The sequence below is a fragment of the Macaca fascicularis genome, chromosome 10 (assembly GCF_037993035.2).
Source record: "Macaca fascicularis isolate 582-1 chromosome 10, T2T-MFA8v1.1".
Taxonomy (NCBI): Eukaryota; Metazoa; Chordata; class Mammalia; order Primates; family Cercopithecidae; genus Macaca; species Macaca fascicularis.
Genome location: NC_088384.1, coordinates 56,975,614 through 57,119,792, shown reverse-complemented (window position 1 = coordinate 57,119,792; position 144,179 = coordinate 56,975,614). Strand labels below are relative to the sequence as shown.

General features: G+C 40.0%; 2 protein-coding genes and 1 non-coding gene across 3 annotated transcripts; all 3 read right to left on the bottom strand.

The window, feature by feature from the left end:
- Positions 1 to 40,849: 40,849 nt before the first annotated feature.
- Positions 40,850 to 54,083, bottom strand: LOC102141187 (ankyrin repeat domain-containing protein 18B). Its single transcript, XM_065522599.2, has 5 exons — positions 53,027 to 54,083; positions 50,885 to 51,014; positions 43,794 to 44,075; positions 42,657 to 42,868; positions 40,850 to 41,304 (listed from the first exon to the last, which is right to left on the bottom strand). Exons 2-5 carry the CDS (start codon positions 50,981 to 50,983, stop codon positions 41,034 to 41,036), a joined length of 864 nt encoding a protein of 287 aa, XP_065378671.2. The 5' UTR covers positions 50,984 to 51,014; positions 53,027 to 54,083; the 3' UTR covers positions 40,850 to 41,033.
- A 5,308-nt stretch (positions 54,084 to 59,391) lies between these two features.
- On the bottom strand, positions 59,392 to 141,925 carry LOC102126776 (putative ankyrin repeat domain-containing protein 20A2). Its single transcript, XM_065522600.1, has 15 exons — positions 141,429 to 141,925; positions 136,936 to 137,050; positions 136,600 to 136,773; positions 132,605 to 132,711; positions 131,415 to 131,552; positions 128,704 to 128,759; positions 121,845 to 121,875; positions 119,125 to 119,194; positions 75,769 to 75,853; positions 73,241 to 73,269; positions 73,077 to 73,149; positions 67,282 to 67,352; positions 63,207 to 63,364; positions 61,654 to 61,834; positions 59,392 to 60,476 (listed from the first exon to the last, which is right to left on the bottom strand). Exons 1-15 carry the CDS (start codon positions 141,629 to 141,631, stop codon positions 59,505 to 59,507), a joined length of 2,463 nt encoding a protein of 820 aa, XP_065378672.1. The 5' UTR covers positions 141,632 to 141,925; the 3' UTR covers positions 59,392 to 59,504.
- LOC135965807 (U6 spliceosomal RNA) lies at positions 129,880 to 129,986 on the bottom strand. The gene has a single exon (XR_010578920.1). It is a non-coding gene; the product is annotated as a U6 spliceosomal RNA (small nuclear RNA).
- Positions 141,926 to 144,179: the final 2,254 nt, after the last annotated feature.

Here is a 144,179-nt window from a genome sequence, read left to right as displayed (position 1 = left end):
CCACAGAGAAAGCAGAGGTCTAGAGAATAGCATGAAGACGATAAGCGACTCCAGATTCAATTTCCCTTTGCCTTGAGGCCACAGAAAGCCCAAAGCATGTGAACATCTTCTTGGAGGCATTTAACTAAAAGAACAATTGAAACTTGAAGAAAATGTGAGTCAAAAGTTAAATTTAAAGATATGTTACTTTCTCCAACCCTCCCCCACCAATTCACCACAGGATGAGTCTAGTGAGATAAAGCATGTCATTTATACAAAATACAGAAGTTTTATGTTCTTTATGTGAGCAGAAATACGTTCCAATTTTACTCAATAAATGTGTTTTGTTTTACTACTAGAAATAGTAAATTTCACTTGGTCATTACTTAATTTTATAATTATCTTTATTTAAATTTGTATCAGCTCACAGCCGGGTATCTACCTACAGGAAAAGAAGTCATATGAAAAAGACACATGTACACACATTTATAGCAGCACCATTTGCAGTTGCAATAATGTGGAACCAGGTTAAATGTCTATCAGCCAATGAATAGACAAAGAAAATGTGTTATAGATACACCATGGAATACTACTTAGCTCTGAAAAGGAACCAAATGATGGCATTTGCAGCAACCTGGATAGAGTTAGAGATGATTATTCTAAGTGAAGTATTTCACGAACAAAAAAACAAATATGATATGTTCTCACTTACAAGTGGGAGCTAAGCTAAGAGGGTGTAAAGGCATAAGAATGACATAATGGACTTCGGGGACTCGGACAGAAGGTTCAGGGGTTAAGGTACACACTGGGTACAGTGTACACTACTCGAGTAATGGGTACAGCAAAGTCTCAGAAATCACCACTAAATAACTTTTCTATGTAATGGAAAACCACTTGTTTTCCCAAAACTATTTCAATGTAGTAATATATATGAAAATCATCATTCTTAGCAAACTATCACAAGAACAGAAAACCAAACACCGCATGTTCTCACTCATAGGTGGGAACTGAACAATGAGATCACTTGGACTCGGGAAGGGGAACATCACACACCAGGGCCTATCATGGGGAAGGGGGAGGGGGGAGGGATTGCATTGGGAGTTATACCTGATGTAAATGACGAGTTGATGGGTGCTGACGAGTTGATGGGTGCAGCACACCAACATAGCACAAGTATACATATGGAACAAACCTGCACGTTATGCACATGTACCCTAGAACTTAAAGTATAATAATAATAATTAATAAACAAATAAAAAGAAAATAATGAATATGATAGTCTTGAGGTGCAACATTCGCTGGGTTTCATATGGGAGAAAAAAAGCTAAAATCAAACACGTGGACAGGCAATCAGAACATTGTCCATCACATACATAGTAAAATTAATAGGAGGCCAAACGTTCAGGAGGAGAGTCCATTTGGAATAGCCTGCACCTGCAGTGAGGATGTACGCCATAGGGCACACATAACTCATGTTAGGGCGAAAACGTATAATTTTACTCAATGTGAAAACATCTTCGGAAATAGCTCACTCCATGCTGTCCAGATGCAGTTCTGTACTGTAGAGACTAAGAATAAGAGTCATCAAAGTGGAAAAACCTCTGCCCCGCTCCAAGTTCTGTTTCACACAGAAGTAATACTACTAGAGGGAAAAGCCATACATGTCCCAAATGAGGGAAAGCCTTTACATATCAGTCATTTCTTATGAGACATATGAAAATTCACACTGGATAAAAACCGTATGAATGTAACAAAAGTCAGAAAGTCTTTAGATATTCCCTACACCTGAATAAACATTTAAGAAAGAGCATTTTGAAGAAGCCCTATGGATGTAAGGAATGTGGGAAAGTCTTCAGCAAGCCTCAAATATGCACATATAAGAAGCCACGCTGGGAAAAACAAAAAACAAAAAAAGAAACCCTATTGATGTGACAAATGTGGAAAAGACTTTGCAAAGTCATCAGAATTAAAAGTCACCTTAAGGTTTACAATAATGAGAAGCCCTGTGGGTGAAAACGGGGAAATCATCATTAATTTTTTCACCATACTCAATATGAGAGGAGGACATACTGGAAGAGAGCTCATTGAGTTAACATGCGTGAGAACGTCTTACCTGAACTCTCGTATCTTATAGAAGTGTGAAAAGAAACCCTCTGAAGGTAAAGTCTATGGAAAGCCTTTGATCTTCATTCATCTTGAGTACCTATTTGTTCTCACACTGGAGAGAAGCTGTGAAAGTAAGGAATATGAAAAAAAGCCTCAGTGTTGCCTCAGACTCATAATTCATACAAGAACTCACACTGCAGAGACTGCTTGTGGAAGTAAAAACTGTGGAAAAGACCTCTTTAAACACTTATCCCTCCTGTTGCACAAGATTCTATGCCCTGGAGGGAGACTACAATGGGAATAAACATAAGAAAATTTCAGTTCCAGCTCTTCACTTATTGGACATGAATGAGCACATAGTAGGACTGAAGCACTGTGAAAACGTTAACAGTGTTGCCATTATCATTGTCTTATCCTTCAAGTAGAACCCAAATTCATACTTTTCTAGTTTTTCCTTTCTTAACAAAATGGTATAAGGTGACAAATATCAGTCTTAGCACCCTTTCTGCTCTGCCAGGTTAATGTTGCTATGTAGTAGCTTGGTTACAATTCACTCACACATGGTTTCATTCTCAATGTGAAGCCCTATCTGAGCTCCATTCACTTTAGATTTAGAATTCATCTCCTCCATGATACCTTCTTTGTCAGTTTGTTTTTCTTGGTCACAATTTGACTACATTATGGTCACATTATGTGGTTTTAATGGTGCCGATTTGGTGTACCTGTTACGACTTTCATTTTGGTGTAATGGGGTCAATTCTGTCCATTTCCCTGCTATACCCATGATTCTCATCTTCTTCACTAAGGGAACATAGAACTTTTTACAAGGAGCACTGTCGAAATGCCTTTATTTATGTCGTTATCCTTATTTTATTATTTAATTTAATTTAATTTTTTTTTTTTTTAAATGGTCTCACTCTGTCTCCCAGGCTGGAGTGCAGTGGTATGATCAGAGCTCACTACAGCCTTGAACTCCTGGGCCGTTGTGATCTCCCAGCTCAGACTCCTGAAAGGGAAGGAGTAGGAGTGCAGGCATAACAGGTGTGCACCACCACACCAAATTTTTGTTTGTTTTTGTAGAGACTGAGTCCCTTTATGTTGCCTGGAATGGTTTCAAATTCCTGGGCTCAAGTGATTCTCCCACCTTGGCCTCCCAAATTGCTGGAATTACAGGCATGAGCCACCATGCCTGCCCCGATTAATGTCTTTAAATGAGTTTCCCAGGTTTTCTCATGACTGCAGTGAGCAGAGTTTATAGTCCTGAGCAATGTGAAATGCAGAATTCACTGGTTTAGATTTCTGCAAATCTGTTTGGAAATGGGAGAGTTATTATTACTCTTTTCTTTTAACCAAGTTCCCTTTGCTCTTTCTGCTCGCTGCTCTCTGGAAATAGGATGAAATGCCCAGAGTCAGGTTAAGCGACTTGAAGACCCTTGGAATGATGGTCCCAACAACAAAACCTTCAATATACGAGATTTCTAACTCCCCAAAGGCATGTTGGGTATCCATGGCTGCCCGGGACTCTTTCTGGACTTGTTTCATGAAACTAAGACTTAATAGAACTAGGAAATATTTTAGGAGTGATATTTATAACAAATTGAATGATAAACCTAAAAATGAATAAAACAAAATACAAAAATAAAGAGAATAGACAAAATGGGCTTAGATGCTGATTGGCCACAAATCCTTGGCTCTCACCCCCATGGATGCCTCACCTACTGTGACGCTTGGAGGGCTGGCAGCCATCACTCAAGAAATCAGAACACAGTGGCTTCTACTGCAGCATCAGGGAACAAAAACTAAGCCAGTCAGCTCTCAAGAAACATACTTATGTGTGTATGTCCGTGTTTGTGTGTGTGTATATATATATGTGTGTGTGTGTGCGTGTTTGTGTGTGTGTATATATATATGTGTGTGTGTATGTGTGTGTGTATATATATACACACACACACGTGAGATAAATTTTTTCAGTGACTTTGACATATCTCATGCTAAAACGATACAATGAATTAAAACTAGTGCAAATTTCTGGCAATAGAACATTATCTCCCCATTACTTATCCAGGGCATTGAAAATTGGCCCACATCACAGATCCTTAAGTCATTCTCTGAATCATGAGGAGAAAAGAGGAGAACAGACAGAACTCCATGTATCTTGCATTCACAGGTCTGAGTGCTGCGTCTACATGATCCCTCTTGGTGCTTGCCATAACCCTGCAAGAGAAAAGTAAAAACTCAAACACACACTCACACACAGACATACACACACACATGCTCAAACACAAACTAGAAACTACAGAACAAAGAAAGCATTGACAACTAATAGAAGCATAGTGCTGGCCAAGCAAAGTGGCTCATGCCTATATTCTTAGCACTTTAGACCAGGAGTTCAAGACAAACCTGGGCAACATAGGAAGACACCATCTCCACAAAACATTTTCCTAGATAAACATCATTTTTAAAAAGAGGTATAATGCCTAAGGGCTCAGGGAAGCAATACTCCTATGGCTGTGTAGTAAGCAGCAGGCAAAGTTGCTTGTCAGAACAAAGTGGTAGTGATTCCAGGCTTCCTTTGCACACTTAGCCAGGAGACTAGCGAGCTCAGCACTGCCTGGGTTCACTTTACCCTTCTACGGCTCTAAAGCTCTGGCAGGTGGGACCTAAGCATAAGAGAAAGTGATATTACGCAGGACTCTCTTGACCTCATGTGATGGAAACCTAACTCGATCCAGCAGAACATTGAGTTAATTCGCTCTAATTACTAAAAATGTCCATGAGTAGATGGGCTTCTGGCTCAGTGGGATCAGGGGTCAACTAACATCAACCAAGGCTCATTCTGTCCCTTCATTTCGTGTGTCAGCTCTGCTTCTCAGGCAGGCTATTTTGAGAGAGCAACAAAAAATGGCCCCATAAATTTCATGTCACTTACTTCCTTGGAAAATGCTATGCCAATAAAAAGAAAGCACCTCATTCCCAGCAGTTTCATCAAAAGTGCAGGGATGACTTCCATGAACCCAGCTTGGATCACACGCCCACTCCTGAATGAATTACCCTGCTGATCTGACTGCCCAGGGTGGATCAGCACCTCACAAATCCCATGGACTAGTATTGAAAGAGTGGTCCTCCCATGCGAAAAATGGAAGGACAGTACCAGAGGAATATGGGCGGGAGGGCCTCATCTCTAGATAAAAAGTATGAACGTATTTGTGTTCTTTGTACACTCATTTATATGGTCACTGGGAAGAAAATGAGAAAACCTCACACACGACTTTCTACAGGCCTCTGTGCTTTGTTTCCAACACTGAGCTGTGAGAAATTTAATTATTAAAACAAAACTTTGAAAATAAATAACAATTTGGGACAATGGGGACAGTTAGCTGATGCAGCACAGGTGAGCAGTTCTTTTGTGCCCATGAGGACACAATTCCCAGGAGGCCGCCTGTGGTCTCCTAGGACAAGTGTGTGGGCACCCACAGGCTGCAGTTCCACCTTTCCTTTCCTTGGACTCTCAGGAAGACAGGAGTTCTGGATTCAGCTGAACTGAGTTCAAGTTCAGGCTCTGTGACTCACTGGCTGTGGAATTCTCGGTAAATCACTTACTCTTCTTGAGTCCCATATCATCCTTGGTAAAAGGAAGACGTATAGTAATTGTTAGGTTTTGAAGGCAAGGCGGGGGTTAAAGAAAGACAGAGAGACAGTTGGCAGCTTCAACAGCAACTTCTTTATTGCCAGCAAGACCCTGGGGAGGATTAAACCAGCTTAGTGCTGGCACAACTGCTGCTCACAGGCTGGGGTAATCTTGGGACTGGGACGGTGGGGTCCGGGCGGTAGAGCTTGTTGCTCAGCAGGATATGGCAGGGATGTTCCTGCAGACAGACTGTGGAGCCTTTGCCCGGGACGATGTGATACGGATGTTTCTGCAGTAAGGCAGACAGGAAGGATGTTTCTCATGGCCCGAGTTCCCATGGAACGTTTCACTCTGACCAGGGTCTGCAACATGGCTGGAGGTTTACAACATGGTACAGGTTAGACTAAGAGTAACATCTCCCAGGTAGACAGTTCTACAAAGTAAACTTCCCTTGAGCATCTACACTCTACCAGACATGGTGCTGGGACCCAGGTCACAGGAGGAACAGGACAGATGAGGTCCCTGCCATCCTGGTGCTCATGTCTGACACAGGAAGCTAATAGGTCATAAGACCAGGTCAGATGCTGGTGGTAATGAAAGACATTACCAGAGTGAGATGAGCTAGAAAGAAACGGAAGGAGCTGTTCCAAACACAGTGGCAGGTGGAGACCCCTCCAAAAGGTGACTTTTGAGCAGAAACCTGAGAAATGCCCGACCAGGGGAAAACCTAGGGTAAGGTCCACAGAAACAACTGCTGTGGAAGGGGAAAGCGTGTCATCATCCAAAACCAAGGGAGGAGACCCACAAAACTCCACTCCTATGGAGCAGAGGGGCCTGCAGGGAGAAACAGGATTCTGCTGCTCATGTGGGTATCTGCTTCCCAGCAGGAAAGGGGACCATGCAGGATAGAGGGGCTAAGTGAATCCTGGGCTGTGGGGTTACGGGAGCCGGTGCTGACTCACTGTTGGAGGTGAGCCACAAGAGGAGGCTTAGAACCCCTACCTGCAGCCTCTCCAGTCTAATAAGGAGATTGTAGTGTGGTCAGTGGCGGTATCCGGAGACCGTTGAAGGGCACACGGAGTGATACCTCCTCTGGCCTCCACTCTCAGCTGCAGATTTTCCGAGTTCCTGGAACAGCTTCTCCATGGCCCCATCAAAATGGAGGGTGGTGACAGCACCCACAAGATGCTAACACCAGGGCCCTGTGCCATACCACCTGCTTCCCTTGGCCCTGCCCAAACCTTTGTAGACAGCTTTTTCTTAATGACCCTTCCGTCGCTTCAAGGTCCCTGCCAGCACCTGACTGCCACATTCCCCAGAGGGACCAGGCTCCTCGGCACAGGAGCTGAGGTTTCTACAGGCACAGAGGAAACACTGTCCCAGCTGTTGGAATGGAGTCAGGAGTGGAAAACAGAATGCTTGTTCTCAATGCTCAGACTTACCAATTGTTTCATTTCATCACACCAAGGCTGTGTGGCATTTTGAAGCAGAACTAGTAATCTACATAATTACAAATTATGTTCTTAAAAGAAGCTGCTCAGTGCCATGCCTGAAACGAGGTGAAACTCCATGAGGAGATGTGTGAGAAGCCAGGGTGCCATAGTTACAAACCAGGACTCCAGGTGCAGACTGCTTGGTTCAAACCTGGACCAGTGGAATGAATTTTCGCAACTCTCCGTATTGCTCTTTGCCCCAGTTTTTCCATCTAACAACTAGAAGTAAAAACAAGGTTATTGTGAAAATTAAATGAATTGAAGCAAGCAGAGAGTGTCTAAAACAACACCCCCAGTCACACAGTCAGCACTGAGCATGTTTTTCTTCACTACTCTTAATGAGGTAAGAGTGAGTGCACGGGCAACACCCATGAGCCTGGGCTTTCTATGGCATAGGCATCAGGGATCCCACTTTTGAGGTCCTGCATACATTCTTTTGACGCTGATAAGGGAGGAGTCTCATGAGTGAGGAGCAAGCAACCACATTGGGGCCAGACAACCCATGGTCAAAGTTGAACTCCACCACTGTTCAGCTGGGTGACTCTGGGCAAGTGACTTTCCCTCTCATGTTCCTTTTTCATAAATACTCTAGGACAGTAATTCGACTGCCAGTCCTTCCTTAGGGTGTGAATCTCAGGAAACACCGGTAGAGCCGTGGGGAACAGAGACAGGAAAGGAATGCAGCAGTTAACGGGACCTTCATCAAGAAAGTTTCCACTGTGGCAGCCAGGACTCAACCCTGCCAGGTACCTCCGAGAGACAGCATAGAACACGCGCCTCAGAGTCATCTCACCCAGAGCAAGGGAGCTGGGGTATTTATCCACTGATACCCACCAGTCAAACCTCAGGGACCCTTCCAAGGTCATGATTCCTCCAGAATGTCCTGCCTGCACTTCACGGGTCAGACCTGGGGTTGAGGGCAGGGCCCCTGACAGCACCTCCAACAATGAGCAGGAACACAGCCTGGTGTGGGGAGTTTCAGTGAGTCACTGATTCCAACACACACACACACATACCTTCACACACCAACACAGTGCATATATATGTACACATACATGCACACATGAATGTTGTCCACTTAGATCCTGGTGACTCCATGGAATAGACGATAAGGCAGGAATCAGAGGGAAGAGCAAAATTAAGGGGAGTGAATGTCTTAAGAACAAAATGCACATTGAGGCAGAAAATCAAGGGGGAAGAGGAGTGGTCTGGACACCAAATGCCTGCTGGGTGGCACCTGCTCTGCACGCACTGTCACTAATTCTCCAAGCAGCCTCATGAGGTAGAAGAAATTCCCCTCAATTTACAGATGACAGAAACGTAGTTAAGAAAAGAAAACTGATTTTACCAGTGTCTCAGCAAGTTAGTGGGTGAAGGTATGGACTCCCAGCTCTCTCTGTCCACAAAGTCTACAAATTCTCCCTTGTTAGGCAGGCTGGATACCGGGCTCTGCTTCTGGACTCTGCTCCTTTTCCTGCTAGGCAATCATGGCAGAACTGGCAGAAACGTTATGCCCCTTCACCACCTGGAGCAGAGCCAATGAGAGGGGCTGGGGAATAGGCCATGAGGCCCTGCACCCTCCATTCATTGTCTTCAGGATTGCGATCCCTCAGAACTCTTGCACCACGTGGTGGCAGCACTCTCAGTGTCTGGGTGTCTTCTGAGGTTGTACAGGATGCAGTGGAGGCCACTGGCTGTGCTGTCATATCCTAAGTGGCAGCCACCCAGTCTCGGGCTTCTTGGCTGCTTCAGCACCAGAGGTTGGACAGTGCCCATGCACTGAGGCCCTCAGGAGAATGGCAGGGAAAGGAAAGGCAGCATGGAGAGATGCAGGGTCCATCCACCATGTCCCTGGATGGAGAGACTCCTGTTCCCACAGTAGTTCCCACACCGGGACCACGATTGGCACTCATAAACATGCCAGCCTCCATTTATATTTCCTTGTTTGACAACTCCTTCCCATTTTCATCCTGGAGACAAGACTTCTGAGCACACTAGCTCTGAGAGCACCTGAGACAGTCCCTGAAGACCTTTGATCCAAGCAGGATCCCTCCCTTGCCATCTCCAGACCTCCCCACAAGCTCCCTCCCTGGTCTCCTGGCTCTTGTTCATCCCTTCCAGGCAGCCTTCCACAATCATCTCTAAAACATATCTGACTGTCCCTCATGTGTCCAGCACTTTCCATGGCTCCCCAGAGCCCTCCAGATCAAGTTCAAATTCTTTGATCAGACACTTGATCTCAAGCTGCATTCTACCGCCTGAATTAAGATCCCCGAGAAGCCCAACTTGCTCAGCACAAATGAATCACTGAAGTCAAAAATCTTGAACGTGGCCTTGGCCTTGAGGAAGTCATCAACACCCTGGCTAGTGAGGGTGCAGTGCTGCTCCAGGATGATGGTGTATAAAGTTGTGCTCCAGGTCGCAGGCCCTGAAGAAGCATCTCTCCTCAGGACTGGGTAGTACAGGAAGTCTGTGCACAGGCAGATCTGCTGGTGCCGTTACACTATGCAGCTCCAAGATGGTGGCAATATACTTACTGAGATGCCTGCAGGGTGAGGCTGGGGAGAAGAAGCAGTTCCATAACACGTAAGAAACCCTGGAAAGACTTCCCAGCCAGAATCTCAGGACCACATTACATCCAGAAATGGGTGCCTTCTGGGCACACTTCTCTCCCTGCCTCCCACTCTGAGCTGCCTCCTAGCCCCACATGCCCCAGCCTGGCCCAGGGCTTGGAGCCCAGCGGGTGTTCAGTCCATGGTGTTGACTGCTCCCTGGACCAGGAGAGCCCTTGGCGGCTCTGTGACTCCTCCTGTAGAACCCCTGCCTCTACCATGGGACCTCCTGATTCCCACAGAAGCCCCCATGGCCCTGGATTGCTCTACCTGCCCTGGGATCCTCCAGCCCCATAGACCTTACTTGACACCTTAGCCCTCCCAGAACATGACATGTTTCCCAGAATGTGGCTGATGTCCAGGGCCATCTGTGGATGTTTGCTGGGGGCCTCTCGCTGTTCTCCTTTATGGTCTGTAGGGCAGGGTCAAGAGGAGAAACCAGTCCCACATTCAGAATGGACAAAAAGCTCACTGCCACAACGGCAACCACCGAACAGTCAGCAGTGCTTCTGGATGGAAAAGAGGTTTCATTCTGCAGAAAGCTCCTTGTTTGGCTTCTCTCGGAAGCCAGGGAGGGGTACCAAGCCCGGCTTACCTGCAATGCCTACGTTACCATCTGTTCCTAGGATATGCGATGGGCCCCTGCTCCCACTGTAGGGTTGACGTTCCCTCCAGCTGGAGACCTGGGCTCCTGACACCAGCTGGCCTGTTTGTCCTGCTCTGGATGACAATGGAAAGGCTGTGCCTGGTATTTCCCTAGGTTCTTGGTTTCTACTTTCTAGACATCCAGCAGCAGTGACCATACCTGTTCCCACTCCTGAAAGGGGACTCCCTTGTAGGGCAGCCAAGACATCTACAGATGGAAGACTGCTCAGTGAGACAGGCCACAGGGGTCCCAGGGGAGGATCAGGGGCTGGAGGATTCTGGAGGTTTCCAGCCTTGGGGTCTGTGGTTCCTCAAAGAGGTTAGGTCTACCTAGTACCAGGCCTGCCCTCCCATGATTCAAAGAGTGGATGATTGCTCAGCATCAGGAACTCTGATCTGGAACTAGTTTTTCATTTAGGTCACCAAGAGACAATCCCTAACCCCTGAGCAGGGTGTGGTCCAAGCTCTGGCATGAGATTCTCTTCCAGCAATGTGATGCCTACAGGACCAGGTAGAAAAGCTTGTGACCAGGCCTTCTGTCCTCCAGCAAAGGAGTGTGCCATCCACCCTAGAAAGGCAGGTGGTACCAGGCCACAGCACTTGGTGCCTGTATCCCTGGCTCTGCAGACACCGGTCATGGAGGTCCTCCCGTCTTCACATTACCTTCTTGCTGCTCCTAGATTTCCTCTAGTCATTAAACACTTTGAGCCATTTTTCTGTGCACCTGATCTGACATTTTTGCTCTCAGATGAAACACGATAAAGTAAGCCGAGCCACCAGGATTCCTGGAGGGAACCTTTGGGTCTTGGGCTCCATGGCCCTGATGGGACTGAACCAGAAGGAGCCAGGGAAAGGCAAACACTGGGGCTCAGGCCCTATGACCCAATGGCCATTGGTGGCTTGGCCTTATGGCCCCAAGACACCCTGTCCTCAGGCCACAGACAGCATGGGGTATGGTCTTGCCTCAGCCTCCCAGTAGTGTCCTGGCACTAGCGGGTGCTGACCCTTGAGCCACAACCGCAGTTGTGCGTTTTGGGTTTGGTAAAAACACCTCAGGGACAGAGTTCTGGGGTTGACTTTGGCAGGAAACATGGCCCCTTCCAGGGATGATGTGTCACTCCTACTTGCCACGAAATGTGCACATAGGCTGTCCCTCTGCCCATCGCATCCTGCTGGAGAGGATGGAGGAAGTCAGGGAACAGGCAGGGTGGACAGCTGGGGTGCAGGGAGAGGCAGGTGCATGCTGGCAGGTCAGACCCTTCGAGGGCTGTGTGGAGGCATCAGGTGGGGTGGGCTCCAGGTTCACGCTCAGTGCACTGGGCAGGTCTCAGGACAGGCTTCCTGGACCCCACCTGGGTGATGTGGTCACTCCCTGGGGGACTGTTGACAGGCCCTGTTCACCCATCCTGGGCAGAACAATCCCATCTCCAGACTGGACTTTCTGAGTCCTGAGACAGGAGAGTGCTGCCCAGGCCTGACACACTGGGAGGACCTGTTAAGTCCTCCATCCCTAGACCAGCCTAGCACACAGCTAGGACAGCCTCTTACCTTTACCCTCAGGGTGCGGACTGACCCATCTCATTCTAAGGCAACCAAGGCAGAGCTGAGGACCTGTGCCAGGCTGGGAGCCAGGCCCCTCCCTAAATGGGCCTGAGGGAAGTACCATCCCTGTCCCAATGCGCCACAAATGTCAGCCCAGGAGACACATAGGGAAGGGAGGGCACCTCCTCCCTGCTGGCTGACACTGGAAAAGCGGGACCTGGGAGACGAGGGAGCGCAGGGCTGGCAGGGGCTGCTTCAGGCCCAAGGAGAGCGCAGGCTGCACCATGGGGCTGCCGCTCTTGGGCTGGATGCTGTACCCTCTGCAGGATTTGAGAAAGTCCAGTCTGGAGATGGGATTGTTCTGCCCAGGATGGGTGACCAGGGCCTGACAACAGTCCCCCAGGGAGTGACCACATCACCCGGGTGGGGTCCAGGAAGCCTGTCCTGAGACCTGCCCAGTGCACTGAGGGTGCATCTGGAGCCCACCCCACCTAACCCCCACAGTCCTCACAGGGTCTGACCCCCAGCATGCACCTGCCTCTCCCTGCACCCCAGCTGCCCACCCTGCCTGTTCCCTGGCTTCCTCCATCCATCCTGTGCAGCCCATAGACTGCGACCATCTCACCGGCCCCTCTACCTTTGTCCTTTCAGAATCTCTGAGCAAGATCTCCCAGGTCCATCTAAACACCTGCTTTTTCCATTTTCACTGGGCCGTTGGACACCACTGGGCCATCCTAGCTGTCCACAGGTCCTTTGATAATGTGCATTTCCTCTGACATGTCCCAGCAGTGCTCAGCAGCCCCCATTTACCAGATCCCTGCTGACCAGATCCCACACATTAGCTCCTCCCTGACCACACCCTCCCTGAATAGGCCCCCATGACCAGCTCCCATAAACCAATCTCCCGCTGCCAGGCCCATAATCACCAGGCCTCACTCACCAGGACCTTACTGACCAAGCCTCACTGACAAGGGCTCAATGACCAGGACCTTACTGACCAAGCCTCAATGACCAAGACCTTAATGACCAAGCCTCACTGACCAGGACCTTACTGACCAAGCCTCAATGACAAGGGCTCACTGACCAGGACCTTACTGACCAGGCCTCACTGACCAAGACCTTACTGACCAGGCCTCACTGACCAAGTCCCAACTGACTAGCACCACTGAGCAGGCCCACACTGATCAGGCCCCTTCTAACCACACCAGAAGGCAAGCGGCAATGAGATGTTTCATATGTCAAGGTAGGAGCAAGATGGAGAGAGAAAGGAAGTGCCACATCCTGTTATACAACCAGATCTCATGGGAACTCACATCAGGAGATCAGCATCAAGAAGGTTAACCATTGGTGAAGGAACCACCCACACCACCGCCCACTGTTTCCAGTCAGAAGCCTCCTGCAGAGGCAGAGCCTCTTAGGAAACTTCCACTATGGCAGTGCAGAAGGAAAATAGAGGCTTGGAGGCCCCACACAGGAGGCCATCATCCTCCAGAACCCAGATTCACAAGCCACCAACAGCTCACACCCTCAGTAATGGAAAAGGTACAGGCACTCCACACCAGCCCAACCCATGAGAGCAGCCATGGGGGCTGAAGCCTGCAAAGCCACAGGTGCACGGCCCTAGTTGAGGTTTTCCATGAGCCTCTGCCTCTGCAGCAGGTTTCTCCCCCTTCCTGTTGCCCTCCACCTTCCCACCACCCTACTCACGACCTACTCCTCCCCACCCTACCCCTCCTTTCCTTCCACCCCAATCCCTTCTCGTCCAAGATTAAATCACCTCCCACCTGGCCCCACCTCCAACTTTCAGGATTACAATTCCACATTAGTGTCATAGGGACACACAGCCATCCCATATAATTCTGACCCTCATACCCCAGAACCTCATGTCATTATCACAGAGCAAAACACAATCATACCTTTTCTAAAGTTTCCAAAAGTCTTAACTCATTCCAAATGTAAACATGTCCAAGTCTCATCTGAGACAAGGCTACAGTCCCTTCTGGCTATGAGTCCCTGAATTTAAAAGGGATTTCTTTTCTTTCAAGGTACGATGATGGGACGGGCATTGGGTAAGATTTCACAATCCAAAGGGAAGAAATTCCCCAGAAAAATAACACAAATGTGAGTGCAAAACCCAGCAGGTCCTGGCTAACACGGTGAAACCCCGTCTCTACTAAAAAATACAAAACACTAGCCGGGCGAGGTGGCGGGCGCCTGTAGCCCCAGCTACTCGGGAGGCTGAGGAAGGAGACTGGCATAAACCTGGGAGGCGGAGCTTGCAGTGAGCTGAGATCCGGCCACTGCACTCCAGCCTGGGCGACAGAGCGAGACTCTGTCTCCAAGAAAAAACAAAAACAAAAACAAAAACCGGCAGGACACTATGCACTCAATCTTTAAGTTCAATAATCACCAAGAGAACTCACTATCATGCAGACAGCATTAAGGAGATAGCGTTTAACCATTTGTGAAGAATCCGCCGCCCATCCTTGTCTTTCACGCCCACAAAATAACCTCCCCCATTCTCTCCATGTCCCTACCTCCACCCCCCACTCTTCTCCATGATTATATCACCTCCCACCAGGCCCCTCTTTAACATTCCCCATTACAGTTCCACTAGAGTATTGGTAGAGACACAGGGCCGAATCCTATTATTCTGACTCGGGTCCCCTCAAATCTCATATCCTTGTCTCACTGCAAAATACAGTGATGCCTGCTCTACAGTCCCCTAAAGTCTTAACTCATTCCAGCATTTACTGAAATGTCCAAAGCCCAAAGTCTCATCCGAGACAAGGCTGCAGACCCTTCTGCCTCTGAGTTTCTGAAATCCAAAGCAAGTTGACAACTTCCAAGGTATAATGATTGTACAGGCACTGGGGAAGCATTCCCAGGCAAAAGGAAAAACAATTGCCAGAAAGCAGCACAAAACACAGATGGGACTTACAGACCCCATGCAAGTCAAAAACCCAGCAGGCCAGTCATTGAATCCTACAGCTCCAAATCATCTTTTCTGAATTTACATCCCACATCTAGTGCACAGGGGTGTGATGGCTGGGCTCCCAAGGCCTCGGGCAGCTCAGCATCTGTGGCTGTGCAGGGTCTGTCTCCTACAGCTGCCCTCATGGGTGGGGCTGGTGTCGAGTGCCTGTGGCTTTTCCACACTGAGGGTGCAAGCAGTTGGTGGGTCTATGAATCTGGGGTCTGGAAAGTGGTGCATATAGGCTGCCGGTTGTGAGGCATTTGATTGGGTTTAATAGGGTAGGAATGTTTCATTGATGTTAATTAGTGTGGGGAAGTGGGGTTGTGGGGGCTCCAGCCCTCTATGTTCCTTCTGTACTGCCCTAGTAAAGGTTTCCCATGAGGCTCTGCCTCTTGGAAAAGCTTCTGCCTGGACACCCAAGTTTTTCCGTACATACTCTGGAGTCTATTATAAGCCTCCCAAGCCTCTAGTTTTGTGCCCTGTGCACCTGCTGGCTTAACACTATGTGGAAGCCATCAAGGCTTGGAGCCTGCACCCCTGAGCAGTGACCCAAGTTGTACCTGTGCATCTTTCAGCCATGGCTGGAGTTGGAGCTGGAGCTGCAGGGATGCAGGCAGCAGTGCCCTGAGGATGGATACAACCGTGTGACCATGGCACTGACCCGGGAAAGCATTCTTCGGTCCTAGAACTCAGGGTCTGTGAGAGCAAGCTCTGCTGCAAAGCTCTCTGAAATGTCTTCAAGGCCTTTTTAACATTGCCTTCGCTATCAGCACTTGGCTCCATTTTATGCAGATTTCTGAAGCCTTCTTGAATTTTCCCACTGAAAATCAGCTTTTCTTTTTAACCCCTTGGCCAGGCTGCAAATTTTCCAAACTTTAAAACTCTGCTTCTCATTTAAAAAATGTTTCGATTTGAGGGCATTTATTCAGTCACACAGAAGACCACAGGCTGTGCGATACAGACAGGACACGTCTTGAGATTTGCTGCCTAAAATTTCATTTCACCAGACATACCCTAAATCATCACCCTCAAGTTCAAAGTTTCACAGGTCTCCAGGGCAGAGGCACTATCCCGCCAAGTTCTTTGCTAAGGCAAAACAAAAGTAACCTTGGCTCCTGTTTCCAGTAAGTTGCTCATTTTCATCTGAGACCTTCTAAGCCCGGCCTTCCCTTGTCCATCCTTCAGTCACCCTTTGAATTGCAACTATTTAACAAGTCTCTATGGTCACCCTTTTCATTATAACTATTTAACATGTGTCTACAATAGTCCGAACTTTCCCTCATCTTTCTGTCTTCTTCCCAGCCCTCCAAACTGTGCAGTGTCTGGTAGTTACTCACCTCTGAACCTCCTTCTACATTTTCAGCTATCTTTGTCACAGCCTGGCAATGTAGTAAAAGAAGAAAAGTCCATTTTCAGGGGGAAAATTCAAGAAGGCTTCAGATATATACATATAAAAGAAGTCAAATTATAATAGTAAAAGAAAGAGGAAAACAACCTAGAGGACATTTCACAGATCCACTCTGCAGTACAAATTTTCTGTAAAATTATTTTTAAAAAGGTTTAATTGGCTCATGGTTCAGCAGGCTGTAAAGGTAGCATAGTGGCTTCTGCTTCTGGGAGGACTCAGGAAGCCTCCCAATCATACCAGAAAGCCAAGCGACAATGAGATGTTCCATATGGCAGGAGTAGGAGGAGGACAGAGAGAGGAAAGAGGTGCCATACCCTGTTATACACCCAGATCTCATGAGAACTCACTATCAGGAGATCAGCATCAAGAAGACTAACCATTGGTGAAGTTTCCACCCACACCACCGCCCACTGTTTCCAGGCAGGAGCCTCCTGCAGGGGCAGAGCCTCTTGGAGAACCTCTACTAGAGCAGGGCTGAAGGGAAAGACGGGCTTGGAACCCCAGCACAGGAGGCCACCATCCTCCAGACTGCAGATTCAGAGACCCACCAACAGCTTGCACTCTCAGTTGGAAAAGCTACAGGCACTCAACACTAGCCCAGCCCATGAGAGCAGCCATGGGGCTACACCCTGCAAAGCCACAGGGGCACTGCCCCAGTAGAGGCTTTCCATGAGCCTCTGCCTCTACAGCAGACTACTCCCCCTTCCTACTACCCACCACCCTCTCACCACCCTACAAACAACCTACTCCCCACCCTCCCCGCCCCCCCACTTTTCCTCCAACTCCTGCACCTCTCCCATCCATGATTAAATCACCTCCCGCCAGGCCACACCTCCAAAATTAAGGATTACAATTCACATGAGTTCTGGTAAAGAAACACAGCCAAATCATATTATTCAGACCCCGATCCCCTGCAGTTTCACATCCTTCTCACAAAGCAAAATATATTCATGCCTTTTCAAAAGTTTCCAAAAGTCTTAACGCATTCCAACATTAACTCAAACGTAAAAAAATTCAACACCTCATCTGAGATAAGTCTACAGTCCCTTTTGCCTATGAGTCCCTGAATTTAAAAGGATGTTCCTTTCTTTCAAGGTACAATAATGGTCCAGGCATTGGGTAAGCTTTTTCATTCCAAAGGGAAGACATTTCCCAGGAAAATAACACAAATCGGACCACAGGTGCAAAACAAGTCCAAAACCCAGGAGGCCACTATTCATTCAATCTCAGAGCTCTAAAATCATGAAGAGAATTCACTGTCACAAGCAGAGCAATAAGGAGATGATGTTTAGCCATTTGTGAAGGATCTGCCCCCCAACTCCCAATTTTCACCCCTCACCCCAACCACAATTCCCCCATTCTTCCTACCCCCCCACCTTCCAACCCCCACTCTCCACCACGATTAAATCACCTTCCACCAGGCCCCACCTTTAACATTCTGATTACAATTGCACATGAGTTTTGGTAGGGACACAGAGCTAAATGGTAGTCTTCTGTCCCTGGCTCCTCAAATCTCGTGTCCTTCTCACATTGCAAAATATGATGCCTTCCCTACAGCCCCCTAAAATCTTCTATCATTAAAGCATTTATAAAAATGCTGAAAGCTTAAAATCTCATCTGACACGAGGTTACAGTCCCTTAGGCCGTGAGCCTCTGTAATATAAAGCAAGTTAACTACTTCCAAGGTACAAGGCTTGTATAGGCATTGGGTAACCATTCCCAGCCAGAAGGAAGAATTTTGCCAGAAAAAAACAAAACACAGATAGGGCTTATGGGCCCCATGAAACTCCAAACTGAGAAGGCCAGTCATTCAATTCCACAGCTCCAAAATCACCCTTTTAAATACCTCATCCCACATGCAGAGCACAGCGGTGTGAGGGCTGGGTTCCCAAGGCCTTGTGCAGCTCTGCACCTGTGGCATTGCAGGGTTTATGCCCCACAGCTGCCATCATGGGCTGGGCTGCTGTTGAGTGCCTGTAACTTTTCCCCACTGAGGATACAAGTTGTCAGGGTGGTCTGCCAATCTGGGGTCTGCATGATGGTGGCCTCCAGTGTGGGGGTTCCAAGTCCAAATTTTCCTTCTGCATTGCCTTAGTAGAGGTTTCTTATGAGGCTCTGCCTTTCTGAGATGCTTTTGTCTGGACACCCAGGCATTTCCATACATCTTCCAAAATCTCCAGAGAGGCTCTACTCTCATGCTCCATCCACCCAGTGGCTTAACACTATGAGGAAAATACCAATGCTTCTCGCCTGCACCCTCTGAAGCAGTGACCCAAGCTGTACTTGTACATCTTTCAGCCATGGCCAGAGCTGGAGCTGGAGCTGCAGGGATTGCAGGCAGCAGTGTTCTCAGGCTACTCATAGATGGGGGTCGGGAGGTCATGGAACTAGCCCAGGAAATCATTCTCCTCTCCTAGGCTCCAGGTCCTGTGACAGCAGGGGCTACTGCAAAGATCTCTGAAATGCCTTCAAGGCCTTTTCCATATTGTCTTGGCTCTTATCACTGGGCTCCTTTTTATGCAAATTTCTGAAGCCTTCCTCGGTTTTCCACTGAAAATCAGCTTTTCTTTTTGTGGAGCCACGTTCTTTGCTACATCAAAACAAAAGGAACCTTGGCTCCTGCTCCCAGCAAATTTTTCATTTTCATCTGACACCTTGTAAGTCTGATCTTTACTGTCTAGTTTCCTGTGAGCCTTCTGATCACAAGTATTTAACAATTCTTTACAAAGACCCAAACTTCCCTCATCTTCCTGTCTTCAAAGCCCTCCAAACTCTCCCGACCTCTGTCTGCTACCCTCTTCTGAAACTGCTTCTACATTATCAGCTATCTTTGCTGCAGCCTGGCAACGTGGTAAAGGAAGACAAGTCCATTTTCAGGGGGGAAAATTCAAGAAGGCTTCAGATACTTGAATGAAAAGAAGCTGTGTGCTGATTGCCAAGACAATAGAGAAGGCCTTGAAGACATTTAATGGTTCAACTTTGCACTACTGATTTTCTCTATAATCATAAAAAAAGAGGTTGACTTGGCCCATGATTCTGTAGGCTGTAAGGAAGCGTAGTGGCTTCTGCATCTGAGAGGACTCAGGAAGCCTCCCGATCATACGAGATTGTCATGGGGCAATGAGATGATTCTTGTGGCAGGAGTAGGAGCAAGATAGAGAGAAAAAAGAGCTGCCATGCCCCATTATGCAAGCAGATCTCATAAGAACTCACTATCACAAGGACAGCATCAAGAAGATGGTGCTTAACCATTGGTGAAGGAATCACTCCCACCCCCAACTCCCACTGTTCCCAGACAGAAGCCTGCTGTAGAGACAGAACCTCTTGGAAAACCTCTACTAGGGAAGTGCGGAAGGAAAATATGGGCTTGGAGCCCCCATGCAGATGGCCACCAACCTCCAGACCCTAGAATCACAGATGCACCAACAGCTCACATCCTCAGTGTGGAAAAGCTATAGGCACTCAACATCAGCGCAGCCCATGATAGCAGCTGCCGGGGCTAAACCCTGGAAAGCCACAGGTGCACTGCCCTACTAGAGGTTTTCCATGAGGCTTTGCCTCTGCAGCAGTCTACTCCCCCTTCCTACCAGTCCCCATCTTCCCTCTACCATACTGCCAACCGACTCCTCCCAATTCTACCCATCCCTTTTACTTTCCACCACCACCAACCTCCTACCCATAATGAAGACACCTGCTACAACATTAGGGATTACAATTCCACATGAGATTCATAGGGACACACAGCCAAACTATATCATTCTGACACTGACATCCCAGAACCTCAAGTCCTTATCACAGAGCAAAATGCAATCATGACTTTTCAAAAGTTTCCAAAAGTCTCAAGTCATTCTAAATGTAAAAAAACTCAAAGTCTCACCTGAGACGAGGCTACAGTCCCTTCTGCGGATGAGTCCCTGAATTTAAAATGGAGTTCTTTTCTTTCATGGTACAATGATGGTACGGGAACTGGGTAAGCTTTCTCATTCCAAAGGGAAGGAATTTCCCAGAAAAATAACACAAATGGGCCCATAGGCCCAATGTACATCGAAAACCCAGCAGGACAGTATTCACTGTATCTCACAGCTCCAAAGCCATCAATAGAACTCAGTATCATGTGCATAGCATTAAGGAGATAATGTTTAACCATTTGTGAAGGATCCAACCCCCACCCTCATCTTTCACCCCCACCCACAAAATAAATTACCTCATTCCCCCCACACCCCTGCCTCCAACCCACACTCCTCTCCATGATTCCATCACCTCCCATTAGGCTCCAACTTTAACATTCACCATTACAATTGCATATGAGTTTGGCAGGAATGCAGAGACAAATCATATTATTCTGACCCTAAGCCCCATATCTCATGTACTTCCCACACTGCAAAATGCAATGATGCCTTCTCTACAGTTGCCCAATATCTTAACTCATTCCAGAATTTACCAAAATGTCCAAAGCCCAAAGTCTATTCTGAGACAAGGCTGCTGTCTCTTCTGGCCCTGAGCCTCGGAAATACAAAGCAAGCTAACTACTTCCAAGGTACAATGATTGTACAGGTATTGGGTAAGCATTCCCAGCCAAAAGGAAGAAATTTGCCAGAAAGAAGCACAAAACACAGATAGGACTTACAGACCGCATGCAAGTCAAAAACTCAGCAGACCAGTCATAGAACCCAACAGCTCCAAATCATCTTTTGTGAATCCAGATCCCACATCCAGAGCACAAGGGTGTGAGGCCTGGGCTCCCAAGTACTTGGGCGGGTCTGCACCTGTGGCTTTGCAGGGTTTAACCCCCACAGTTGCCCTCATGGGCTGGGCTGGTGTTGAGTACCTGTAGCTTTTCCACACTGAGGGTGCAAGCTGCTAGTGAGTCTATGGATCTGGTGTTTGCAGAATGGTGCCTCCCTGTGTGGGGGTAACAACCCTGTATATTCCTTCTGTATTGCCCTAGTAAAGGATTCCCATGAGGCTCTTCCTCTTGGAAAAGTTCCAACCCAGACACCCAGGTTTTTCCATACATACTCTGGAGTCTAGATGAAGGATCTCCAGCCTCCAGTCTTGTGCTCTGTGCACCTGCTGGCTTAACACAATGTGGAAGCCACCAAGGCTTGCAGCTTGTACCCTCTGAAGCAGTGACCCAATCCGTACCTGTGCATCTTTCAGTCATGGCTGGAGCTGGAGCTGGAGCTGCAGGGATGCAGGCAGCAGTGTCCTGAGGATGGACACAGCTGCGGGGCCATGGAGCTGGAGAAAGAAACCATTCTTTTCTCCCAGGCCTCATGGCTGCTGCAAAAGTCTCTGAAATGCCTTCAAGGCCTTTTTAACATTGTTTTGGCTATTAGCACTGAATTCCATTTTATGCAAATTTCTGAAGCCTTCTTGAACTTTCCCACTGATAATCAGCTTTTCTTTTTGACCACTTGGCCAGCCTGCAAATTTTCCAAACTTTTAAGCTCTTATTCTCATTTAAATATAAGTTTCACTTTTACATCATTTCTTGGGTCACATATAAGACCACAGGCTGGTCGACACAGACAGGACACCTCTTGAGCTTTGCTGCCTAAAAGTTCATTCCACCAGATACACTCTAAATGATCACCCTCAAGTTCAAAGTTTCACAGGTCTCCAGGTTAGAGGCATCGTGCACTGATGTCCTTTGCTAAGGCAAAACAAAAGTAACCTTGGCTCCTGGTCCCAGCAAGCTCCTCATTTTCATGTGAGACCTTCTAAGCCTGCCCATCACTGTCCATCCTTCTGTCACCTTTTTAAGTATAACAATTTAACAAGTCTCTACATTGGTCCAAACTTTTCCACATCTTCCTGTCTTCTTCAAAGATCTCCAAACTCTCCAACCTCTGGCCGTTACACACTTCTCAACCTGCTTCTACATTTTCAGCTATGTTTGTTGCAGCCTGGCAATGTGGTAAAACAAGAAAAATCCATTTCAGGGGAAAAATTAATGCAGGCTTCAGATATTTGCCTGAAAAGACGTTGAGTGCTGATTGCCAAGACAACAGGGAAAAGGACTTGAAGGCATTTCATAGCTCCACTTCCCAGGAATAATTTTCTGTATACTCAGAAAGAAAAGAGGTTGAACTGGCTCATGATTCTGCGAGCTTTAAATAAATCATAGAGGCTCCCACTTCTGAGAGGACACAGGAAGCCTCCCAGTCATACCAGAAGACCAAGCTGCAATGGGATGTTGTATATGGCAGAAGTGGGAACAAGACAGAGAGACGAAAAAGGTGCCACACCCTGTTATACAACCAGATTTCCCGAGAACTCCTTATCATAAGGTCAGCATCAAGAAGATGTGGCTTAACCATTGGTGAAAGATCTGCCCCTACCACCCCCACCCCTCACTGATTCCAAACAAAAGCCTGAGGCAGAGGCAGAGCCTCTTGGAAAGCCTCTACTAGGGCAGTGGAAAAAGAAAATATATATATATATATATATATACACACACACACAAATATATATATGTATATAATATAAATATATATGTATATAATGCAAATATATATATTTGTGCTTGGATGGTCCACGCAGGTTACTGTCCTCTAGACCACAGATTCATAGACCCACCCAAAGCTTGCACTCTCAGTATGGAAAAGCTACAGGCACTCAACAGCAGCAAAGCCCATGAAAGCAGCCATGGGGCTAAAGCCTGCAAAACCGCAGGTGCACTGCCCTAGTAGAGGTTTCCCATGTGACTCTGCCTCTGCAGCAGGCTCCTCCCTCTTTCTGCTACCCACCACCCTCTCACCACCCTACTGCCAGCCTACTCCTCCCCACCCTACCCACTGGTTTTTCCTTCCACCGCTACTAACCTGTTTATGATTAAATCACCTCCCACCAGGCCGCACCTCCAACATTCAGGAATACACTTCCCCATGAATTTTTTACGGAAACACAACCAAACCATGTAATTCTGACCCTGCACCCCCAAATCTCATGACCTTCTCACAGAGAAAAATACAAACATGCATTTTCAAAAGTTTCTCAAAGTCTTAAATCAATCCAGCAGTAACTTAAATGTAATAAGTTCAAGTCTCATCCAAGACAAGGCTGCAATCCCTCCTGCCTAGAAGTCCCTGAATGTGAAAGAGAAGTCCCTTCTTTCAGGTTACAATGACAATGCAGGCACTGGGTAAGCTTTCTCAATCCAAAGGGAAGATTTTCCCAGAAAAATAACACAACTGGGACACGGGCCCAATGCGAGTCCAAAGCCCAGCAGGACCGCATTCATTTATCATAAATATCACACAGACTGCATTAAGGAGATAGAATTTAACCATTTGTGAAGGATCTGCCACCCACAGTGTCCATCATGATTAAATCACCTTCTACTGAGCCCCACATTTAACATTCCCCGTTACAATTCCACATGAGTTTTGGTAGGGACACAGAGCCAAATCATATTATTCTCCCCTTGCCCCCCAGTCTCATGTTCTTCTCATACTGCAAAATACAACGATGACTTCTCTACAGTTCCCCAATGTCTTAACTCATTCCAGCATTTACTCAAATGTCCAAAGCCCAAAGTCTCTTCTGAGACAAGGCTGCAGTCCCTTCTGCCCCTGAGCCTCTGAAATACAAAGCAAGTTAATTACTTCCAAGGTACAATGATTGTACAGGGATTGGGTAAGCATTCCAAGCGAGAAAGAAGAAATTTGCCAGAAAGCAGGACAAAACACAGATGGAACTTACAGACCCCATGCAAGTCAAAAACCCAGCAGGCCAGTCATTCCATACTACAGTTCCAAATCATCTTTTCAGAATCTATGTCCACATCCAGAGCACATGGTGGTGTGATGGCTGGGATCCCAAGGTCTTGGGCAGCTCTGCAGCGGTGCCACCGCAGAATCTTTTCCCTATAGCTGCCCTCATGGGCTGGGCTGGTGTTGAATGCCTGTAGCTTTTCAACACTAAGGGTGCAAGCAGTTGGTGGGTGTATGCAACTGGGGTCTAGAAAATGGTGCCTCCCTCTGTGTTGACTCCAACCCTATCTATACTCTCTTTCTGTTCTGCCCAAGTAGAGGTTTACCATGAGGCTCTGCCTCTTGGAAAAGCTTCTCACTGGACACCCAGGCTTTCTGATATATCCTCTGTAGTGTAGATGAAGGCTCTGAAGCCTCTAGTGTTGTGCTCTGTGCACCTGCTGGCTTAACACTATGTGGAAGCCGCCAAGGCTTGGAGCTTGCACCCCTGAAGCAATGACCCAAGCTGTACCTGTGCATCTTTCAGCCATGGCTGGAGCTGGAGCTGCAGGGATGCAGGCAGCAGTGTCCTGAGGCTGCACACAGCAGTGGGGCCATGGGGCTGGCCCAGGAAAACATGCTTTTCACCTAAGCCCCAGGGCCAATGACAGCAAGGGCTGCTTCAAAGAGCTTTGAAATGCCTTCAAGGCCTTTTTCCCATTGTCTTGAATTATTAGCACCGGGTCCCTTTTTATGCAAATATGTGAAGCCCTCTTGATTTTCCCCCTGAAAATCAGCTTTTCTTTTGGACCACTTGTCCAGTTGGCAAATTTTCCAAAAGTTTAAGCTCTGCTTCTCATTTAAATATAATTTCCAACTTATGGTCATTTCTTTGATCACACATAAGAGCATGGGCTGTTCATTGTAGGCAGGACAACTCTTGAGCTTTGCTGCTTAGAAGATCATTCCACCAGATACATCACCCTCAAGTTCAAAGTTTCACAGATCTCCCAGGCAGGGTCACTTTGTGGCCAATTACTTTGCTAAGGCAAAACAAAAAAACCTTGGCTCCTGTTCCCGGTAAGTTCCTATTTTTCATCTGAGATCTTCTAAGCCTGGCCTTCACTGTGCATCCTTCTCTCAGTCTTTTAATCACAACTATTGAACAAGTCTCTGCAGTGATCCAAACTTTCTCTCATCTTCCTGTCTTCTGCCAAGCTCTCCAGACTCTCTAAGCTCTGGCTAATACCCAATTCGGAACCGCTTCTACATTGTCAGCCAACTTTGTGGCAGGCTGGCAATGTGGTAAAAGAAGAAAAGTCCATTATCAGGGAGAAACATCTAGAAGGTCTCCAATATTTGCATTAAAAAAGGCCCAGTGCAAATAACCAAGAGATTGGGGAAAGGTCTAGAAGCCATTTCATAGCTTCACTTCGCAGCATTAATGTTCTGTATGTACATAAGGAAAAGAGGTTTAATTGACTCACAGTTCTTCAGGCTCTAAAGAAAGCATAACTGTTTCTGCTTCTAGGAGGACTCAGGAAGCCTCCCAATATCAGAAGACCAAGGAGCAAAGAAATATTTCATATGGTAGGAGTAGAAGCAAGATAGAGAGAGGAAAGAAGTGTTATATCCTGTTATACCACTAGATCTCATGAGAACCCACTATCAGGAGATCAACATCAAGAAGATGGTGCTTAACTACTGGTGAAGGATCCACCCACCACCCCATATCCACCCCCCGCTGTTTGCAAGCAGAAGCCTGAGGCAGAGGCAGAGCCTCTTGGAAAACCTCTACTAGTGCAATACAGAAGGAAAACATGGGCTTGGAGCCCCCACGCAGGACACCACCATCCTCCAGACACCAGAGTCATAGACCCACCAATAGATGTGCTATTATGTAGATAAACAGGTATCTACAATGGTCCCAATTTTCCCTCATCTTCCTGTCTTCTTTCAAGCTCTCCAAGCTCTCCAACCTCTGGCTGTTACCCACTTCTTAACCTGTTCAGCTTTCTTTGTTGCAGCGTGGCAATGTAGAAGAAAAGAAGTTCCATTTCAGGGGAAACTTCAAGAAGGCTGCAGATGTTTGCGTTAAAAAGAATTCCAGTGCTAATCGCCAAGACGATGGGGGAAAAGTCATTGAAGATATTTCATAGATTCACTTGGCAGTACTTATTTTCTGTGTGATCGTAATGAAAAGGGGTTCAGTTGGCTCATGGTTCTGCAGGCTGTAAAGAAAGCATAGTGGCTTCTGCTTCTGGGAGGACTCAGGAAGCCTCCCAATCATACCAGAAGGAAAGCAGCCATTAAATGTTTCATACGGCAGGAGTAGGAGCATGCCTGAGAGAGGATACAGGTGCCACACCCTGTTATAAAACCAGATCTCATGAGAACGCACTATCAGGACATTTGCATCAAGAAGATGGTGCTGTTTAGCACCATAAGATGGTGAAGGATCTGCCCCGCAACACACCTCCATCCCCTACTGCTTCCAGACAGAAACTGGCTGCAGAGGCAGAGCCTCCTGGAAATCCTGTAATATGGCAGTGCAGAAGGAAAATAAGGGCTTTGAGTTGCCATGCAGGAGGCCACCATCCTCTAGACCCCAGATCCATAGACCTACCAACAATTCCCACCCTCAGTATGGAGAAGCTACAGGCACTCAACACCAGCCCAGCCCAGGAGAGCAGCCATGGGGGCTAAAGCTGAAAAACCACAGGTGCACTGCCCTGGTAGAGCCTTCCCATCAGCCTCTGCCTCCACAGCAGGCTACTTCCCCTTCCTACCACCCACCACCCTCACACCACCCTACAGCCAGCCTACTTTTCCCCACCTTACCCTCCCCTTTTTCCTTCCACCCCAGCCCTCCCATCCATGATTATATAATCTCCCACCAGGCCCCACTTCCAACATCCACCCCTGCCTTTTACCCGTAACCCCACCACCTTCCCCTCAATTCTCCCCACCCCAATACACCCCAGTTCTCCCCACCCTTCCCCATCCAAACTCCACTCTCCACCATGATTATATCACCTTCCACCAGTCCCCACCTTTAACATTTTCTATTACAATTCCACATGAGTTTTGGGAGAGACATAGAGATAAATCATATTATTCTGTCCCTGGTCCCCCAAATCTCGTGTTTTTCTCACATTGCAAAATACAATGATGCCTTCCATATAGTCCCACATATCTTACCTCATTCCAGCATTTACTCAAATGTCCAAAGCCCAAAGTCTTATCTGAGACAAGTCTGCAGTCCCTTCTGCCCATGAGCCACTGAATTATAAAGCAAGTTAACTACTTCCAAGGTACAATGATTATACAGGCAATGGGTAAGCATTTCCAGCTGATAGAAAACAAAATTGCTAGAAAGAAGCACAAAACACAGATGGGACTCATAGGATAAATAAATGTCCAAAATCCAGCAGACCAGTCACTCAATCCTACAGCTCCCAAATCATCCATTTAGAATCCCTGTCCCACATCCATTGCACAGGGGTGTGAGGGCTGTGCTCCCAAGACCTTGGGCAGATCTGCACCTGTGGCTTTGCAGTGTTCAGCCTCTGTGGCTGCTCTCATGGACAGGGCTGGTGTTGAGTGCCTGTAGCTTTTCCACACTGAGGGTGCAAGCTGTTTGTGGGTCTATGAATCCGGGGTTGGGAGAATGATGCCTCCCTGTGTGGGGACTTCAACCTTATATGTCCCTTCTTGGCTCCCCTAGTAGAGGTTTCCCATGAGGCTCTGCCTCATGGATAAGCTTCTTCCTGGACATCCAGGATTTTCTGTACATCTTCTGGAGTCTAGATGGGGGCTCCCAAGCCTCTGTTCTTGCTGTAAGCACCTGCTGGCTTCACATTATATGGAAACCATCAAGGCTTGAAGCCACCTCTGAAGCAGTGACCCAAGCTGTACCTGTACATCTTTCAGCCATGGCTGGAGCTGGGGCTGCAGGGATGCAGCCAGCAGTGTCCTGAGGGTGCACACAGCAGCAAGGCCATGGAGCTTTTCCAGAAAACCATTCTTCTCTCCTAGGCCCCAGGGCCTGTGACAGAAAGGGCTGCTGCAGAGGTCTCTGAAATGCCTTCAAGGCCTTTTTCCCATTGTCTTGTCTATTTGCACTGGGCTCGTTTTTATGCACATACCCTGAGGCTTCTTGAATTTTCCCACTCAAAATCAGCTTTTCTTTTTGAACACTTGGCCAGGCTGAAAATTTTCCAAACTTTAGGTCTCCACTTCTCATTTAAATAGAAGTTCTGTCTTGAAGTCATTTCTTAGGTAACACATAAGAACACAGGCTGTTCAATGCAGACAGGGCACCTCTTATGCTATGCTGCCTAGATGTTCATTCCACCAGCTACATCCTGAATCACCACCCCCAAGTTCATAGTTCACAGATCTCTGGGGCAGGGTCACTGCACAGCCATGTTCTTTGCTAAGGCCAATCAAATGGAACCTTGACTCCTGTTAACAGGAAATTCCTCATTTTCATCTGAAACCTTTTAAGTCTGGACTTCAGTGTTTATCCTTTGGTCAGCTTTCTGATCACAAGTATTTAACAATTCTCTACAGTGGTCCAAACTTTTCCTCATCTTGCTGTCTTCTTAGCTTTCCCAACTCTCCCGACCTCTGTCTTTTACCTACTTCTGAACCTGCTTCTACATTGTCAGCTCTCTTTGTCACAGCCTGGCAATGTAATAAAAGAAGTCCATTTTCGGGGGAAAATTCACAAAGGTTTCAAATATTTGCATGAAAAGAAGCTGAGTGCTGGTTGCCAAGACAAAGAGGAAAGGGCCTTGAAAGCATTTCAGGGCTCCACTTTACAGCACTAATTTTCCATATGATCATAAAGAAAAGAGGTTTAACTGGCTCATGGTTCAGCAGGCCGTAAAGGAAGCATAGTGGCTTCTGCTTCTGGGAGGACTCAGGAAACCTCCCCATCATACCAGAAGGCCTAGGGGCAAGGACATGCTACATATGGCAGGAGTAGAAGCAAGACTGAGAGAGGAAAGAGGTGCCACACCCTGTTATCTAACCAGATCTCATGGGAACACACTATCACAAGGACAGCATCAAGAAGATGGTGCTTAACCATTGGTGAAGGATATGCCTGCCACCCCCACCCCCTGCTGTTTCCAGGCAGAAGCCTGCTGCAGAGGCAAGGTTCTTGGTAAACTTCTACTAGGGCAGTGCTGAAGGAAAATATGGACTTGGAGCCCCCACGCAGGTGGCTACCACCCTCCAACCCCCAGAATCATAGTCCCACCAACAGCTTGCACCCTCAGTGTGGACAAGCTACAGGCACTGAACACTAGTTGAGTCCTTGACAGTTCCAATGGGGGCTCAAACCTGCAAAGCCACAGGTGCACTGCCCTAGTAGGGGTTTTCCATGAGGCTCTGCCTCTGCAGCAGGCTACTACCCCTGCCTACTACCCACCACCCTCGAAACCACCCTACAGCCAGCCTATTCCTTCCCACCCTCCCCCCTTATTTCCTTCCACACCCCCCGCCCATCCATAATTAAATCACTCCCTCCCAGTCCCTCATCTTTCCGTCATGCTCCAATCCCTCCAAACCCTTCCAATCTTTGTTTGCTAGCCACTACTGAGCCTGCTTCTACTTTTTCAGGCATCTGTATAGCAGGCTGACTATGTAGTAATAATGCAAAACCCAATTTAAGGGGAAAAATTGAAGAAGCCTTCAGAAATTTGCATACAAAAAAGCCCTGTGCTAATAGCCAAGACAAAGGGAAAAAGGCCTTGAAGACATCTCACAGCTCCTCTCGGCAGTTTTACTTTTCTGTATTATTGTAAAAAAAAGAGGATTAATTGACTTATGATTCTGCAGGCTGTGATGGAAGCTTAGTGTCTTCTGTTTCTGGAAGGAATCAGGAAGCCTCCTAATTATATCATGAAGCCAAGGGACAACGAGATGTCTCCTAAGGCAGGAGTAGGAGGAACACAGAATGAGGACAGAGGTTCCACAGCCTGTTAAACAACCAGATCACATGAGCACTCACTCACTCTCAGGACAGCGTCAAGGGGATGGTGCTTCATCATTCGTGAATGATCCACCCCTACACTTTAATGACTAAATCTTTTGCCACCTAGGCTCCATCTCTAACATTAGGAAATAGAATTCCGCATGAGTTTTGGTAGGGACACAGGGACAGAATAGTCCCTAATCCCAGGAATCTCATGTCCTTCGCACATTGCAAAATACAATCATGCCTTTCCAGCATGAGTATTAACTCATTTCAGCATTAATTCATTTCAGCATTAACTCAAAGTTACAAAGTCCAAAGTCTCATCTGAGTCAAGGCAACAGTCACTTTTGCCTATGAGCCTCGAAAATAGAAAGGGAATGCACTGCTTCTAAGGCACAATGATGGTACAGGCATTGTATAAGCTTTCCATATCCAAAAGGAAGACATTTTCCAGAAATCTTCTTATATCTGAGACCTCCTCAGCCTGGCCTTCACTGTCCATGTTTCCGTCAGGATTTTTGTCACAACCATTTAACCAGTCTTTATGATGTTCCAAAAGTTTTCTCATCTATCTGTCTTCTTTTGAGCCCTCCAAACTCTTCCAACCCCTGCCCATGACATGGTCCCAAAGCTGCTTCCACGTTCTTGGGTATCTTTATAGCAATGCTCCAATCCTCATTTGCCATTTTCTGTATGATTTGTTTTGAAAAAGAGGTTGAATTGACTCATGGTTCTGCAGGGTGGACAGGAAGCACAGTGGCTTCTGCTTCTGGGAGGCCTCAGACATCTATCAATCATCGTGGAAGTGGAAGACAAAGAAAGAGTGAGTAAGTTGTCTCACATGGCAAGAGGAAAACACGGAGAGTAGGGAGGTGATGTAGAGTTTTCAGTGACTAGATCTAATGAGAAGTCACTCATGATTGTGAGGATGCTACAAGGGGATTGCGCTGAACCATTCATGAGAAATTTGCCTTCATAATTCAATCACCTTATACCAGGATCCACCTTCCACAATAGGAAATATAATTCAACAGGAGATTTGGTGGGGACAAACATGCAAATTACATCATCAATCTTTGAGTATAAAGACATCCACAGCAGGCTTTATCCAGCCAACTTCTTGGAGATTCTTTATAGGATTTGAGGCCTATAGCACATACACTAAAATATTCATACTTCAAAAAGCAGTAAAGTGGTATTATCATTCTTCCAAAAGTTACAATGATAGTTTATGCATTCATAGCATGATTTAATTCATGTTTGCTACTGTTTCTATTGTATCATCATATTAACTGTTTCCTACACAATTCTGTATTCAGCTGGATTTCAGTTGATCACAAAACCATCTTTGTGCTACCACCGATATCGGACACTAGCTCTTTGCTCTAGTGTTATTATTCTCTGTAGAATGAATCCTTGAACTCAAAACAGTCCATGATCGAGTATCTAGTCATTCAACACTATCAATTCCTGGGTGACTTTGAAAAAACAGTATCTTTTGCTGCAAGAAATGCAGCATCTGTGAGTCCATGTCTCTCACTCGAATTGGATGAAAGTGGTGAATTTCAGCCAAAGTAGCCAAAGAAATCCTGTTCCTGTGATTCTGACGTCATCAGTCTCTGCACCTCTGTCTTCACTTCTGCCACATATTGCCGGCTCTCCGTGACTTTGGTAAGAGCGTCCTTGTGCATGTGGATGATGTCCAGGATGTTGGTCTGGTGTCCCTGAGACAGCACTAACAGGTCCATGACTGGGTCCAGGTCCTGCCTGGGCTGACTGGCAAAGAGCTCGCTGATAGCGTGGAAGGCCTCTATGGTGAAGTGGATGGCCTGGTCTGACTCCAATGCCTGGCTGAGGCTGAAGTACTGGCTGCCATCTGATGCTGTTTCTTAAAGCCTGTTACCATCATCTGCTTGCATGTCAACTCATTGGCTGTGAAGTTGAGCTGAGTGCCCTGTTGTCCATCTTCTTGGTGAAGTACTTGAAGCTGTCAATCTTGCTCTCCCATTCCTAAAGGTTGAGGGTCACTCAGGGTGGGCTCAGGGACAGGAAGAATCTGGGACTCACCATCTCATCGTTCTCAGCCTTCCTCTTGCCCTGTCTCCAGGCTGTCTCTTCAGTGCTGGTGGGGCACATCAGGAAGTGACAAAGGATGTGGCATCCTGCCCACACCCAGAAGCTGGCCGTGTGGTTCATCCACCAGACTGGGCCCTTTCTGCACTTGAACATAGATGCCACTTCAGTGCTGCCAGGGAGATCTTCACCAATCAGCCCAGGCAGGACCTGGACCCAGTCATGGACCTGTTAGTGCTGCCTCAGGGACACCAGGCCAACATCCTGGACATCATCCACATACACAAGGAAGCTCTTACCAGAGTCCTCCTCAGGATGGCCTGTGGTCTGTCTCATGGCACCCAAGAAGCCCACAGTGCTGTAGGAGCCCTGATGCATGGGCTGGAGCCCCAAAGGCAGCGCACAGCCTGCTCCTGAGCCTGCTGCTCATATCCTCTATGTGGCTCCATTTGCAGCGCAGTTGTTGCACTGAGGCCTGTGCATGCCAGGCAAGGCCAAGCTGGCTCAAAGAGCAACCAGCTACCTCTGCAAGGGTGTGCCAGGGGCAGGTGGACCAGTCCCCAACTCACTGCCAGTCAGGGTCAATCAGTTATTCTGCCCTGGAAGCAGGGCCCCAGTGCCATCTGCTTTTCCTCAGGCTTCCACTTCATCAGCTGTCAGGTGGTGGTCACTCAGGGTGTGGGAAGCTGGCCATCTCTGTTTTCTTGAGTGGGTGAGGTTGGTGGCTGGTCCACCTGCTCCTGGCACACCCTTGCAGAGGTGGCTGGTTGTTCTTTGAGCCAGCGTGGCCATGTCTGGCATACATAGGCCCTGGGTCCTGACAAGCTGCTCTGACTGAGCTTGTCCTGTCTTGGGCCAAATTCTAAGTCTGGCCAGGGCCACAGAAGGATGAGTCCCCTGGGTGGTAATCCTGGCTGCTGCAGGGGGGTGCATGGTGCCTCTCCCATCCCAGGGCTCAGGATGAGGCCCGACTGAGATAGGACCCTTTAGGTATGGGACTTGTGCCCCAGAAGGTGGCCTCTGTCACAAAGATCGGGTGAGAAGATGTATGGCATGCTGCTGGCTGCCAGGGCTGTTGGGATGACACATTCACCCTTCCTTCCAGGGACCTCAAAGTGACCAGCTTTCCCTTTAAGAATGACTTCTTAAGGCCCAGGAGTCATCTGAGGCTGCAGGGCAGCTGGCCACATGCTGCCCTGGCTTCTTCCATGGTGAGCTGGTCACTACCCACCAAGGGGAGTCACATGCAGGCACCATGCAGGGCACTTGTCTCTGGACCTGCGTCTTGGTTATCATGGAGCCAGACTGGGCCTGGTGACAGGGCCCTGATGGGGTTGTCCTGGTGGTCCTGGGGGTGTCCAGAGGAGACTCAGAATGGAATTGCTGTGAGGATGAATGAGATGACTGTCAGTGCAGAGCAGGCACCCGGTGAGTGTTTAGGGTTTATCCTCAGTAGCTGCCCAGAGGCCAAAACCACCCACCTGATAGCAACTGTCCCCAAGCCAGGAGGAAGAGAAGAGAGCAGGTCCCACTCACCTGAGTCTGATGAGTCAGCTGTGCTGAGATGTGCTTCTCAGATAGAAAACAGTCCTTCACGCAGAGCCACTCACGGACTCTGCTGTGTGCCTCTAACTGCTCCACAACACAGAGGCGATGGGGGCTCAGCAACAGTGACATCGTGGGGTGACACAACCCAGCACAACTGGAACCTGCTTGGGTCAAGAGGGCCCAGGGTCAGTGTCCTCTACCCCCTGAACTGACACGTGTGCATGCAGTGTGTTTGTGCATGTGTGTGTGCCTGTGTGTGTGTGCATATGTGTGTGTGTGTCTTGCTCCTCTGGCCAGGCTTAGCTTCTACACTCAGGGGAGCACCCAGGTCTCACCACTGTCACAACCAGGGCCCATGGCCAGCATTAGAGCCTCTACAGCTGCTCTCCAATCTCTGCCTTCCCCATCCATGGGGGTCCTGGGGATGCAGACAAAGGAGGGGCACCGGGTAGAGCAGAAAGGGCTGGCATCCTCTCTAGGTGGAATACAGGTCCTGTGTAAAGTTGTAGGTCTGCCAAACAGTGCTGGATACAACACATCTTCTCATCTTCTTTTACCAGCCACCTGCCAGGGTGCCCTGACTCACCTTCCCTGCAGATGGAAGCAAGGAGACTCCACAGACAAACCCTCTGCCTGAGGTCACACAGTGGCCAGATGGCCAGGTTCCTACTGACCAGCCGCCCCTGACCAGATCCCTACTGACGAGGACCCTAATGACCACTCCTACATTGACCAGGTCCCACTGACCAAGTCCCAACTAACCATGTCTTCCTAACCAGGCTCACACTTAATCGGCCTCATGGGCCAGACTCCACTGACCAATTTCCCACTGACCTGGTCCCCACTGCCCAGGTTCCCACTGACAAGACCACAATTTCCCAGGTTGCCGCCCCCCCATCCCTCACTGAACAAATCTCCATGGATCAGTCCCCAGCTGACCAAGTCCCCTCTGACCAGGCCCTCACTGGCCAAGCTCCAAGCCACTAAGGCCCCACACTGACCAGGCCCCTGGTATACTGTATAGGCCCCACCAACCAGTTTTTCATTGTTTATGTTCCAACTGATCAGGCCCCACTAATAAGACCCCCACTGACCAGGTCCCCACTGAACAGGCTTCCAATGACTAGGTTGCCAGGTCCCCACTGATGAGAACTTTACTGAGGAGAACACCACTAACCAGGCCCCTGGTGATCAGGTACCAACTGACTAGGTCCTAATGACCAGGTCATTTCTGACCACGGTCTACCCACCTGGCCCCTGAACAGTGCTGCTTAAAGTCTCTTTACCATGCCCCCCCTTAGTCCACAGACCCTCCCTCCCTGCATGCATGCCCAGGGGTCAGGCCCTGGGGGTTTTCTTGGGACAAGGCCTCTCCTCCAAGACACAGGGAGAGACAGTCAGCCTCAGGCTCCAGGTAGCCAGCTTCACACTCATCCCCCAAGGCCCTCAGGGTTCATCTCAGAGGAGACAGTGAGGTGGCCTGGCACAGCCTGGAAACCCCATCTACCCTATTCCTGAGTGTCAGAGCGGGAGGAAGGGAGGGACATTTGGCAGACGAGACACCCTGTGCTGCTGGGTCTCCCGGGCCCTTCCCTCAGAGCCCGATCTAGAGACACAGCACAGAGGCTGCAGGGAGACTAACCCAGAACCCTTGAGGCTGAGCCAGGGACCACATGAGGACTGTCCCCAGACAGCCAGAAGGCCCTTTGCTAGTTTCTTGGTACCTCAGTGGATGCAGCAGCTGTTCTTCTGTTGAGGACCAGTGAGCACATGCTGGGGAGGGCTCGCCTATGCTTCCTCAGTGGCTCCACCTCTGATTCCAAAAAAAAAATCACTCATTTCAGGGCTGGGGCAGAGAAAACACAAGATTATCTTAGAACATCTTGTGCCAGAAAGTAAAAAAGTGCTGACAGAGTAACAGGCACAAATCAAAAAGACATAAAGAGTCAGCTTAGAATATCTACCACTGGCCTAATCTTGGGGAATTGGAGCACCAGAAACATGAGCTTTCCCTTCTCCCTTATTTATTGGTTTTATTTCTCCATGTAGAACAACGAAGAGAATCAGAAAATAATCACCTGGCAACCATTGCAGTAATAATTGCTCAAACACAAGTCATCCATGAAATGCCAAATCTAGTGTGTTTTGAGGAGTAACCAGATATTTACAGAGCCTCAGATCATCACCACACAAAATACGGTTCAACTACAAAAAGAAAATCATAACATTAGCATGGACAAGCCTGGCAGGTACTCCTTAGGTCTCCTAAGTAATAAAAACTGTGACATGCAAATAAGTCTTCGATGACCTTTACTAAAGAATCAATGATGACTTGGTTGTTTGGCTGTTTAAATAGCTGGCATTTGGGCAATTTGACTATGTCAAACTCAATAATACTGGTTTTCATCTGCAAGATCCACTTAAAACTGAAGGAGACTGAAAAACATCATTTAAAATACCCTACAAGTTATCTTCATGCATATGATACAAAAATATCCTACTTCAGTAAAGATTGTGATGTTGTATATTTTATGAGAAACAATTAAAATGTTGTGTAAATAGCCCAGTAATAAAATTTTATAATCTTTTATATCACAAAATTTGTCCTTATGATTTTATGATGGTTAAATATTCTCTTGATTAGACATGGCTTACCAGTGGATTCTGTAGAAGAAAGTAGACGGGTGAAAGTGTCCAACACAGCAACAGCTGGAAAGAAAAACAAAGAATTATGTTCTTTACCTAAAACACTTTGGTTAGCTCAAGTGTGATTTTAAAAATTAAGAGTTGAGAACTTTATCAGAGTTAATAAGAATGAGAAATATGTATGTACATTTACAATACAAAATTACTATTAAATAATTTACACATGGCATTAAATCTAATTGTGTTTAAATATCAGAGCTTTTTCATTCTTCATTCATCTACTCAGCAGACACGTGCTAAGATTCTAGAACCAGCACTAGAATTTCAAGATGAAGATGGTATTGTCCACCTCCCAACAGTCATAAGCTATACCCGAAACAATCAGACAAGACAATGTCCATATAGAGTCATGGATACACGAGAGGTATACAGCAGGGCACTACTGGAACACACAGAAGGGTCCTCTATCCCACTTTTATGTCAATATCATGGGCTTTCCGGTGGAGGAGATAATATAGCTTGATACCTGAAGGACAAGGAAAAGCTCATCAGAGAGAGGGAAGAGGTGCAGGCAAAGAGCCTGAGGTGGGGAAGAGCCCTGCAGAGTTCCGCTCCATCCAGTTTGGCGCTAGAGCAAAGGGCAGAGTGCAGTAAGTGGTGAGAGACAAGGTTGAGTAACTTGACAGGAATCACATTGACGTGGGTGTTTTTATTTCATGGTGAAAAAGTTGGAACTTTTCCTGAGAACAGACGTAAGCCAATGACACAGTAAATGACAGGAGATTTAAAATGTCACTTGTCAAGTGACTGCCTACGAAGGGTTATTGCTCAGCTAAGTATTTCTGAATGAATTTGACATCTGTTGGCCTTCAATCTCTACCAAAACCCTGAGAACTTGATGATGCCTTTGTTTTCTGAGAATCGTTTGAGGGTGCTGGCTGACAGTTCCATGAGGATGGAAAAACTTAAGAAAGTGTAGAGCCAGTGAAAAAGAGATGCATAGACTTCTTGGGAATTTTTGAAGCTATAGGATGTGATGAATTTATGGTGCACAAGGACAGTCTTCTCTCTGGAAGTTTTTGTTTTCATATCTTTCATTAGATGTGCATAAGAGAAAAATACTCAAGGTGGTATCTACTAACCCAACAATGAGAAGGAATGCCATTTGTTATTAAATTTTATTTCTAAAATAAACCTAAATTTAAGGAATAAATTTTGGTAACATACTTCTCTTTGTTTCTCTAATTATTTGTTCTACACGGTCCGGCTCCATCTAAAATAAGTGAAAATAATAATAATGTTTAAGTTAAACAGGCAACATTATCATGAAAATAATATATCACTTACAAATTGTGGTCTTTAGTATTTTTAGTGACTAGACATAACTTGAAGTTTGCTTCAAAAGAAAAATAATCACATACATAAAGTAAATTTTCTACTTATTTTAATTTACATAACAGAGGATGTATCTGTGTAATGTTGCTTAGAGTAATTGGACAAAAACACAGTTAATATTGGTCTATTGCATAGACATAATTTTAGAAAGGTGGTGTTTATTAGTACAAAGGTTAAACAATGGCCAGGTGTGGTGGCTCATGCCTGGAATCCCAGCACTTGGAGAGGCCAAGGCGGGAAGATCACGAGGTCAGGGGATCGAGACCATCCTGGCCAACATGAGGAAACCTGGTCTCTACTAAACATACAAAAATTAGCTAGACGTGGTGGCCCACACCTGTAGTCCCAGCTACTTGGGAGGCTAAGGCAGGAAAATTGCTTGAAGCCAGGGGTTGGAGGTTGCAGTGAGCCAATATTGCACCACTGCACTCCAGACTGGCAACAGAGTGAGACCTTTTCTCAAAAAAGAAAAAAAAAATCAAAGTCATCTTTTACAATGAATGTATTACTTTGAAATTCTTAGCAGAACTCTCCCCTTTATAAAAGTTTAATCTGTTTTTTTACTCCAATAAATTTTTATCTTAAAAAGAAATTTCTCTACTTATACTAAACTTTTTTATGGTAAATTTTTCTTTTATTAATTTTTTTTTCTAGTTTGTATTCTCAATTAAGGTGGTACCTGTGGAGGTTTTTTCCAAAGGTATATTGAGGCATGCCAAGATTTGGAGTACAATTGAACCCATCACACAAGTAGTGAGCATATGACCCAATAAGTAGTTTTTCAACCCTGGCCCACTCTGTCCCTCCCCGTTCTTATTTCTCAGTGTCTATTATTCCCATGTTTATGATAATGTGCACCCAATGTGTAGCTCTCACATGAGTGAAAGCAGGAGATATCTGGTTTCTGTTTCTGTGTTAGTTTGAGTAGGGTAGTAGATTCCAGCCGTATCCACGTTGCTGCAAAGGGCCTGATTTTGTTCTTTTCATGGCTGCAAAGTATTCCATTGTATATATGGAATTCTCCAATCTAGCTTGGATTTTCAATCTACCTTGGATGCACCTGGATTGACTCCATGTCTTTGCTATTTTGAATAGTGCTGCAATGAACACACATGTTCATGCATCTTTATGTTACAATGATTTATTGTCCTTTAGGCATACCCCTAGTAGAGTAATGAGGTTGCTTCATGCAACGGTCATTCTTAGTACTTAATTTCCAAACTGCTCTCCATAGCAGCTGAACTAATTTATATTGCCACCAACAGTGTGTGTTTCCTTTCCTCCACAGCCTCCCCAACATATATATATATATGTTTATATATATATGTTTTTACTTTTTAACAAAAGTCATTCTGACTGGTGTGAAATGGTATCTCACTGATGTTTTATTTGGCATTTCTCTGATGATTATCAATGGTAAGCATTTGTTAATGTGTTTGTTGGCCACTTACATGTGTTATTTTGAGAAATGTCTGTTCATGGCCTTTGCCCAGCTTTAACGGTGTTATTTATTTTTCGCTTTTTGATTTGTTTAGGTCTCTTATGGATTCTGGATAATAAGCATTTGCTGTATCCATGGTTTGTGAATATTTTCTTGTATTATTTAGGCTATCTGTTTAATCCAGTGATAGTTCCTCACGCTGTGCAGAAGCCCTTTAGCTTAATTAGACCACACGTCAATTTTGTTATTCTTACAGTTGCTTTTGAGGAGTTAGCCATAAATTAATTGACAAGCATGATATCCAGGAGAGCATTTCCTAGGATTTCTTCCAGGATTTTTATAGTCAGAGGACGTACTCTTATGTAAGAAAGGCACAAACTGATTTTTTTTTTTTTTTTTGAGATAGTCTCCATCACCCAGACTATAGTGCAGTGGTATGATCTGGGCTTACTGCAACCTCTGTGTCCTGGGTTCAAGTGATTCTCCTCCCTCAGTCTCCCGAGTATCTGAGATTACACATGCCTGCCAACATGCCTTGCTAATTTTTGTATTTTTAGTAGAGACGGGTTTCATCATGTTGGCCAGGCTGGTCTCAATCACCTGACCTCAGGTGTTCCACCTGTCTCAGCGTCCCACCTGTCTCAGCGTCCCACCTGTCTCAGCGTCCCAAACTTCTAGGCCTTGGGACTACAGGTCTGAGCCACTGCGCCTGGCCAAGCACAAAGCTTTTAACATAAAAAAGGAAATTAACATTTTAGGGTTTTGTTTAATTCATAAAATGCAATTAAATTGGATTCTACCAAATAATAAACATCCATATGTGGTAAAGTGTTTGGATGACAATCATTCAGTTGTGATTATGGGTGGGAAGAGTTGAGATGGTGCAAATAAACTTTTTTTAAAAGTTTTTATTTTCAAGATGGAGTCTGCCCTGTCACCCAGGTTGGAGAGCAGTGGTGTGATCTCGACTCACTGCAACCTCTGCTTCCCAGGTTTAAGCAAGTCTCTGCCTCAGACTCCCTAGTAGCTGGGAATACAGGTGCCCACTCCCCACCCGGCTAATTTTTTTGTACTTTAATAGAGATGAGGTTTCACCATCTTGGCCAGGCTGGTCTTGAACTCCTGACCTTGTGACACACCTGCCTCAGCCTCCAAAAGTGCTGGGATTACAGGCATGAGTCACCGTGGTGTCTGCTGCAAACAAACTTTAAAAGTGACATGGGCTGGGCGCAGTGGCTCATGCCTGTAATCCCAGCATTTTGGGAGGCTGAGGCAGGTAGATGACAAGGTCAGGAGTTTGAGAACAGCCTGGCTAATAGGGTGAAACCCTTTCTCTACTAAAAATACAAACATTAGCTGGGTGTAATGGTGGGCGCCTGTAGTCTCAGCTACTTAGGAGGCTGAGGCAGGAAAATCGTTTGAACCTGAGAGGTGGAGGTTGCAGTGAGCCGACATGGTGCCACGACCCTCCAGCCTGGACAACAGAGTGAGACACTGTATTAAAAAAAAGAAAAGAAAAGAAAAAAAAAAGGCGGTAGTATGCACTGCAACTAAACTAGAATTAGAGAGTAAGCCAAAGCATCTCAAGGTATATCGTCAGTTATTAGGCAATAACATGCAATTTCTAAAACCTAACTTAAATGCAGCTTTTAAAGACATTTTAAACGTGTCAGTTTAGTCACATGTATTGAATAAAGCTAGGAAATGGGTATCTCTTGAAAATGAGAGCTCAAGGGAATTAAAAAATGTAAAGTTCCCATTTCCTTTCTGTGTTAACATAGCTAATTATGATGTTTAGTTAACATGCATAAGTCAACAGAACAACTCAGTATTTCACCAAATTACAAAGAGGAATTATATTAGAGAAACGAAAGCCAAAAGAGAAACGATCATATAACTAACCTCAGTGAAGTAGTTCTTGCAGTTATTTGAAGTCTGTGGGTTTGAAGTAGGAATTCTGATGGGCATTTGGGGAACATATTTTCTGTTGAGTCCTCTACTAGTAAGATTTCCAACACAAGGTGACTCTGGGTCTCGCCTTGTAGGAAGAGTGCTGAGAAAATGTTTCATCCGCTCTTTCTCCATAAGAAGCTTGGCGCTGATCATTGCTATTTTCTTATTCGATCTGTAAAGATAGCAAAGACAAATGCTTAGTATTTCATTTTTCCTTAAATGATTCTTAATGAATTGCAGTTTTTAAAACGTTGCCCTGAGAGTAAACCAAAGTACCCACTAAATGGTGTTTTCATACCGAAGATGTGTGACAGCATACCTGTTGTAAGCAATTATAATTGTAAAATCATTCTAAAGAAGCACCTGTGTTTCTAAGGTAATTTATACTGAACAAGCAGTTCAAACAAAGTAGACAGGGGAGAGAAACGGCTGTCAGTGATGCACGGCTCACCAGGTGAAACTTGCTGCTTTCTAAAATGGCTCCACTTGTGAGATTCTAAAGATTCCATTAGAAATACTTGTATTTAAAGGGTAACTATGCGGGAAAATGAATATGTTGATTTGTTGGAGTATAAGAACCACTTCACTGGAAATAATTATATCAAAACATCATGTTGTACTCCTTGAGGTAGGTTAAGAAAACTAAAATGAACAAAAAAAAAATCTAGGAATAGTTGTGTTTAGTAACGAAATTTTAGGTTTCACCCTTGCACATTTCACCCGTTATCTGGGAACAATTAAGCATTTGGCACTGAGGAAGAACTCAGAGCAACAGCTCCTGGGGAGAACTAGATGGTGTGGCTTGGAATAAAAAGAACTAAAGCAGCGCTGAAGGCAATTAGCCCCCAGCACCGTGACCAAGGCACTGGAGTAGGGGGCTTGTTCTTTCTGCCTTCCACCCAAATCTTCAGGCTGAACAAGGTGTTACTTTTTAACCACTTTGTGAATTACACTTCTTTAAATTCCTTGATAATTATTCCCTATTTCACAAGGATGCCTTTCTGTAACATCTTGAAAATGTTACACAAATAGTCTTTCTTGAGACACCCTCTATTGATAATACTAAAAATCACAATTAAAAACGATTGTGCCCAGAGTAGCAGTACCACTCGACACTTTGGGTGTAGGTTGTGATCTACCGAAGAATAAATTAAACTCATTAATCTTTCTATTTAGGGAAACTCTGACAAGTAATTTTATAACAAGATTGCTTTATGAATTATAAAGCTTCAAAAATACTTAGTGACAAAAACTAACAGATCAGATTAACTACATGAGAGTTTTCAGAGGAAAAAAGTCATACAAAAGCAAAAAAATAAAAATAAAAAATAGAAATGGGACAGACATTATCCTTGACTAATATTTTAAAGGTAAGATTATTTACTAACATTATTTTCCAAAATTACATTATCAAATTAGCATTCACTTCGTACTAATCTCCTGAAGCCATCTCACTAAAAATTATGTTTTCAAAACAAATTAATGAGCTTAATTCATTTCCTACAATTGTATGTTTTGACTTACTTTGTTATTTTTTTTGACATGGAATTGTTAGCTTTCAATGCTGCTGCAAAGGCTTCCTTATATTCTTCCAATTCGGTTGTAACCTCTTCATAAGCAGTTTTCATTTCGGAGAATTTACATTCCACATCTTTAAGCATGAGTTCCTTCTTATTTAGTGAAGCCATGTTATCCTTGCTTAACTGCTCCAATTGTTTTTCATGTTGTGCTTGTGTCTAAAATGAATGAAAAGAATACATTTTTAAAACAATTATAACCTAATTACCATATGTTTTTTGCCTTTCATTTTGAGTCAGTGATTCAAAGAGCAATTTTGAATATGTTAAAAAAAAAAAAAAAGAGGCTGGGCCGGGCGCGGTGGCTCAAGCCTGTAATCCCAGCACTTTGGGAGGCTGAGATGGGTGGATCATGAGGTCAGGAGATCGAGACCATCCTGGCTAACACGGTGAAACCCCATCTCTACTAAAAAAACTACAAAAAACTAGCCGGGCGAGGTGGCAGGCGCCTGTAGTCCCAGCTACTCGGGAGGCTGAGGCAGGAGAATGGTGTAAACCCGGGAGGTGCAGGTTGCAGTGAGCTGAGATCCGGCCACTGCACCCCAGCCTGGGTGACAGAGCAAGACTCTGTCTCAAAAAAAGAAAAAAAAAAAAAAAAAAGAGGCTGGAGCTTAACATATTTATCAGCAATATCAAAAAAACTAATAACTGAATTCAGAATTAAGTCTGATTTATACAAATTTGAAATCATAATTATGTTACTGTTAATGTAATCTGGTCACACAAGAAGTAATAGAATGCATTCATAATTTTAAAAAGTGATCAAAGAACAATGTAGCTTAAGACCAATTTAAAAGTATCACATAATCTCTAAATCACAATTTTTTCTTATGCCAACTGGTCTTAATCATCAAATGACTCCATAGTGAGAATCATTACTCTGAAAGATTGATCTTGTTATAGTAATAATGGAAATTTAAATGTTTAAAAGAAAAAACAGATGCCATTTTTTTCTAGAACTCTACAAAGCAAATTGCTACAAGAGAGGCAGAAGAAACACAATATATACATATCCAAAATACAGTTTGCAGTGAAATAAATGAAAGCACATTACAGATAAACTTACCTGATTTAAAAAACTAACCTGTAAATGGATTTCTTTTAATTTTTCTATTGCCTGCATTGCCTTTTTATCTAGCTCTGATTTATATTCTTGTACTTTGCCAAGTTCTACCATATTGTTTTCCATATGTGTCTTAAGATTTAATATTTGTTCTTTCAACATCTTTTTATCCTCCTCAAGTTTTTCACATTCCTGTTGTACTTTTCTCATAGATAATAACTCCTCTTGAAGAACTTGATTGTCTTTCACCAAATTGACACATTTTGAAGATACAGCTTCCTTCTCTGCCATAAGATCATCAAACTGCATGAATAAAATAATATAGTTTGATATAGACTAAGAATAATCTAATACAAAACCAATAGCAAATTTTGGAAAGTATTTACTTGCAATAAAATGTTATCTGTAACACAGTACATTCTTCAAATGTAAAGCCTTAAATTACTCTGAATTTTAAGAGCAAAGTTAAAGCTACCATGAGTCACAAAAATATATGCTTTACTGTCATCATCTTTCCAGAGAACTTTTGCACTTCATCTGACTTTTATTTTCCTGATAATACATTTCTGTTCCTCCTTCAATGGCACTAAGTGATCTCTCAGTGAAAAGTGTCTAACCCCCTCCCTCATCCTCACTCCCCATAATATGTCAAAACGGTGTCAGACATATCATAGTGGGTGATTTAGGCCAAAGTCAATAAATGGCTCTGGGAATAAGACTTTGAAAATAATTTAATACTCTATACTAGGGATGGTGGCTCATGCCCGTAATCCCAGCACTTTAGGAGGCTGTGGCAGAAAGATCACTGGAGGCCAGGAATTTGAGATCAGCAAGAGCAAAATAGTGATACTACTCCCATGTCTATATATATATATATGTGTGTGTGTGTGTGTGTGTGTGTGTGTGTATATATATATACTTATTTTTAATTATCTGGGCATGGTGGCTTATGCATGTAGAGCCAGCTAGTTGGGAGACTGAGGCAAAAGGATGGCTTGTACCCAGAGTTCAGGGCTGCAGTGAATTATGACCACACCACTGCACTTCTGCCTGGATGACAGACAAAGACCGTATTTCAAAAAGACACAAAATAATGAATCCTGTAAATAAGGATTCAATGCCATAAGCCTTTCCTTAGACTGCAAATGTTTCAGGACAATTTGAATTGCATTTTAAGAAGTCATGATTCTTGGGGTAAAGGCCATAGAATACAGCACCCAGAAATAAATCCACATATTTAAAGCCAACTGATTTTGGACTAAGGTGCCAAGAACATACATTGGGGAAAGGACAGTCTCTTCAAATGAATGGCACTGGGAAAACTAAATATCCATATGGGGAAGAATGATACTAGTTTCCTCTGTAACATCATATAAAAAAGAAACTCATAATCAATTGAAGACTGAAATGTAAGGCCCCAAATTATCAAACTACTGTAAGTAAATATAGGGAAAATGCTTGAGGACATTAGTCTGCACAAAGATTTTTATGGGTAAGAAATCAGAAGCATAGGAAAAAACAAATGATAGACCAATGGTAGTACATTGAGCTAAAGAGCTTCTGGCCAGCAAACAACTGAGTGAAGAGAAAACCTGTAGAGTGGGAGAAAATATTGTCAACTATTCATCTGATAAGGGACTAATATGTAAAATGTACAAGAAACTCAAACAACTTGACTGTTAAAAAAAAAATCTGAGTTCAAAATCGAACAAAATATCTAACTATACTTGTTTTTAGAAAAAAGAACTACAAATAGCCAACAAATAAATTTTAAAATGTTCAGTATCACTAATCCTTAGGGAAATATAAATCAAATCTACAATGTGATATAATCTTGCTTCAATTTGAATACATTGCTATCATTGAAAAGATAGAAAAATAACAAATGCTGGTGAGGCTCCGGAGAACAGGAAACTCTTACATGCTGTTGGTGGGAAGGTAAATTAGTGCAGCCACTACAGAAAACAACACGAGTTTTTCTCAAAAATCTAATAATGGGACTGCCCAGGGACCCAGCAACCCCACTACTGGGTATTCAGGCAACAGAAAAGAAAACAATAGATCACAAGGATACCTGTCCTCACATGTTTATTGTAGCACTATTCACAACAGCTAATGTATCAAATCAACCTATATGTCAACTAACCAAATGAATGGACAAAATACTGTGGTACACATACACGATGGAATACTATTCACCATATAAAGGAATTAAACCCTGTTATTTGTGGCCACGTGGATCAGTCTGAGGGATGTTATGTTAAGTGCAGATAAATACTGCACATTGTCACTCATGTGTGGGAGCTGAAGAAAAACTGAGGGCTGGGTAACATGGCTGATGCCTGTTATTTCTTAGCACTTTAAAAGACCAAGGCAGGAAAATCACTTGAGGCCAAAAGTTCCAGTGCACCCTGGACAACATAGGGAGGCATCTCTACAAAGTCAAAAATCAGACAGGTGCAGTGCTGCATGCCCATAATCCCAGCTGCTCAGGAGGCTGAGGTGTGAGGATCATGTGAGCCCAAGAGTTTGAGGCTACAGTGAACTATGATCAAACCACTGTCTCCAATCTGGATGACTACAGTTGCCCAGAGCCCAGACTACACTAGAAAAGTCCTGTCTCTTAACAACAACAAAAAAGCTCACAGAAGTAGGAGAGGGGAGGCTGGTTAATGGATAGAGAATTACAGTTAGATAAGAGGAATGAGTTCCGGTGTTCTGTGGTATTGTGGGGTGAATATGGCTATGATTTATAGTATGTTTTTTAAAAGCCAGAAGATTTTGAATGTTCATAATTCAAAGAAATGAAAAATGACTGAAGTAGTAAATGTGCTAGTTAGCTTGATCATTACACACTATGTACATGTATCAAAATGTCACTCTATGGCCATAATTATGTGTGTGTGTATATATATATATATATATATATATATATATATATATATATATATATATGTCAATTAGAACAGAAGTGAGGCTATATTCATCCCATTTAAAAACAGAATATGGGCCAACCTTATTGACTTCCTTCAAATGAATAGAATGCAGTAAAAGGGATGCCATGTGGCTTCCCTATCTCAGACTGCTTTCCCTTCGAACTCAGCCCCCAGATTGTGAGAGAGATCAGGCCACAAAGACAGCCTGGCAGTGCCAGGGTCAGTGTTCATGCTGCCTGCCCGAACCAAGGTTCCAGCCAATGGCCAGTATCAGCCATCAAACACGTGGGTGAGCAAAGCTTCAGATGATTCCATTTCCCCAAATGATCAGCTGTTCCTAGAGAAGCTGAGGGGAGCAGAGACAAGCTCTCCTGGCCAAGCTTTTTCCAAACCACAGGTTCATGAACAAACGAAATGTTTTTCTTGTAAGTCACAAAACTCTGGGTAATTGTTAGAAAAATAAAGGACAGGAAACATAACTTGTGTAGCAGAAAAGAGTCTCCTTTAAAGTAGGATCTAATAAATGTTGAGATTTATTCACTGATGGCAAACATTACTGAGAAGCAGCAGATAACCAGGAGAGAGACATAAGCTGCTGAGGAGGAACTTTTCCTAAAACCCCCTTCAATTATGAGCTCTGATAACAAGGCCAGGGTGTCTCCTTACAATTTCCCCTCAAGTTAGGAGACCAGACTGGGAAGCAAGAAGACATATGATTTGAGAAACAACTAGAAATACTTGGTTACATAACCAAAATCAGACATTTACCTGATTTCAATGAACTAAAATCCTAAAAGAAGAAGCTTTGAGTATTTATTAATCGATCTAGTGTTCAATTTTCATTTTCCTTTTCTCAGTGAGGAAATAAGGAGAACATTATGGAATGATTTTTAGTCTTCAAAGAAGTAAAATAAACAGCACGCTTTGAGTGCGAAGACATCAAATGCAATTTCTCCTTCACCTTACTTCAAGCTTGTTTGTATGGAGAAGTTAAGACCATCCCATCTCTATGTTATGCCACAATGCGTCTCTATAGCACACTCTGAAATTTCAAAAGTCAAAATACTAATCTACTATGTGTCTCTGATAAATTGCCTGAACATTACCTGATTTTGAAGTGCTGCACTCCTAAGACTTTTTCTTGGAATGAATTAAACTTTATATTCCAAGAATCATCTACTGAGCTAGAAAGCAGAGCTGTGCATCTCTGTTTCAGCAAAAGGAGGTCAATACAGGGAACTGTGGTTTCTGAGAATGCAAGATTGGCACCAAGAAAAGTATTAGCCACAATGCTACCCGAGAGAACCAGCTACCAGGTGGAAAGAGGATCTGCGAACTGAAAGATGATGACTTCACTTGATTTCCACTGAGGAAAGCTGGCAGCTCAGACTTAAACTTCTCCTTCCTGGATGGTAGACAGCTATGGAAGATTCTATGAAGTACAATGAATTAGCAAAACATAATGCACTAAATATTAGACTATGTCAGCATATCCTGTGATCAAAACTTTCCGCAAGTATAACTATAGAGTGGAGCAATGGAAAAGAGACTAAAGGTTGGAATGGAGAAAAAAAGAAATCAAGTGTGTCTTGTAAGCCTGACTTCCCATCATGTCTTAGACTAAGTAAGGTATAAGCTGGCCAGAGACATCTTCGAGACACAAAAAGTGAAGTTAAAGATATTCCACTACATTTAATTTTTATGATGACATAAGACATCTGGTAATATGCAATATGATGGAAAAAAACTCCTCATTAAATTTGATTTGGCCTTGGCATAAGAATAGACATAAACAAGCTAAGAGTTGATAATCTAAAAATAAACTTGCACATTTACAGTCAATTGATTTTATACAAGGTTAACAAAAGAACAGAATGGGAAAAGAATAGTCTTTTCAACAAACGGTGCTGGGAAAACTGGGTATCCATATGCAAAAAATAAATAAAGCTGGACCAGATATCTTATTTAAAAATTAACTCAAAACAGTTAACTGTAACAGCTAAAACTATAAAACCCTCAGAAGAAAACCCTGGAATAAATCTTTGTGACTGCATTTTGCAGTGTTTTCTTAGCTATGACTCCAAAGGAAAAATGGATTCAATGGACTTCAAAATTGAAAACTGCTGTGCCTGAGAAGACAGTATCAAGAAGTGAAAAGGTAAGACACTGAGTAGAAGAAAGTATTTGAGAAGCATATATCTGATAAGGGACTTACATATATAGGACATATAAAGAATGTCTGCCATTCATAAACAACAAGATAACCCAATTTAAAAAATGGGCAAAGATTTTGAATAGATATTTCTGCAATGTTATGTGCAGATAAGGGAACCTGGACTTGTCTTGCCTGGACATGCCGGCAGAGGACTGGAGGCCTACAAGCACTGGCGGGATGGGGAGGAGTCACCAGGAATTCCCGCCTTATGCAGGGGAGGAGCCTGACCACTTCAGCTCTTGTGCTCCTGGTATTCAATTGTGAGGTGGAAACCTGTTTGCAGGACCCCTCTCTTTGCTGAGCACTTTCCTTTCACTTAATAAATTCTGTCCTCCTCACCCTTCAATGTGTCTTCGTGCTTAATTTTTCCTGGTCATGACAGAAGAACCCAGATTTAGCTGAACTAAGGAGCAAAAACTCTGCATCAATACCTGCTACAGCACAGATGCAGCGTGAAAAATTATGCTAAGTGAAATAAGCCAGTCACTGTAGACCGCTTGCTTTTTATTTCAGAGGCTTATAGGCAAATCTATACAAAGAAGGTGGGTGATTCCCTAGGGCTGAGGGAGGAAGGGGAAACTAGTGAAGATGGCTAAATAATGTGGGGTTTGTTTTTAGGGTGATGAAAATGTTCTAAAATTGATTGTAACGAGGACTGCAGAACTCTCTCAAAATATGAAAGTGAATGAATTGTATATTATAATTAGTGAATTGCATGGTGTGCTCATTATTTCTCAATAAACCTGTTATCCTCCACCCCTAATTAATTTGGTACTAGTGATTTTGGTACTAGTGATCTGGAGACAGATGTTGCTTGGTTTCAGATCACTGGCCAGAGATCAAGGCCTAAGAGAATCAACAGCATGTCCTTTTTATAGAAAAAAGGATTTATGTTTTGAAAACTATTCTTTTCATTAGTATCAACTCAGTAAAATTAAATGAAAAATCTTTCTTTCACTGCTTAAAGCACTGAGAGATTTATATTGAGGAATAAGACCTTGTTTTCTTTGGCTCCAATTTCTATCCACAGGGTCTGGGAATCACACACTTCAAACTATAAAATCTCATCAGATGGGTTTTATTGACTCTTATAATGTGGCTCACTTTCTAACCCGATTCTGGTCCAGCATCACAGAGAGAAGAAGCTGAAGGAAATCAAAATATTTAACCCCTAAATATATTTTTTGACATATTTTGAAATGGCCGCTGCAGGGCCAAGAGATTGAAATGGCCCTCATTAATGTAGCCCAATCTCTCCCCTTCTAGGTTTTCCCAGTTCTGGGGAAGATTAACTAAGAGCCTGATGCACTTAAAATCTGAAAAGATATATTTATCCTCTATTTTCTCAACATATTTTGGCAGAATTTGTGTTTTTTCATTATTAATATTTTCCCAAATTATGTGATTTTTAATCCCAAAACCGATTTAAAATTACCGTATGTTGGAATGTAAATTACTCTATTATAAAGATACATGCATTTGTATGTTCACTGCAGCACCTTTCACAACAGTAAAGACATGGAATCAACCCAGATGTCCATCAGCGATAGACGGGATGAAGAAAATGTGGTATATATACACCATGGAATACTATGGAGCCATACAAACGAATGAGGTCATGCTCTTTGCAGGGACATGGATGAACTTGAAGCTGTTATCCTTTGCAAACTAATGCAGGAACACAAAACGAAACACTGCATCTTCTCACTTTTAAGTGGGAACTGAACAATGAGAACACACGGACTTGGGGAGGGAAACAACAAACACTGGGGCCTGTTGGGGTCAGGAGGGAGAGCATCAAGATCAATAGCTAATGCCTGCGGGGCTTAATATCTAGGTGATGGATTGATAGGTGCAGCAAACCACCATGGCATGGCACACGTTTACCTATGTAACACACCTGCATGCCTTGCTCAGGTAATCTAGACCTTAAGATAAAATAATTAAAAAAAAAAAATTACCTTATGGTTTAGCTTCTTAATCAGAATATCCATTTTCAGTTTATCTGTTTTTAAGTCTCCATGGAAACCAAACTCTTCATTTCCAAATACATATAACATATTTATTGTCCTTTCCAGGAGTTTCTTATATCTGCAAAAATGTACATAATTAGTAAGTCAAGTATTTTTAAGAGTAACTATTTAATAATTGTTTAAAAAGATGTTATGTTATGGCATATCAAAGAAACAAATCTATAAGCTATGATCCTTTCAGTTTCAACTGAACATAGTTTGAAAGCATTCTATATGAAATTACAATCTTAGATAAATAATATGAAGAACAATTTATGGCATATACGGCAGGTAAAGTGATATTATAACCATACATTTTGTTTTGTTTTGTTTTGAGATGGAATTTCACTCTTGTCGCCCAGGGCGACTTGAAATGGTGTGATCTCGGCTCACTGCAACCTCTGCCTCCTGGATTCAAGTGATTCACCTGTCTCAGCCTCCCAAGTAACTGGGATCACAGCCGTGTACTACCATGCCTGGTTCATTTTGTATTTTTAGTAGAGATGGGGTTTCACTGGTCAGACTGGTCTTGAACTCCTGACCTCTAATGATCTACCCACCTTGGCCTCCCAAAGTGCTGGGATTACAAGTGTGAGCCACCACACCTGGCCTAACTACACTTCTTGTAAATAAACTATTCATATCCATGTTGGTATGCTAAGTAAAATAACCTATTACTAAATATAAGCCATAACCCAGAGATGAGTAACCAAGATAAAAAAGTAAAACACATATGTTTGAAAAAGACACAAAAATACATTTTGACACCCATTGACCGCAGTCTATAAGAAGAGAAAAAAGTACACACAAAAAGCATCAAGGAGATCATTCAATGTAGAAAAAGAGAAGAAAACATCTTTAGTATCTGAGTTGAGGAGAAAAAGGAAACAGGCTGTTTTAGAAAAAGGGAAAGGGGCAGAGAGATGTGTGATGATTTAAAGACTTTGAAGAAGAGATCTAGAGATCTTTGCTGACATGATGTCAACAAAATGAAAGAGATACAAAACCATGTAGAGAAAGGCAATGTCAGAAAAATGTCGATTAGATTCAAAAACAAACTTAAGTGCTCAGTAAATAAATAGAGAAGTAGCTGTGTTCAGGGCTTCAAAGACACATTCCATTAAAAAAAAAAAAGTGATCAAAATGTGAATGCTCATTTTACTTTTTCTTTAGGTTTTACATATATTTATATATATATGAAATTTATTTATGTAAAACAGAAGTTTTATAACATGTATACTTCATGTATACAACGGAGGTACCGTGTAAAATGAGTAAACTTCCACGATATGTTTTATATCTAAAAGAAAAAGAAAGAAGCAGAAACAAAATATAAGCTACATATCAAGATAAATTTTGATGTTAAAGAATGACACAAATAGGTCTTTAAAGAATTTGAAAGCAGCAGAGGATACTACAAAGGGAAGAAAAAATGACCACAGACAGCAAAAATATCTTCAGAAATCAAAATTCAAGCTAGATAATGAAGAGTGTACTTGACATTACTTGTCCAAGGCTTTGTCATTGTTTTCAAAATCATTAAAGAGTAAGTGGCCAGGCGCGGTGGCTCACATCACTTTGGGAGGCTGCAGCGGGCAGATCACGAGGTCAGGAGTTCGAGACCAGCCTGACCAACTTGGAAAAACCCTGTCTCTACTAAAAATACAAAAATTAGCCAGGCATGGTGACACACACCTGTAATCCCAGCAACTCAGGAGACTGAGGCAGGAGAATTGCTTGGAGGCATAGGTTACAGTGAGCCAAGATCGGGCCTTTACACTCCAGCCTGGGAGACCGAGCCAGACTCTGTTCTCCACCAAAAAAAAAAAATAATAATAAAATAAAATAAGTATAATATTTTGGCTTCAAAAAACTTTCACCTTGCCCCAGCAGCTCAGCTGACTCCCGCCCCCACGACGCAGATGCCTATAAAGTTGTGTTGTGAGCTTGTAAAATACATTTCAAAATAGAATTCATTTAATTATGAAAATACAGACATAACATGAATTTGTATCTAGGTTTTAGTCAAGTAAAATTAGAGTTAAATCAATTAATAAATGGTTAACATGTTCTACAATAGGAAAACCTTACCCAGTTGCCTCTTGTTCTAATTCATGATTTTTCTTTCTTACTCGATTCACATTACATTCCAGTGATGATATTAACTCAACAAGTTTTCTTAATTCTTCCTTTTTTTCTTCAGTCTTAAAAAAAATGTTTAAAATTATTTTTGTAAAATCTAGAGACCCTCTTTTATCTCAAATATTTTTCTCATAAGTGGATGAGTAATACTTATTTAGGCAGGTGTATAAAGTGCATTTTATAAACCCGATGCCAGGAAGGGCAGATTTCAAAAATAGTAATTTTTCTTAATACTGCTAAAAGTGATTCATACTTTCATCATTATCTTTTCTGAAATTTAAACTGCCAAAAATCTTTGTTACAAATGAGGGTTTTTACACATAAAATACTAAGGGTTAGTAAAAAAAAAAAAAAAAAAAAAAAAGGGAGTAGTTATATATTTACATTTAGTTTTTAAAGATACTCTAGAAACATTGTCATTAATATTTAAGATATTCCAAGTTTTCTTAAGTTTTGTCTTACTAACACGATTTTTAGAAAACTCTTATCTAGTTCCTGTTACATTTTTGATCCTCATCTGTCTTCAGGCTGAGCTAAATACTGTCATTCTAAGTATTCACCCATAGGTTTCAGTTTTTCTCTTTCTCTTAACCACTTCTCTTTAAATAAAGTTTATTTTTTCTATAATAAACAAAAGCACAACCTTTGTCTACTTTTTGTGGCTTTTCTATTACCCTGTTTCTCCCCTTCCATTGGACTCTATGACACATGGTCTCATCCAGAAATCTATTTTTCATCACTTATTGTGTTTTTTATACCGAAATCTGATTTTTAATAATTCCAATAAAAAACTCCAAGGGTCGTCAAGGACTTTACTCCGCTTTACTCAGCAGCAACTGCGAGCGGTGACCAAATGCTCCCTCTGCTCCTCTGACCCCACTTCATTTCTAAATGCAGCAACCTGTGTTGTTCAGCTCTACTCCTTTCTGGTTTTTGTTTTGTTTAGTTTTTGTTTTTTGTTTTGAGATGGACTCTCCCACTGTCACCCAGGCTGGAGTGCAGTGGCATGATCTCGGCTCACTGCAGCCTCCACCTCCTGGGTTCAAGTGATTCTCCTGCCTCAGCCTCTCAAGCAGCTAGGATTACAGGCATGTGCTACCATACCTGGCTAATTTTTTGTATTTTCAGTAGAGACGGGATTTCACTATGTTGGCTAGACTGGTCTTGAACTCCTGACATCATGATCTGCCTGCCTTGATCTCCCAAAGTGCTGCGATTAAAGGCATGAGACACCACACCCGGATGCTATTTCACTTTTTAAATTCTCTCGGGACTCTGAAAAACCTCAAAACTTTGACCTAGATTCCCTAATCTACATTTCCAGCTCTGACCTTTCTCTTGAGGCCTCTTCCTTCTAGGACACATATTATAGACCATATTCTCAACCACACACTCATACGTTGCTACTTGGTGCAGATGACTTTTGTAGATAGTGAATCTTGTCTATTTTACATTGGTTCTTATTGATGCTACTTTGATGCATGTTATTTTCTAATCTCAAAGAGGGACTATCTCACTGTGACGATACTGACCAGTATACTTTGTCTCTTTCTTTCTTTCTTTCTTTCTTTCTTTCTTTCTTTCTTTCTTTCTTTCTTTCTTTCTTTCTTTCTTTCTTTCTTTCTTTCTTTCTTTCCTTCTTTCTTTCTTTCTTTCTTCTTTTTTGGACCAGTATACACTGTTTTTCTTTGTTTTTCATTTTTTGTTGATATGAAGTCACACTGTGTCATCCAGGCTGGAGTGCAGTGGTGCCATCTTGGCTTTCTGCAACTTCCACCTCCTGAGTCCAAGTGATTCTCCTGCCTCAGCCTCCCAAGCAGCTGGGACTACAGGTGCACACCACCACACCTGGCTGATTTTTGTATTTTCAGTAGAGACAGGGTTTCACCATGTTGGCCAGGCTGTTTTTGAACTCTTGACCTCAGGTAACCCACCCACCTTAGCCTCCCAAAGTGTTGGGATTACAGACATGAACCATGGCACCCAGTCCTTGTTTTCTTTTATAATGAAAACTTTCCCATGAGAATCAGATTATCAATTGTTTGCCTTTGTTTTCTTTTAAAGAATTTCCTTTTCCATAGAGATGTGGCATGATGAAAGTCTTGTTCTAAAGCTTCTTTCAGGGGGACACTCAACTATATCATTGGCAGCTCCAGTCAAGCAGAGGTCTCCCTGCTTCCCAATTGAGATTCCTCATCTCAAAATGGTATCCACCAAATGTCTTAATCCAGGTAGTCTCTTGCTTAGAAATTCATGAAATAAGAACCTTCTTGAGAAGTTAGAGGCTATTGATGGAAATGGTTTAAAGCTGCCCCTTATTACATGTTTTACACTCAAGGCAGACATCAAGTGGCTAATAATTCTATGCCTGATGTCTAACTCAATTCTATGGGAATCTATACAGAACGTTTTACTTATGAGACAGAGTCTCGCTCTGTTACCCAGGCTGGAGTGCAGAGGCTTGATCACCACTCACTGCAGTCCCAATATTCCAAGTTCAAGTGACCCTCCTACCACAGCCTCCCATTGTAGCTGGGACTACAGGCATGCACCACCATGCCTCAGTAAGTGTTTAAATTTTTTTTTTTTGAGACAGGGTCTCACTATATTGCTCTGGCTGGTCTCAAACTCCTGGGCTCAAGCGATCCTCCTGCCTCAGCCTTCTAAAATGCTAGGATTACTGGCATGAGTCACCTCCCCCAACCAGGTGTTTAACTGGGGACTAACATGAAGCCCTTAGAAGAGCACGTGGAACATAGTGAGCTACATAAAATATTTGCTATTAGTATAATAATTCTATCTGTATATCTTAACAAAATTGTGTATGTTAGGCAGGTGGCATGCCAATGGAACTAGTCTCCTATAGCTGCACTCAATCATTCTTCTCACCACTGAGAGCTGCAGCAAATGGGGGGCATAAAATTTATAACTGACTTTTCCATCTGTGCGACTCAGTAGGCAATGACTATGTATGTACAACAATGTAAATAGCGCCTCCTGGATTGAATAGTGTGTAACTGACATGACCAGCAGAGACAGGCTAAAGACACTGAGCTGGAAAACCCTAGGCTCTATTGCTAAATCGAGGTTCCTGAATCAGTTCCCTCTGAGCAACTGTTGCTGTGGTGCTGCCTTCACAAGCCGTCTGCTGAGCACTCATATTGAGGGGCTGTGCTATGGTTCCTCAGACAAGCTGCAGCCAGAACTGTTCAGCTGACAAACTGGTAGCAGTCCAGAAATACAGTTCTGGATGCGGAGTGAAAAAAGGCCAATTTAGATTCCTTTTCATAGTGAGAAAAACATAAACATGGATTTGAACGATTCTCCTCTATTAGACTCATTGGTTTAGACTTGATATTTAATTGCTAAAAATACATTTAGAATATAAACCTTACTGTGTCAAAGTCTCAAAGAAGAAATAATTGGTATGGTATAAAGTACTTCGTTGTGTGTTAAAATCTTCTAAGCTAAAATGTTTTCAATTTATGCAAGGATAGGTGGCATACATATTATATATTATTCCCCCATTAAGCACATTTATAATGAGACAAAATTATCTTCCATAAAAAAGCCATGTAAAATTAAGGACTAAGTTTTTCTGCACAGACTAGACAACAATTGCTAACACATAAGGTCAATGAGAGTCAGAACAGTCATAGAAAAATTCATGAAACAAAAAATCGTCTGCCAGGTCTGATGAATGAGGCTAGATGAACAGAAACTGAAAAGGCAGAAAGGATAGCATGAGCAAGACAAGTGCTGAAATCTGCCCAATTAACTCTGAGGATAAAGTTCAATGGCAGGAAAATAAAAGCACATGTCCACATAATAACCTGTAAGTGAATGTTTGCAGCAGCATTTTTCATAATCGCTAAAAAGTGGAAACTAACCTAAAGATCCATCAACTGATGAATGAATGGAAAACCAGTATAGTCATGCAATAGAATATCATTTAACTATAAGAAGAAATAAACTACCAGTGTGTGCCAAAATGTGCATGAATTCTGAAAATATTATGCTAAGTGAAAAAGCCAGTCACAAAGGACTACAGATTGTATAACTCTATGTATATGAAATACACAGAACAGGCCAACCTGTGGAGACAAAAGTAGATGGTGGTTGCCTATAACAGGGGTAGGTGAAGAGACATGGAGGAAGGTTGCAGTCATGCTTAGGAGATGTGGGGTTGCTTTTCAGGGTGATGAAAATGCTGTGAATATACTAATAATACTGAGTTGCACATTTTAAATTGTTGAACCATCTGATGTGTGAATTATATCAGTGAAACCGTTTTTAAAATCCAATGGCAGGACCAAGATAATTATATCAACTCTCAATTTTTGATGTACATACTATATCAAATCTAAATATTTCTACAGTTTTATAGTATATTTTAAATAAAAGATAAAGAAAATGCCTAACTTTTCAAATAGTTTGTAAATTAACCTAAAATATGTACATTTCAAAGACTAGTATAGTGGCCTTTCTGTACAAGTTAACCTAGAATCTGTGAAATAAATAGACACAGATTCTGTGTTCATTCACAAAAGTGAAGAAATAAGATAATCTTCTGGAACATTCCATTAAACATTCTCCTCTGATTTAATCTGGCGTGCCTCATCAGAGCAACACAAAAATTACTTAAAAATACTGTTTAACAGGAGAAAAGTCAATTTTCTGTGAGGAATGATGTATAATTCTCAACCTTTCCAAGGGCATGTGTTGCAAGAGAAAAGGTATACAATGGTTTTTCAAAATGGTAGAATGAAAGTCACAATATAAAAGAAAAGTACATTATAAACATAGTAAAATGGAAATAATTAATTACAATTAAAACACAAAAGCTTCTGCCAAAATTAGTATCCTAAAACATGTTATATAATTCAATCAGCTGCAGAATAACTGTTGACATGTTAAATTTCATACATACTTGACTTTCCACTTGAAATAATTTCTTCTTTGAGGCCTGTGTCTCATCCAAATTAATGTGACAACGTGATGTACCTTCCGGTGGAGACTCTAATGTAGTTAATTTTTTAAGGGAATCAGCTACTTCTCGTTGAAGTTGTCTCACAACCACCTGATAAAATATTTTTGTTACTGATTTTATTAATTGCCTTATTATTAAAGTATGTTAATACTATTGAACTCTAACGTACCTACTTTGAAAACTATCACCACACACATTAATTCACCTTCTTTTCATCACATGTACACACTTTTATTTATTACTGAATTCAGTGAGGAATGCAGAATGTGTTATCTTCCTGCCTAATTCGTATTCTTACTTACGCAACAGACTCATCCCACCATTCAATCATCTTAGAAGCTCAACTCAACTTCAAAGTTCCTAACATATTTAATCACCTGTTCAAATCCTTCTAACAGATTCCTATCTCAGAGTAAAAGTAAAATTCCAATGACCTTTGAGGCCCTAGGTAAACAGGCCTCTACCTCCCTCTCTGACTTCAAGATACTAAAGGCAGCTATAGTATCTTTGTACTGGACAAAGTTATATTCAAATGATAGTCATTGAGCTTTGAAATAAAAATTATGAGTTAATTATTAATAAAAATATTCAAAGTAAACTATAAATTCCAGTGGGACGACTAAACCAAATACGGTTTTGCTAAAATTTACCACATTTATCCAAAATATGATTTTATAACAAGTAGGTGCCCTTAAAACATTATGTGGTCATAAAAATATGTAATTTGACATATTTTCAGATTTGTTAATATGAATAACAACAAAGCTATACCAACTAAAATATATTAAAAGCTACTTAAAGCAAGGTATGACAAGACACAGCAATGCACTTCAGTTCATCTGGGAAATCTAGAATTAAGTGTCAAAGAAAATCACTTAATTAAATTGTAATTTGAAAAGACTCATTTCAGGTGTAAACATTTCCATTTATACCTTCATCACGGTCTTAACATGTGGCAACATAAAGACATTAAAATTATTATTTAACCAGTACAGGACTATCTACCTGAAAATATGACTCTGTGCCTAATACAATTTTGCAGGTGACACAATGTCTTTTCTCAAAGTAAATCATGTGTCACCTCTACCTTTTATTTCCTAGAAACAAGGTATGCTTCTAAGCTGATGGAGTAAACACATTTTGCCTTTTATGTTTTCTTATTAAAACAGCTTTGTTGAAATATCATTTACATACTATATCTGTCTCTACAATCCAACTTTAGAGCATTTCCATCACTGCAAGATCCCTCACACCCTTTAGCGGTCATTACCAGCTTCCAGCCCCAGCCCTTCGCAAACAGTAATCTACTTTATGTCCCTATACGTTTCTCTTTTTTGGATGCTTCACGTAAATGGAATTATACAATATGGTAAACACACTTTTCATCTATTGATTTTTATATTCAACTAGGTTCAACATGTATCCAGAACCAAATGTTTACATTTTCTTTCTAGAAGTTTGAAAATATTTCTCTTCCTTGATACTTACTACTCTCTCTGCTTTCTCTCTCTCATATCGAAAGAGACTTTCTTTTAAATGATCATAGTCATTCATTAGCTTCTTATTTTTCTCTTGGAGCAGGAGGTCTTTCTTTCCACTCTCAATAGAACCTCTTTGGATATTAATTACTTTCTCTTTACGATCCTCTTTCTGATGAACATCATCTAGTTGCTGTTCAAGCCACAGATTTTCATGCTGGAGTTGACATATCCCTTCTTCCACACAGTTCCACTCTCCAGTGGAATTACTCACTTTAGCTTCTGCATTTTGATACATCTCTTTCATTTCCTTTATTTGCTGCTGGGTTTGGCTTAGGTCGTTTTGTAGAGTTTCTAAAGCCAATGACTTTGTTCCGAGAGTATCTCTTGTCTTACGGAACTTATCTTTTAAGGTATTGAATTTAATTTGCGTTTTAGAAAGTTGTTCAGTGAGAAACTCATTCTTATCTTCAACTTCGGAGACATCAGAACTCATTTTTTCTTGCACAGAAATGTCTTGTGTGTTCTGTAAAGTAAGTTTTAGGTTTCTTTCTGTTTTCACACTTTCACTGTGCTTACTTATAACAGCAGCCAGTCTAGACTGATAAGATTCAATTTCAGCTTCCAGTCTTGCCTTGCTTTCTTTTTTCTTCAGCAGTTCGGAATTGAGCCTTTTATTCTCAGCTTTGAGATCATTCAGCTCTTGTTGATCCTGGAATGCTGTTTTTGTTATTTCCTCATTGACTTTTATACTCTTTTCAAGGGCAGCATTTCTTTCTTTAACAATTTTAATGTCCTTAAGATATTCATTTTCTTTTTCCAAGTTGTCATTTTTCATTGTGAGTATTTCCTGCCTGAGTATAGCAATATCTGTCTTCAAAATGCAATTTTCATCCATCAGATCTTCCGTTTCTTCATGAGTATGAAAATCCTAAATAAAATAAAAGAAAGTTTTAGCTAGTACTCCATAAAATAACATATCGTGATTACCTCTGAAGCTAAAGAATAACCTGCACATCCGTACACTAAAAAGTTTACTGTCAGTGGATATCCAACAGGAGAAAAAGTTGAAGCAAAACTTTGAACCTTGTAGAGCATAAATTCCAAAAAGTTCAGAAATTTATTTAAAGTCAATGAATTCATAAAAGTAAACACACAAACACGCACACATGCACACCAGAGAATTTGTAAGAATATCAGAATTGGAAAAGCCTTTGCCTGAATTACAACAAACCCAAAAGCATAAATTAAAGCATTAACAAATTTGACTAAATTAAAATATATCAAAAAATGCATTTACACTTTGATATCTAACCCTTACACCACCCTATAGTAAGAACCTTAGTTCACACATATTTGGACAGATAAAATTTCCCAAAGTTATTACAGTTCTGTTTCCCAGATAATATTCTATTGCAATTTGACTCTTTTAACACTTCTATAGTCACTTATAAGAATTACACTTACTAAATCATAAATCTAGACATTATACTAGTCACTCCTATGTACATTCATTGATGAACTCCTCTAGTTACTATAATTTTGAAAAAGAAAGGTTAAAAATATAAGCAAGCTACAGGATATTCCCCAGGACTTCTGAGTCTATTTCTAGTTCTCCAACAGATCACAGTTACTTCTGTGGTGTAATTATATCAATACAAAATAAAACTTTTATTTTAAAACACCAACGGTAAATAAGATAAAATTTATAGAACTCTTCTTAGAATATCATGAGATTATTTGTGATTGCAATAATTTCTGTTTCTTCTTTATTTTATTTTAGGTACAGTAATCAATATGAAATAGGGAAGTACAAGGAACAATTTTACTGGGAACAACATTTTTATCAATAGGTTATCACTAAGTATACATAATGGCATGTTATTGTTTGCAAAAGCACTTGGTAATAAAATAATATCCTATGTGGATGCCAAGACTTATAATAAATATTAATAATTGTACCTGTAAGTGTCATCATTCATTTTTAAAAGTGAGATAACATTTCTGATTTGTTTTAGACCTATTAGAGTATATATTAAATCAAGTGGATATTATAAGTAAAATTGATAATGTTTAAAATATAGAATTTTTACCAAAGATTGATTTACCTGACTTGGAGTATTTCTTGCAGTTTTTGGTTTCATCTCTAGTGACTGAACAGTCGGTTCAGGTTGTTTTGCTTCAACTTCTTTCTTATGTTGTTTCTCTTTCCTTTCTAATTCTTCTCTATTTTTTTTGTACAGCATATTAACATTTATTTTTTCTTCATTTTCCTGTTTGAAGGTGCATCTGCAGATAAAGACATTTCTCTTAAAATGCATTTTGTTAAAAAATAGAAGAGCTCATCTCTGCAGATGTTGTTTATCATCCTAATAAAACTTCCATGTTCTGGATTATTTTTCCTTTGCAGCTCTCAGATATTTAATTTCTCACTTCAACATCTTCAAAAGAATGCATATACTTGAAAAGTAGTAAGGAAAGGATATTCCGCTAAAGCTTCTGTTACTAGTCACTCTAGTATATATTATAAAAAAGGATACTGGAGATTATTCAGTAAAGTTACAAGTTCAAAATTACCTTTTTAAATCACACAATCATAATTACTCCCTTATTAGAAAAGATTGTTTACGATCAACTACATTTTTAAAGTTACTATTTATTGACAAGTGTCTAAGTTCACTAGAAATAAATTTTCATCTTTATGAAATATTGCAGGTACCTCTCCAAATGATTGACAGAGTAAGATGGCACCTTCAGCTGTCCCTCACACAAACTATATCTGCAGATGACTGTCTGCCAAAACTAGGCTAAAGAGTCTAACATCTGTTACCCCATATTTTTTATATTACTTTCTAAATACTTTCAATTCACCTTGTTATTACATAGATTTTATATATTTATTAACCTATTGTTCATTATGTGTAATATATAATTAATGTCCTTAATAAGTGTGTGTATGTTTACACAAGTTTTGTTTTCTTGTGAAATCTAGTCCCAGAAATGGAGTTGTTGAGTTAAAGGGATGTCGGGTTATTTGAATTTTTGATACAAAGCACTAAGTTGCCCTTCGGAAATAATTTACCAATTTCATATACCAACGGTGTACGAGAATGCGTTTTTCCTCACATACGCCAACACTGGTAATTACTTTTTAAATATCAGCATGACTTTTAAAAATATATCTTATTTTATGTTAATTTGCATTTTTCTGATTACCAGGCAGGACTAAATATCCCTGGTAAAAATATAAAACTTGTTAATCATAAGGAATATTAGTCCAAGTTTGCATTAGTTTATAGCACAATGACAATTACCTCCTGTTAAATACTGCTACAGGCAGCCAGGCACGGTGGCTCACTCCTGTAAACCCAGCATTTTGGGAGGCCGAGGTGGGCAGAACATCTGAGGTCAGGAGTTCGAGACCAGCCTGGCTAACAGGGTAAAACCCCATTTCTACTAAAAATACAAAAAATTAGCCAGGCATGGAGGCACATGCCTGTAATCCCAGCTACTAGGGAGGCTGAGGCAGCAGAATTGCTTGAACTCGGGAGGCAGAAGTTGCAGTGAGCCGAGATCACACCATTGTACTCCAGCTTGGGAAAGAAGAGAGAAACTCCATCAAAAAAAGAAAAAGAAAAAAAAATCCATGCTCTAGGCTTACCTATCACACTCTTCCTTCAGCTTCTTGGGAAACTGCTGAGGATGCATTTCCCCAGTCTTTCTTTGTTGGAGTAATCTGTCAGCAGCAGCTGTGCGATCACATAGATTTTCTGATACTGGTATTTTTTCACTTTTGTTTGTATTATTTCCTTCTTTGACCTTTAATAAAAGTAATATAAATAATAATTGTTATTATTTTATTCAATAAAAAGAACATTTTCCCCTGATTTTTTCACTTGATTCAGGTCAAATGTCACCATTTTTATCATAAAAGTATTTTGTGTTTTCTTTAATTTTATCATTGTATATAATGATTATAATTATAAGGTACTCATCATTTTACCATTGAAATTTTTGCCAAATCTGCTTATTTCTGTTTGAGTGAACAGAAGAATTTTACAAAATTTCAAAAAGGACTCTTCTCCATTTTGTGCTTTTATTCCCATCCACTCTTTGCTGCCTGATATAAATTTTTATGCTATCTGACTGGCAGAAACAGAGAAATAAAAAGACACAGGCCTAACATATGTCTTCTGTCTTTACCACCTGGATGTTACATGAAATTGCCAGATGAAGAGGATGTGACCTTGTGGGGTTTCAGGAACAGTAAAGAAGTTTCCCTTTTCTGCACTAAGCTATTCTTTTCCCCACTGTCTTTTATCTCTCTCTCTCTTTTTCTTTTTTCCATTTGAATCCTGGGATATCAAAAAAGTAAATGTGCTCCCTGAAGGATGGGAACCAAAGTTTGCCACAACACAAGAAGCAGAGTGAAACTGCTGAGTTTCTAGTGCAGAATTCTGGAAAATGCGATGCTTCCCAGATTTCACATTCAATTACCACAAAAGGTGATAGGTGGAATGTATATGGTCCAGTTATCAACTTTAGCCCCATTATCTACTGATAATGGGAGTCAAACCAACCAAGACCTATTAAATGTTTCATCCACATCTCCTAAGGTGGCATTCACTAGCATTTCATGGCACCAAATAACATGATACAACTCTATATTGCTGAATTACATAAAAGATCAATTTATCAAATTAGTCAGATATATTAAAAGTCTAACTTGAGCAAAGCAATTTAATGCCTCAGAGGGTGCAAAAAGCCTCATGTGCTTTTACTTTGAAAGAAGAAAATCTCTATCTTTAGAACACAATGTACAGAACTCAACTTCCTCCTAAAGAGTCAAAGGTTAAATTTTTGGCTGATAAATGATGCTTCTTATATGATCAAAATAATACATGCCAAAACTTACTATACTTTATTAAACAACATAAGGTCTGATTCAGCAGAAAAATTGGAAACTGGTGATTTTTTAAAATATGTGGAAGTATATATCTGTTTTCAAAAGTATTTGAAATAACCATGATGGGACTATAAGTTCAAACAGTTTGAGCTAAGCAGATAAACTTGCATGCATGAAAACACATTAAACAGACTCATTTGGCTGGGAATATTCATTGCAACTCTCAAGGCGAGATGTGTTTTTGTGGCTCATCTCAGTCATTGCTTCCCTCCCATTGTATTCCCATTCTATTAATAAATAAATGTAACTCATCTCTAAATGAATACAGAAAAAAGAATCTAGAATCTAGAGCTTATTTCTTTAGCAATTTCTTTATGTTTATCTGGTTCAGAAGGTCTCTTGGTATACGGCTGAATTAGTTTCCCAGCCCATACGCCACTTGGAAGACTGAGAGTGAGACTTAGGTTGATTAATGAACAAACATTATGAGAACATTCTCCAGAAGCGTTATTTAGATAGCAGAACTAATCTACTTTGACACATAATTACACATTTAGATAACCCCGCTGTAACTGTACGCATGAGATTTTCTTGAATAGAAAATTTGACTACATCAAATAATTGATAAAGAGAAAAAAGAGAAGCAGCAAGTAAACCTCTGTCTTTTTGAAGTTGGAGTTTCTCTTTCTCCAAAGCCAGGAATTCTGCTTGTAACATGCCCATCTCATTCTTAAACCTTGGAATATCTTGCTGTAAGTCTCCTAGCTATATTTTTGATGTTTTTTCACTATGTGGCAGAGAATAACTCACATTTGATAATTCAAGATTCCTGCTTTTGTAGTTGTTAGCACTGGGATTGTCATATGGTGGCTTCTGGAATAAGCATTATATTGGTTTTCTGTTTTTAGAAGTATCTGCAGCAGCAGAAATACTGTAGCTTTCTATCTGAATCATATGCTTCATTTCTTTAGGGTGGGTAAACCACAAATCAAAAAGACTTTCAGGATCTCTAGACGGAGGCCAATACCTAATGTCTAATTTCCAAAGAGTGATATTCGGGTTTATATTTTTTGCTATTTGCATGTCAAACTCTTAATCATCTTTCATTTCAATCATAATTACTAGGTTCCTTAATTTTTTGGTGTCTGTATCATTAAAATTTTTTTCTTCATCTGTGTTAGAAACAAACTATGTGTCTGGTTTGTTATCATTTTTATAGTCTGATTTATTTTCATTTAAATGAAGCTTAGAAGATGACTGCTAAGTATATTTCAGGGACCTGGAGTGGGAATGGAATGAAAGACATTTGCCATGGGCCTCCTCTGTTCAGGTGCTGCCTGGAATGCCACAGAGTTGGGCCCTCCAGATGCATCTTCCTCCTCACAATCATGGACATGACTCATCAGATCAGAGGGCACTCCTTTTTTGTTCATCCCTCTTTAGAGTTACTATGTAGAAGCTCTGCCTCAGGGCAAGCAATACTTTTGGAGTTTTCAAAACTTTCACCAATATTCAGCTTGAACTTGTTTGTAATGAATCTTAAAGAAAGTCCTGAATATACAGATAGATTCCCGTTATCACAATTCTCACCCAGTTCTGGTTCTTGAGACCTTTTTTTTGGAAGGTGCAAAATGGAAAACAAATTTGCTTGTTTTGTTTCTCAGTTACTGTCTTTTCTGTTGGAGTGCATGTTTTAAAATTGGCTTTAATCAAGTACAAACAAAGAAATGTTAGAAAATAATTAAAATTTAACTGATACTTAATCTATGTGTCGCTACTCTTATATGATGGAATTGTAACTAAAATGTGAAAAATAATTTGCCTTGGCTTAACATAGGAGAGAAACATGAACTGGCAAGCTGAACTCTCTGTGTTTGTTTGGACTGAACTTAATTCATTATGTGTTAAATCTACCAGAAATGAATTCAAAGATAGGTAGTATTATAAAAGATTCCTCTCTTACAAAGATTTTACCTCAGCATACCAGAAAGAGTGAGCCCCTACAGTGCACATATATTTCTGAAGATTAACTAGAGACTAGGCAAACACTCAATTATTGAGAGCCAAACTGAACACCACTAAGAAAGAGAAGCAAAATTTTAAATTCCAATTCAAATGATATACTATGATAGTGTTATGTATCTAGATAGATTTTCTGCTTATATCCACTTTTAATATATTTTAAGTTCCACTAGTGATAGTGGATGGATTTTTTAAGTTGTAGGAATATTTACTATGTATTTATGTTGAAATAAAGTTATCGTTTGTACCCTGACACCAAAAGTCCCATTCTGCAAGGTAGGATTCTCTTAATAGGCAACTGGGTTGACTTTTATGACCCCATTCATTTCCTGAACACAGACACTGAAGTCAACTGGCGACCACAAAACAGAATACATCTTTAAACTCGACACTGATGACCAGCAATATAAAACTGCAACATTTGAACCGCTGGCAATGATGACTCCTTTAGCACTAGTTTAGCTCAATGGCCATCATGGTTAAATTGTTCATAATTTCTATTCCTTAGTAATATGACTCAATATTTCATGTTACCTTCTGTATTAAGAGTAAGGTTATAAAAACAAAAGAAGATTTCTTGCCTCAATTCCAAGGGTAAAGACAACTATGAATTACTAGAGATAGTAAGAATATCTTAGGTTTTGTAACAGGTTAAAATGTTTTAAAAATTGAATATAAAATTATGATCCATTTGATTCTAAAGGTATATTCTAAAAGGTCATGTCATTTGGTCTATGCTTTCTTACTAAAGCAAAAAAAAAAAAAAAAAGAAAACAATGTTAAAAGAGAAACTTAAATTTTTATATACCTGTGGTTGCTTCTTTTCGCTTCTTTCATGCCTTTCTTGCTCCTCCTCTGAAGCCACTAGTAAGGCTTGTTCTGTTGACAAATTCATTGGTTTAGTTCAAATGAACTAAGAACAGTTAGATAAAGACTATAATCTTTATAAAAATAGAGAATAAAATTTCTTTGTATTATATATTTTGAGAGTTTAAATGAAGCTTAATGTTTACTGAAATATTTACTTCTTTAAGAAATACTTCTCATTATCCAAAACTTCAACAAACCACTTGGGGAGACACTAGGTATCACCAGGTTCAAGCCATACAAAATCTCAGGGTCACTTACAAATTGTTCCACCCAATATAAATAAACAAAGCTGTTGCAAACAAAACAAATTTTGAAATGCAGTCAAAATATACAATGTAACACTTTACTATAATTCATAACAGTATCTTTTTACAAACACTCATTGAGTTGGCAGTTACTAATAATTTGCAAAATTGTCATTGTTTATACCTTAATTAGTGTTCACCCCATTTTTTACATCACAAATGTTTTCCCCTACTATTCTGAAAAATTTATTTTCATCTTTTAAGACTCAGAATGTAGGCTGGCCATAATAGCTCACATCTGTAATCCCAGCACTTTGGAAGGCCACAATGGGAGAATTCTCAAGGCCAAGAGTTTTAAGGCCAGCCTGGGAACCATAGATAACATTGACTCTACAAAAAATTAGACAGGTATGTTGATATGTGCCTGCAATCCCAGCTACTCAAGAAGTTCAGGTGAGAAGATCCCTTGAGCCCAGGAGTTTGAGGTTGCAGTGAGTCTCGATCACGTCATTGCACTCCACCCTGGGGCATAGAGTAAGAACTTGTCTCCAACAACAGAAAAAGAAAAAGAAAAAAGGCTCAGAATGCTGTGTGAAGTCTTCCTTCATTCTAGCTGTCTTTCTCCACACACACGTGTCTGCTTCATGGGCCTCCCTTAGTACTTTGGCAATTTTTCCAGTGTCACTTTACCACCTGAACTGCACATCATGTCTTTACTTGTTGATCCCCTTTGCTGCTAGGTTGTAGAGGACAATCTTTTGAATCATCTTTGTATAAACAGTCTTAACTTTACTAAATAATTAGTTATTGAGTTCCTGCTATGTGTTAAGCACTGGGGTATAAGGAAGGAAAACAAAAGCTGTCAGCGATGGCTTTCCTAAAGATCATGCATGAGCTGCGACTTAGAGAGTGAGGTTAGCCAGATTAAGTGAGGCAGAGGGCAGGAAAGGGTGAGCACATGCCAGGAAGCAATGAGAGAGGGAGAGAAGCCTCCAAGAGTGTATGTATTTCTCTGCAAAAGAGGAATGGTGAGGGGGCCATTGCCAGCAGCTCAGTAATTCCAGAGAAAAAGGCAGATGGGGAACGGGCTATGGATGAAGATTTGGGCAGAAATCAGTTTTCTTTTTTTCTTCTTTTTTTTGAGACAAGGTCTTACTCTGTCTCCCAGACTGGAGTGCAGTGGAATGATCTTGGCTCACTGCAACCCGGCCTCCCAGGTTCAAGCAGTTCTCCTGCCTTAGCCTCCCAAGTAGCTGAGATTACAGGTGCATGCCACTACCGCCTGCTAATTTTTGTATTTTTTTTAGAGATGGGGTTTTACCTGTTTGACCAGGATCATCTTGAACTCCTGACCTCAAATGATCCACCTGCTTCAGCCTCCCAAAGTGCTGGGATTACAGACATGAGCCACCGTGCCCAACCCAGAAGTCAGTTTCTGATATCCTTATATACCTTTAAGATGCTTGGATCCCTGGAGCAATACACTCTGCTCATTACTTTACAAACTTTATCAAATGAGAAGTAAATTAATCTACATAAACTGTTTCAGTTACTTCTATTTACTTTACACTTTTTCTGTTTCAGTTTTACCGTGCACAGGAAATGCATTTCGGTTTTGTGGTTGTTGTTGTTGTTGTTGTTGTTGTTGTTGTTTGAGATGGAGTTTCACTCTTGCTGTCCAGGCTGGAGTGCAGTGGTGCTATCTCAGCTCACTGCAACCTCTGCCTCCCAGGTTCAAGAGATTCTCCTGCCTCAGCCTCCCAAGTAGCTGGAATTACAGGCATGTGCCATCATGCCCAGCTAATTTTGTGTTTTTAGTAGAGATGGGTTTCTCTATGTTGGTCAGGCTGGTCTCAAACTCCCAACCTCAGGTTATCTGCCTGCCTCAGACTCCCAAAGTGCTGGAATTACACCCACAAGCCACGGCACCCAGCCAAATTTGGGGATTTTCTTTTAAAAGTTCTGCTTCCTGGATTTACCAAGCTCATGAGAAAATAGAAGCAAACAAGTCATTTGCATAGTTAAGAAACTTTGGATTTATAACTTGTCATCACTACTCTAGAAGACTATCATCATGTTTTGTAAAACAAAATGTTAATTCTAGACATAAGGGGAAAAAGAAATTAAAACTATAGGGGTGAAAATATATTGCATAATTTATTGCTATTGACATGATCATATGACTGATTAAGAGCACTGAATTTCACTTGTATGTAAAGTAGACCCCATATTAGCCGCAGTTAGTCAATAGACTTGGTGTTCTAGCAGAACTAAATTTGATGCTCCTGTGTTATCTTTAAATGATACAGCTCTTCTGAACACCCATACTCGTAGTGGATTACTATCCATTAAGACAAGGTGAAGGAACGTGTGAGTACAGCTGAGGAGACACCATAAGGCAAATGCTCGATGGTTCCCATTAATATTGGGAAAATCAACATTATAATACAGAAAGCTATAGGCATTATTTAATATTTGGTTTGGGAAGGTATTTTTAGTGACGTTGCATACAGTTGTAACTAATAATTGCAGAATTAGAGATGTAAAAATAAATCAAAGTCACACTGTGCTTGAGTAGGAAATCTGTAGACGTCTGCAGCAGCCCCCAATTTTTCCAATCCAGCCCCAAATTCTAAATATAATCATGGTACCCACTCTCAAATTTATGTTACATACTAACCTCAATGAAATTACTCTTTCTCCTTATTCTCTTGGTTATTTGTATGTTGCTTTCCTTAAAGGAAGAATACAAATGCCTTGCTAAAAAGCATTCTGTTTGGGTGTAGGCTGCAGAAGGGGAGGAAACACAAAGTACTTTTGGCCACAAAATGACTTCTGAAAAGTCAGAACTATGGGAGCATGAAGCCTGCCAAGGGAATCGAGAATAACATGTTCTATGCTTCCTTCCCTTCTTTGTTCTCTTCCTACTCTAATAGCTGCTACTCACACAGGTAATGAAGAATATAATTCCCTGATAGTAACACAGCTCCAATATTAATCCTTTCTTTAACTATGAAGTTCGTGTGTCCAAAGTCTGTAGTTGCTGTCTGATTTTTCATCACTGATGGTGATAGACATTTATCATCAACTCACAACTTCCCAAATCTTTGAAGTCTTACTATTGATGATTCAACTAGTAGAAACATAATCTAAAATATCTGAAAATTATGTTTTTATTTATTAGAATGTAAATAGTAATACAAATTGTAATAAAGTGTAAAAATTCTTTCTTCCCTGAAGCAGTGCCATGTTGTCATCTACCCCACAAACACACTACTCCCTCATGGTCTAATGTATTTTACAAGTCCTGTAATTGCTATTAACTCAAACAAGTTTATTTAACTTGTTTTAAGCTTCTGTGATTTACTACAATTTACTTTGAATCACTCAACTATCTCTATTATATATGTTGTTTTCCATGAGAAATTTGTTTATTAATAATTAAGATTCTTCAGTGATAAGAAAATATTTGAATAACTAAGTTTGAGAATAAACACATGACATTATTGTGTGTTTCTGTGTACTAGAGACAAAAACTTCAAAACCATTATAATGAGTATACATTAAATTAAAAACTGCCTTCATTTAACCAAGATGATCTTCCCTCAACGCATGAATACCTTCAGAATTCACATGTGAAGCCTTAAATATAGACCAAAGATTTATCTAAAATACAATAGCCTTAACAATCTTATCTGTAGCCAACACAGTGGATCCCGCCTATAATCCCAGCACATTGGAAAGCTGAGGTGGGCAGATCACCTGAGGTCAGGAGTTTGAGAGCAGCCTGGCCAACATGGAGAAACACCATCTCTGCTAAAATAGAAAAATTAGCAGGGTGTGGTAGCACGTGTATGTAATATCAGCTAATTGAGGGGCTGGGGCAGGAGAATTGCTTGAACCCAAGAGGCAGAGGTTGTAATGAGCCAAGACTGAGCCACTGCACTCCAGCCTTGGTGATAGAGCAAGACTTTGTCTCAAAAACACAAACAAAAGACCTAATTTTTCCATTATAAAAATAAGTCTATGTTCACACGAGATCTGAAGAGTACACAACGCTGTGAGATAGGACAGAAATATATTTTGAAAGGTATATTCCCGGTTTCTGTATCAATAAAACTGTTGAATTTTAGCTTTTAAGACAAGTCAAGGAAAAGAGCAAAAAATGCAGAAGTGAAACTTGAAAGGTCAGTTGGCCATCAAGGGTTCATGATAACTGAAATTACATAAACTATATATATTGATCAAAACATTATTTCTGAATTTTGATCTGAGAGACCCTGGAGTTTCAGATTCATTCAAGGATGTCCACGAGGTCAAATAAGACAATGCCACTTTCTATTTTCAATTTTCTTTTCTGAGAACAGTGCAGCATTCTTCCTCAGAGAAATGAATTGTCCTAACTTCATAGGCTAAAGGCTCACGAGTCATAGTTCTAACTGCATGTATAAAATATGGTGGTGCATGCTTGTATTCTGAACTTTTCAGCTTTAAACTTTCATATAGTAAATATTAATAGATACAAACTGATTTTTAAAAGCCCTTTTAATCTGACATTATTTCTATTTTTCTTTCTTTCTTCATTTATCAGCAACAGGAGAGTCTAACTGAAAGTGGTAAAGTGGAAAAAGGGAATACAATGAAAAGTGTAAAATGAGTTAAACCAGAGATAATCATATCAATGTGGATGATTCTGGAAAATATGATACACCAAAGAAGGTGGCAGAAAAGTATGTAAAGTGTAGAACCACTCATGTACCATTTTAGGACACAAATAAAACATTCTGCATATTACTTCTGAGCATCACAATATAGTTAAAGATTTCAAAAGGGCTTTGAAATGAAAACCAATTTATGATGTCGGTAGCCTCTATGCAATCATGTTTTAAAAACCTTAACACCAAAAAGTCTCAAAATAACCCTTTTAAAAGACTGTCTACCAGTTATAAATGAATCATTACTTTCCTCATTTTTAATAATCAAAGACGTCACAAACTCACACATACACACACGTATGCATACACCTACATGCACAGTCTGCTCATTGGAACATCTGATTGGCTTCAGATCATCAGTGTAATAACACTAGCAGCAAGCCTCTAAAGTTAACACAGAAACTGACACGTTAATAAGTAAAGCCTTCCTCTAGGTAAAGATCAGAACTCCAACTAGCACATAACTCACTGGAAATATCTTAGAGTCTCAAATTTCACTGCTTTGAATCCCTGACAAGTACAAAAATTTTATATTGAAAACTTTATGCTATACAAAATATTAAAAGAGAAACATCTGAGTCAAAGTTTACATTGTAAAAATATTTTTATGGCTTCTAAATTTGTTTTTATTCAAATATGAATACAAACAATAACATTTATGTCAATGCCTACCATTCAATTTTAAGCAAATAGAATTAGCGGTAAGAATAATGTGAGCACTTCCATCATTTAATGTACTTATTTCCAGCATTCCATTTCTATTGATAACATACCTGCTCTCAAGGTCTGTACTTTCTTTCTTTGTACTGCCCCTTTCACAGCAGGATCTTCCATTTTAGTGCTACGCTGAATGGGTTTTAAAAGAAAATGATTCATAAATCATATATATTTTATACAACATGGAGTTAGTGCTTCAAAAATATGCATAATTAATTACCTTCAAGGAAGGATGTTGTGCAGGAGGCCCTACAAAGCAAAGGGGATATGTCATCAATTATATGTAAGTATGACAGGGCCAACCAAACATTCAGGCAGTGTTACTATCAAGCTGAGTTCTCATGCCTGACTATAAAAATAATTACTTAAAGTTTTGAGGGTACTGCTTGGCTTCTTCTTTTCCTTGCCTAGGACAGCAACATGACAGAAATATAATGAGGAAAATAGGAATATAGGATTCCTAAAACTCAGTTTACATTTCAATAGTGACATTATGTTTCAAATGCCTATACCTAAAACAGAAAAGCCTGGATATCACTGTAAACACATGGGCTGATAAGGAGTAAAGAGACCATTAAACAGATGAGGAAATCAAACCTGAGAGTATCAATGTCAAGGCTGAGGGTGAAGGTACAGAGTATTTTCACTCAACACATCAGAGGCATTGCTGCAAGCACACCACAGATAAATTCCCCATGTCCTGTCGCTGAGGAAATACACAGTTGAGATGACAGTTCAGGTGAACGTGCAATTCACCTCTCATCAAAGACAGTGTTCTAAATTGATCAGCTGTTATACACACTTATGAAATCACAGCTAAATGAAATATTCATTTTTCCCATGACCACATGGGCTACTGTAGCACCTACATTTCTCCTATCCCCTCGTTTGGCCTTGAATTAGAGCTCCTGGATCCACTCATACAAGGTGGTCCATAAAACACATCAAATAAACTATGTAGAATCAGTTTCCAATATCAAAATATTTATCAAAAAAGAAAACACTGAAATACCACAGACTTCCTGGATATGAATACACTGTTATATTGCAAAATCAGTGCAGTATTTATTGAAAATGAGAAATTTGGTATTCGCAGAATGAATTGTATAATATGATTGCATCTAAAATTAACTAAGTTTGGTATATTATCTTACACTGTAAAGGACATTTACAAAACAGCTATCATATCAAATAACTGGCTGTCTCAAAAAAAAAAATTAGCCAAAGCATCTATATGCAATTTAATCACATCTTATTCGCTCATGTCAGTGAAACTTCTCTCTCTGAGGCCTGACAGTTATGAAATGAAATGAGCTGCTGCAGTTTACCCCAAGTCTAGCACTCCCTCCTGCCTCCAGTACTCTCCACAGCAATAACCTCTCTTGTGAGACTGGCCATATGCCAAAGCAACTGGAAGTGACTCATCTCAAGTTTACTTGGCTTTAACTCCCAAGAACACAGCAAATGTCTTTCTTTCCTCCCTCCTTGTCCTTTCACAATCCCTCTTCCTTTGAAAAAGTGATTTTTAGATCTGTCATCCTGATGCTTCCCTTCCTAGCTGCTTTTTATGGATCATTGCGACCACTGTTGTCATCTGTGTTCAGGAGTAGTATACACCTGTAATCTCTCTTTTCATCTCATTCTCCTTCCCCTGTGGCTAGAATCATGCTCAGAAATAAAAGGAAATTAATGCTTTCCGTGGATTCTGTTATTTTTTAAATTGCTCTCCAATAGTTCTTTTTCCAGATTTCTCTAAAGGAAGGCTATTCCCTTGCTATTCAGGGCTATGTCCAGGGACCAGCACTAACATCACCTGAGTACTCATGAGAAATACAGAATCCCATACCTGCTGAATCAGAATGTGCACTTTCCAGAAGCTCCTCAACTAATTCACGACAATTTGAATGCCCTTTTCTACACTGATGTGCTTGCATATTGGTTTACCCTAATTGCCCTGTTTGGCCTAGCGTCAATTTCTTCCCTACTATGTCCCTGAATTTAATACTACATTATAAGCCATAATGTTTCTAATGAACTTTTAATCAGGCAATACCATCTCTACTTAATTTCTTCTCCATAAATCACCCAACACTGTTCATTTCAACGATGTTAATTTGGCCTATACGATACTATCCCATGAATTTACACCATTTTCTATAAAACTAAATTATAGCCATTCATGGCTGACCATTTATGGTGATATTCATCTATGGTAGATAAACCACAGGTCTGTGTGGTAAAGTACCTCAATCCTTAATGCCTCCCCAGTAGTGAGCATGACAGCAAGAGTAGGAAAATGTTACTCTAATTCGCTGACACATTTTCGTACTGGAAGCTCACTTTATCTTCTTTCCTATTTCTAACACCCTGTTCTTCCTTCCTCTACAGAGCAATTTGACTTTATTAACCTCCATTACATACGCCCGCATATGTTTTTTTATGTATTACATGTACACTCTGCCCTCTTCATTCTTTCTTTCTCTTTATTCATTTCCTCTTCCCTCTCTCCTGAGTTGCCTCAGGTCTTAGAGTATCTTAAAATGGAACTCACACTCAGCTCCTTTAGTGGTGCTCCCAATAGAATCAACTGCTGACCCTTGGTTAGAGACACAATTTATCACCATTTGACTTCTCCTTTACTTATTATAGTTAATAGGACATTTTCTTTAGCTAGTAGACTATATTAGTGCTCATGTTTTAAAAGAAACATTCCATCAAATGACTTTTTAAATAAAATACACTTCTCACCTTCTCCTTTCCCATTGACTATTCTGTTGCCTTTTTCATGGGAAGGTCCAGGTAAAGGCTGTGACAATTTCTCGGGAACACACTGCTAAGGAAATATCAAGAATTAGTTTCCATTTAAAAAATTATAATGAGTTACATCAAGAGATTCTTATCATTCTCTTTTTATGAAACTGGATCTCACTCTGTCAACCCAGGGCTAGAATGCAGTGGCATCATTATGGCTCACTGTGGTCTCAACCCTCCGACCTCAGGCAATATTCCCACCTCAACTTCCTGATAGCTGGAACTACAGGTGCATACCATCATGCCAGACTAATGTATTTATTGGTAGTTTTGTAGAGACAAGGCCTCATTATACTGCCCAGGCTGGTCTCAACCTCCTAGGCTCAAGCAAACCTTCCACTTCTGCCTCCCAAACTGTTGAGATAACCAGTGTGCACCAGCACACACAGCCCTAATCAGTTCCTTTAAATAAACCTCAATGTTGCCCAGGCATGGTGGCTCACACCTGTAATCCCAGCCCTTTTCAAGGCCAAGGTGGGTGGATTGCTTGAGTTCAGGAGTTTGAGACCAGCCAGGGCAACAAAATGAGAACACATCTCTACACAAAAGTACATAAAGGAGTCAGGCATGATGGTCTGTGCCTGTATCCCAGCTGCTCAGGAGGCTGATGTGGGAGGATCACTTGAGCCTGAGAGTTAGAGACAGTAGCGAGCCAAGATCATGCCACTACACTCCAGCCTGGGAAACAGAGCAAGACCCTGACTCCTCCAAAATTTCTATTTAAAATGTGAGAGTAAAGAGAGATACAAATGAAAAACAAGCCTAATTGATCAATGAAATATGAGCTTAAGTGAAGAAAGAAAAGAAACAACATGAAGTGCAATAAAGTACCTGGAGAAAGAAATCTGTAACACAGCCTTTTGTTCTTTCATATCCCTAATAATACTAATTAATACTTATGCTCCAATAAGTTTTTTGTAAGTACTTCTGTGATAGACTTCATTACTCTAAAACTTTCAATTAGCTAAATATGGTCATCTACCACTACCTGAAAGAAAATTATTATAACAGAGAGAAACCAGGAACTTTCCATCAACTTTCCACCCAGAAAAAGAATTTGTCACCAGAACTCTAAAGGGTAATGTATAGCTTAAAATGGTATATTTAATAGAACATGTGTTGGGCCTAATAAAACATTTAAGAAATGTTAATCTAAAATCACAATGTTAAGATTCCAGTTGAATCATACTAGAAAATATATTGTAACCCTCTTTGCTACTGATGACCTATTTCTAATTTATTTCCTTGTTATTTATGGCATAATTCCTCAACATAACACTTCAAAAGTTACATAACTTTAAATATTAACAATAACACAAATGTAAGCAATATTTTAAATACAATATTCAATTATTAGATACATTAGGTATATTACTTATAACATTCTATTATTTAAAAATTCACTTGTCTCTTTATTCAGACTAAACAAATATTAAGGCTGAACATCTCAATCCGTAACGTCAGCACTATGAGAGGCTGAACACTTGAACCCAATGGTTAAAGACCAGCCTGGGCAACAAGGCAAAACCCTGTCTCTTGAAAACTCAGCCAAGCATGGTGACACAGGTCTATCATGACATAGGTCTATAATTTCAACTACTTGGATGACTGAGGTGTGAGGATCACCTGAGCCCAGGAAAGAGAGATCGAAGTGAGCCAAGATCTCACTAGTGCCCTCCAGCCTGGCAGACAGAATGAAACCCCATCTAAAAAAAACAATAATTAAAATGCTTCTTACATAGAAGACTGTATTTTAGGCCCTCCAGGATACACACAAGTATGTTCATTGACGTCCAGTAGCTCATGGTATGCAGGAGCTTCCAATGATTATTTATAAGGACTTTGAGTGGTTATTTTATTTTATTTTATTTTATCTTATTTTATTTTATTTTTTAAAGATGTAGTCAAGCTCTGTCACCCAGGCTGGAGTGCAATGGTGTGATCTTGTTTCACTGCAACCTCTGCCTGCCGGGTTCAAGTGATTCTCCTGCCTCAGCCTCCTGAGCAGCTGGGAACACAGGCATGTGCCATCATGCCCGGCTAATTTTTCTGTGTGTTTTTATTTAGAGACAAGGTTTCACCACGTTGGCCAGGCTGATCTTGAACTCCTGACCTCAGGTGATCTACCCACCTCAGCCTCCCAAAGTGCTAAGATTGCAGGCATGAGCCACTGAACGCAGCCAAGTAAATATTTTTTAAGAACTATGATGATAAAATTATGATGTTAAAGTCTTACTATATTGGTATTAAGAGTCTCTGCTTCTAGAACTGGTTATTTGCAGCAAAATACATGTTATTCAATTAGATGAAATTAGATGAAATGTTTTATATAAACTCTTCATGGACATCTCATAAAACACAAAAAAAAATCCCTTTGCGATACAAATCTTGAAAACATAAATTTAAATTTCTACATTACACAATTTATATTTTTAAATCAGATACAGTCTTGTTATGTTGCCCAGGCCGTTCTCAAACTCCTGGGCTCCAGCAATTTTCCTGCCTCAAACTCCCAAGCAGGAGGGACCACAGGTACACACCACCACACTCAGCAATTTTCCTACAATTTTTAATATTATTTTAGTCTCACTACAGAATCAATAATATAGGTAGAGAAACAGTTTCTCCTAGAAACTATATGATAACATAATAATAAGTTTCCAAGAAGAAAAAGCTCTATGCTATGTGCTGGACATTTTCACAACTACAAGGTACCAGAGGGGGTCCATGATTACTGCAAATCATTTGATCACTGAAGATTTATAGAGGCATAAATAGTATGAAAGTCTGAAAGTCACAATTGTATGATTTAAAAGTCAAAGTGTTACTATTTATCCAAATAAACCTTAACCAAATTTCATATTTCTTCTATTGGGGAAGCATTTAATAATGCAACTTTCCCGTCACTATTATTTTCCAGTTCAAAGCTCCTACCCGGTCACAGTACTTGTCAATTTTTGTTAGTTACCAAAGTTAAACACATTTTTTGAATCAACTAGCCATATGTATGTTTTTCTCTGACCAACTTTCCATTATCACCATAAAACAATGACAGGTAAACCACTGCTAAACTTGAAAAGTAAATACTATGCAAAACTAGATTCAGAGTGAGAAAATTAATTTTACAAGACACCACTTTACCTTAGTAGCAACACTCAAGTCTTTGTCATCCAATGTAGGCAATGAATCCACACGCAGTTCATGGAAAATGCTTGAAACCAAAAACACACAATGAAAAGAGCAAGTTGATTTCTTTACAATTTTTATAACTGCCAGTTTATATCCGGCTTCCCCCTCAAACAAAAGACATAATCTGGGGAAAGGTCAGTGATCCATATATTAAATAATGATTCTTGATAAAATTAAAATAGGACCTCTGTTCTAAAAAGAGATTTTAGTTACCTATTTCTGCCTCCATCTGTCTAAATCTACAAAATATTCAATGAAAACTGACCTTGAGCTTTATATAACAAATAGTGACAGTCAATATATTGGCAGAGCCTGACAGTAATTTACACACACAAATTATCTGTCCTGAAGCTGAGCTTAAAATTCAATTAATGGATGACATAAATGTTGTTACCTAAACTGGAAGAATAGTGATGACTTAAAACAACTTTTGTAAAACTTCCAGTCCTACGGCCAAAGCTAAGTAGGTTCTGCCCTAAAGACTTTGATGGTAAAAATAAGATACTGGTTACCAGGGAAATTTTAAAATTCATTAGGACAGATTCTTGGACTAACCACATTCTAACAATAACCTTCAATGAGAGTTTAAGGTATTTAAACTCTCACTAATTTAGGCATTAATTGAATTAATGAATCTGATTAAACTGATTCAGACCTATACCTTGATCCAATGGCTGCACAGATGTCTATCAATCTATGCTGAGGAGCAAGAGAAGGGATTTGGAAGGCAGGCAGGCTGACGGTCAAGTTGTGGGCCAGCTACTTTGTTAACTATGGGATCATGAGGCAATTAATTGACTGCACTAATCCATAGCTGTTTACTGAATAAATAGTAGGTTATAGGAACACAGATGTTGTGATGGCTTTATGAGATGATAAATGCACAGAACATAGTAGGATGTCTAGCCCAGAATACAACGCTCAACAGATATTAGTTTCTTCCATCTCTATTTCCTTAGTTAACATAAATGTTGACATCTATTAAATCCTACCTGAATGCAGATTCATCAGAACTTCCAACATCTATTCAAGAAAAAGGAAAAATGCATTTTAATTCAATAATAAATGTACAGAATACTAAAAGGATAAGAGTGCACAACAACGCATGCCTGTACTCTAAACTATGTGGGAGGATGAGGCAGGAGGATCACTTGAGGAACCCAGAGATTTGAGACCAGCTAGAGAAACATAGTAAGACTCTACCTTCATGAAAAAATGTGCACACTAATGTGTATGCTTTAGATGCTGTTTTTGTTGTTGTTGTTTTGTTTTGGTTTCCTTTTTTTAAAGCATAAGACTGCTGCTATGTTATAAAGCATTCCTTTGGGAGCATGCCTGGGACCTTATTAGAATTAACATTAATTATACCTATTGATATGTAATTAATGCAGTAAGATCTCTCCCCTTTGTATTTATTAGATGCAAAGAAGAATAAATTTATAAAATTTGGTATCTACATGTAACGTGCAGTATACAAGTCATCCCAGCCACACCCTATGAGAGGGAGCAAAAATGGTATTGTTAGCAGAACAGGTGTGATGAGTCAACAGTGTCAAAGAGCATGATTTCTGGACCAAAATATGAGAGGCCGTTAAAACAGAGTATTCAGTAGTACCCCTTATCCACTATATGTGTGGAAAGACATACTTGACAGGGTTTTCTCTGCCCTCACACCACAGCAACAATCATCTACAAAGAAGGCTTCTTTGACAAATCATGGAGAGATTTTCCCCCAACAAGCAAAAATCTTTCCTGCTGATGACACCATTCAATTCTCACACCTTATCTGCAGATACAATCAGATTTAATTTAATTTATAAATTAAACTTTGTCATCCATATGTACGTATAGGAAAAACCAGTTTGTGATTCAGTACTATTCATGGTTCCATGCATCCACTGGCAGTCTTGGAATGCATTTCCCACAGTTAAGGGGGAACTACTGCACTTATTTTGTTATAGCACAACACAGCCTCTCTAGCTCTTCAGTTCAAACTGTTCAGTTAAGGATAAAACACCCTATATCACCACAAGCCAGCAAAACGTAGGAATCAGACCAGAAACAAGAATCCTTGCAAAGACCTTCCAGCCACCAGAGGAGAAGAACTGAAGAGAGATCGATGTGTTACTCTGGCTAATTCTCTTCTGGGGAAGGTGCTGGGTGGTTTCCTTAGTTGTAGCTATTTGTTCTGCCCTATGTATAACAAGGCCCAAATTCACCTGCCATTTTACCTCCCACGGAAAGAACCACTGGAAACATCACTCCTTTAAGAGCTTATCCACATTCAGAGAGAAGCTTAAGAAGCACTCGGGAGGTGTGGCAGGCTGCTGGGCAGTATTATCTGATGTGAAAAATATATAGAAAGAAAACTATCAATGACCTTTTACTACCAGAATATTCCAATGCTTCCCTTCTCCCAAGTAGGAGAAAAAAAATTCTTTTTCACCTCACATCAAGCAAAACTCCTTCACCATCCCTCATGACAGAATCTAGTTGTAGATGAGTCATGTCGTCATACTACAGGCTGTTGTCAACCTCATCCCTCAAAGGAAGAGGATCAGTGAGGAACACATGTATTTACCTATAGCATTCACTGCCTGGTCTTAATTCCAACCGAAGGTAAGTATGACAGACTTAGTGATTCCACTTTTATAAAGTCCAACTCCTTACGCTTGTCCCCTTCCATTGTTAGAGAGTCTATCTGGACCCACATCATAGAGCCAGATTCTCCAGTTTGTGCCGTGTGGCACGGCATGGTGTCCTTTCCCTCAACCCTTTCTATTATGTTCCAAACATCTATACAAATCATGTTTTCTGAGTATGTAAAGCACATCTCATCAGCATATATCGTTCTTTACAGTGATAAAGAAGCAAAAGGAAAACAAAAAGGACAAGGAACATCTTAAATGACTACGTTCAATTACCATGGATCTTTAATTTTTTAACTATTCAAAAACATATCCACTGTACTCTTCTGAAAATAATAAAAATATGAAGACAGACTAAAGATCATTGGTTGCCAGGAGTTGCTAGGGAGAAAGTGATAGATGAACAGGCATAGTACAGAGAATTTTTAGGGTAGTGAAACTGTTCTGTCGATAACATTACAGTAATAGATACATGTCATATCATTATACAGTTGTCCAGGTTCACAGAATGTACAGCATCAAGAGTGAAGCCTGATGTAAACTATGAACTTTGAGTGATTAGAATGTATTATAATGTGTCAATGTAAGTTCATCAGTCATAACAAATGTACCACTCTGGTGGAAAATACTAATCACGGGGGAGGCTATGCATGTGGGAGGCACGGAATATATGAGAAATCTCTGTACCTTCCTCTCAATTTTGCTGTGAACCTAAAACTGCTCTAAGAAATAAAGTTACTGATTTAAAAAAGATATTCACAACTGGGCTCAGTGGCTCATGCCTGTAATCTCAGCACTTTGGGAGGCAAAGGTGGGGGGATCACATGAGGTCATGAGTTCAAGACCAGCCTGAGGAAATGAGTTCAAGACCAGTCTGGCCAATATGGAAAAACCTCTTTTCTACTAAAAATACAAAAGTTAGCTGGGCATGATGGCGGGCACCTCTAATTTCAGCTACTCGGGAGGCTGAGGCAGGAGAATCGTTTGAGCCTAGAAGGGTTTCCACCATTCCCTAAGGGGAGTGGCTCACTGTGTCTAAAGTGTTTATAGAAACAGTGTGGTTACTCTGAACAGCTGCTTTCCTTCTAGGAGTCTGGAATTGGGGTACATGTCAGGGAGAGTAACCTCCATAGAAACACTTGGGTACTTAGTCTCTAATGAGACTCTGGTACTGGTAGATATCACTGCACAAATGTTGTCAAAATGTGAGCCTGGGAGAATGAAGCAGATCCTGGGAACTCCACAGGAGAGAACTCCTGGAAGCTTGTGTCTGGTTTCCTCCAGACTTGACACGTGCACATTTTTCCTCTACTAATTCTGCTTGTCCCCTTTCTTGTAATCAAGTAAAGATCTGAGTATGACTATTTGCTGAGTCCTGTGAGTCTTTCTAGTGAACCACCAAACCTGGGGGTGGTCTTGGGGAACCTTGACACAAATGCATTGTGTAAGACCTTTATGAAGTTGATATGATATATGTAACTGTAATCAGGTGGTTATTTCACAGAATAGCTTTCCCTAATCTGTTTTTCTTTTCTTTTTTTCCTTTGATATTTGACTTGGAGAGCCTTATATTTCTATATCTATACAATTGAATAAAGCTATAAAAGGAATAAATGAAATGATAATGTCAGAAAATAATGTGAAATAAGCATCAACCCTATTTTAACATATAAAAAATAGAGAATCTGGGTGATTGAAAATATGTTCTACCATATGAATGTTTCTAGAAAAAAATGAAATGGTGGTCAATTTTCTGCAACGCAAGTGGGCTTAAATCCATTTTATGATAATTGTGCAGGCCAGGTGCAGTGGCTCACACTTGTAAATCCCAGCATTTTGGGAGGCTGAGGCAGGAGGTTCACTTGAGCCCAGAAGTTGCCGACCCACCTGGGCAATAGAGTGAGACCTCATCTATTAAACAAACAATCAATCAAACAAACAACAACAACAAAAAACCTTAAAAAGAGAAATATCCAAGTGTGATGGTGCATGCCTGTAGTCCCAGCTACTTGGGAGGCTAAAGTAAAAGGTGAAAGGATCACTTAAGGCCAAGAAGCAGAAGTTGCTGTGAGCCAAGATGGTACCACTGTACTCCAGTATCGGCAACAGAGGGAGACCGTGTATCAAAAATAAATAAATAAATAAATAATTGTGTATCAGGCCAGATGTAACCACACAAAACTGTAGTCCCAGCTACTCAGGAGGATGAGGTAGGAGGACTGCTTGAGCCCAGGAGTTCAAGGCTACAGTGAGCTATGAATGCACCAATGAATAGACACCGTATTCTAGCCAAGGCAACATAGAGAGATCCCATCTCCTATAATAATAATAATTGATTAATTGTGCATCATTCAAGTAAATTCTATAACTGGAGAAAAACATAGTACTATTGAGAATGTACTATAATACTCTACTACTGATCATAGAGTTCCTCTTTACTTGCTTCTAATCTTTTTCTGTGTTTCTCCTAAAACCGAAAACATGAATCATCCATTAAAAGCAGTTCATCACAAAACAAGTCAAAAAGTTCAAATTGCATCCAAACTGTAGGATGTGTTATCCACTGCTTCCTGTGAACAGTTTCTTGAGGGAGAAGAAAATATTTGAATAACTAAGTTTGTGCATGAACACATTAATGTCAAATACCCATGACATTATAGTGTGTTTCTGTGTACTAGAGTCAAAACGTTCAAAAAAAACAATTTAATGAATATACATTAAATTAAAAACTGCCTACATTAAACTGAAATGATCTTCCCTCAATGCATGAATACCTTCAGAATTCACATGTGAAGCCTTAAATATAGACCAAAGATTTGTATAAAATATAATAGCCTTACAAATCTTATTTGTAGCTGGCACAATGGTTCCCGCCTGCAATCCCAGCACATTGGAAAGCTGAGGTGGGCAGATCACCTGAGGTCAGGAGTTCTAGAGCAGCCTGGCCAACATGGTGAAACCCCATCTGTACCAAAAATAGAAACATTAGCAGTATGTGGTAGCATATGCATGTAGTATCAGCTACTCGAGGGGCTGAAGCAGGAGAATTGCTTGAACCCAAGAGGTAGAGGTTGTAATGAGTCAAGACTGAACCACAGCACTCCAGCCTGGGTGATAGAGCAAGACTCTGTCTCAAAAACACAAACAAACAAAAAAACAAACAAACAGAAAAACTAATTGTTCCCATACAAAAATAAGTCTATGTTCACACTAGATCTGAAGAGTACACAACACCATGAGATAGGACAGAAATATATTTAAAAAGTTAAATTCCTGGTTCTGTATAAATAAAACTGTTGAATTTAGCTTTTAAGACAAGACAAGGAAAAGAGCAAAAAAATGCAAAAGTGAAATTTGAGAGGTCATTCGACCATCAAGGGCTCATGACCACTGAACTTTCACAAACTATATGTATTGTTCAAAACATTAGTTCTGAATTTTGATCCGAGTATCCCTGGAGTTTCAGGTTCATTTAAGGATGTCCAAGAGGTCAAATAAGACAATGCTGTTTGCTATTTTCAGTTTTCTTTTCTGAGAACAGCACAGCAAACTTCTTCAGAGAAATGAATTGTCCTAACTTCATAGGCTAAAGCCTCATGAGTCATAGTTCTAAGAGCATTTATAAAATATGGTGGTGCATGCTTGTATTCTGAACTTTTCAGCTTTAGAGTTTCATATGGTAAACATTAATAGACACAAACTGATTTTAAAAAGGCCTTTTAATCTGACATTAGTTTTATTTTTCTTTCTTTCTTTCTTCATTTATCAGCAACCGGAGAGTCTAACTGAATGTGGTAAAGTGGTGGTATAAGGGAGTACAATGAAAAGTGTAAAATAAATTAGAGCAGGGATAATCATATCAATGTGGATGCATCTGGAAAATATAATACAAAATACACCAAAGAAAGTGGCAGAGAGGTATGTAAAGTGTAGAACCACTCATATACCATTTTAGGACACAAATAAAACATTCTGCATATTACTTCTGAGCATCACAATACAGTCAAAGATTTCAAAAGGGCATTGAAATGAAAAACAACCAATTTACGATGTCGGTAGCCTCTATGCAATCATGTTATAAAAACCTTAACACCAAAAAGTCTCAAAATAACCCTTCTAAAAGACTGTCTACCAGTTATAAATGAATCATTACTTTCCTACTTTAATAATCAAAGACGCCACAAACTCACACATACACACACCTGTGCATACACCTACATGCACAGTCTGCTCATTGGAACATCTTTTTGGCTTCAGATCATCAGTGTAATAACACTAGCAGCAAGCCTCTAAAGTTGACACAGAAACTGACACGTTAATAAGTAAAGCCTTCCTCTAGGTAAAGATCAGAACTCCAACTAGCACATAACTCACTGGAAATATCTTAGAGTCTCAAAATTCACTGCTTTGAATCCCTGACAAGTACAAAAATTTTATATTGAAAACTTTATGCTATTCAAAATATTAAAAGAGAAACATCTGAGTCAAAGTTTACATTTTAAAAATATTTTTATGCCTTCTAAATTTGTTTTTATTCAAATATGAATACAAACAATAACATTTATGTCAATGCCTTCCATTCAATTTTGAACAAATAGAATTAGAAGTAAGAATAATGTGAGTACATCCAATCATTTAATGTACTTTATTCCAGCATTCCATTTGTATTGATAACGTACCTGCTCTCAGGGTCTGTACTTTCTTTCTTTGTACTGCCCCTTTCACAGCAGGATCTTCCATTTTAGTGCTACGCTGAATGGGTTTTAAAAGAAAATGATTCATAAATCATATATATTTTATACAACATGGAGTTAGTGCTTCAAAAAATATACATAATTAATTACCTTCAAGGAAGGATGTTGTGCAGGAGGCCCTACAAAGCAAAGGGGATATGTCATCAATTATATGTAAGTATGACAGGGCCAACCAAACATTCAGGCAGTGTTACTATCAAGCTGAGTTCTCATGCCTGACTATAAAAATAATTACTTAAAGTTTTGAGGGTACTTCTTGGTTTCTTCTTTTCCTTGCCTAGGACAGCAACATGACAGAAATATAATGAGGAAAATAGGAATATAGGATTTCTAAAACTCATAGTTCATATTTCAATAGTGAGATTATGTTTCAAATGCCTATACCTAAAACAAAAAAGCATGGATATCACTGTAAACACGTGGGCTGATGAGGAGAAAAGAGACCATTAAACAGATGAGGCAATCAAACCTGAGGGTATCAATGTCAAGGCTGAGGGTGAAGGTACAGAGTATTTTCACTCAACACTTCAGACTTCTCTTTCAGACTTCTCTAAAGGATGGCTATTCCCTTGGTATTCAGGGCTATGTCCAGGGACCAGCACCAACATCACCTGAGTACTCATGAGAAATACAGAATCCCATACCTGCTGAATCAGAATGTGCACTTTCCAGAAGCTCCTCAACTAATTCATGACAATTTGAATGCCCTTTTCTACACTGATGTGCTTGCATATTGGTTTACCCTAATTGCCCTGTTTGGCCTAGCATCAATTTCTTCCCTGCTATGTCCCTGAATTTAATACTACGTTATAAGCCATAATGTTTCTAATGAACTTTTAATCAGGCAATACCATCTCTACTTAATTTCTTCTCCATAAATCACCCAACACCATTCTTTTCAACTATGTTAATTTGGCCTATATGATACTGTCCCATGAATTTACACCATTTCCTATAAAACTAAATTATAGCCATACATGGCTGACCATTTACGGTGATATTCATTTATGGTAGATAAAACACAGGTCTGTCTGGTAAAGCACCTCAATCCTTAATGCCTCCCCAGTAGTGAGGATGACAGCAAGAGTAGGAAAATGTTACTCTAATTCGCTGACACATTTTAGTACTGGAGGCTTACTATATCTTCTTTCCTATTTCTAACACCCTGTTCTTCCTTCCTCTACAGAGCAATTTGACTTTACTACCCTCCATTACATACGCCCGCATATGATTTTTTATGTATTACATGTACACTCTGCCGTCTTCATTCTTTCTTTCTCTTTATTCATTTCCTCTTCCCTCTCTCTGAGTTGCCTCAGGTCTTAGAGTATCTTAAAATGGAACTCACACTCAGCTACTTTAGTGGTGTTCCCAATAGAATCAACTGCTGACCCTTGGTTAGAGACACAATTTATCACCATTTGACTTCTCGTTTACTTATTATAGTTAATAGGACATTTTCTTTAGCTAGTAGACTATATTAGTGTTCATGTTTTAACAGAAACATTCCATCAAATGACTTTTTAAATAAAATACACCTCTCACCTTCTCCTTTCCCATTGACTGTTCTGTTGCCTTTTTCATGGGAAGGTCCAGGTGAAGGATGTGACAATTTCTCGGGGACACACTGCTAAGGAAATATCAAGAGTTAGTTTCCATTTAAAAAATTATAATGAGTTACATCAAGAGTTTCTTATCATTCTCTTTTTATGAAACTGGATCTCATTCTGTCAACCCAGGGCTAGAATGCAGTGGCATCATTATGGCTCACTGTGGTCTCAACCTCCCGACCTCAGGCAATATTCCCACCTCAACTTCCTGAATAGCTGGAACTACAGGTGCATAGCATCATGCCAGACTAATGTATTTATTGGTAGTTTTGTAGAGACAAGGCCTCATTATACTGCCCAGGCTGGTCTCAACCTCCTAGACTCAAGCAATCCTTCCACTTCTGCCTCCCAAACTGTTGAGATAACCAGTCTGCACCAGCACACTCAGCCCTAATCACTTCCTTTAAATAAAGCTCAAAGTTGCCCAGGCATGGTGGATCATACCTGTAATCCCAGCCCTTTGCAAGGCCATGGTGGGTGGATTGCTTGAGTTCAGGAGTTTGAGACCAGCCAGGGCAACAAAGTGAGAACACATCTCTACACAAAAGTACAAAAAGGAGTCAGGCATGATGGTCTGTGCCTGTATCTCAGATGCTCGGGAGGCTGATGTGGGAGGGTCACTTGAGCCTGAGAGGTGGAGACTGTAGTGAGCCAAGATCATGCCACTACACTCCAGCCTGGGAAACAGAGCAAGACCCTGACTCCTCCAAAATTTCTATTTAAAATGTGAGAGTAAAGAGAGATACAAATGAAAAACAAGACTAATTGATCAATGAAATATGAGCTTAAGTGAAGAAAGAAAAGAAACAACATGAAGTGCAATAAAGTACATGGAGAAATAAATCTGTAACACAGCCTTTTGTTCTTTCATATCCCTAATAATACTAATTAATATTTATGCTTCAATTAGTTTTTTGTAAGTACTTCTGTGATAGACTTCATTACTCTAAAACTTTCAATTAGCTAAATATGGTCATCTACCACTACCTGAAAGAACATTATTATAACAGAGAGAAACCTGGAACTTTCCATCAACTTTCCACCCAGAAAAGGAATTTGTCACCAGAACTCTAAAGGGTAATGTATAGCTTGAAATGGTATATTGAATAGACCATGAGCTGGGCCTAATAAAACATTTAAGAAATGTTAATCTAAAATCACAATGTTAAGATTCCAGTTGAATCATACTAGAAAATATATTGTAACCCTCTTTGCTACTGATGACCTATTTCTAATTTATTTCCTTGTTATTTATGGCATAATTCCTCAACATAACACTTCAAAAGTTACATAACTTTAAATATTAACAATAACACAAATGTAAGCAATATTTTAAATACAATATTCAATTATTAGATACATTAGGAATATTACTTATAACATTCTATTATTTAAAAATTCACTTGTCTCTTTATTCAGACTAAACAAATATTGAGGCTGAACATCTCATATCCGTAACGTCAGCACTATGTGAGGCTGAGGCGGGCAGAACACTTGAGCCCAATGGTTAAAGACCAGCCTGGGCAACAAGGCAAAACCCTGTCTCTTGAAAACTCAGCCAAGCATGGTGACACAGGTCTATCGTGACATAGGTCTATAATTTCAACTACTTGGATATCTGAGGTGTGAGGATCACCTGAGCCCAGGAAAGAGAGATCGAAGTGAGCCAAGATCTCACCAGTGCCCTCCAGCCTGGGGGACAGAATGAAACCCCATCTAAAAAAACAATAATTAAAATGCTTCTTACATAGAAGACTGTATTTTAGGTCCTCCAGGATACACACAAGTATGTTCATTGACGTCCAGTAGCTCATGGTATGCAGGAGCTTCCAATGATTATTTATAAGGACTTTGAGTGGTTATTTTATTTTATTTTATTTTATCTTATCTTATTTTATTTTTTTTTTAAAGATGTAGTCAAGCTCTGTCAGCCAGGCTGGAGTGCAATGGTGTGATCTTGTTTCACTGCAACCTCTGCCTCCTGGGTTCAAGTGATTCTCCTGCCTCAGCCTCCTGAGCAGCTGGGAACACAGGCATGTGCCATCATGCCCAGCTAATTTTTCTGTGTGTTTTTATTTAGAGACAAGGTTTCACCACGTTGGCCAGGCTGATCTTGAACTCCTGACCTCAGGTGATCTACCCACCTCAGCCTCCCAAAGTGCTGAGATTGCAGGCATGAGCCACTGAACCAGCCAACTAAATATTTTTTAAAAACTATGATGATAAAATTATGATGTTAAAGTCTTACTATATTGGTATTAAGAGTCTCTGCTTCTAGAACTGGTTATTTGCAGCAAAATACATGTTATTCAATTAGAGGAAATTAGATGAAATGTTTTATATAAACTCTTCATGGACATCTCATAAAACACAAAAAAAATCCCTTTGCGATACAAATCTTGAAAACATAAATTTAAATTTCTACATTACACAATTTATATTTTTAAATCAGATACAGTCTTGTTATGTTGCCCAGGCCGTTCTCAAACTCCTGGGCTCAAGCAATCTTCCTGCCTCAAACTCCCAAGCAGCAGGGACCACAGGTACACACCACCACACTCAGCAATTTTTCTACAATTTTTAATATTATTTTAGTCTCACTACAGAATCAATAATATAGGTAGAGAAACAGTTTCTCCTAGAAACTATATGATACCACAATAATAAGTTTCCAAGAAGAAAAAGCTCTATGCTATGTGCTGGACATTTTCACAACTAAAAGGTACCAGAGGGGGTCCATGATTACTGCAAATCATTTGATCACTGAAGATTTATAGAGGCATAAATAGTATGAAAGTCTGAAAGTCACAATTGTATGATTTAAAAGTCAAAGTGTTACTATTTATCCAAATAAACCTTAACCAAATTTCATATTTCTTCTATTGGGGAAGCATTTACTAATGCCACTCTCCTGTCATTACTTATTTTCCAGTTCACAGCTCCTACCCGGTCACAGTACTTGTCAATTTTTGTTAGTTACCAGGGTTAAACAAATGTTTTGAATCAACTAGCCATATGTGTGTTTTTCTCTGACCAACTTTCCATTATCACCATGAAACAATGACAGGTAAACCACTGCTAAATTTGAAAAGTAAATACTATGTAAAACTAGATTCAGAGTGAGAAAATTAATTTTACAGGAGACCACTTTACCTTAGTAGCAACACTCAAGTCTTCGTTATCCAATGTAGGCAATGAATCCACACGCAGTTCATGGAAAATGCTTGAGACCAAAAACACATAATGAAAAGAGCAAGTTGATTTCTTCACAATTTTTATAACTGCCAGTTTATATCCAGCTTCCCCCTCAAACAAAAGATATAATCTGGAGAAAGGTCGGTGATCCATATATTAAATAGTGATTCTTGATAAAATTAAAATATGGCCTGTGTTCTAAAAATAGATTTTATTTACCTATTTCTGCCTCTATCTGTCTAAATCTATAAAATATTCAATGAAAACTGACATTGAGCTTTATATAACAAATAGTGACAGTCAATATATTGGCAGAGCCTGACAGTAATTTACACGCACAAATTATCTGTCCTGAAGCTGAGCTTAAAATTCAATTAATGGATGACATAAATGTTGTTACCTAAACTGGAAGAAAACTGACGACTTAAAACAAGGTAGAAGGATACACTGTCTCTTTTCCTTGATCTATCTCTCCTTAAAAGACTAATCTGCTTCACTTCAAAATGGCAGTCTTGATTCCTCAGCATGGAACCCACTGAGGAAGGTCCTATTGCTGTCCTTTGCCCTAAATCAGTATAGGGAATCCCCTGCAATATTTGAAATGTATGAAAGCTAAATATACAAAAGTCAAATAACAAAAGTGTATGTTCTTATTGAGAATACTTTTCCCAGAAAGATGAAAACATTAACAATTATAAAATCCCATTATTTTCACTCTACAGGTACTACCTTATTCAGGTCCACATAAGCTAACAAGCCCTTAAAAATTTTCATAGATACTCAGACGTCCAAGGAGCGAGACTGCAGGAGAAACAGAGTCCTGGTAGTTGTACCTCTATTTTCCTAAGTATTATCTAAATATCTTTCTTCCTATGGGCTCCCACTTCCAGATTCCACTACTGCAGGGCTCCACAGAAGTCTCCAATGTTCAACTCTTCAGTCTATGAAAGCACAGATTCCAGAAAGGATGGCCTCAAATGACCAGGAGTAGGAGATCTCTATATTCCTGCTCCTAAAAAACAAACTAACTGGAGTCTCCATCACCTTCCCCCAGCACAGACACACTGCCAACTATCCAGCTGAACTCCATGACTGATTTGCCAGACAATCATGCCCCTGACCAGCCTACATGGACATGGGAAGGACATCAGTGAATTGGGAACAGAGGCAGAGGTGAGGAGGCACCTATCCTGTAGCACAGATCTATGTAGTTCAGCAGTCTCCAGCCTCTTAGTACTCCAGGGTCTCTAAGCTACCCCTCTGTAAGTCAGGATGGAAGCAGATGATACCACATTTCTATCTGCTGTAGACACTCCTCCTAGTGTCTCAAAATGTTTTAGCATGTTTCAGGAAAAAACCTTCAAGTTTCACAGTCCTTGATTAAAAAAAAAAAAAAAAAAAAAAAAAAAAAAAAAAAAGCAGCAAGATTGATAGAGCTCCCTTAAACCTTCCATTTTAATGTGCCTTTATAGATAATTTCGAACATCTTGTGTCTTTCATCTTTAAAATTTATTTTTACCAAACTTGTCATAAAAACCAATGTTTTGAGCTCTTATTGAAGAGTCTGTAATCCCGTGTTGTTTCTCTTCAAACGTGGCTTTCCCCTGCTCATTCCATTATTATCTACTTCCGTTGGGTTCACCATCTAATTCCATTCCCATTCTATCCACTGTGTGCACCAGTCTCACTCCCATTTGTATTATTAAAACACACGCCAATAGGATAGAAAAAGAAGGAAGACTACTGGGCTTTAAATGAGTTCAAATCTCATTTCTGCCAATTCCTATGTCTAAAAAAAGAGGCTACTAATCCCTTTGAGACTCACATTATCTATCTAGAGAATCACTTGATCAAATATTCAACACAGGTAAAAAAAACCTAGAAATTATTTTAATTCATTCTAAGATTCCTTAACATTCTGTAATTCTATGTCCTCTTGATTCCGTCTATAGGAAAACTGGGAATACATAACCAGCAGAATTTGAAAAAATATAATAGAACAAAAGAAACACAAAGAAAAGCAGAGAAGGAAGTTTTAAAAATCAAGAGAAGATTATAGAAAAGTGGAAAAAGAAACAAGACTAAAAAAAGTATTATGGAAGTCAACAGAAATCCTTGCCCAAATGGAAACCCAAACTGGGAAGTCAAATCATTTCTCTCTAAGACTTGCCTAAACGTACTTTTGTAAAACTTCCAGTGCTATGGCCAAAGCTAAGTATGATCTGCCCTAAAGACTTTGAAGGTAAAAATAAGATACTGGTTACCAGTGAAATTGTCAAATTCGTTAGGACAAATTCTTGGACTAACCACATTCTAACAATAACCTTCAATGAGAGTTTAAGGTATTTAAACTCTCATTAATTTAGGCATTAATTAAATTAATAAATCTGATTAATCTGACTCAGACCTATATCTTGATCCAATGGCTGCACAGATGTCTATCAATCTATGCTCAGGAGCAAAAGAAGGGATTTTGAAGGCAGGCAGGTTGACGGTCAAGTTGTGGGCCAGCTACTTTGTTAACTATGGGATCATGAGGCAATGAATCCACTGCACTAATCCATAGTTGTTTATTGAATAAATAGTAGGTTATAGGAACACAGATGATGTGATGGCTTTATGAGATGATAAATGCACAGAACATAGTAGGATGTCTAGCCCAGAGTACAACGCTCAACAGATATTAGTTTCTTCCATCTCTATTTCCTTAGTTAACATAAATGTTTACATCTATTAAATCCTACCTGACTGCAGATTCATCAGAACTTCCAACATCTATTAAAGAAAAAGGAAAAATGCATTTTAAATCAATAATAAATGTACAGAATATTAAAAGGATAAGAGTGCACAACAACGCATGCCTGTACTCTAAACCATGAGGATGAGGCAGGAGGATCACTTGAGGAACCCAGAGTTTTGAGACCAGCTAGGGAAACATAGTAAGACTCTACCTTCAGGAAAAAATGTGCACATTTATGTGTATGCTTTAGATGCTGTTTTTGTTGTTGTTGTTTTTGTTTTGGTTTCATTTTTTTTTAAAGCATAAGACTGATGCTTTGTTACAAAGCATTCCTTTGGGAGCATGCCTGGGACCTTATTAGAATTAACATTAATTATACCTATTGGTAGGTAATTAATGCAGTAAGATTTCTTCCCTTTGTGTTTATTAGATGCAAAGAAGAATAAATTTATAAAATTTGGTATCTACATGTAACCTGCAGTATACAAGTCATCCCAGCCACACCCTATGAGAGGGAGTAAAAATGGTATTGTTAGCAGAACAGGTGTGATGAGTCAACAGTGTCAAGGAGCATGATTTCTAGACTAAAATATGAGAGGCCGTTAAAACAGAGTATTCAGTAGTACCCGTTATCCACTATATGAGAGGAAAGACATACTTGACAGGGTTTTCTCTGCCCTCACGCTACAGCAACAATCATCTACAAAGAAGGCTTCTGTGACAAAGCGTGTGGAGAGATTTTCCCCCAACAAGGAAAAATCATTCCTGCTGATGACACCATTCAATTCTCACACTTTATCTGCAGACACAATCAGATTTAATTTAATTTATAAATTAAACTTTATTATCCATATGTATGTATAGGAAAAACCAGTTTGTGATTCAGTACTATTCGCGGTTCCATGCATCCACTGGGGGTCTTGGAATGTATCTCCCACAGTTAAGGGGGAACTACTGCACTTATTTTGTTATAACACAACACAGCCTCTCTAGCTCTTCAGTTCAAACTGTTCAGTTTAGGATAAAACACCCTATATCACCAGAAGCCAGCAAAACACAGGAATCAGACCAGAAACAAGAATCTTTGCAAAGACCTTCCAGCCACCAGTGGAGAAGAGCCGAAGAGAGATCGGTGTGTTACTCTGGCTAATTCTCTTCTGGGGAAGGTGCTGAGTGGTTTCCTTAGTTGTTACTATTTGCTCTGCCTATGTATAACAAGACCCAAATTCACCTGCCATTTTACCTCCCACAGAAAGAACCACTGGAAACATCACTCCTTTAAGAGCTTATCCACATTCAGAGAGAACTTTAAGAAGCACTCGGGAGGTGTGGCAGGCTGCTGGGCAGTATTATCTGATGTGAAATATATATAGAAAGAAAACTATCAATGCCTTTTTACTACCAGAATATTCCAATGCTTCCCTTCTCCCAAGTAGGAGAAAAAAATTCTTTTTCACCTCACATCAAGCAAAACTCCCTTACCATCCCTCATGACAGAATCTAGTTGTAGATGAGTCATGTCATCATACTACAGGCTGTTGTCAACCTCATCCCTCAAAGGAAGAGGATCAGTGAGGAACACATGTATTTACCTATAGCTTTCACTGCCTGGTCTTAACTCCAACCGAAGGTAAGTATGACAGACTTAGTGATTCGTGATTCCACTTTTATAAAGTCCAACCCCTTGCGCTTGTCCCCTTCCATTGCTAGAGAGTCTAGCTGGACCCACATCATAGAGCAAGATACTCCAGTTTGTGCTGTGTGGCATGGCATGGTGTCCTTTCCCTCAACCCTTTCTATTATGTTCCAAACATCTATACAAATCATGTTTTCTGAGTATGTAAAGCACATCTCATCAGCATATATCATTCCTTACAGTGATAAAGAAGCAAAAGGAAAACAAAAAGGACAAGGAACATCTTAAATGACTACGTTCAATTACCAAGGATCTTTGATTTTTTAACTATTCAAAAACATATCCACTGTACTCTTCTGAAAATAATAAAAATATGAAGACAGACTAAAGATCATTGGTTGCCAGGAGTTGCTAGGGAGAAAGTGATAGATGAACAGGCATAGTACAGAGAATTTTTAGGGTAGTGAAACTGTTCTGTCGATAATGTTACAGTAATAGATAGATGTCATATCATTATACAGTTGTCCAGGTTCACAGAATGTACAGCATCAAGAGTGAAGCCTGATGTAAACTATGAACTTTGAGTGATTAGAATGTATTATAATGTGTCAATGTAAGTTCATCAGTCATAACAAATGTACCACTCTGGTGGAAAATACTAATCATGGGGGAGGCTATGCATGTGGGAGGCACGGAATATATGATAAATCTCTGTACCTTCCTCTCAATTTTGCTGTGAACCTAAAACTGCTCTATGAAATAAAGTTACTGATTTTAAAAAGATATTCACAACTGGGCTCAGTGGCTCATGCCTGTAATCTCAGCACTTTGGGAGGCAAAGGTGGGGGGATCACATGAGGTCATGAGTTCAAGACCAGCCTGAGGAAATGAGTTCAAGACCAGTCTGGCCAATATGGAAAAACCTCTTTTCTACTAAATATACAAAAGTTAGCTGGGCATGATGGCGGGCACCTCTAATTTCAGCTACTCGGGAGGCTGAGGCAGGAGAATCGTTTGAGCCTAGAAGGGTTTCCACCATTCCCTAAGGAGAGTGGCTCACTGTGTCTAAAGTGTTTATAGAAACAGTGTGGTTACTCTGAACAGCTGCTTTCCTTCTAGGAGTCTGGAATTGGGGTACATGTCAGGGAGAGTAACCTCCATAGAAACATTTGGGTACTTAGTCTCTAATGAGACTCTGGTACTGCTAGATATCACTGCACAAATGTTGTCAAAATGTGAGCCTGGGAGAATTAAGCAGATCCTGGGAACTCCGCAGGAGAGAACTCCTGGAAGCTTGTGCCTGGTTTCCTCCAGACTTGACACGTGCACATTTTTCCTCTACTAATTCTGCTTGTCCCCTTTCTTGTAATCAAGTAAAGATCTGAGTATGACTATTTGCTGAGTCCTGTGAGTCTTTCTAGTGAACCACCAAACCTGGGGGTGCTCTTGGGGAACCTTGACACAAATGCATTGTGTAAGATTTTTATGAAGTTGATATGATATATGTAACTGTAATCAGGTGGTTATTTCACAGAATAGCTTTCCCTAATCTGTTTTTCTTTTCTTTTTTTCCTTTGATATTTGACTTGGAGAGCCTTATATTTCTATATCTATCCAATCGAATAAAGCCATAAAAGGAATAAATGAAATGATAATGTCAGAAAATAATGTGAAATAAGCATCAACCCTATTTTAACATATAAAAAATAGAGAATCTGGGTGATTGACAATATGTTCTACAATATGAATGTTTCTAGAAAAAAAGGAAATGGTGGTCAATTTTCTGCAACGCAAGTGGGCTTAAATCCATTTTATGATAATTGTGCAGGCCAGGTGCAGTGGCTCACACTTGTAAATCCCAGCATTTTGGGAGGCTGAGGCAGGAGGTTCACTTGAGCCCAGAAGTTGCCGACCCACCTGGGCAATAGAGTGAGACCTCATCTATTAAACAAACAATCAAACAAACAAACAACAACAACAAAAAACCTTAAAAAGAGAATTATCCAAGTGTGATGGTGCATGCCTGTAGTCCCAGCTACTTGGGAGGCTAAGGTAAAAGGTGAAAGGATCACTTAAGGCCAAGAAGCAGAAGTTGCAGTGAGCCAACATGGTACCACTGTACTCCAGTATCGGCAACAGAGGGAGACCGTGTATCAAAAATAAATAAATAAATAAATAAATAATTGTGTATCAGGCCAGATATAACCACGCAAAACTGTAGTCCCAGCTACTCAGGAGGATGAGGTAGGAGGACTGCTTGAGCCCAGGAGTTCAAGGCTACAGTGAGCTATGAATGCACCAATGAATAGACACCGTATTCTAGCCAAGGCAACATAGAGAGACCCCATCTCCTATAATAATAATAATTGATTAATTGTGCATCATTCAAGTAAATTCTATAACTGGAGAAAAACATAGTACTATTGAGAATGTACTATAATAGTCTACTACTGATCATAGGGTTCCTCTTTACTTGCTTCTAATCTTTTTCTGTGTTTCTCCTAAAACCGAAAACATGAATCATCCATTAAAAGCAGTTCATCACAAAACAAGTCAAAAAGTTCGAATTGCATCCATACTGTAGGATGTGTTATCCACCGCTTCCTGTGAACAGTTTCTTGAGGGAGAAGAAAATATTTGAATAACTAAGTTTGTGCATGAACACATTAATGTCAAATACCCATGACATTATAGTGTGTTTCTGTGTACTAGAGTCAAAATGTTCAAAAAAACAATTTAATGAATATACATTAAATTAAAAACTGCCTTCATTAAACTGAGATGATCTTCCCTCAATGCATGAATACCTTCAGAATTCACATGTGAAGCCTTAAATATAGACCAAAGATTTGTATAAAATATAATAGCCTTACAAATCTTATTTGTAGCTGGCACAATGGTTCCCGCCTGCAATCCCAGCACATTGGAAAGCTGAGGTGGGCAGATCACCTGAGGTCAGGAGTTCTAGAGCAGCCTGGCCAACATGGTGAAACCCCATCTGTACCAAAAATAGAAACATTAGCAGTATGTGGTAGCATATGCATGTAGTATCAGCTACTCGAGGGGCTGAAGCAGGAGAATTGCTTGAACCCAAGAGGTAGAGGTTGTAATGAGTCAAGACTGAACCACAGCACTCCAGCCTGGGTGATAGAGCAAGACTCTGTCTCAAAAACACAAACAAACAAACAAACAGAAAAACTAATTGTTCCCATACAAAAATAAGTCTATGTTCACACTAGATCTGAAGAGTACACAACACCATGAGATAGGACAGAAATACATTTAAAAAGTTAAATTCCTGGTTCTGTATAAATAAAACTGTTGAATTTAGCTTTTAAGACAAGTCAAGGAAAAGAGCAAAAAAATGCAAAATTGAAACTTGAGAGGTCATCTGACCATCAAGGGCTCATGACCACTGAACTTTCACAAACTACATATATTGTTCAAAACATTAGTTCTGAATTTTGATCTGAGTATCCCTGGAGTTTCAGGTTCATTCAAGGATGTCCAAGAGGTCAAATAAGACAATGCTGTTTGCTATTTTCAGTTTTCTTTTCTGAAAACAGCACAGCAAACTTCTTCAGAGAAATGAATTGTCCTAACTTCATAGGCTAAAGCCTCATGAGTCATAGTTCTAAGAGCATTTATAAAATATGGTGGTGCATGCTTGTATTCTGAACTTTTCAGCTTTAAACTTTCATATGGAAAACATTAATAGACACAAACTGATTTTTAAAAGCCCTTTTAATCTGACATTAGTTTTATTTTTCTTTCTTTCTTTCTTCATTTATCAGCAACCGGAGAGTCTAACTGAATGTGGTAAAGTGGTGGTACAAGGGAGTACAATGAAAAGTGTAAAATAAATTAAAGCAGGGATAATCACATCAATGTGGATTCCTCTGGAAAATATAATACAAAATACACCAAAGAAAGTGGCAGAGAGGTATGTAAAGTGTAGAACCACTCATATACCATTTTAGGACACAAATAAAACATTCTGCATATTACTTCTGAGCATCACAATACAGTCAAAGATTTCAAAAGGGCATTGAAATGAAAAACAACCAATTTACGATGTTGGTAGCCTCTAAGCAATCATGTTTTAAAAACCTAACACCAAAAAGTCTCAAAATAACCCTTCTAAAAGACTGTCTACCAGTTATAAATGAATCATTACTTTCCTACTTTTTAATAATCAAAGATGCCACAAACTCACACATACACACACCTGTGCATACACCTACATGCACAGTCTGCTCACTGAAACATCTGATTGGCTTCAGATCATCAGAGAATTTAACACTAGCAGAAAGCCTCTAAAGTTAACACAGAAACTGACACGTTAATAAGTAAAGCTTTCCTCTAGGTAAACATCAGAACTCCAACTAGCACATAACTCACTGGAAATATCTTAGAGTCTCAAAATTCACTGCTTTGAATCCCTGACAAGTACAAAAATTTTATATTGAAAACTTTATGCTATACAAAATATTAAAAGAGAAACATCTGAGTCAAAGTTTACATTTTAAAAATATTTTTATGCCTTCTAAATTTGTTTTTATTCAAATATGAATACCAACAATAACATTTATGTCAATGCCTTCCATTCAATTTTGAACAAATAGAATTAGAAGTAAGAATAATGTGAGTACATCCAATCATTTAATGTACTTTATTCCAGCATTCCATTTGTATTGATAACATACCTGCTCTCAAGGTCTGTACTTTCTTTCTTTGTACTGCGCCTTTCACAGCAGGATCTTCCATTTTAGTGCTACGCTGAATGGGTTTTAAAAGAAAATGATTCATAAATCATATATATTTTATACAATATGGAGTTAGTGCTTCAAAAATATGCATAATTAATTACCTTCAAGGAAGGATGTTGTGCAGGAGACCCTACAAAGCAAAGGGGATATGTCATCAATTATATGTAAGTATGACAGGGCCAACCAAACATTCAGGCAGTGTTACTATCAAGCTGAGTTCTCATGCCTGACTATAAAAATAATTACTTAAGGTTTTGAGGGTAATTCTTGGCTTCTTCTTTTCCTTGCCTAGGACAGCAACATGACAGAAATATAATGAGGAAAATAGGAATATAGGATTCCTAAAACTCAGTTTACATTTCAATAGTGACATTATGTTTCAAATGCCTGTACCTAAAACAGAAAAGCCTGGATATCACTGTAAACACGTGGGCTGATAAGAAGTAAAGAGACCATTAAACAGATGAGGAAATCAAACCTGAGAGTATCAATGTCAAGGCTGAGGGTAAAGGTACAGAGTATTTTCACTCAACACATCAGAGGCATTGCTGCCAGCACACCACAGATAAATTCCCCATGTCCTGTCGCTGAGGAAATACACAGTTGAGATGACAGTTCAGGTGAATGTGTAATTCACCTCTCATCAAAGACAGTGTTCTAAATTGATCAGCTGCTATACACACTTATGAAATCACAGCTAAATAAAATATTCATTTTTCCCATGACCACATGGGCTACTGCAGCACCTACATTTCTCCTATCCCCTTGTTTGGCCTAAATTAGAGATCCTTGATCCACTCAAATAAGGCGGTCCATAAAACACATCAAGTAAACCATGTAGAATCAGTTTCCAATATCAAAATATTTATCAAAAAAGAAAACACTGAAATACCACAGACTTGCTGGATATGAATACACTTTTATTTTGCAAAATCAGTGCAGTATTTATTGAAAATGAGAAATTTGGTATTCACAGAATGAATTTTATAATATGATTGCATCTAAAATTAACTAAGTTTGGTATATTATATTACACTGTAAAGGACATTTATGAAACAGCTATCATATCAAATAACTGGCTGTCTCAAAAAAAATTAGCCAAAGCATCTATATGCAATTTAATCACATCTTACTCACTCATGTCAGTGAAACTTCTCTCTCTGAGGCCTGACAGTTATGAAATGAAATGAGCTGCTGCAGTTTACCCCAAGTCTAGCACTCCCTCCTGCCTCCAGTACTCTCCACAGCAATAACCTCTCTTGTGAGACTGGCCATACGCCAAGGCAACTGGAAGTGACTCATCTCAAGTTTACTTGGCTTTAACTCCCAAGAACCCAGCAAATGTCTTTCTTTCCTCCCTCCTTGTCCTTTCACAATCCCTATTCCTTTGAAAAAGTGATTTTTAGATCTGTCATCCTGATGCTTCCCTTCCTAGCTGCTTTTTATGGATCATTGTGACCACTGTTGTCATCTGTGTTCAGGAGTAGTATACACCTGTAATCTATCTTTTCATTTCATTCTCCTTTCCCTGTGGCTAGAATCATGCTCAGAAATAAAGGAAATTAATGCTTTCCCTGGATTCTGTTATTTTTAAAATTACTATCCAATGGTTCTTTTTCCAGATTTCTCTGAAGGAAGGCTATTCCCTTGTTAATCAGGGCTGTGTCCAAGGACCAGCACCAACATCACCTGAGTACTCATGAGAAATACAGAATCCCATACCTGCTGAATCAGAATGTGCACTTTCCAGAAGCTCCTCAACTAATTCATGACAATTTGAATGCCCTTTTCTACACAGATGTGCTTGCATATTGGTTTATCCTAATTGCCCTGTTTAGCCTACTGTCAATTTCTTCCCTACTATGTCCCTGAATTTAATACTACATTATAAGCCATAATGTTTCTAATGAACTTTTAATCAGGCAATGCCACCTCTACTTAATTTCTTCTCATTAAATCACCCAACACTGTTCTTTTCAACGATGTTAATTTGGCCTATATGATACTATCCCATGAATTTACACCATTTCCTATAAAACTAAATTATAGCCATACATGGCTGACCATTTACGGTGATATCATCTATGGTAGATAAAACACAGGTCTGTGTGGTAAAGTACCTCAATCCTTAATGCCTCCCCAGTAGTGAGGATGACAGCAAGAGTAGGAAAATGTTACTCTAATTCGCTGACACATTTTTGTACTGGAAGCTCACTTTATCTTCTTTCCTATTTCTAACACCCTGTTCTTCCTTCCTCTACAGAGCAATTTGACTTTACTACCCTCCATTACATACACCTTCATATGTTTTTTTATGTATTACATGTACACTCTGCCGTCTTCATTCTTTCTTTCTCTTTATTCATTTCCTCTTCCCTCTCTCCTGAGTTGCCTCAGGTCTTAAAGTATCTTAAAATGGAACTCACACTCAGCTCCTTTAGTGGTGCTCCCAATAGAATCAACTGCTGATCCTTGGTTAGACACACAAGTTTGCACCATTTGACTTCTCGTTTACTTATTATAGTTAATAGGACATTTTCTTTAGCTGGTAGACTGTATTAGTGCTCATGTTTTAAAAGAAACATTCCGTCAAATAACTTTTTAAATAAAATACACTTCTCACCTTCTCCTTTCCCATTGACTATTCTGTTGCCTTTTTCATGGGAAGGTCCAGGTAAAGGCTGTGACAATTTCTTGGGGACACACTGCTAAGGAAATATCAAGAAATAGTTTCCATTTACAAAATTATAATGAGTTGCATCAAGAGTTTCTTATCATTCTCTTTTTATGAAACTGAATCTCATTCTGTCAACCCAGGGCTAGAATAGAGTGGCATGATTATGGCTCACTGTGGTCTCAACCTCCCAACCTCAGGCAATATTCACACCTCAACTTCCTGAGAGCTGGAACTACAGGTACATACCATCATGCCAGACTAATGTATTTATTGTTACTTTTGTAGAGACAAGGCCTCATTATACTGCCCAGGCTGGTCTCAACCTCCTAGGCTCAAGTAAACCTTCCACTTCTGCCTCCCAAACTGTTGAGATAACCAGTGTGCACCAGTACACAGAGCCCTAATCAATTCCTTTAAATAAACCTCAATGTTGCCCAGGCATGGTGGCTCACACCTTTAATCCCAGCCCTTTGCAAGGCCAAGGTGGGTGGATTGCTTGAGTTCAGAAGTTTGAGACCAGCCTGGGCAACAAAATGAGAACACATGTGTACACAAAAGTACAAAAAGGAGTCAGGCATGATGGTCTGTGCCTGTATCCCAGCTGCTCAGGAGGCTGATGTGGGAGGATCACTTGAGCCTGAGAGGTGGAGACTGTCGTGAGCCAAGATCATGCCACTATACTCCAGCCTGGGGAACAGAGCAAGACCCTGCCTCCCCCAAAATTTTGTATTTAAAATGTGAGAGTAAAGAGAGATACAAATGAAAAACAAGCCTAATTGGTCAATGAAATATGAGCTTAAGTGAAGAAAGAAAAGAAACAACATGAAGTGCAATAAAGTACATGGAGAAATAAATCTGTAAGAGAGCCTTTTGTTCTTTCATATCCCTAATAATACTAATTAATATTTATGCTTCAATTAGTTTTTTGTAAGTACTTCTGTGATAGAGTTCATTACTCTAAAACTTTCAATTAGCTAAATATGGTCATCTACCACTACCTGAAAGAACATTATTATAACAGAGAGAAACCTGGAACTTCCCATCAACTTTCCACCCAGAAAAAGAATTTGTCACCAGAACTCTAAAGGGTAATGTATAGCTTGAAATGGTATATTTAATAGAACATGAATTGGGGCTAATAAAACATTTAAGAAATCTTAATCTAAAATTACAATGTTAAGATTCCAGTTGAATGATACTAGAAAATATATTGTAACCCTCTTTGCTACTGATGACCTATTTCTAATTTATTTCCTTGTTATTTATGGCATAATTCCTCAACATAACACATCAAAAATTGTATAACTTTAAATATTAACAATAACACAAATGTAAGCAATATTTTAAATACAATATTCAATTATTAGATACATTAGGAATATTACTTATAACATTCTATTATTTAAAAATTCACTTGTCTCTTTATTCAGACTAAACAAATATTTAGGCTAAACATCTCAATCCGTAACGTCTGCACTATGAGAGGAGGAGGCGGGCAGAACACTTGAGCCCAATGGTTAAAGACCAGCCTGGGCAACAAGGCAAAACCCTGTCTCTTGAAAACTCAGCCAAGCATGGTGACACAGGTCTATCGTGACATAGGTCTATAATTTCAACTACTTGGATGTCTGAGGTGTGAGGATCACCTGAGCCCAGGAAAGAGAGATCGCAGTGAGCCAAGATCTCACCAGTGCCCTCCAGCCTGGGGGCCAGAGTGAAACCCCATCTAAAAAAACAATAATTAAAATGCTTCTTACATAGAAGACTGTATTTTAGGCCCTCCAGGATACACACAAGTATGTTTATTGACCTCCAGGAGCTCATGGTATGCAGGAGCTTCCAATGATTATTTATAAGGACTTTGAGTGGTTATTTTATTTTATTTTATTTTATCTTACTTAATTTTATTTTTTTAAGATGTAGTCAAGCTCCGTCACCCAGGCTGGAGTGCAATGGTGTGATCTTGTTTCACTGCAACGTCCGCCTCCTGCGTTCAAGTGATTCTCCTGCCTCGGTCTCCTGAGCAGCTGGGAACACCGGCATGTGCCATCATGCCCAGCTAATTTTTCTGTGTGTTTTTATTTAGAGACAAGGTTTCACCACGTTGGCCAGACTGATCTTGAAGTCCCGACCTCAGGTGATCTACCCACCTCAGCCTCCCAAAGTGCTGAGATTGCAGGCATGAGCCACTGAACGCAGCCAAGTAAATATTTTTTAAAAACTACGATGATAAAATTATGATGTTAAAGTCTTACTATATTGGTATTAAGAGTCTCTGCTTCTAGAACTGGTTATTTGCAGCAAAATACATGTTATTCAATTAGATGAAATTAGATGAAATGTTTTATATAAACTCTTCATGGAAACTCGTAAAACAAAAAAATCCCTTTGTGATACAAAGCTTGAGAACATAAATTTAAATTTCTACATTACACAATTTATATTTTTAAATCAGATACAGTCTTGTTATGTTGCCCAGGCTGTTCTCAAACTCCTGGGCTCAAGCAATGTTCCTGCCTCAAACTCCCAAGCAGCAGAAACCACAGGTACACACCACCACACTCAGCAATTTTTCTACAATTTTTAATATTATTTTAGTCTCACTACAGAATCAATAATATAGGTAGAGAAACAATCTCTCGTAGAAACTATGTGATACCACAATAATAAGTTTCCAAGAAGAAAAAGCTCTATGCTATGTGCTGGACATTTTCACAACTAAAAGGTACCAGAGGGGGTCCATGATTACTGCAAATCATTTGATCACTGAAGATTTATAGAGGCATAAATAGTATGAAAGTCTGAAAGTCACAATCATATGATTTAAAAGTCAAAGTGTTACTATTTATTCAAATAAACCTTAACCAAATTTCATATTTCTTCTATTGGGGAAAGCATTTACTAATGCAACTTTCCTGTCACTATTATTTTCCAGTTCACAGCTCCTACCCGGTCACAGTACTTGTCTATTTTTGTTAGTTACCAAAGTTAAACAAATTTTTTGAATCAACTAGCCATATGTATGTTTTTCTCTGACCAACTTTCTATTATCACCGTGAAACAATGACAGGTAAACCACTGCTAAACTTGAAAAGTAAATACTGTGCAAAACTAGATTCAGAGTGAGAAAATTAATTTTACAAGAGACCACTTTACCTTAGGAGCAACACTCAAGTCTTCGTCATCCGATGTAGGCAATGAATCCACACGCAGTTCATGGAAAATGCTTGAGACCAAAAACACACAATGAAAATGGGCAAGTTGATTTCTTTACAATTTTTATAACTGCCAGTTTATATCCAGCTTCCCTCTTAAACAAAAGACATAATCTGGGGAAAGGTCGGTGATCCATATATTAAATAATGATTCTTGATGCAATTAAAATATGGTCTCTGTTCTAAAAATAGATTTTAATTACCTATTTCTGCCTCCATCTGTCTAAATCTATAAAATATTCAATGAAAACTGACCTTGAGCTTTATAACAAATAGTGACAGTCAATATATTGGCAGAGCCTGACAGTAATTTACACGCACAAATTATCTGTCCTGAAGCTGAGCTTAAAATTCAATTAATGGATGACATAAATGTTGTTACCTAAACTGGAAGAAAACTGATGACTTAAAACAAGCTAGAAAGATCCACTGTCTCTTTTCCTTGACCTATCTCTCCTTAAAAGACTAATCTGCTTCACTTCAAAATGGCAGTCTTGATTCCTCAGCATGGAACCCACTGAGGAAGGTCCTATTGCTGTCCTTTGCCCTAAATCAGCATAGGGAATCCCCTGCAATATTTGAAATGTATGAAAGCTAAATATACAAAAGTCAAATAACAAAGGTGTATGTTCTTATTGAGAATATTTTTCCCAGAAAGATGAAAACATTAACAATTATAAAATCCCATTATTTTCACTCTATATGTACTATCTTATTCAGGTCCACATAAGCTAACAAGCCCTTAAAAATTTTCGTAGATACTCAGACGTCCAAGGAGAGAGACTGCAGGAGAAACAGAGTCCTGGTAGTTATACCTATATTTCCCTAAGTATTATCTAAATATCTTTCTTCCTATGGGCTCCCACTTCCAGATTCCACTACTGCAGGGCTCCACAGAAGTCTCCAATGTTCAACTCTTCAGTCTATGAAAGCACAGATTCCAGAAAGGATGGCCTCAAATGACCAGGAGTAGGAGATCTCTATATTCCTGCTCCTAAAAAACAAACTAACTGGAGTCTCCATCACCTTCCCCCATCACAGACATACTGCCAACTACCCAACTGAACTCCATGACTGATTTACCAGACAATCATGCTCCTGTCCAGCCTACATGGACATGGGAAGGACATCAGTGAATTGGGAACAGAGGCAGAGGTGGGGAGGCACCTGTCCTGTACCACAGATCTATGTAGTTCAGCAGTCTCCAGCCTCTTAGTACTCCAGGGTCTCTAAGCTACCCCGCTGTAAGTCAGAATGGAAGCAGATGATACCACATCTATCTGCTGTAGACACTCCTCCTAGTGTCTCAAAATGTTTTAGCATGTTTCAGGAAAAAACCTTCAAGTTTGACATGCCTTGATTAAAAAAAAAAAAAAAAAAAAAAAAAGCAGCAAGATTGATAGAGCTCCCTTAAACCTTCTATTTTAATGTGCCTTTGTAGATAATTCCCAGCATCTTGTGTCTTTCATCTTTATAATTTATCTTTACCAAACTTGTCATGAAAACCAATGTTTTGAGCTCTTATTGAAGAGTCTATACTCCTATACAATCCAGTGTTGTTTCTCTTCAAAGGTGGCTTTCCCCTGCTCATTCCATTACTATCTACTTCCGTTGGGTCCACCAGCTAATTTCATTCTCATTCTATCCACTGTGTGCACCAGACTCACTCCCATTTGTATTATTAAAACACATGCCAATAGGATAGAAAAAGAAGGAAGTGAACTGGGCTTTAAATGAGTTAAAATCTCATTTCTGCCAATTCCTATGTCTTAAAAAAAGTCTACTAATCTCTTTGAGACTCACATTATCTATCTAGAGAACCACTTGACCAAATATTCAACACAGGTAAAAAAAAAAAAAACTAGAAATTATTTTAATTAATTCTAACATTCCTTAACATTCTGTAATTCTATGTCCTCTTGATTCCGTCTATAGGAAAACCGGGAATACATAACCAGCAGAATTTGAAAATATATAATAGAACAAAACAAACACAAAGAAAAGCAGAGAAGAAAGTTTTAAAAATCAAGACAAGATTATAGAAAAGTGGAAAAAGAAACAAGACTAAAAAAAGTATTCTGGAAGTAAACAGAAATACTTGCCCAAATGGAAACCCAAACTGAGAAGTCAAATCATTTCTCTCTAAGACTTGCCTAAACTTACTTTTGTAAAACTTCCAGTCCTACGGCCAAAGCTAAGTAAGTTCTGCCCTAAAGACTTTGATGGTAAAAATAAGATACCCGTTACCAGGGAAATTGTCAAATTCATTAGGACAAATTCTTGGACTAACCACATTCTAACAATAACCTTCAATGAGAGTTTAAGGTATTTAAACTCTCATTAATTTAGGCATTAATTAAATTAATAAATCTGATTAAACTGATTCAGACCTATATCTTGATCCAATGACTGCACAGATGTCTATCAATCTATGCTGAGGAGCAAGAAAAGGGATTTGAAAGGCAGGCAGGTTGACGGTCAAGTTGTGGGCCAGCTACTTTGTTAACTATGGGATCATGAGGCAATGAATCCACTGCACTAATCCATAGTTGTTTATTGAATAAATAGTAGGTTATAGGAACACAGATGTTGTGATGGCTTTATGAGATGATAAATGCACAGAACATAGTAGGATGTCTAGCCCAGAGTACAACGCTCAACAGATATTAGTTTCTTCCACCTCTATTTCCTTAGTTAACATATATGTTTACATCTATAAAATCCTACCTGACTGCAGATTCATCAGAACTTCCAACATCTATTAAAGAAAAAGGAAAAATGCATTTTAAGTCAATAATAAATGTACAGAATATAAAAAGGATAAGAGTGCACAACAATGCACGCCTGTACTCTAAACTATGTGGGAGGATGAGGCAGGAGGATCACTTGAGGAACCCAGAGATTTGAGACCAGCTAGGGAAACATAGTAAGACTCTACCTTCAGGAAAAAATGTGCACACTTATGTGTATGCTTTAGATGCTGTTTTTGTTGTTGTTGTTTTTGTTTTGGTTTCGTTTTTTTTTTTTTAAAGCATAAGACTGATGCTTTGTTATAAAGCATTCCTTTGGGAGCATGCCTGGGACCTTATTAGAATTAACATTAATTATACCTATTGGTAGGTAATTAATGCAGTAAGATCTCTTCCCTTTGTATTTATTAGATGCAAAGAAGAATAAATTTATAAAATTTGGTATCTACATGTAACCTGCAGTATACAAGTCATCCCAGCCACACCTCATGAGAGGGAGTAAAAATGGTATTGTTAGCAGAACAGGTGTGATCAGTCAATAGTGTCAAAGAGCATGATTTCTGGACCAAAATATGAGAGGCTGTTAAAACAGAGTATACAGTAGTACCCGTTATCCACTATATGAGAGGAAAGACATACTTGACAGGGTTTTCTCTGCCCTCACGCCACAGCAACAGTCATCTACAAAGAAGGCTTCTGTGACAAAAACTGTGGAGAGGTTTTCCCCCAACAAGCAAAAATCATGCCTGCTGATGACACCATTCAATTCTCACACCTTATCTGCAGACACAATCAGGTTTAATTTATAAATGAAACTTTATTATCCATATGTATGTATAGCAAAAACCAGTTTGTGATTCAGTACTATTCGCGGTTCCATGCATCCACTGGGGGTCTTGGAATGTATCTCCCACAGTTAAGGGGGAACTACTGCACTTATTTTGTTATAACACAACACAGCCTCTCTAGCTCTTCAGTTCAAACTGTTCAGTTTAGGATAAAACACCCTATATCACCAGAAGCCAGAAAAACACAGGAATCAGACCAGAAACAGGAATTCTTGCAAAGACCTTCCAGCCACCAGTGGAGAAGAACTGAAGCGAGATCGGTGTGTTACTCTGGCTAATACTCTTCTGGAGAAGGTGCTGGGTGGTTTCCTTAGTTGTAGCTATTTGTTCTGTCCTATGTATAACAAAGCCCAAATTCACCTGCCATTTTACCTCCCACAGAAAGAACCACTGGAAACATCACTCCTTTAAGAGCTTATCCACATTCAGAGAGAAGCTTAAGAAACACTGGGGAGGTGTGGCAGGCTGCTGGGCAGTATTATCTGATGTGAAAAATATATAGAAAGAAAACTATCAATGCCCTTTTACTACTAGAATATTCCAATGCTTCCCTTCTCCCAAGTAGGAGAAAAAAATTCTTTTTCACCTTACATCAAGCAAAACTCCCTTACCATCCCTCATGAGAGAATCTAGTTGTAGATGAGTCATGTCATCATAATGCAGGCTGTTGTCAACCTCATCCCTCAAAGGAACACATGTATTTACCTATAGCATTCACTGCCTGGTCTTAATTCCAACCGAAGGTAAGTATGACAGACTTAGTGATTCCACTTTTATAAAGTCCAACCCCTTGCGCTTGTCCCCTTCCATTGCTAGAGAGTCTATCTCTATCATAGAGCAAGATACTCCAGTTTGTGCTGTGTGGCACGGCATGGTGTCCTTTCCCTCAACCCTTTCTATTATGTCCCAAACATCTATACAAATCCTGTTTTCTGAGTATGTAAAGCACATCTCATCAGCATATATCATTCTTTACAGTGATAAAGAAGCAAAAGGAAAACACAAAGGACAAGGAACATCTTAAATGACTACGTTCAATTACCAAGGATCTTTAATTTTTTAACTATTCAAAAAGATCTCCACTGTACTCTTCTGAAAATAATAAAACTATGAAGATAGAGTAAAGATCAATGGTTGCCAGGAGTTGCTAGGGAGAAAGTGAGAGATGAACAAGCATAGTATAGAGAACTTTTAGGGTAGTGAAACTGTTCTGTCGATATTACAGTAATAGATACATGTCATATCATTTATTATACAGTTATCCAAGTTCACAGAATGTACAGCATCAAGAGTGAAGCCTGATGTAAACTATGAACTTTGAGTGATTAGAATGTATTATAATGTGTGAATGTAAGTTCATCAGTCATAACAAATGTACCACTCTGGTGGAAAATACTAATCATGGGGGAGGCTATGCATGTGGGAGGCACGGAATATATGAGAAATCTCTGTACCTTCCTCTCAATTTTGCTGTGAACCTAAAACTGCTCTAAGAAATAAAGTTACTGATTTTAAAAAGATATTCACAACTGGGCTCAGTGGCTCATGCCTGTAATCTCAGCACTTTGGGAGGCAAAGGTAGGGGATCACATGAGGTCAAGAGTTCAGGACCAGCCTGAGGAAATGAATTCAAGTCCAGTCTGGCCAATATGGCAAAACCTCTTTTCTACTAAAAATACAAAAATTAGCTGGGCATGATGGTGGGCACCTCTAATTTCAGCTACTCGGGGGGCTGAGGCAGGAGAATCGTTTGAGCCTAGAAGGGTTTCCACCATTCCCTAAGGAGAGTGGTTCACTGTGTCTAAAGTGTTTATAGAAACAGTGTGGTTACTCTGAACAGCTGCTTTTCTTCTAGGAGTCTGGATTTGGGGTACATGTCGGGGAGAGTAACCTCCATAGAAACACTTGGGTACTTAGTCTCTAATGAGACTCTGGTACTGGTAGATATCACTGCACAAATGTTGTCAAAATGTGAGCCTGGGAGAATGAAGCAGATCCTGGGAACTCCACAGGAGAGAACTCCTGGAAGCTTGTGCCTGGTTTCCTCCAGACTTGACACGTGCACATTTTTCCTCTACTAATTCTGCTTGTCCCCTTTCTTGTAATCAAGTAAAGATCTGAGTATGATTATTTCCTGAGTCCTGTGAGTCTTTCTAGTGAACCACCAAACCTGGGGGTGGTCTTGGGGAACCTTGACACAAATGCATTGTGTAAGATTTTTATGAAGTTGATATGATATATGTAACTGTAATCAGGTGGTTATTTCACAGAATAGCTTTCCCTAATCTGTTTTTCTTTTCTTTTTTTCCTTTGATATTTGACTTGGAAAGTCTTATATTTCTATATCTATCCAATCGAATAAAGCCATAAAAGGAATAAATGAAATGATAATGTCAGAAAATAATGTGAAATAAGCAGCAATCCTATTTTAACTGAAGAAAAAATAGAAAATTTGGGTGATCGACAATATGTTCTACAATATGAATGTTTCTAGAAAAAAACGAAAAGGTGGTCAATTTTCTGCAACGGAAGTGGGCTTAATTCCTTTTTATAATAATTGTTCAGGTCAGGTGCAGCGGCTCACACTTGTAAATCCCAGCATTTTGGGAGGCTGAGGCAGGAGGATCACTTGAGCCCAGAAGTTCCAGACCAGCCTGGGCAATAGAGTGAGACCTCATCTATTAAACAAACAAAGAAACAAAGAAACAAACAACAACAACAACAAAACCTTCAAAAGAAAATTAACCAAGTGTGGTGGTACATGTTTGTAGTCCCAGCTACTTGGGAGGCTAAGGTAAAAGGTGAAAGGATCACTTAAGGCCAAGAAGCAGAAGTTGCAGTGAACCAAGATGGTACCACTGTACCCCAGTACCGGCAACAGAAGGAGACCCTGTATCAAAAATAAATAAATAAATAATTGTGTATCAGGTCAGATGTAACCACACAAAATTGTAGTCCCAGCTACTATAGGAGGACTGCTTGAGCCCAGGATTTCAAGGCTACAGTGAGCTATGAATGCACCAATGAATAGACACGGTATTCTAGCCAAGGCAACATAAAGAGACCACATCTCCTATAATAATAATAATTGATTAATTGTACATCATTCAAGTAAATTCTATAACTGGAGAAAAACATAGTACTATTGAGAATGTACTATAATAGTCTACTACTGATCATAGAGTTCCTGTTTACTTGCTTCTCATCTTTTTCTGTGTTTCTCCTAAAACTGAAAACATGAATCATCCATTAAAAGCAGTTCATCACAAAACAAGTCAAAAAGATGAAAGAATTGCATCCAAACTGTAGGATGTGTTATCCACCACTTCCTGTGAACAGATTCTTGAGGGATAAGAAAATATTTGAATAACTAAGTTTGTGCATGAACACATTAAGGTCAAATACCCATGACATTATAGTGTGTGTCTGTGTACTAGAGACAAAATGTTCAAAAAGCAATTTAATGAATATACATTAAATTAAAAACTGCCTTCATTAAACTGAGATGATCTTCCCTCAACGCATGAATACCTTCAGAATTCACATGTGAAGCCTTAAATATAGACCAAAGATTTGTATATAATTACTTAAAGTTTTGAGGGTAATTCTTGGCTTCTTCTTTTCCTTGCCTAGGACAGCAACATGACAGAAATATAATGAGGAAAATAGGAATATAGGATTCCTAAAACTCAGTTTACATTTCAATAGTGACATTATGTTTCAAATGCCTGTACCTAAAACAGAAAAGCATGGATATCACTGTAAACACGTGGGCTGATGAGGAGAAAAGAGACCATTAAACAGATGAGGCAATCAAACCTGAGGGTATCAATGTCAAGGCTGAGGGTGAAGGTACAGAGTATTTTCACTCAACACATCAGAAGCATTGCTGCCAGCACACCACAGATAAATTCCCCATGTCCTGTTGCTGAGGAAATACACAGTTGAGATGACAGTTCAGGTGAACGTGCAATTCACCTCTCATCAAAGACAGTGTTCTAAATTGATCAGCTGGGATACACACTTATGAAATCACAGCTAAATAAAATATTCATTTTTCCCATGACCACATGGGCTACTGCAGCACTTACATTTCTCCTACCCCCTAGTTTGCCCTTAAATTACAGCTCTTTGATCCACTCATAAGGCGGTCCATAAAACCATCACATAAACCATGTAGAATCAGTTTCCAATATCAAAATATTTATCAAAAAAGAAAACACTGAAATACCACAGACTTGCTGGATATGAATACACTTTTATATTGCAAAATCAGTGCAGTATTTATTGAAAATGAGAAATTTGGTATTCACAGAATGAATTTTATAATATGATTGCATCTAAAATTAACTAAGTTTGGTATATTATCTTACATTGTAAAGGACATTTATGAAACAGCTATCATATCAAATAACTGGCTGTCTCAAAAAAAAATTAGCCAAAGCATCTATATGCAACGTAATCACATCTTATTCGCTCATGTCAGTGAAACTTCTCTCTCTGAGGCCTGACAGTTATGAAGTGAAATGAGCTGCTGCAGTTTACCCCAAGTCTAGCACTCCCTCCTGCCTCCAGTACTCTCCACAACAATAACCTCTCTTGTGAGAGTGGCTATATGCCAAAGCAACTGGAAGTGACTCATCTCAAGTTTACTTGGCTTTAACTCCCAATAACCAAGCAAATATCTTTCTTTCCTCCCTCCTTGTCCTTTCACAATCCCTCTTCCTTTGAAAAAGTGATTTTTAGATCTGTCATCCTGATGCTTCCCTTCCTAGCTGCTTTTTATCGATCATTGTGACCACTGTTGTCATCTGTGTTCAGGAGTAGTATACACCTGTAATCTCTCTTCTCATCTCATTCTCCTTCCCCTGTGGCTAGAATCATGCTCAGAAATAAAAGGAAATTAATGCTTTCCCTGGATTCTGTTATTTTTAATATTGCTCTCCAATGGTTCTTTTTCCAGATTTCTCTAAAGGAAGGCTATTCCCTTGTTATTCAGGGCTATGTCCAAGGACCAGCACCAACATCACCTGAGTACTCATGAGAAATGCAGAATCTGATACCTGCTGAATCAGAATGTGCACTTTCCAGAAGCTCTTCAACTAATTCATGACAATTTGAATGCCCTTTTCTACACTGATTTGCTTGCATATTGGTTTACCCTAATTGCCCTGTTTGGCCTAGTGTCAATTTCTTCCCTACTATGTCCCTGAATTTAATACTACATTATAAGCCATAATGTTTCTAATGAACTTTTAATCAGGCAATACCATCTCTACTTAATGTCTTCTCCATAAATCACCCAACACTATTCTTTTGAACTATGTTAATTTGGCCTATATGATACTATCCCATGAATTTACACCATTTTCTATAAAACTAAATTATAGCCATACATGGCTGACCATTTGTGGTGATATTCATCTATGGTAGATAAAACCCAGGTCTGTCTGGTAAAGTACTTCAATCCTTAATGCCTCCCCAGTAGTGAGGATGACAGCAAGAGTAGGAAAATGTTACTCTAATTTGCTGACACATTTTCGTACTGGAAGCTCACTTTATCTTGTTTCCTATTTCTAACACCCTGTTCTTCCTTCTTCTACAGATCAATTTGACTTTACCACCTTCCATTACATATACCTGCATATGCTTTTTAAAATTTATTCCGTGTACACTCTGCCCTCTTCATTCTTTCTTTCTTTTTTATTCATTTCCTCCTCCTTCTCTCCTGACTTACCCCAGTTTTTAGAGTATCTTAAAATGGAACTCAGAACTCAGCTCTTTCAGTGGTGCTTCCAATAGAATCAATAGCTGACCCTTGGTTATCACCATTTTAATTCTCCTTTACTTATTATAGTTAATAGGACACTTTCTTTAGCTAGTAGACTATATTAGTGCTCATATTCTAAAAGAAACATTCCATTAAATGACTTTTAAAACAAAATCCAGTTCTCACCTTCTCCTTTTCCTTTTCCATTGACTATTCCATTGCCTTTTTCATGGGAAGGTCCAGGTAAAGGCTGTGACACATACTTGGGGACACACTTCTAAGGAAATATCAAGAGTTAGTTTCCATTTAAAAAATTATAATGAGTTGCATCAAGAGATTCTTATCATTCTCTTTTTATGAAACTGGGTCTCATTCTGTCAACCCAGGGCTAGAATGCAGTGGCATGATTATGACTCACTGTGGTCTCAACCTCCTGACCTCAGGCAATCTTCCCACCTCAACTTCCTGAATAGCTGGAACTACAGGTGCATAGCATCATGCCAGACTAATGTATTTATTGGTAGTTTTGTAGAGACAAGGCCTCATTATACTGCCCAGGCTGGTCTCAACCTCCTAGGCTCAAGCAAAGCTTCCACTTCTGCCTCCCAAACTGTTGAGATAACCAGTGTGCACTAGCACACCCCGCCCTAATCAATTCCTTTAAATAAACCCCAATGTTGCCCAGACATGGTGGCTCATATCTGTAATCCTAGCCCTTTGCAAGGCCAAGGTGAGTGGATTGCTTGAGTTCAGGAGTTTGAGACCAGCCTGGGCAACATAATGGGAATACATCTCTACACAGAAATACAAAAAGGAGTCAGGCATGATGGTCTGTGCCTGTATCCCAGCTGCTCAGGAGGCTGATGTGGGAGGATCACTTGAGCCTAAGAGGTGGAGACTCTAGTGAACCAAGATCATGCCACTGCAGTCCAGACTGGGGAACAGAGCAAGACCCTGACTCCCCAGAAGTTTCTATTTAAAATGTGAGAGTAAAGAGAGATACAAATGAAAAACAAGCCTAATTCGTCAATGAAATATGAGCTTAAGTCAAGAAAGAAAAGAAACAACATGAAGTACCATAAAATACATGGAGAAATAGATCTATTATAGAGTGTTTTGGTCTTTCATATCCCGAATAATACTAATTAATATTTATGCTACAATTAGTTTATGTAATTATTTCTGTGATAGAGTTTATTACTCTAAGACATTCAAGTAGCTAAATATGGTCATCTACCACTACCTTAAAGAACATTATTACAACAGAGGGAAACCTGGAACTTTTCATCAAATTTCCACCCAGGAAAAGATTTGGTCACCAGAATACTAAAGAGTAATGTATGGCTTGAAATGGTATATTTAATAGAACATGAGTTGAGGCTAATAAAACATTTAAGAAATGTTAATGTAATATCACAATGTGAACATTCCAGTTGAATGATACTAGAAAATATATTGTAACCCTCTTTGCTGCTGACGACCTATTTCTAATTTATTTCCTTTTTATTTATGGCATAATTTCTCAACATAACACATCAAAACTTATACACCTTTAAATACTAAGAAATAATACAAATGTAAGCAATATTTTCAATACAATATTTAATCATTAGACACATTAGATATATTACTTACAATATTCTATTATATAAAAATTCACTTGCCTATTTATTCAGACTAAACAACTATTAAGGCTGAATGTCTCCTGTCTGTAACCTCAGCACTATGAGAGGCTGAGGTGGGCAGAACACTTGAGCCCAAAGGTTAAAGACCAGCCTGGGCAACAAGACAAAACCCTGCCTGTTCAAAACTCAGCCAAGCATGGTGACACAGGTCTAATGTGACATAGGACAATAATTTCAACTACTTGGATGGCTGAGGTGTGAGGATCACCTGAGTCCAGGAAAGAGAGATCAAAGTGAGCCAACATCTCAACAGTGCCCTCCAACCTGGGGGACAGAGTGAAACCCCATCTCAAAAAACAATTAAAATGCTTCTTACATGGAAGACTGTATTCTAGGCACTCCAGGAGAGACACAAATGTGTTTACTGACCTCCAGTAGCTTTTGGTATGCAGGAGCTTCCAATGATTATTTGAACAACTAAATATCAAAACTTCAAAATTTGAAATTTCAGAGTGTGATATAAGGACTTTGAGTGGTTATATTATTTTATTTCATTTTTTCAGATGTAGTCTAGCTCTGTCCCCCAGGCTGGAGTGCAATGGTGCGATCTTGGTTCACTGCAACCTCTGCCTGCCGGGTTCAAGTGATTCTCCTGCCTTGGCCTCCTGAGCAGCTGGGAACACAGGAATGTTCCCAGTTTATGTAAGTATTTCTGTGATAGTATTTCATGCCTGGCTAATTTTTCTGTGTGTGGGGTTTTTTTGTTTTTTGTTTTTTTTTTTGTTTTGTTTTGTTTTTTGAGACAGGGTTTCACCTCACTGGCCAGGCTGATCTCGAACTCCTGGCCTCAGGTGATCTACCGAACTCGTGTGATCTACGCATCTCAGCCTCCCAAAGTGCTGGGATTACAGGCATGAGCCACTGAACCTGGCCAAGTAAATATTTTCAATAAACTACGATGATAAAATTATGATGTTAAAGTCTTACTATATTGGTATTAAGAGTCTCTGCTTCTGGAACTGGTTATTTGCAGCAAAATATGTTATTCAATTAGAGGAAGTGTTTTATATAAACTTTTCATGGACAACTCATAAAACACACAAAAATGCCTTTGCAATACAAATTTTGAGAACATAAATTTAAATGTCTACTTTTCCATAATTTATATTTTTAAATCAGATACATTCTTGTTATGTTGCCCAGGCCGTTCTCAAACTCCTGGGCTCAAGCAATCTTCCTGTTTCAAACTCCCAAGCAGCAGGGACCACAGGTGTATACCACCACACTCAGCCATTTTTTCTACAATTTTTAATATTATTTTAGTCTCACTACAGAATAATATAGGTAGAGAAATAATCTCCCCTACAAACTATATGATATCAAAATAATAAGTTTCCAAGAAAAAGCTCTATGCTATGTCCTGGACATTTTCACCACCAAACAGTACCAGAGGGGGTCCATGATTACTGCAAATCATTTGAACACTGAAGATTTATAGAGGCATAAATAGTATGAAAGTCACACTTCTATGATTAAAAAGTCAAAGTGTTACTATTTATCCAAATAAACCTTAACCAAATTTCATATTTCCTTTATTGGGGAAAGCATTTACTAATGCAACTTTCCTGTCACTACTTATTTTCCAGTTCACAGCTCCCACCCTGTCACAGTACTTGTCAATTTTTGTTAGTTACCAAAGATAAACAAATTTTTTGAATCAACTAGCCACATGTATGTTTTTCTCTGACCAACTTTCCATTATCATCATAAAACAATGACAGGTAAACCACTGCTAAATTTGAAAAGTAAATACTGTGCAAAACTAGATTCAGAGTGAGAAAATTAATTTTACAAGAGACCACTTTACCTTAGTAGCAACACTCAAGTCTTCGTCATCCGATGTAGGCAATGAATCCACACGCAGTTCATGGAAAATGCTTGAGACCAAAAACACACAATGAAAATGGGAAAGTTGATTTCTTTACAATTTTTATAACTGCCAGTTTATATCCAGCTTCCCTCTCAAACAAAAGACATAATCTGGGGAAGGGTCGGTGATCCATATATTAAATAATGATTCTTGATGCAATTAAAATATGGTCTCTGTTCTAAAAATAGATTTTAATTACCTATTTCTGCCTCCATCTGTCTAAATCTATAAAATATTCAATGAAAACTGACCTTGAGCTTTATAACAAATAGTGACAGTCAATATATTGGCAGAGCCTGACAGTAATTTACACGCACAAATTATCTGTCCTGAAGCTGAGCTTAAAATTCAATTAATGGATGACATAAATGTTGTTACCTAAACTGGAAGAAAACTGATGACTTAAAACAAGCTAGAAAGATCCACTGTCTCTTTTCCTTGACCTATCTCTCCTTAAAAGACTAATCTGCTTCACTTCAAAATGGCAGTCTTGATTCCTCAGCATGGAACCACTGAGGAAGGTCCTATTGCTTTCCTTTGCCCTAAATCAGTATAGGGAATCTCCTGCAATATTTGAAATGTATGAAAGCTAAATATACAAAACTCAAAGAACAAAGGTGAATGTCCTTATTGAGAATACTTTTCCCAGAAAGATTAAAACACTAATAATTATAAAATCCCATTATTTTCACTCTATAGGTATTACCTTATTCAGGTCCACATAAGCTAATAAGCCATTAAAAATTTTCATAGGCACTCAGACATCCATGGAGAGAGACTGCAGGAGAAACAGAGTCCTGGTAGTTGTACCTCTACTTCTCTAACTACTATCTAAATATCTTTCTTCCTATGGGCACCCACTTTCAGATTCCACTACTGCAGGGCTCCATAGAAGTCTTCAATCTTCAACTCTTCAGTCTATGAAAGCACAGATTCCGGAAGGGATGGCCTCAAATGACCAGGAGTAACAGATCTCTATATCCCTCATCCTAAATAGCAAGCCAACTGGAGTCTCCATCACCTTCCCCCAGCACAGACACACTGCCAACTACCCAACCGAACTCCATGACTGATTTACCAGACAATCATGCCCCTGACCCAGCCTACTTGGACGTGGGAAGGACATCAGTGAATTGGGAACAGAGGCAGAGGTAAGGAGGCACCTGCCCTGTACCACAGATCTATGTAGTTCAGCAGTCTCCAGCCTCTTAGTACTCCAGGGTCTCTAAGCCACCTCTCTGTAAGTCAGGATGGAAGCAGATGATACCATATTTCTGTCTGCTGCAGACACTCCTGCCAGTGTCTCTAAATGTTTTAGCATATTTCAGTAAAAATCGTCAAGTTTGTCGGTCCTTGATAAAAAAAAAAAGCAAACTTTTTATAGCTCCCTTGAACCTTCTATTGTAATGTGCCTTTGTAGATAATTCCCAAATTTCTTGTGTCTTTCATCTTTATAATTTATCTTTATCAAACTTGTAATAAACCCCAATATCTTCATCTCTTAGTGAAGACTTCATACTCCTACACAATCCAGTGTTGTTTCTCTTCAAACGTGCCTTTCCCCTGCTCATTTCATTATTACCTACTTCCATTGGGTTCACCAGCTAATTCCATTCTCATTCTATCCACTGTGTGCACCAGACTCACTCCTGTTTCTACTGGGCTTTAAAATGAGTTCAAATCTCATTTCTGCCAATTGCTATGTCTAGAAAAAGCATACTAATCTCTTTGAGCCTCACATTCTCTATCTACAGAATCACTTGACCGGAATATTCAACACAGGTAAAAATACTAGGAGGTATTTTAATTCATTCTAAGATTCCTTAACATTCTGTAATTCTATGTCCTCTTGATTCTGTCTATAGGAAAACTGGGAGTACATAGCCAACAGAATTTGAAAAAATAATAGAACAAAAGAAACACAAAAAAAGCAGAGGGGAAAGCATTAAAAATCAAGACAAGATTATAGAAAAGTCATGGAAAAAGAAACAAGACTTAAAAAAGTATTATGGAAGTCAACAGAACTCCTGGCCTAAATGGAAAACCAAACTGGGAAGTCAAATCATTTCTCTCTAAGACTTGCCTAAACTTACTTTTGTAAAACTTCCAGTACTATGGCCAAAGCTAAGTAAGTTCTGCCCTAAAGCCTTTGATGGTAAAAATAAGATACCGGTTACCACTGAAATTGTCAAATTTATTAGGACAAACTCTTGGACTAACTACATGCTAACCATAACCTTCAATGAGAGTTTAAGGTATTTAAACTCTCATTAATTTAGGCATTAATTGAATTAATGAATCTGATTAAACTGACTCAGACCTATACCTTGATCCAATGGCTGCACAGATGTCTATCAATCTATGCTGAGGAGCAAGGGAAGGGATTTGGAAGGCAGGCAGGTTGACGGTCAAGTTGTGGGCCAGCTACTTTGTTAACTATGGGATCATGAGGCAATCAATCAACTGCTCTAATCCATAGTTGTTTACTGAATGAACAGTAGGTTATAGGAACACAGATGTTGTGATGGCCTTATGAGATGATAAATGCATAGAACATAGCAGGATGTCTAGCCCAGAATACAACACTCAACAGATATTAGTTTCTTCCATTTCTATTTCCTTAGTTAACATAAATGTTTACATCTATAAAATCCTACCTGACTGCAGATTCATCAGAACTTCCAACATCTATTAAAGAAGAAGGAAAAATGCATTTTAAGTCAATAATAAATGTACAGAATATTAAAAGCAGAAGAATGCACAGCACTGCAGGCCTGTACTCTAAAGTATTTGGGAGGATGAGGCAGGAGGATCACTTGAGGAACCCAGAAGTTTGAGACCAGCTCAGGAAACATAGTAAGACTCTACCATCATAAAACAATTGGGCACACTTTTGTGTATGCTTTAGATGCTGTTTTTGTTGTTGTTGTATTTGTTTTGGTTTGGTTTGTTTTTTTTAAAGCATAAGACTGATGCTTTCTTACAAAGCATTCCTTTGGGAGCATGCCTGGGACCTTACTAGAATTAACATTAATTATACCTATTGGTAAGTAATTAATGCAGTAAGAACTCTTCCCTTTGTATTTATTAGATGAAAAGAAGAATAAATTTATAAAAACGTAGTATCTACAAGTGAACTGCAGTATACAAGTCATTTTATCCAAACCCTATGAGATTGAGCAAAAATGGTATTGTTAGCAGAACAGGTGTGATGAGTCAACAGTGTCAAAGCGCATGATTTCTGGACCAAAATATGAGAGGCCATTAAAACAGAGTATATAGTAGTACCCGTTATCCACTATATGTGCGGAAAGACATACTGGACAGGGTTTTCTCTGCACTCACACCACAGCAACAATCATCAACAAAGAAGGCTTCTGTGACCAAATGTGTGGAGAGATTTTCCCCCCAACAAGCAAGAATCATTCCTGCTGATGACACCATTCAATTCTCACACCCTATCTGCTGACACAATCAGATTTAATTTAATTTAGAAATTAAACTTTATCATAGATAGGTATGTATAGGAAAAAACAGTTTGTGATTCAGTACTATTCACGGTTCCATGCATCCACTGGGGGTCTTGGAATGTATCTCCCACAGCTAAGGGGGAACTACTGCACTTATTTTGTTATAACACAACACAGCCTCTCTAGCTCTTCAGTTCAAACTGTTCAGTTTAGGATAAAACACCCTATTATCACCTGAAGCCAACAAAACATAGGAATCAGACCAGAAACAGGAATTCTTGCAAAGACCTTCCAGCCGCCAGTGGAGAAGAACTGAAGAGAGATCGGTGTGTTACTCTGGCTAATACTCTTCTGGGGAAGGTGCTGGGTGGTTTCCTTAGTTGTAGCTATTTGCTCTGCATTATGTATAACAAGGCCCAAATTCACCTGCCATTTTCCCTGCCACAGAAAGAACCACTGGAAACATCATTCCTTTAAGAGCTTATCCACATTCAGAGAGAAGCTTAAGAAACACTGGGGAGGTGTGGCAGGCTGCTGGGCAGTATTATCTGATGTGAAAAATATATAGAAAGAAAACTATCAATGCCCTTTTACTACTAGAATATTCCAATGCTTCCCTTCTCCCAAGTAGGAGAAAAAAATTCTTTTTCACCTCACATCAAGCAAAACTCCCTTACCATCCCTCATGACAGAATCTAGTTGTAGATAAGTCATGTCATCATAATGCAGGCTGTTGTCAACCTCATCCCTCAAAGGAAGAGGATCAGTGAGGAACACATGTATTTACCTCTAGCTTTCACTGCCTGGTCTTATTTCCAAATGAAGGTAAGTATGACAGACTTAGTGATTCCACTTTTATAAAGTCCAACCCCTTGCGCTTGTCCCCTTCCATTGCTAGAGAGTCTATCTCTATCATAGAGCAAGATACTCCAGTTTGTGCCGTGTGGCACGGCATGTTGTCCTTTCCCTCAACCCTTTCTATTATGTCCCAAACATCTATATAAATCATGTTTTCTGAGTATGTAAAGCACATCTCATCAGCATATATCATTCTTTACAGTGATAAAGAAGCAAAAGAAAAACAAAGAGGACAGGGAACATCTTAAATGACTACGTTCAATTACCATGGAACTTTAATTTTTTAACTGTTCAAAAAGATATCCACTGTACTCTTCTGAAAATAATAAAACTATGAAGACAGAGTAAAGATCAATGGTTGCCAGGAGTTTCTAGGGAGAAAATGAGAGATGAACAGGCATAGTATAGAGAATTTTTAGGGTAGTGAAACTGTTCTGTCAATAATATTACAGTAATAGATACCTGTCATATCATTATACAGTTGTCCAGGTTCACAGAATGTACAGCATCCAGAGTGAAGCCTGATGTAAATATGAACTTTGAGTGATTATAATGTGTCAGTGTAAGTTCATCAGTTGTAACAAATGTACCACTCTGGTGGAAAATACTAATCATGGGGGAGGCTATGCATGTGGGAGGCATGGAATATGTGAGAAATCTCCATACCTTCCTCTCAATTTTGCTGTGAACCTAAAACTGCTCTAAGAAATAAAGCTGTTGATTTAAAAAAGATATTCACAACTGGGCTCAGTGGCTCATGCCTGTAATCTCAGCACTTTGGGTGGCAAAGGTGGGGGATCACCTGAGGTCATGAGTTCAAGATCAGCCTGAGGTAATGAGCTCAAGACCAGTCTGACCAACATGGCAAAAGCTCATCTCTACTAAAAATACAAAAATTAGCTGGGCATGATGGCAAGCACCTGTAATTTCAGCTACTCGGGGGCCTGAGGCAGGAGAATCGCTTGAGCCTAGAAGGCGGTGGTTGCAGTTAACTGAGATCATACCACTGCACTCCAGCCTGGAAGACAGAGTGAGACTCCATCTCAAAAAAATTAAAAAAAAAAATAAAAAAGATATTCACTCTCTATGCATCCCAGGATCTCCAGAACAAAATTTAAAATAAATAAATAAATAAATAAATAAAAAGATGGCCAGGGTCAGTGGCTCATGCCTGCAATCCCAGCACTTTGGGAGGCCGAGGTGGGTGGATCACTTGAGGTCAGGAGTTCAAGACCACCCTGACCAACATGGTGAAATCCCATTTCTACTAAATACAAAAAATTAGCCAGGCATGGTAGTGCATGCCTGTCGTCCCAGGTAATTGGGAGGCTGAGGCAGGGGAATTGCTTGAACTTGGGAGGTCGAGGCTGCAGCGAGCTGAGATTGTGTCATTGCACGGCAGCCTGGGTAGCAAGAGCAAAACTGTGTCTCAAAAAAAATAAATCAATAATAAAAAATGAAAAATATTCACTGAACCTGTTATTATGGTATATTTAAGCAAGACTTGGTGACCCTAAAAATTAAAGATCATTAGGGATCAGAATAACACAGTGTGGTCATTATTTCTCAAAGTGAAGTATATAAAATATATAAAATAAGTTAATTGCATGCTTAGGCAAGACGATATTGATTAATATGATTGAATATTTTATCTCGTTTCATACTTCTAAACAGGGATTTAGCACAATATGAAAACTAGATTATCCATGTCATCCAAAAAAAAGACAATTTTATTCTAATTTTAACTCAGAAATTATTATGCTTATTTAATTTCACAATTTTACTGAAAGGCTAATAAGATAAAAAGGACAGATTATCATTACCTAACACTGCTATGGTAACTTATATACAAATACCTGTTTGTCACCAAAAGTCAAAAAAGTAACCAGCATTGCAACTTAAGATGGATCATACAAAAGAAATTACTACCAATTTACCTTATCTTATAATATTATGTGTTATTAAAATGAAAATGTAAAACAACACCAAAAGTTAAGTTGGGGCTATAAGTGTTGTGCAGAGAAGATTTCATATAGCAGGCAAGAGACTGCCATCCTTAGAAAGGCCTGCACGCAAGTCTGGCCCTTGACTGGTGTTTAGGAAATTGGAATTGGGAGGGCTTCCACCATTCCCTAAGGAGAGTGGTTCACTGTGTCTAAAGTGTTTATAGAAACAGTGTGGTTACTCTGAATAGCTGCTTTCCTTCTAGGAGTCTGGAATTGGGGTACATGTCAGGGAGAGTAACCTCCATAGAAACACTTGGGTACTTAGTCTCTAATGAGACTCTGGTACTGGTAGATATCACTGCACAAATGTTGTCAAAATGTGAGCCTGGGAGAATGAAGCAGATCCTGGGAACTCCACAGGAGAGAACTCCTGGAAGCTTGTGCCTGGTTTCCTCCAGACTTGACACGTGCACATTTTTCCTCTACTAATTCTGCTTGTCCCCTTTCTTGTAATCAAGTAAAGATCTGAGTATGACTATTTGCTGAGTCCTGTGAGTCTTTCTAGTGAACCACCAAACCTGGGGGTGGTCTTGGGGAACCTTGACACAAATGCATTGTGTAAGATTTTTATGAAGTTGATATGATATATGTAACTATAATCAGGTGGTTATTTCACAGAATAGCTTTCCCTAATCTGTTTTTCTTTTCTTTTTTTCCCTTGATATTCACCTTGGAGAGTCTTATATTTCTATATCTATCCAATCGAATAAAGCCATAAAAGGAATAAATGAAATGATAATGTCAGAAAATAATGTGAAATAAGCATCAATCCTATTTTAACTGAAGAAAAAATAGAGAATCTAGGTGATTGACAATATGTTCTACAATATGAATGTTTCTAGAAAAAAATGAAAAGGTGGTCAATTTTCTGCAACTCAACTGGGCTTAATTGCTTTTTATAATAATTGTGCAGGCCAGGTGCAGTGGCTCACACTTGTAAATCCCAGCATTTTGGGAGGCTGAGGCAGGAGGATCATGTGAGTCCAGAAGTTCCAGACCAGCCTGGGCAATAGAGTGAGACCTCATCTATTAAACAAATAAACAAACAACAACAACAATGAACCTTAAAAAGAAAATTAGCCAAGTGTGGTGGTGCATGCCTGTAGTCCCAGCTACTTGGGAGGCTAAGGTAAAAGGTGAAAGGATCACTTAAGGCCAAGAAGCAGAAGTTGCAGTGAGCCAAGATGGCACCACTGCACTCCAGTACTGGCAACAGAGGGAGACCGTGTATCAAAAATAAATAAATAAATAATTGTGTATCAGGCCAGATGTAACCACAAAAAACTGTAGTCCCAGCTACTCAGGAGGATGAGGTAGGAGGACTGCTTGAGCCCAGGAGTTCAAGGCTACAGTGAGCTATGAATACACCAATGAATAGACACAGTATTCTAGCCAAGGCAACATAGAGAGACCCCATCTCCTATAATACTAATAATTGATTAATTGTGCATCATTCAAGTAAATTGTATAACTGGAGAAAAACATAGTACTATTGAGAATGTACTATAATAGTCTACTACTGATCATAGAGTCCTGTTTACTTGCTTCTAATCTTTTTCTGTGTTTCTCCTAAAACTGAAAACATGGTTCATCCATTAAAAGCAGTTCATCACAAAACAGGTCAAAAAGATGAAAGAATTGCATCCAAACTGTAGGATGTGTTATCCACCGCTCCCTGTGAAGAGTTGGATTTGGTCATTAAGAATTAGCAGGACTAACTTTGTGTTTGTGTGTACACGTGTGAACGTGTGTGTGTATGTGCTTGTAAACTGTGTGTGTGTAAACTATGACAGATAAAACCATTTTGCTTGTGTAGGAATATGTAATATAATTTGTACTTCTCGTGAAGGAATTGCTTTTCTGTCTTCTGTGTGCAGTAGCTGTCTTCAAAAAATAGTCTCCTATTTGTATGGGTGCACGCTGGTTCAGTTCTACAGTTCTTTTTTTTTTTTTTTTTTTTTTTGAGACGGAGTCTGGCTCTGTCGCCCAGGCTGGAGTGCAGTGGCGCGATGTCGGCTCACTGCAAGCTCCGCCTCCCGTGTTCACGCCATTCTCCTGCCTCAGCCTCCTGAGTAGCTGGGACTACAGGCGCCCGCCACCGCGCCCCGCTAATTTTTTGCATTTTTAGTAGAGATGGGGTTTCACCGTGGTCTCGATCTCCTGACCTTGTGATCCGCCCGCATCGGCCTCCCAAAGTGCTGGGATTACAGGCGTGAGCCACCGCGCCCGGCAGTTCTACAGTTCTTATTGCCATTTATTTATGGTACCAGAAAGGGATTGCTGAGTTCCTGGTTCTAAAGATAGTTACTTTCTTAGTGACACACATCAATATGTAATACAGTTTGCCCTTGAACAGCGGGGATTCACTTATATGCAGATTTTCTTCTGCCTATGCAACCCAGACACAGCAAGATCCACCTCTCCTCTTCCACCTCAGGCTAATCAACCTGAAGATCATGAAGACCTTTGTCAGCATCTACTTATGCTTTATGAAAAGTCAATATATCTTTCCTGATGATTTTCTTTCTAACAGCTTCAATTCTCTGGCTTACTTTATTGTCTGAACACAGAATATAATAATGCGACAAAAACAAAATAGGTGTTCATCAGCTGTTTTATGTTATCAGGAAGGCTTCCAGCCACTAGTGGGCTATTAGTAGCTAAAGTGAAGTAATCAAAAGTTATACTCAGATTTTCAACTGCACAGGGATCAGAGTCCCTCACCCCTACATTATTCATGGGTCAACTGTAATTCTTTATTTACTAAATATAAACAATTTATTATAAAACTGAAATAGAAGATCCATTCGTATAACAAGTCCAATTGGTTATAATGTGACTAGAGAGGAAACATACAACATACTAAGTTAAAAATCTTTTTCTTATTCATGCAAAAACATTATATAGGATTTTAGGGATCATAAATGACTTTTTTCAGACTATAATGTTTGAGATTATAAATGAGCTACAACTACCTTCTTAAATAAATCTGAATTTCAAACTAGTTAAATTTTAAAAATTAGTTTACATATGTATATATATATACACACATTCAATTTACACATATTTTTAAACTGGTCTTTTTTGATTAACACTACCTTAATCTTACATGTTACTTTTCATTTTCTTATCAAGAGCAGGACCACCAAGAGAAATAAGAAATTCACTATCAGAAGTCTTACCTGGTTTGTCATATTTAAGTATCTTCTTTTTATGTTCCAAAATTTGTTGTTTAATTCTATGTATACAAAAGTAATAAATAAAGTTGTTATTTTAACACTGAAATAAAAAATATTTACCAAACATATTAAATTCTAAAACCATTTAAGGCAATATCAGACCTAATATCAGAATTTTAATATCCCATACACTTCAAATTTTTAAAACTTACAAGCTTATAAAGCTTATAATTAAAGAATAAAAGAAAGGGAAGTACTCATAAATGGAGGGAGGACAGCTCAGTAAATTAACTCTAGTTAGCTGGACATCATGCAAAGTGTCCTGCACTCAGAATACATCCTCGCTCTGTAACCAATAGGTATTTTCTTTTCAGACAAGTTGCTTCTCATAGGCACCATGGTTTCTTCTAAAAAATAAGGACTCTGCTACCTTAGGAAGATGTAATGAGATTATGTGTTTAAATGTTCAGAGAAATAGTAAAGCAATGGAATAATTTCTTCTTGAACTTGATTCCTGAAACCATTTTGGAATCCCAAATAAAGCTTGGTGTAGGTTCTAATATTCAAATATTGCAGTATTCAGAAGATGTTATTTAGTGCTAATTTTGGTTATTAGTTGTATTCATTGTGGCTTGTAATTCAGGGAATCTTACCTAATTCATAACTTACGGCAAAATTTATATATATATATATATATATACACACACACACATATACATATATATATACTCATTAAAATGGATTACCTAATTGTCTCCCATCACTGAGTTCATCAATCACACCAAGGGCAGAAAACTAATAGGTGTCAAAACCCGGCTTGGACAACTACCACTCCTTCTCTACCTCCTCAAACTCTGAGCCAGCAGATCCATGCCAGGATGCTGGATCTCCATGGTCCTCTCCAACTAACAGACAAGACAGAACCCTGCTGTGATTGTTTTTCGGTTCCATGAAGGAAAGGCAAGTGGACATTTTTTCATTTCCAAGACATGTACTAACAACATGTAACATCCCCTAAATATTACTCAGCTCTGTTCTCCTTTCAGAGATCACTGGACATCAATATTTTCATAGTGATAATCACAATTTCAATATTGGGGGGTCTCCTGTTTTGGTTACACTCACACTGCTTCCTAGGAGCTATTCAACAAACAGTCAAATGACCTTCCTGGGACTATGCAAAATATGGAATGCTTTCCGAATCTGTGTGCCATCCCCAGGCAGCAGCCATGCTTATCTGCTCTGTATTGATCCAATTTTAAAATATGGGCTGTGGAAACAAGCACAAAGTCCTGTTTGATACACAAATACTCATGAGTCATGGATGAGGCTTAGCTCTGGTAAATCCAACTCACTTACTTTAGATTCTGAGAATTTTATTGAATGACTTCCTGTGAGGTGGAATTTTAAAATATGTTTAAAACTTGAGGAAGAGCTGCGAGTAGCCCAAGAGATTTTCATGATTATAGAGACACATTGCTAGAGGGGCCAACCACAAGTTTGATCCCACTACTTGCTGGAAAGATAACATGGAAACTTCTGCTATCTAACCAAAGCTTCTACACAGGATATAAAAAGCCTCAAGGTACAGATCTGATAGCAAAAGGGAAAGGGAACTCTGATCTCCCTGCAACATTGTTTGAACATCCCTGACTGTGGAGAACAATCCCAACTAATAGTGGTTAAAGAAAAGACAAACATGGCTTTCAAAGGATAACATATCGTGAAGGCCTAGGCTAAGTCTAGCTAAGAGGTGGGCTCCAAATAAGATTTTTAGTGTAGGGCAAGCATCAACTTTCTCAGTATTTGTGTGGGTAAAGCTAGGAGGCCTAGCTGGCAGAGCAGGGTGCTGGGAACAACGACTGACCATAAGTACATAAACTAATAAACACCATAGCTTTGAACTCTATATACGAATCACCATGAAAACTAGGGGGTCTGCATCAGTGAAGGCAACCTGGTGGCAAAGGTCAGTCATTATCAGATTGCAGGATGGGTTACAATGGCAGCAAAACAGCAAGCGAGTCCATGGAAACAACAGAATGATCAGAACGGCCTTTTTTCTCATTCTTCTGACTTGTAAAGAAAGATTGTCTTCCTTGAACTTAGGGAACCCCTAACCTTCTTGGAAAATTCAAAGAAGGAAGACACAGGAGACAGCCCGAGGGGACAATACAAGATTTTCTGCTAAATTGGACATTTCAAGACCCAATAACTAATTAGAAAAGTCAGGCCAGGCATGGTGGCTAGCATTTTGAAAGGCCGAGGCAGGAGGATTACTTGAGCTCAGGAGTTCGAGACCAGCCAGGGCAACAAAGTGAGACCTTGTCTCTACAAAATAATAGTAATAATAATAATAATAATAATAAGAAGAAGAATAGAAAAAGAAAAATAAAAAAAGAAAGAAAGGAAAGGAAAAGAAATCAAAGATGTGGCTCTTTTTATCCCATGCATGGGGATTATACTTAGAATAAAATGGACAACACTGAGGTCACTGGGAATAAAGGTGTTAAAAATCCTGAAAAAATCTTGCACTCTACTTTGAATTAACCTAGACTGCTGCTTGATTTCTGGCTAAAAGTAGACTAACTCATTGCTATTTCAAACCATCTGAACCAAACTATGAACTCTTATCTAATTATATAAGATAGAGTAGTTGCAATTATTTTAAACTTCAATTTAGTATCAACTGGTCTTTTGACATACACACTTACTTTGTCAAATGATGAGAAGCAGCGTAATCTTCTGCATCTCGTCCACACATGTCTTGAGTGAAGACATTAATATTTTGCTTAAGAAGGATGTTGACAATACCTGGTGAGTCATAGTGCACAGCAAGCATGAGGGCCGTTCTAAAATAACAAAGAAATAACTCCACTCAAGAACTTTAATAAAGACTTTTATAAACAGTTAGTTTGAGACACTTTTCCAATTTCATATCCATCTGTCAATGTAGACGTAATAACCATTTGCATGTACTAGCTTGGGTCTATAAGCATCTAGGGTGCTCAAGCGTTCATCTTTGTAAATTATCACCAAGGCTAAAAGAAACAGACAGCAGGGAAGCCTCTTGTCCCACTGGTGTGTGACATAATACAAGTTGCTAATTTATAGTCCTTTGATGGCCAAGAAACTGTGCTGAGGTCAGTCATCTAAAGTAGGCAAAGATTTACATGAAGATTTCCCCATTGCTTTCCTACTCTGATATATTGTAATTGTAATCAGCTAGGGGTCAGATAAGAGTTATCTGCGGGCTGAAAACAACAACAACAACAATAATAATAATGACAATAGCAGTAGTCATAAACTAAAAGTCCACATTTTAAAAATTAAAAAAACTGCCAGGTGCAGTGACTCTTGCCCGTAATCCCAGCACTCTGGGAAGTCAAGGAGAACAGATCATGAGCTCAAGAGATGGAGACCATCCTGGCCAACATGGTGAAATCCCATCTTTACTAAAAATACAAAAATTAGCTGGGCATGGTGGCGCACACCTGAAGTTCCAGCTACTTGGGAGGCTGAGGCAGGAGAATCGCTTGAACCTGGGAGGTGGAGGTTGCAGTGAGCCAAGATCACACCACTGCACTCCAGCCTGGCAACAGAGCTAGACTGTATCTCAAAAAAAAATTAATAAAACTAATACAAAACCCTTTAGCTAATAAAAGATTACAGTAACAAAAACATCCGATTATAAATAACAAATCTCATAAGAGAAGATTAATCCTACTATATACTGTTCTTTATGTGACTCAGTCTAAATATTTGTGGTCTACCTGATTATTTGTGGTGACATTTTTCACTGTATGCCAATAATTACACTAATCTTATTAATATTTCTGACTTGAGTGACTATTACCACTCTAGAATACGCAGGCTTTTATTTTTTAAAAAAGAACTACTGTACCGTCTCAGCCTATCAACGGCATGTACACTTGCTTTGTTTCTCAATAGAAATTCCACCATTTTCTCTTTCTTGCAAATAATAGCGAATAGAAGTGGGGTATTATTGTCCTATAAGACAGCAGAAAAAATTAATAATTCACAAAATTACATATTTATGAACTGAACCGAAAATCTTCTCTAGGATTCTTTGAACTTCAACATACAATATAGAAAGGAAGTAAATGAAAAGCAGTCCCCTCCTTCTCACTCCTCTGCGCTTTCTGATGTGCTGCTCTTTGCTTTGCAAACGACCCTCCTCTGTCTCCCCAGATTAACTGTGGTCATTGCCAAAATTCACTGTAAACATTTACAGTCCCAAGAATCCTTGCCTTGATCACAGCACTTAGCATGCTACATTGTAATCATTTCATTGTTTCCCTCTGAAACCAAGAGCTTCTTGAGGGCAAGGGCTGTATCTTTTGTCTCTATAGCCCCAAAACCCTAAGACATAGTAGCAAATATTTTAAGTTTTTTACATAAATTAATGAACTAAATTATTATCTCTAAAGCAGTGTTTCTTAAACTATATTCCAAAGAATATTTGCTTTAGCAGAAGTATAATACCCCAAGAGAAAGACTCCATGACCTTCTGCATTTGCGAAGTATTACAAAATTGTATCTTACATCCAATAATCAATCCCCATTTCACAATACTATTTGTGGCAAATATTAACATTTAAGGAATTAAGAGTTTCAGAGAAACAGTTGCCAGAGCTTCCCAATACAGGTGGAGGATTCCTCTGGGTGGTACAAACTTGCTTGATTCACTTCTATCAGTGGTGTCAGGATGCCAGACGCCAATGTCAGGCACTCCTGCTCCAAAGGGGTCACTATGGAAATGAACTCTGAATTAAGAGAGATTGGCTTCAAATGCACTTATTTGCCTTATAAATAGTCCATGGTTTTTTTCCTAATACAAGAGAATAGATTTTTATCTTTACTGTTAGAAAGCTCAGTATGTTCTGTGTAAGAGAGACAGGTTTAAAAAACTTAAGAACAAATATTTGAAAAACCAAAGCTCAGTAAGAAATACTATTCTCAATTATAATGATAATGCCAGGACACTAATGCAGCTCTACTTTTTAAATCCATTTTTATTGGCTTCCACTTAAATGGCTATTTAAAATTATTTTTCATGTTAGGCAAAATATAAATCTGAAATAACAGCATAATGGCTTATCAATAAAAGTTCTCATACTGATCCATATGAATTATTTCTGGCATAATAAAACCAGTAAGTCACTTGCATTTTTAAAGGAGGGTGCTGAGGACAAAGATATAATATCTGCAATATTCATAAATTATCCAACTATAACCAGCAATAACCTAAAAAGGCTTCTAGGCATTCTTATGGGCAGATAATTATTTCTGGTATATATAAAGAAAAGGAGTTTTTAAAACTTCTAAATTCTAAAATTCAACTCCATAACAGAGGAATTTACATACTCCACAGACTATATATTACAAACAAATCTACACACTGACTTCAAAATCTTGAAATCTTCATCAAAATATACTATAACATAGGAGTTGTAAACTCAAATACTTACAAGGACAAAGGAAGGTTACCAGAGTAAGGGAAGTACTGAGGTGGGCACAATAGCAAACTGGAGAATACATGCCTTCTATAAAGGGGCAATCTCTGCACAGCAGACCAAACAGTGATAGAAACTCAGGAGACACCAGATTTGACTTTTTGGGATAAGCCTGAAGTCCAGATTTCTACACAAGTCTTCTAAATTTTACATGTTGATTCAACTTATAGAGGCAAATAAACAAATCTGTGTACCACATTAGAATATAGCCCTTGCTTTTTAATATTTACTATAAATGCATTATGAAATGGTTGTGTATAATCCAAGTATTTGCATGTAAAGTATTTTCTTTCTCTAGTATCATATGTTTTACCAAAATATGAGGTGCTTGTATATAATAAAAATTGCTAAAAAGACTCATAATACCTGCTTCAAGAATTTTTCTAACATTTATTCATTTAAAATATGTTTGTATATAATTTTCCCAGATTGTTAACCAAATAGATCATTGGTTCATAGGACTGCTAAAACAAATTATTAAAAGTATTCCTATTTGTATTCTTATTAACTTCATGGATTTCAGTGTTTAAAACTGCCATTTTGGTTATGATGAAGCTCTATACAACTAACAAACATACTGAGATAGTTCATAATACAACTTCAACTAAAAAAAAAGAGTTTAGGATTTGCTACTATTCTAATTGAGAAAGCCCAACTTGTAATGAAAATTTGTTGACACATAATCACCTGCATGGTGACTAAGAGACAACAAATCCTGACAGGGTCAGCCCCTACTTATTGAAAGATTACCCATAAGCAAATTTCTAAAGACTCTCTGAATGGTAGTGAATGATTCGTGGATGGAAGGAATGGTGTTATTCTGTCAGCTGAGGGATGTTGCCAATAATATTTCCTTTCACTTCCCAGTCACAGATGTAGAGAAAGACAGATAAGTCAGGGTAATATCATCAAGCAGAAGAACTTTGAAGGATGTGGCACCTATCAAATGCCAAGTCTTCTAGAGATTTCTTACATTTTTGAGATACAGAAATTTATATATTGCACTTATCTATTCTGGGATTCTTAATCAGGAGTGTATCCGAACCTTGAAGGTTTTTTTAATTGGGTTTTTTTTTTTTTTCTTTTTCTACAATTGTTGTTAGAGACCAGAGTCTCACTATGTTGCTCAAGCTGGATTCAAACTCTTAGACTCAAGCTGGAACTACAGGAACATGCCACTGTGCCCAGCTTCAAGTAAACATTTTTAAACATGTTCAGGCCTTATTAGGTCTATTACATCAAAATCTTCAGGGGAAAGACTATGGTTGTAGATTTTTAACAAAATGTCCTCAGGTCACTGTAATGCCCAATTCTGAGAATTAGTGTAGCAGACAATCACTTCAGTCACATCTCTCACCCACATGGCTAATGCCCTTTATCAGTCAGAGATGTGACCAAAAAGATAAAAGGGTAAGAGATAGAGTCATTTATTAAAACTCCAGTAAATTTTCCTGGGTATGGCTAGAACAGGGACAAGTAAACTCAAAATCCCACTTGATTTTGCTATTTATAAGCTCCTTATCTCCCACTTTTCCACCAAGACATTCTAGATTTGAGAGGAGTCTTTAGACTCTTATCTAAGCGGCAGTTTCTGCCAGGATGGGCAATAAGTCAGTTAATAATTTGTTCCAGCTTCTGCTGAAGTTTTTCTCACTTCGTCACCACATATTCACTGCCAATCTGGTTTCCTCAGAGTCCTCCTAAAATTAATCTCTAGGCGAGTTTCAACTCACTCACTCTCTTTTTCAAACCGAAAATTATTAGACCCAAAGCTAAAGAGCACCTTGTCTCAACACATCAACTAGAAGAACAACAAACTAAAAACAACAACAATAACAACAACTCTTCCTCGCATTTTCCTTCATTACCTGATTTCCAAGTGACCTGCATATTTCTGATTGCTCTCCTTTTCCCTTCCCATTTTTCCCTGAGAAATGATACGTCAGTTTTTCAGAAAATGAGCAGCAGCAGCAACATGTCCATTTATTGTAAGTTGCTTTAGTTTTGTTTGAGTTTTAAAATAAAGCCTATTTCCAGGGCATATTTTCTTTCCTGTGTTGTTTTACACTAATTAAGGAAAAAAAAAAAAAAACACCCGGCATAGAAAAAAAGTGGAAAAGGTTTTACCTTTAACAAATTTGCAAATATTTTCCAAAGTGCATTTTATAAAGCTGTGCCCTTGAATGCTTCTTTAAAAGTATCAATATTTAAAACAAAATCTTATGCAATTAAGTTATTTCAAAATAACTTAACTTACATTTGCATTCGGGGAATGGTTGAGCTTCCAAATATAAAAAAATTGACCCTTACCTATGTCAATGATAAAACAAATATTTTTGAAAGAAAGTTGATTGATCTATACCTTGTCCAGTGCTTCAATATTTGCACCATGGGAAAGTAGTTTTTCTGCCAGTGAGGTGCTCTCACTGTACACAGCATAATGGAGAGCAGTGTTGCCGTAGATATCCTTAAGGTTTGGATTGGCACCATGTTTCAGCAAAATAACGGCACAAGCCTCTTCCTGGCAATGGATAGCCTGTCCGTATTAGACCAAGAAACAGATTGTAAATTCTAACAATTCAAAATACACATTCCACAGGTTTCACCAACTAGTTATATTTAAATGAGATCAATTCATTTTAATTCTATATATGTAAATCAAATCCATGTCAGGCTAAAAGAGTTGGCTCTAATATACCTGTATCAAGGGTGTTCTGTTTTCTTTGTCACAGATATCAATCTGGCACTTTCTGTTGATCAGGAGAGTTACCACTTTCTCATGGCCACTGGCACAGGCCAAATGTAGAGCAGTTCTACAAGAGCAAGAGGACTTTTTAGGAAACGGTAGTGCAACATCTCAAAACATACCATCATTCATGTCATTGTAAAAATTGAATAGCATGTTTTTCCTCTGCCTTCAAAACAAATACTTAATTTTTTTTAAGAAAGTGCAATACTTACTAGCTCTTATTGCTCACTGCCTTAATGACAACAGCAGCCTATTTGAATAGAAAGAGCTCAGTCTGTAGATTCAGTTCAACTAGGGCTTGAGTCCTACTTTAAACGCTGTCACTTACCAATTATTGCTTAGCCTTTCTGTGCCTCAACTTCTTCATCAATAAAGATGACAATAGTAGCTATCTCATAGGACACCATCGTGATGCTTAAATGAGAAGCTATGTGAAGTATTTAGAATAGTTCCTACAACAGCTCAATAATTGTAAGATTTTTGTTTTTTGAGACAAAGTCTCACTCTTTTGCCCAGGCTGGAGTGCAATGATGTAACTATACCTGGAACTCCTGGGCTCAAGTGATCCTCCATCCCCAGTCTCCTGAGTAGCTGGGACAACAGATGTGCACCAGCATGCCCAGCTATTTATTTAAAAATGTAGAGTAAGAACCTCACTTTGTTACCCAGGCTGGTCTCAAACTCCTGGCATCAAACAATCTTCTCACCTCAGCCTCCCAAAGTTCTGGGATTACAGGTGTGAGTCACTGCACCCGGCCAGATATTATAATTGTTAGTATTACTACTACTTAACAAAAGCATTTTAATTAGGTAGAATGACACAATTATACCTACTTTGCAGGATGGCTTAATGAATAGGTCACATTTTAACAACTCTGACATTGGAATGCCACTTATAATACATGATTTATTATAACTCTAACTGGTAGCATTTTAAAAATTATCTTATTGATATATAAAATAGTGGAGCATCACACAATCCATGAGACCTTACATTAAGTAGAATATGGTAACTCAGCACTAGGGCAGTTCCAGGTATGTAACGGAAACTGAAATACATTTCAGTTCTTAAAAGGACTATGGGGAAAGAGCACCGAAATAACAATCATGCATTTTTTAAACAAATTAATTCTTTGATTTTCAAACAACTTGAAGTCAAAGGAAACTCATGAGTCAAATGAATTTGTATGGCTCATTTTATTCAATTCTTATACTTACAGAATATATGTAAATAAGACTTTCCAATGATTAATATTAGGATTTAAAACTGATAAACTTTTGAAAGGGCAGTTCAAGGTTATCTTCTACCATTTTCTAACTTCAGAAATGCTTTTGTTTGAAAGGTGGGAGATAAAGTTTCAAGGAGATGAAGTCCCAATATTCCTATTGTAAATCTCTCAGCTTGTGCAGGCAGGGCAGGTAAACATGAAGTTTTTAAGGATAGAAGGGTCCTGAGAGATAGTAGAGTATGTCTGCTACATAACAGGTACTCAGGTTATGCTTGATGCATAAATGGAATGAAATAATGGATAAATATAGCTGGGGAGTTCACTATTTTTAAATAAACTCCTATAAAGCAATATTTTTGCAATAGTAATTATTTATATGTGTTATTTTTTATTTTTAAAGAATACAATTAAAATGAAATTATTAATCTATCATTGTTTGAATAAATGGAATGAGTATATAAGAAAAACATGTGCATAATAAAATATATAGATAATAAAATCTGGAAACACAGATAAAAACATTCCCTTCTTACTTCTGAAGACGCTAAACATTCAAAGAAGATAACAATACACACAATAATGATAAAAAGTAGAAAGCGAGAAATTATTTTTATCAGTGCAAGATTCATATTTCTCTCTTCCCAAGGATGATTCCATTAATAGTAAACTTTTACTAGAAGTTTTGTACATGCTCACTGCAGCAATCACAGATAAGAAAAAGGAAAAAAAAACACTTTACTTAAAATGCAAATACTCGCAGGGCGCGGTGGCTCACGCCTGTAATTCCAGCACTTTGGGAGGCCGAGAAGGGTGGATCACGAGGTCAGGAGATCGAGACAATCCTGGCTAACACGGTGAAACCCAGTCTCTACTAAAAATATAAAAAATTAATCGCGTGTGGTGGCAGGCGCCGGTACTCCCAGCTACTCGGGAGGCTGAGGCAGGAGAATGGCGTGAACCCGGGAGAGGGAGCTTGCAGTGAGCCGAGATTGGGCCACTGCACTCCAGCCTGGGTGACACAGCAAGACTCTATCTCCCAAAAAAAAAAAAAAAAAAAAAAAAAAGCAAATGCTCAGAAATTACAAATTTTATCATATTTGGTACTTTTTTTTTTTTTTTTTTGCTAAAACAAGACCATAGTATGCTTCCGTATGTATAATTTAGCTATTTTTTTTTCCTCGCTGGCTATAGCAAAATACATCTTGACACATCAACTTACTTCTATACCTATTGCCACCTTCAATGGTCACATATTATTCCATCCTATGGATGCAACTGAAATTTATTTATAGGATCCATTCTCTGGGTTCTTTTTAAAATAAGTTCCGTGAAAACTAAAGTACATGTATCTTTATTTCCTAAGGGCATTTTAGTATAATGGAATTGATGAGTAAAGGGCACATTTTTTAAATGTAGTACTTACCACCAAATTATCTATTTGAAAAGTAATCAGCAACTTAAACTTTTAAGTAGCAGTATAAAACATCCTCACAAATATTGTGGATAGAAAACTGTTTGATTCCTCTTTTAAATTCTTATACCAGAAATGAGAAGGATTTTTTCCTATATACATAAGTAACTTGTAGATCTGGGGAAAGGTACTTTGCCCACTTTTACAGTGTTTGATGATTTGATTTGAAAGAATTCCCTGTAAAATGAAGATGTACTTTTCATCGAATGTGTATTATAACTTTTCATCTAATGTATATATATAACTGATATATATAACATATATCTGGAAGATGTATGGTATACATATCAGTAATATCTAAATCTTATCATATATAATGAACAATATAGGCTGGGTGCAGTGGCTCACACCTGTAATCCCAGCATTTTGGGAGGCCGAGGCAGGCAGATCACTCGAGGTCAGGAGTTCGAGACCAGCCTGGCCAACATGATGAAAGCCCCTCTCTACTAAAAATACAAAAATTAGCCAGGTGTGCCTGCACCTGCCTGTAATCCCAGCTACTTGGGAGGCTGAGGGAGGAGAATTGCTTGAATCCAGGAGGTGGAGGTTGCAGTGAGCCAGGATTGTGCCATTGGACACCAGCCTGGGCAAAGAAGCGAGACTCTGACTCAAAAAAAAAAAATAAAAGAATATAATGAATTCCCTATAAAATGAAAACATACTTTTCATCTGAAAAAATATATATATAATATATTAAATATTTTTCTAGTAAGCTCTCTTTTATTTTGTTAACTTTTTTCCTGAAACATAGTTTTAATTTTTAGTTTGCTAAATCAACCTTCACAATGTCTGCTTACCAGGTCATTCTTAGGAAGGCGTTTGTCAACATAAAATGTACCCGTAAAATAAGCATTTGTATTTTCTTCTGGTACTTTACTCATTTGCACATGTAAACATTTCAGTCTGTATTCCATCAGGAACTCATGTTTGTGACATAAAATTTCATTAGTTTTCTTCAAACAACAGGCACTTTTTCATTAATAATTCATCCTTTCCTACTCATCAATCCTTACGTATATCTTACATAATTTCAGTGATTCTGGGTTTCCTATTCTGTTCCATACATCTCTTTTCAGCTGTTCGCAAACAGTTAATTGTAGAAATTAATAGCACATTTTGCTATCTAGAGGAGCAAGTGTTTTTTTACTCCATTATGAGATTTTTAAAAATGTCATCACAATAGTGAAAGACAGCAGGTGTCATATAAAAATGTTAAAACCTTGGTATTTTCATTCGGTCTATGTAAAACTGACAAACAGAGAAAGAGCTCACATTTTGAGAAAAATGTTCCTTTCCATTCAAGAACACAGAACCCACCTCCCACTTCCAAGTTGCTCTCTAAGAACCTTCAGTAAAGAACCTAGCTACACAGGTGGATACAGATGTAAAACGGACAGTTTTATCTGAGAACTTTTCGCCTACTGAAAATCACTCACGGTATTTTTGATAGAGGAATTAGTTCTCTCATTAGGCACCTCCTATAATGTATACAAACCATGTTTTAAAGGTGTTCCTTAAAAATAACAACACCGTATATGCTTAACTTTGTGAGTTAAATCACTCAAATTCTCCACCAATTGCTCCAGCCAGGGAATTATGTCGGATGGAAAACAGCTGAGGGTCCGCTTGGCTTCGCCGCTCGGAGGGTGCCCGGCGCCCTCCAAGGCCCAGTCCAGGGGCTGCGGGGAAGCCGGGCCTGGGGACCCCCTCCCACCCCGGACTGAGCCCCCGCTCCCCGCTACCTGTGCTGCTTGTCCAGGGCATCCAGGTCGCCGCTCCTGCGTGCCAGGCAGCGCTCCACTTCCGCGACGTCGCCCTTGACAGCAGCCTTGTGGATCTTCTGCAGTTCGGAGTCCCGGATTCGGTACCCGGAACCGGTGTAGACGTGGTCTATGGAGCCCAGGACCGTCTGGCCCCTGCGGCTCCCGAAGCCGAAAAACTTCATGGTAGTGACTTCTTCTCAGACCCCCAACCACCGACCGGCTCTTGAGTGGGGGCAGCTCCCTGTCACCTTTTCACCACCCCCCACCCGCCCCCGACGACCCAGCCCCAAATCCAACCCCAAGTCCCGATCCAACCCCAAATCCGCGATCCAACCCCCAGTCTGCGATCCCAAGTCTATGATGTACTCCAAAATCCGAGATCCAGCCGGGTCCACCACAGCCTTCAGCAGCGACACTCGCAGCCTCCGACCTCTCAGACCCAGTGAGCCTCGCAAAGCCGTTGGGCGCGCGCCTGCACCGCGGTGGCCGCCCGGCTCCCGGAAGCCGCTCCCTGGCTGCGCGCGCCGGCAGGTGGGGCTGCAGCTCCAGGCGGGCGCCACTGGGCTCGCGGGTTCTCCTGGGCATTCCCCAGCGGCCCCAGGATCCTAGGCGCGCAGGCAGCCAGGCCTGAGGAGTAGGACTTGTATGGCCTTGCAGCCGCCCCGCTCCTCCTCCGGAGGGAGATCGGGTGCTGGCAAGGGCACTTAGAGGCCACCGGAGTGGCTTCGCAGATAGCCTGGCTTCACGCTGAGGCTCTGGCCCTGGAGTCTGTGTGGCTAGTGTCCAGTAGTGGAAAAGGCATGGAGAGCCAGGAGCTGCTCCTTCCTCCACCCGCTCTCACCGGTGCCAGTGCCCGACTGCGCGGTTTGCAGCTGCAGATCTGGCACTGGCGCGGGATGGCGGAGCTTCCCTTGGATGTCCTCAGGGTCCCCGAGTGCACAGCCTACCTGGCCTCAGGGTCCGCTCCTCTTGGACATCTCTCTGGATCCTGGGCCCTGGCACTAAGCAATCTGTATCCACATGCATGAGACTGAGGGGCTGCTGGCTGGGCCGATCGCCTGACTTAGCTGCCTGGGCGTCTGGGCTCAGGATCCGCGCTGCTGGGGGCACGGGCCTGGTCTGGGGTGTCCAGTCACTTGCAGTGGCTCGTATGCCAGCGGGGGCTGGAGGCCTGGTACCTGATGTCCTCAGGGTCATGTGCATCACCCGCCCACTGGTGGGTCTGCTCTGACTTGGTCTCCTCCAATAACACAGGGGCTGCCGGGGTGGGCTCTTCGTGGTAACTGGCATGGTATTAAGCAGCAGGTTCCCACCCTGGTGCCGCTGCTGTGCAGATTGCCTGACTTGATCGCCCAGGCAGTGGCCCCAGGTCCGAGTGGCAGGTGTGCAGATAGGGTGAGGGGCACTGAGGGTCAGGGGGTTGCTCCGTCTTCTCTGCCCGTGTGCAACTTGCAGTTCTGCAGTTTTCTGCAACAGCTGAGGCGCTGGCGGGGGAAAGCAGAACTCCGCTGGATGGCGTCAGGGTTGCCGGCAGAGAGCACAGCCCGCCAGGCCTGAGGGTCCGCTCCTTTTCCCCTTGCTCTGAAGCCTGACCCAGATGCTGAGCACTCTGCCTGGATGCTGATAGCGCTGACTGATCGATTGCAGAGCCGGTCATCTGGCTTTGCCACTGAGGCATCTGGCCCCAGGATCTGCGATGCTGAGGGTGGCCAAGCAGTTGCTGCCCACGTTCAGGTGGCAGCTGCAGCTTGGGCACCGACAGGGATTGGCGGGGCTGGTACCTGATGACCTCAGGGTCGCCAAGTGCACTGCCTGCCCAGCCCAGGGTCAGTTCCTTTTTGGCCTGCGCCAACAGCGCAGGGACCATGGTGGCTCAGTTCTCTGTGGAAACTGGGATGGGGTGAGCTGCCAGTTCCCGTCCTTTGGCCGCCTGGCCAACTGTCAGACTTAGCCGCTGCCGACCAGGCATCTGTCTCTAGGGTTGCAGTTACTTGGGTGGAAGTGGGGATCGGGGTGGGCGTGGAGCGTCACCAGTTGCCAGGCCAGCACTGCCTTTGCAACATATTCAGATGGTGGCGGCAGCTTGGCAAGAACTCAGACCCAGCAAGCGCTCCCACCCAAGTGTCAGTTCCCAACTCTGATGCCTCCACCCACAGAGCCCTGTCCCCCAGTGATATCCGCTACTCCGTGTCCGCTGTGCCTAGGGATCCCAGGCGGTCTCAGCGACACACAGAGAGAGGGAGGGGGCCCGGGGAACCATGGCGGGTATGGAGGCCCTGCAGTGCTCAGGATTCCTGCAGAAACGCTGTGCACTTGCTACGCTGGAGCAGGAGCAGGAGGAGGTCAGGTACCCCTCTAGAGTCTGGAGTCCGAGGAGAGTCTCCTTCTTTGGAGGCCAATTCTGTTGCTGCAACCTCTGCCGCCACCAGCAGGGAAGCCGCTGATAGAGCCCCTAACCTGCCGCCCGCTGTTGGCCCCGGATAGAGCCCCTAACACCCTCCCCTCCTGACCTCGTGATCTGCCTGCCTCGGTCTCCCAAAGTGCTGGAATTATAAGCTTGAGCCACCACACCCAGCCTCTTCTAAGAGTTTTATAGTCTTCCCTTTTACACTTAGGTCTAGGATCCATGAAAGTCAACTTTTGTGCATGACGTGAAGTCGGGTCCAGCCACAGTCTTTTGCATGTGGCTACCCTGTTGGCCCAGCACCATTTGTTGAAACGATTGCTTTC

Excerpts from the sequence above, each read along its gene's own strand:
- LOC102141187 (XM_065522599.2), bottom strand. The coding sequence starts at position 50,983 with ATGTTATATGTATTTGGAAATGAAGAGTTTGGTTTCCATGGAGACTTA. Across the intron at positions 44,076-50,884 it reads TTAAGAAGCTAAACCATAAG|TTTGATGATCTTATGGCAGA; the intron begins GTAATTTTTTTT and ends TTATTCATGCAG. Across the intron at positions 41,305-42,656 it reads ATGTCAAAAAAAATAACAAA|ATCGAATAAGAAAATAGCAA; the intron begins GTAAGTCAAAAC and ends CTATCTTTACAG.
- LOC102126776 (XM_065522600.1), bottom strand. The coding sequence starts at position 141,631 with ATGAAGTTTTTCGGCTTCGGGAGCCGCAGGGGCCAGACGGTCCTGGGC. Across the intron at positions 136,774-136,935 it reads ACAGAACACCCTTGATACAG|GCTATCCATTGCCAGGAAGA; the intron begins GTATATTAGAGC and ends TAATACGGACAG. Across the intron at positions 121,876-128,703 it reads ACTTAAATATGACAAACCAG|ATGTTGGAAGTTCTGATGAA; the intron begins GTAAGACTTCTG and ends CTTCTTTAATAG.